The sequence below is a fragment of the Lycium ferocissimum genome, chromosome 9, assembly GCF_029784015.1.
Source record: "Lycium ferocissimum isolate CSIRO_LF1 chromosome 9, AGI_CSIRO_Lferr_CH_V1, whole genome shotgun sequence".
In the NCBI taxonomy this organism is placed as follows: domain Eukaryota; kingdom Viridiplantae; phylum Streptophyta; class Magnoliopsida; order Solanales; family Solanaceae; genus Lycium; species Lycium ferocissimum.
Window position 1 is genome coordinate 23,839,074 of NC_081350.1, and position 144,179 is coordinate 23,983,252.

At 35.9% G+C, this 144,179-nt stretch overlaps 6 protein-coding genes and 1 pseudogene across 10 annotated transcripts; 3 read left to right on the forward strand and 4 right to left on the reverse strand.

Moving 5' to 3' along the window:
• Positions 1-27,249: 27,249 nt before the first annotated feature.
• LOC132031690 (uncharacterized) lies at positions 27,250-27,759 on the reverse strand. The gene has a single exon (XM_059421630.1). It carries the CDS (start codon positions 27,757-27,759, stop codon positions 27,250-27,252), a length of 510 nt encoding a protein of 169 aa, XP_059277613.1.
• A 3,873-nt stretch (positions 27,760-31,632) lies between these two features.
• On the forward strand, positions 31,633-34,763 carry LOC132031691 (uncharacterized protein At4g15970-like; the record flags this gene model as incomplete). The annotated part of the gene is made up of 2 exons (XM_059421631.1): positions 31,633-32,049; positions 34,278-34,763. Coding segments are annotated over 2 exons (903 nt in total), but the record flags the coding sequence as incomplete, so codon positions are not given.
• Positions 34,764-47,176: 12,413 nt separating this feature from the next.
• LOC132031693 (uncharacterized) lies at positions 47,177-48,919 on the reverse strand. The gene is made up of 3 exons (XM_059421632.1): positions 48,569-48,919; positions 48,106-48,203; positions 47,177-47,879 (listed from the first exon to the last, which is right to left on the reverse strand). The coding sequence occupies exons 1-3, from the start codon at positions 48,917-48,919 to the stop codon at positions 47,177-47,179; spliced, it is 1,152 nt and encodes a 383-aa protein (XP_059277615.1).
• A 3,409-nt stretch (positions 48,920-52,328) lies between these two features.
• On the forward strand, positions 52,329-55,759 carry LOC132069325 (uncharacterized protein At4g15970-like). The gene is made up of 3 exons (XM_059462708.1): positions 52,329-52,705; positions 54,003-54,380; positions 55,102-55,759. The coding sequence occupies exons 1-3, from the start codon at positions 52,439-52,441 to the stop codon at positions 55,600-55,602; spliced, it is 1,146 nt and encodes a 381-aa protein (XP_059318691.1). The 5' UTR covers positions 52,329-52,438; the 3' UTR covers positions 55,603-55,759.
• A 324-nt stretch (positions 55,760-56,083) lies between these two features.
• Positions 56,084-57,152, reverse strand: LOC132069326 (uncharacterized; annotated as a pseudogene).
• Positions 57,153-57,883: 731 nt separating this feature from the next.
• Positions 57,884-97,196, reverse strand: LOC132029960 (TATA-binding protein-associated factor BTAF1). Of its 4 annotated transcripts, XM_059419383.1 has the most exons (30): positions 97,022-97,196; positions 96,624-96,818; positions 95,800-95,894; positions 90,937-91,151; positions 90,660-90,714; positions 85,568-85,649; positions 78,834-79,171; positions 76,584-76,692; positions 76,346-76,502; positions 75,866-76,300; positions 75,229-75,361; positions 73,805-73,873; positions 72,733-72,944; positions 71,952-72,177; positions 71,587-71,757; positions 69,932-70,357; positions 69,385-69,828; positions 69,136-69,255; positions 68,576-69,058; positions 66,249-66,787; positions 64,443-64,935; positions 64,294-64,362; positions 63,328-63,432; positions 63,020-63,244; positions 62,695-62,955; positions 62,565-62,614; positions 60,016-60,125; positions 59,860-59,942; positions 58,534-58,743; positions 57,884-58,431 (listed from the first exon to the last, which is right to left on the reverse strand). In XM_059419383.1, exons 2-30 carry the CDS (start codon positions 96,673-96,675, stop codon positions 58,261-58,263), a joined length of 6,138 nt encoding a protein of 2,045 aa, XP_059275366.1. In that variant the 5' UTR covers positions 96,676-96,818; positions 97,022-97,196; the 3' UTR covers positions 57,884-58,260. The 4 variants fall into 4 exon arrangements, with proteins under 4 accessions (XP_059275366.1, XP_059275365.1, XP_059275367.1 ...); XM_059419382.1 differs by having other exon boundaries at positions 75,866-76,502; positions 97,022-97,195; XM_059419384.1 differs by lacking the exons at positions 96,624-96,818; positions 97,022-97,196 and having other exon boundaries at positions 75,866-76,502; positions 90,937-91,134; positions 95,800-95,893.
• Positions 97,197-127,440: 30,244 nt separating this feature from the next.
• On the forward strand, positions 127,441-141,823 carry LOC132029962 (threonine--tRNA ligase, mitochondrial 1-like). 2 transcript variants are annotated; one of them, XM_059419386.1, is made up of 20 exons: positions 127,441-127,688; positions 129,374-129,611; positions 129,757-129,816; positions 130,835-130,924; positions 131,748-131,822; positions 131,929-132,057; positions 132,149-132,238; positions 133,075-133,163; positions 133,371-133,467; positions 134,982-135,068; positions 135,270-135,354; positions 136,004-136,098; positions 136,419-136,451; positions 136,531-136,617; positions 136,827-136,919; positions 137,468-137,560; positions 137,702-137,923; positions 139,529-139,600; positions 140,581-140,652; positions 141,353-141,823. In XM_059419386.1, the coding sequence occupies exons 1-20, from the start codon at positions 127,522-127,524 to the stop codon at positions 141,446-141,448; spliced, it is 2,070 nt and encodes a 689-aa protein (XP_059275369.1). In that variant the 5' UTR covers positions 127,441-127,521; the 3' UTR covers positions 141,449-141,823. The 2 variants fall into 2 exon arrangements, with proteins under 2 accessions (XP_059275369.1, XP_059275370.1); XM_059419387.1 differs by lacking the exon at positions 136,419-136,451.
• The last annotated feature ends 2,356 nt before the right edge of the window (positions 141,824-144,179 follow it).

Genomic DNA, 144,179 nt, shown 5'->3' on the forward strand with positions numbered 1-144,179 from the left:
TTCCCAAGTGCATTGGAAATCGAACCAAACATACTACTAAGTCTCAAACGGTCATCCAGACCTCTCGGAACTGACAAAATTTTGAAAAAGGTCAGTTTACCCAAAAGTCAACTTTGGGTAAAACATTTCAAACTATAAGGCTCCAACTTCCAAAAGTCACACCAAAACTCGACCGATGACCTCGGGAAAGGGTCAACAGGGGTAAAAGGGTCAATAGCACTATAACGACAATCGGTTTGTTACAGATTTACCCTTGATATAGTAGCTATGATCCCATCTCACCCTGAGTTTGTCTTTCTTGTGGCTCAAACTCCACAACAACTTGGTTATAGCTTCCTTGTTCCACTCTAATATGTTAGTAATGTTTACTTCGCTAGCAGCTTTGGGCTTGCATAGTTCTTCCCAGGAAAATAATGCTTTCCTGCTCAACTTCAGCTTTTCCAATCCAATGCAATCTTCTGCAAATAGCGATGATCATCCTGGCGGCTTTTTTTGGCAATATGAATACTTGGGAGAAAAAGGTTATACAGAATAGGACACTCTTGATGAGAGCTTGGTTGTCCAATTTGTAACTCTGGCCGTGACTTTGGTTAATAATGGTTGACACTGGATAATAGATAGTCTTTTAGTGCTGATTGGAACTCCCAAAACCTATGAGGAAGATCTTCATTTGTGAAGCCAAGTAGATATAATATTTGACCCTGCACCTCAAGTTTGGCCCCTCCAAAATAAATGGAACTCTTACTCAGCTTAGCCTTAAATCTAGAAGCAATTGTGAATTTGTTAAAGCATCGAAATACACAGTTTACAGAATCAGTATACCCTCTTGACAACAAAAGGAGATCATCAGGAAATCCCAATGGTATAACACTATCAAAAAATGGGTAACTTATGGAGGTTGAAAATTGCAAAACAAAGGTTTTAGCCTCCTCTAGCATATAGCGGAGGCTGAAACCTCCACAAATTGCAACTTTCAACCTCCTCAAGTTACCCCTTATTTTGTAGTGTAATAATATTCAATTTGTTAAATGACTTGGGATGATACTTAGACTTCTTATTACTGCTAAGAGATTTAAGTAGTCTGCTAAGATATCCATTGTTGACACCTAATTTTCACCTCATAAAAAGCGTATTTTAATTTTCAAATTTTCCGAGTCCAAGACAGAGTAAGGATGCCCTTAAAAAAAATTAAAAAATCCTGAGAAAATTGCAAAAGTTGATTTATAATTATTATTCCATAAAAATTAACGATTACAAGAAATTACGAGTTATTTACTTTCACAAATATGATTTGAAAAGAAGATACATATCCCGCTCCGTCGAACTTGGGAAAATTATTAATCAAAACAACGTATGAATTAAGGCTCATTTTTTACCGCATTTTTCAGATTTTTAAATATTACTCGGAAGTATATCAATATTGGGCTCATTTTGAAACTCGTGTTTTAAAACAACGTATTATGATTTTTATTTCATCGAAATATTATTTTACGAGGGGCGTATTAGACTAATTAACCTAAAACTATTTAAAAACTATACTACATTTTTATAAAAATAAGAAGGGGATTTTATCCATTTGTACATTTGTTGGTACTATTTGGATAAGGTCTTTTTTGGGGGCAAAGTACAGCCAAGTGGCCTATTTTTGTCCATAGAATTCTAAATGCTTTGTTGGATGATTTTTGAAAATTTGAATAAGAATTTTGGGAGGAAAAGCTATGGCCACATGGCCTATTTTTGTCCATAGAATTCTAAATTGGCTTGCCTACAAATAGAAGGGATGGACATTAAAAATAGAGGAGGTCACGTTTTTTGAGAGAGAAAAAAGAGAGAAATTTTATCTTTCTATTTTAGCGGATGGGGACCACACAATAGAAAACAAAAAATATCCATCATCATCTTCCTAAAAAATGGTCACGGATGAAAAAAAAAAAAAAAGAGGGACCCATAGCAATACAAAAACATATCACCACCTTCTTTCACTCCATTTTTTTTACCTTCACCATTATCACCACCTAAAAACCCATTATTGAAACCACACACAAGAGAGGAAACAAGAAAACAAAGAAAGGGAGTTCGAAAATTTAAAAAAAAAAAAAAAACTAAGGTTTGATTTATATATTCAAAAACTTAGCAGCCTATACACACTCTTACTAAAAATACACAAAATATAAATACAATAGATATATATATATATATATACATAGAAGAATACGGATATCATCCAAAAAATTTAAAAAGACAAAGGGATTTTCAAATATTTGTGAAGTGTTGGTGCTTGAATTTGGTGGACTCAATCCCTCCTTTTGATCTTTAGGTTGCCCCATCAAAAGGTATCCTCTTATTCCATCCTTTATTTCATTTTTAGTTATGATTATAGGTTACTAGTGAAATTTCCCGCGCTATGGGCGGTCTTTATAAATTTAGTTGATATCGAAAAGCTAAACGTTTATACAAAAATTTACAAATAAATATAAAATATAAGATATACATATGCCAAATATAAAAATCAAATGATCAATGTATAAAAAATAAATAAAAGTGTCACATCGTTCTCGAGGAACAATCATTTCATAGGGAAGAAGAGCTAACCTTTCATATTATAGGAAAAAAGAGTATGTAAGGGGAGTCCCCTAGCTTGTCCTTACTATTTATATTTTGTCCACAAATACTTTATTATTAAAATTAATAACACTATTAAGTTAATATATTTAGAGGTAAAATTGAAAGTACAGAAGAAAATTATGTTCAGGGAAATAAAAACATCATCTTTTGTTATATTACGTAAGATCGGAATTACATACCGAGGATCTATCAGAAACAACCTCTCTATCCAAGGTAGGAGTAAGGTCTGCATACTCTACCCTCCCCAAATTCCACTTTGTGGGATTTCACTGGATATGTTGATGTACATAATTTCAAAATTACATTCATATATAAAGATGTAGATTAAGTGATCATAATAATAGTCTGCATTTGTATTTTTTTTTTTTTTAAATCATTCGGTATCTGATATTCGTTCATCGGGTAATTTGTATACTTCCATCACCCCGGTCGCGAAAGGCCCTTTAAAGAAAGAGACGAAATTCATGTATACCACACCTACCCGATCCTTAATCTACATCAATTTCCAAATAAGAAAGAAGTATATAGCTCCAAATTCTCTTATCCGTTAAAAGCATACAATATATTACACGAGGCATATGCATGGCATTCAAAAAGCTACAAGACATGCAGTATGTCAATAGTTAAAATTGTACTTAAACATAAGATATATCTGTATATATAAGCCTTTGGTAAATAAATCATCTAGTATTTAGAGATGTTTGGAAAAAAAAAAAAACAATAACAAATCCTAAAACTACTCATGGTTACTGAATTCAGGGAGCCAAAAAAGTCAATTAATAATAATAATAAATTAAGTTACAAATGTACAAATCAGAAAGACTGCCATTTCACATCTAATTTCCCTTGAAGTTGAATTAAAATTTGTCAAATATGCTGTCCTAAAAGAAAATCTTGTTCTCATGGAAAATTCAAAGGGAGTACCACCTGTACAGAATGTATTATCCACATACATCTCTGCCTTTTTTTCCTCCGTCGTTGAATCATTATCTACACAATTAAGAGGAAACAAAAACTGTAAATACAGAGGCAAAGATTTGACACTGTCAGCTCATCCTTTTTCCAGACACCAGGTTTAACAATAATTTTATTATTTATTGAGAATTCATAAAGAGATTGGAGAGAGCCAAAGTTGTTTGTCTCTGTTGCATAGATTGTGATACGGAACTGATTTATACATATAGAGGGATAGATTAAAACTGAAAAAGGACCAAAAAGAAAAACAAATCATGACTAACAAATTCAATAATTACAAAGATGAAGATAAAACATTAGGGAGGAGAAAATTATGATACCTGGACTCGTGGATTCATCTGGGATTTCTCGTTTCAAAGTCAAGCCAATGAACCATCCTTCAGAAATTATACAGCTCATGAATCGTAATTAAAGAGACTCTTGATTTATTGAGGAAAAAGAAAAGTAAAAAAACGCATATGAGAAGGAAGAGACGTCCCGTAGTATTCTGAAACGGTGGCTATATGGGCTTTAGTTGCACAATTATTATTCTGTGACTTCATTACTGGTACGTGGGCATTAGTTCCACATTAATTTTGTGAGCTTTTTTTAACCATTAGTTATGCATGAAATATTCTAAAAAAAGTCCCCAAAAAAGGAGAAAAAAGATAAATCCAATTGATGGTCATAGAAAGGTGTCACATCACCTTGTCTAGCCCTAGCTTTATATTATATATAGATTTATGATGCTTGTGTAGTGGAAAAGGATTATGTGCTAGTCTAACTTTATTTACATGATTAAATGAGTATCCTATGGATTTATTACTATTTGAAAAATGAAAATAAATTAGAAGTTTGATTTAGACAATGTTAAGTGATTTTAGGTTAGTTAAATTGATAAAAAAAAAATAAGAAAAAGAGTAGCTTAAGTTAGAATTTTGACATTGTGTTGGTAGGTTTAGTATGATTTATTCAATATTGTTAGCTTTTGATATATGAAAAAAAAAAAAAAGAGAATTTTACGTTGCGCTTCATTTTATAAAAGCTATTTGCATTAATATTAGAATTTTTTAAATATTTCAAAAATAACATATTAGATTACAGATTTAGTCAATAACTAAGCATGAGTAATGTCCCAAATGAAAGGATGAATTTTACTCTTTTTAATGAAGGGATGAATTTTACTCTCTTTCTCCCACTAAATTAGGAACTGAATGCTAGAAGTTCTTTTTTCCTCTTTTCTCTCTTCCCAAACAAAATTCGGATTAAATGCTAAAATAATATTTTCTCTCTCTCTTCCCTATTTTCCGCAAATGCTAATACCACTAAATAGGGGTTGGATGATAAAACATCATAAAAAGCATGTTTTTATTTTATTTTGATGGTATAAGTACAATATTAGTAAAATCTTTGAGAATATGCATGATTATGCTTAATTAATACACAAAATTATTGACAAAATTTATGGTATATTCCTGGTATGTTTATGATATTAAACATTTATACTAGAAAATATGTCATAATTATGAAAAGCTTAAAAAATATTATATGCTCATATATAACATATTTGTGATATATTCACCACATAATTTAGCCCTTTCCCCAAGTTTCTTTCTTAAAAATTGTTTTAACTACAGTCGCTAGCAAAGCGAAAACGTATCTACTAATCATTTGCTTTGAGTACAGATGGCAGGACCATCAGAACGGATTTTGGCAATACAATTCAAAATTCAGAATGGCATCAAGATGATCACCACATAACAAAGGCTTCAAAGAAACCAAAGGAGAGCATTTTGGCCACCTACATCGACAATGAGACATAAACCATGTGTTGTTCTCAGTATCTCGATTTATTTTTACCAAGACAATATTTGCTTGTCCACCTTAGAAAGGGACAATATTTGCTTGTCCACCTTAGAAAGGGACAATACTCGCTCGTCCACCTTAGAAAGGGACGTATAACTGTTTGTCCACCTCGTAAAGGACGTATAATTTGTCCACCTTAGAAAGAGACATACTTATTCATCCACCTTAGGTGAACGTTTATACCGCATTATCTACTGATAAGGTTTTTAAGGTTTTGCAGTTTAAACATGCTAAGGAGATGACACATACAGCCAAGAGGGCCATTCATTCAAACAAAATGCCGAGAAGACCATACATTTAAGACAAAATTCAAAGGAAGAACAACAGAAGCTGCAATTCAACGAAGGAACACCCGAAAAGGGTAACAAAGCTATTTAAATAGAGTTTTTTCCGCTAACTTGTTTGTTCAGTGATTGAGACAGGAAATGGCACTAGCGGAACAAAACAAAGCAAAAAACCAAAGGCGAAACAACAAAAGAAAAGACGAAAAATTCAAAGACAAAGCAATAAAAGCGAGAAGCATCCGAAAAGGGAATAATGATGACGAAGCAAAACAAAGACAAAAACTTGAAGAGATGTGATAAAGCAAAAGCATCCGAGAAAGGATAACGAAGTCCTCCCTAAGTAAAGTTTGTTTTACACTAACAAGTTTGTTCATTTTGCAGAGCACGAAGATTTTTACAAAATAAAATTTTTAAGATTACAAAAAGATATAATCACGATTTACCGAAGTCTGGTCTCCACTAAACAGTATTGTGTCAGGGTATTGAGACCCCGGCTAGACGTCGCATGGCTTGCCTTGATATAATGACTAATTAAACGTCTTAAATTTGGTGAGCACAGTCCTCACCTGAATCAGGTGATGTAATTCTGACATCAAATTTAAGATCGTCGACACAGAATTTCAGCAAAGATGGATTAATTTTGACCCGAAGGGTGGTCACAATTTTCATCCTGACAATCTGTGATTTGAAGACGACGCGTTGATATCGGCATTGAAATGTCGTATTCACAATAGAGTCTAGTCCTTTCGGAAGATGTGAACCCTGTCGACGGGCGGGTATTCTTCCCCGGAGTCAAAAAAGGAAGGTGTCAGTCTTGCCACCGAGGTAAGCTTCGTTCCTCAAGATGACGATATGGATTAAACGACTACATCTTTGAAGGGGCTGAGTCATCATCCATATATATAGCCAAAATTAGGTAGCATAATTCCGAGGTTGATGTCCACAATCGTTGAAATACGAATGTGATTCCTACATCAAGATTTGTGGTCGCTACTGCAGTTTATTTCAAGTTAAAGTAATCCTGGTTCAGGGATAGTGGTAGTCGTGAGAAAAGGCTCCGCACTTGAGTATGCAGTAGTTAACTTGAATATTCGACTAAATGTTGTATTCCGGACACGAGAGGTTAGTAGTCATCATGAAAGGAATATGATACTGCACTCTGATGTGCAGTCTACATTTGGGTATTTTTTACTATAAGTGATGTAGTCCTGAACTGGTATACCGCAGACTTCGTATGAGGATAACGATGCAATCAACACTAGATTTACGATAGTCACCGCAGTGTGTGAAAATGATGTGAGTCCAAATTTTCAGGGGTGGTGGATGTCATAAGAAACAAAAATGACCCCGCACTTGAAAACATGGTTTTCATTAGTAGCATCTTGCTTACGAAAAAGACAACCGGACTGGGGTGTGAAGGTTTCGCAAAATGCGGTATAGCCCAACCCAGATCCCAACAAAAGTTATAATTGAAAAATGAGAATATCTGAAAATAACGAGAAAAGAGCCAACTAAAGTATCGTGATTATTATTCAAAGTTATTTAAAAAATATACATGCACAAAAGCACACACTTACAGGAAAAGAAGAAAAGACGGATGAACGTTCACCAAGAGCCGGTTAAATGACAGAAACTGACGAAGTTAACCTTTAAAGCAGATGGCAAGAATGTCGCACAGGTATAACATTTACGATAAAGATAGAAAAAAATTCAAACCACTAACACGCAGGACTCGGCACTTGGAGATGGCTAAAAGCTACCGAGATAGGAGCAAAAGAGCCAGACTCAAGACATGCGGAGCAAACGTGAAACTTTTCTTGGGCAACCGGTCAAAAATCGTGTACGAGAGTCAAGCTTTCTACACCAGGGATTGGAAAATCACTTCAAGCATCAACACTAATAAATCTTTTTCAAAAACACCGCCTCTGATTCAGATTCCCAACAGGAAATAGTCAAAGGGATGCCCTCATAAAAGGATATTCCTTTTCGGGCTATCGAGTCAAACTACAGTTGGCCTAATTCCCAAAACCAGGGATATGTAGATTACTGAATTTTCGAGGATCGGCCATATTCCTATGATTATTTTAGGACACCCTGAGATAGTTTAAAAGTTTCTTTATGTGTTAGTCCTCCTAGAGTCAGAACTACAAACGGTCTGAATTCTCGTGTAACCTGAGATATGTAGGAAGATCAAAAACCAGGATCCGCCCATACTTTTGAAATTTTGCGCAAAGAAAGCTGTAATTTCTATTATTCGATAAAAATTAGGTTTGTCAAAATTCGTAGCTCAAGGATGGCCTTTCCATCCTCGAACTCCGAAGGGGCAGCTGCTGACACCTAATTTTCACCTCATGAAACGCTTATTTTAATTTTCAAATTTTTCGAGTCCAAGACGGAGTAAGGATGCCCTTAAAAAAAATTAAAAATTTAAAAATCCCGAGAAAATTGCAAAAGTTGATGTATAATTATTATTCCATAAAAATTAACGATTACAAGAAATTATGAGTTATTTACTTTCACAAACATGATTTGAAAAGAAGATACATATTCCGCTCCGTCTAACTTGAAAAAATTGTTAATTAAAACGACGTATGAATTACAGCTCATTTTTTACAGTATTTTTCACATTTTTAAATATTATTTGGAAGTATATCAATATTGGGCTCGTTTTGAAGCTCGTGTTTTAAAACAACGTATTATGATTTTTATTTCATCGAAATATTATTTTACGAGGGGCGTATTAGACTAATTAACCTAAAACTATATAAAAACTATGCTACATTTTTATAAAAATAAGGAGGGTATTTTATCCATTTGTACCTTTGTTGGTACTATTTGGATAAGGTCTTTTGGGGGGGGGGAGGGAAAGTACGGCCAAGTGGCCTATTTTTGTCCATGTAAATTAAATGCTTAGTTGGATGATTTTTGAAAATTTGAATAAAGATTTTGGGAGGGAAAGCTATGGCCACATGGCCTATTTTTGTTCATAGAATTCTAAATTGGCTTGCCTACAAATAGAGGGGATGGACATTAAAAATAAAGGAGGTCACGTTTTTTGAGAGACAAAAAGGAAGAAATTTTATCTTTCTATTTTAGGGGATGGGGACCACACAATAGAAAACAAAAAATATCCATCATCATCTTCCTAAAAAATGGTAACGAATGCAAAAAAAAAAAAAAAAAAAAAAAAAGAAAAAAAAAGAGGGACCATAGCAATAAAAAAACATATCACTACCTTCTTTCACTCCATTTTTTTTTACCTTCACCATTTTCACAACCTAAAAACCCATTATTGAAACCACACACAAGAGAGGAAAAAAGAAAACAAAGAAAGGGAGTTCGAAAATTAAAAAAAAAAAAAAAAAAAAAAAACTAAGATTTGATTTATATATTCAAAAACTTAGTAGCCTATACACACTCTTACCAGAAATACACAAAATATAAATACAATAGATATATATACATAGAAGAATACGGATATCATCCAAAAAAATTAAAAAGACAAAGGGGTTTTCAAAGATTTGTGAAGTGTTGGTGCTTGAATTTGGTGGACTCAATCCCTCCTTTTGATCTTTAGGTTTCCCCATCAAAAGGTAACCTCTTATTCCATCCTTTATTTCATTTTAAGTTATGATTATAGGTTATTTATGATGCTTGTATAGTGGAAAAGGATTATGTGCTAGCCTAACGTTATTTACATGATTAAGTGAGTATCCTATGGATTTATTACTATTTGAAAAATGAAAATAAATTAGAAGTTTAATTTAGACAATGTTAAGCGATTTTAGGTTAGTTAAATTGATAAAAAAAAAATAAGAAAAAGAGTAGCTGAAGTTAGAATTTTGACATTGTGTTTGTAGGTTTAGTATGATTTATTCAATATTGTTAGCTTTTGATATATGAAAAAAAAAAAAAGAAGAGAATTTTACGTTGCACTTCATTTTATAAAAGCTATTTGCATTAATATTAGAATTTTTAAAATATTTCAAAAATAACATATTATATAATAGATTTAGCCAATAATTAAACATGAGTAATGTCCCAAATGAAGGGATGAATTTTACTCTCTTTCTCCCACTAAATTAGGAACTGAATGCTAGAAGTTCTTTTTTCCTCTTTTCTCTCTTCCCAAACTAAATTAGGATTAAATGCTAGAATAATGTCACGACCCAGCTAAAGGGCCATGACGGGTACCCAGAGCTAACTACCGAGCACCAACTATCAAACTTATCATCAAACTCAACCTGAATATACACCATTTCCAACACAAGCTTATCATGAAATGATCCTCAAATATCTCTCAAAACATATAAATACATAAGCCCACAAGGCTACAAAGTGATGTAATGATTATACAATGAAAAGGTCACATCACATCTACTACCCACGCATAAGTATCTACGAGTCTCTAACTGGAATACTGAAAGCATAAGGACGGGACAGGACCCCACCATGCCCCCAATATGTACACAAAAGAATATACCAAGGAGTCGCAACTCCGGAGTAGTGGAGTGCTCCTGTATGTCTGCTGAATAAGCTCCTAAGAATCCGGACCGTCTCCCTGTCTACCTGTAGGCATGAACACAGCGTCCATAAAAGAAAAGGACATCAGTACGAACAATGTACTGAGAATGTAAGGCATGTACAATAGCATAATAAAGAAATAAAAGAGCATAAGATGGAGAGTAAACCTGTAACTGATTGCCTCTTAAGGCGGAATCATGCATGCTAGCTTTTTTATTAAAAAATAATATCATATCATAGATATATACATATATAAGCTGCCCGACCATGTAGGTACGGTGTGATCATCATTAGCCCGCATCCGGGCCTCCCGCGTCCGGGATAACCATCATCATGCCGCCCACTAGTGGTGTCTGCCCGGCCAACTAGGCACGGTGTAATTATCATCATATACATAACATAAAGCATGCATGGGAGCCCAAGTAAAAGTCATAACTCTATCGGAGTGGCGTAAGGTCGGTAACCTCCGATCACATTATGGAATAATCGTCATCGCTATGTCTCACCTTGAATGAGCTAATATTATGAGGAGAGACTTCAACAAGAAATGACATCAATGGAATCATAAGAATAATACCATCAAGTTCATAATAGCATCATCATCATCATCTTTAGCTCATAAGAAACTCTTAAGAATCATAAACTTTCAGCTTTTGGGGGATGTAAGAAGGTCATGGAAACATATAAGAGATGGTGATATAAGAGTCATGCCTTTTTGAAAGAAAGGGACTAGCCTTACATACCTTTATGTCTTCTTAACGACTAAATGTTCTCCCTCCAAGCTCATAACTCTACATTCAAGAAAATTCGTACTAAGTTAAATCATTAAAAACATGCTTAAGTCTAATATAAAGCAACTAAGAGCTAACGAAAATTGGGCAGCATTTCCTTTGTTTCGACAACTTTCTCCATATAATAAACAAACTCCCAAATAGCAATAGCAACACCCATAATATCATAATCAATAGATTTCTCAAGTTAAACGTTGTTCACTTCTCAAATTCACTTTCAAAGTCATCCATAACCATGACTACAATACAACACCATACTCATTCTTCACATAATACTTCCTCAACGACATTAGCATCATTCATAACAAGATTATACTCATCTCATACTAAGAATCATGACTCAAATTAAATTACTAGTCAAAATACCATTATTTTCATATTTGAGCTTATATTCTACTTTCTTCTCTAATCCAAGCCTTTCAACCACTCAATACTTTTAATAACATGAAATAGATGTAAAACTCACATTTTATTATATAGGAATGATCTTTGGATGAAGATACTTCACTTGAGAAAACCCCAACTTCAATTCCAAAGGAAACCTTGACTTCCACAATCCTAGTGAGCACCCATACACTTGATTCTACTAATTCTTGGTGTTTAATCTTTGATTTCTCTTGGATATGTGTTAATATGGTGTTTGAAATATTCTAGAGGTTTCAAGAGGGATGGAGAAGATGAGAAATGAAAAATTAGAACTTGGGTCCTCTTTTTATAAAAAAATAAAAGCTGCCCGACATGGCTTATACGGACACTTATACGGTCCGTATAAGTGACCATCTAATACCACCAGTGAGTGACCCTTCTCTGGTCAGGTTATATGGACCGTACAAGTTATACGGACCGTATAAGTGGTCGTATAACTCACATTTTTCCGAAATTGTTCCCGTTGCTTCGTTTGACTTCCAAACCTTGTGGAACCTTCTTGGCACTTGTATAATACTCCATTACCCATTTAGAGAGCCTTATAGCTCCTCCTCAAGATGTTACTAAATCAACATTAGCTCGGTTGTTACAAAACCTTCCCGAACACAACTTATACTTCACTTTCTTCCACGAACTTAGATTCACTGATTCATATAGCTTCAAAATCTTGTAGTACGCACTCTAAGGCTATCAAGTACTCTCCTTAAGGTCATATGGACTCCATGTTCTCCTTGAGCTCGCGTTAATCCATTCACAGCACATCACCACGAAATGTCCGAGGTGTAACAAATAATATTTTATCTCTCTCTTCCCTATTTTCCACAAATGCTAATACCATTAAATTAGGGGTTGGATGATAAAATATCATAAAAATCATGTTTTTATTTTATTTTGATGGTATAAGTACAATATAAGTAAGATCTTTGAGAATATGCATGATTATGCTTAATTAATACAGAAAATTATTGACAAAATTTATGGTATATTCCTGGTATGTTTATGATATTAAACATTTATACCAGAAAATATGTCATAATTATGAAAAGCTTTCAAAAAAAATATATGCTCATATATAACATATTTGTTATAGGAATATATACTTGGGATATAAAAAACATGTCATATATTTTCTAGATATATATACATAAAATACACGGTTACTAATTTAACATACATCTAATATATTTTTTATATTTTATAAAAAGATGCTTACATTCTTTTTCTGAACATAGATTGTTTGTATACTTGTGTGTGTGTATATATATAGGAAGTTTTTTTTTTTTTTGATGAACTATATAGGAAATTATCCTCTCTGCATTTGTCTTTTTTCTTATTTATAGGGATTATTAATTGGTGTTCTTATTAAATTGAATGTAATAAGTTGTTTTAATTATGGAATAAATCCTTAAATCTGTTAAGTTACATTAATTCTGCCAAGACACGGGTTACGTTTTTTTTGGGGGGTCAGATATTATTTGGCTAAAACTGATATGTTTAAATTTTGTGCTAAAATTATGTAATGTCAAATTTAACATTTTCTAGTTATGAAACTTACTCACAAAAAAAAAAAAAAAAAAAAAAAACTTAGTTGTTGTGAGTTTGTTACTAATTCATCGCAACTATTGAGCCTTTTGAATTGTCCTTTTATTTATAAGTATGATAATTATGGGCTTGGCTTAAAAGCATTGTAATTCATTTTGGCATTGTAAATTAGATAATTGACATCGGCCTGTTACTAATGTTTCGTACACCTATCTTTTGTGACCTCCCAAATTTATTGGTGGGTCTTTCGAGGCCCACTAACATTTCTAGATCGAGTCAACCCCTATCATGGAAGGACTAAGGCATTGGAGCATAATTTGGAGCGGGAATATTTACTTATGCATTTTTCTGTTGGGTTTGGTCGGCCCAACTCCCTATCTCTTTACTATTTATTTGTCAAAATTAATTAAATGTGATTTATTGGAACCCTTAAAAATTGTCATGTATTAGTTGCCAAAAAACCGTTTTCTAAATATAAAACTGATTTTTACAATTTTTTTTGGTAATTAATCAATTTTATTAATCACCAAGGAAAGGCTTTACAATCCATAGCTGAATCACCCGTTCAGCTATCTCAAACGAAATCAACACATAGACTAAATCCTACAGGTTAGCCAAAAAAATGTAGCTGATCTAGTAAAGTTCGCAGCCCTATAGGTGCTCTCACAGTACAAGTATAGGCTATCTCTTTAGCAATCCTATTCCATTCTCTACTTTTTTTCTCAAATACTCGTCTATTCCTTTCAATCCACACTGCATAGCAAAATTCTGTGTACACTAGCTTGAACAGTTGAGTTTGTTGTGATCTGCCTTTGCTAGCCGTGATGATATGTTGCAATTGTTGGTCCCAAGATGAATTCCAATGGGTTGGGTGCTGCATCCATGCTAACAGTTTACACCAGATAGTCCTAGTATAGCAGCATCCGACGAACAAATGTTCCCTTGATTCCTCTGCATTTTGACACAAGGAGCATTGCGTATCGAGTTGTATTCCCCATTTACCCAATCTGTCTGCAGTCAGCAGTTTGCCATGTAATATCAGCCATAGGGTGAATCTCGCCTTTGGTCTTGCTGGGTTGTTGAAGATAGCACTTTTCCATGGAACTTTTGGCTGGTTGCCCATCAACATAAAATAGATCTGCCTGATTAGGCTTTGTCCTGATTGTACCTGAATGTGGCCTGAGCTCAAAGCCTCTTTAGCCTCCAAAATCTTCCGCACCATCCAGCTAGCCTGCTTTGGCACTGGACTGTCATAAAAGGAGCGTGCCTTTATATAGAATTGGTGAATCCATTTAATCCAAAGCTTGTCCTGTTTATTAGCTATGTCCCAACAGTGTTTAGCGATTGCTACTTTATTCCATAATTGTAGGTTAGTGATATTTAGGCCTCCACAGGATTTTGGACTGCATATTCTTTCCCAAACCACCAGAGCCTTTTTAGTGATCACATTCCCACCTGACCAAACATAACTCCTAGAATATGCTTCAATAGCCTTGACCACTTTAGTAGGAAGAATAAGCATTTGTGCCCAATATGATTGAATGCCGAACAAGACAGTTTGGACCAGCTGGATTCTGCCAGCATAAGAGAGCTTTTTAGAGGTCCAAGATGATATTTTTGCTATGATTTTGTCTATAAGAGGCTGCCATTGTAGTATAGTCAACTTCTTTGTGGCCAAAGGGATGCCAAGGTACTTGAACGGTAAGTCTCCCTTGCTATACCCGCTCTCGTTGTAAGATACGCTCTTTTAGTGCCGGTTTGACTCCTCCTATATAAATGGAGCTTTTGTTGAGGTTAGCTTGTAGTCCAGAGGCAAGAGAGAATTGTGAGATGATCTGTTGCATAGCCTCAATGGATAAGAGATCACCCGTAGCAAATAGAAGCAAGCCGTCGGCAAAACTCAAATGAGTAATCCCTAATTTTTTACACTTAGGATGGAACTGATATGCTTGATTGGTATGCAATGTAGCCAAGCCTCTGCTCGGATATTCCATGGCTATGGCAAACAAAAATGGGGAGAGAGGATCCCTTGTCGTAGGCCTTTAGGCAGCCGGAAAAGGTAGGGTAGGTTCCCCATTTATAATAACGGAAGTACCTAACTGTGTGTATGCACTCCATAATCCATCTTACATATCTGCTTGGGAATTTCAGCTCCTCCATAACTTGTTGCAAATAAATCCATTCCACGGAGTCGTAGGCTTTTTGCAAGTCAATCTTGATCATACATCTAGGTGAGATGTGCTTTCTAGAATAGGCTCTTACTAGTTCATGGGCAAGTATAATGTTGTTTGAGATTTTCCTTGGGACAAACCCCTGCTTGTGACTCATCGATGATACTAGCAATAACGACACCGCATTCTAGAAGAACCTTTGCGATGATTTTATACAATACGGTGCAGAAGCGGGTTATCGACCTATATTCCTTAATTATGGCAAGATTCGCCGTTTTAGGAACAAGGGTAATAGCCGTGCGGTTCCGCCTTATACATCTTCCCATGATCAAAGAAGTCCATAACCGCATCCACCACTTCTTTCTTGATTACGGCCAGATTTCTTAAAGAAAACTACGTTATATCCATCAACACCTAGGGCTTTATCGTCTCCAATTGCCATTAATCCAAAGATAAATCTCTTGTTCGGTCACATCGCACTAATACACGCATCCGCCGTTGGGTCGGCGTGGGTCCATTGCTCATCATAGTCTTGTTAGCGCCGGTAGAGATCTAGCAACGAACCTATCGGACTTTTTGTAGAAGTTAACTATCTCTTCGACGATATCCGAGGATCGATGAGTTCGAGTCCATTAAGGGAGGTAATTTCTTGGATCGTTTTTTGATGGGTTCTTTCCTTTATGACTGAGGAGAAGTATTTATTGTTCCTATCTCCAAGTTGAATCCATTTGGCTCTGGACTTCTACCTAAGTGCATTCTCCTCTATCATCGACTATTTTTCCAAGTCTAGCAGTGTTTTTTTTTCTTGCTCAAGTAAGCTATCAATGTATTGACTCGACAGTTTCTGTTGTATCTCGACCAACTCCTCTCTTGCATTTCCAATCTTCTGAGTGATATATTTGAATTCCGCATTATTTAGAGCCTCGAAATCCACCTTCAAGGCCTTAAGTTTAGCCAAATATTCGTCATAGCATATCTATCCGTTGGCGGTCCCATCTGTTCTTGACAATGCTCGAAAATTAGGGTGATCAGCCCATATGTTAAAAAACTTGAAAGGAGTTTTCCCTTTCCATTGATTATCCCGCAATGTCAATAGCATGGGGAGTGATCAAAGAAATGGGGCGACTCATACTCAACCACTAAATGACCCCATGCCATCATCCAGGCATGGTTGCCAAAGCTTCGGTCAATTTTTGTGCAAATTCTTTCTCGCCCAATTTGTTTGTTAGACCAAGTGTATTTTTCACCTTTCCACGTCGGCTCGATAGTGTTGTGGACTGGATGCAATCAGCAAATTCTTGTATCTCACTAGCCGTGACTTGATTGCCTTGCCATCTATCAGTGGGGTATAGAAGTGCATTAAAATCCCCACAAACCATCCATGGATCAACAACTCCCTGAGCTATATTATTTAGGTATTACCATAGAGTACTTCTCAAGCCTAGAGTGTTGAAACCATACACCACCGTTACTAGCCACTTATAGCAGCCTGCTTGTTCTCTTATCGAGCAATGTAATATTTGGTCTTCCTCTCGTAGTACACTTACATCAAAGTAAGCAAGATCCCAGACTAGCCATATCCTCCCATTCCTAGCACTTAGGTAGTTATGATGCATTGCCCAGCCAGGAAAGATGTTGTAACAAACTTTATTTGCATTGTGCTATTTCACTCTAGTTTCTATCAGCCCAGCCAATTTTATTTTTTTGTTTTTCACATAGTTCCTCAATTCCTTTTGTTTATACCTTTTATTGATGCCTCTCACATTCCAAAATAACCAGGTCATTATATAGTTGGAATGGTCCCTCCTTTATCGGGAGGAGAATTAGCCTTTTCTTTGTTTCTCTTTTGCCCAGCATCCCAATCTTCTTATTTACAAGTGGTAGACGAGATAGGAAAATTCGATAGATCAAGCTCGAGGTTCTCGCTTTAGCCGGCATGCCGGAACTAGGCGGGACTCGGGAGATCTAGTTTGAGTAGGAACTACTCGCTTGGGACTAGTAGGTGTGTTGGCTCGCCGATTCGGTATGGCGAGAAGCTATAGGGGATTCACCCGACTAGCGGGAGGATGCTTGGACCATGTTCTTTGCTTCTACTATCTCTCGCTAGCGTCCCGAATAGGTCCTTTATAGTGCCATTCTTGGGTGACTTTCCTAGTGTTCCTCCTTCTTCTTGGCCTTGGATCAAAGTTCTACGGGTTTGAGGCTCTTTAAAAGCAATGCCCAACAGTGTGGCATTTATGGCAATAGTCAGGTTTCCACTCAAATTGCACATCTTGTAGAAACTGATTTCCTTTAGGATCCTTCACAATGATTTTCTCCGGCAACTCCTTGGTGACATTTACCTCAATTAGGATCCTTGCATACGATATTCTAAGTTGCTTAGTGGTGCATTCATCTGCATAGAGAGGCTTTCCAATTGCACTTGCAATTCTTCCAAGAGATGTACAACCCCAACAATTCATAGGCAATTTGGGGAACGCGACCTACGAGAGGTATTTCGCGAGGAATTCTCTCTTAGATCAAACACGGCGTCCAAGGCTTTAGGATGATTGGTCCGTTGTTGATTGTGTAAGGACCTCCATATAGAATATCCTGCATATCTTCCATGTTTTGGAATTTAACTACATAATATCCCTCATCATGGTAGTATATGTCGGGTTCTCGCAACATCGACCCCAATTCATAGTTATGTATCTTCTCATAACATTATACCCAGGGCAGCTCCTTACTACATATGCTATGAGTGCACACTTCCATTTCAGTTCCTCTGGTTCTACCTCTAGGTGCTCTAATTCCACAACCACGTTGCCATCTACCATTTGGGAAGGGTAGTAGTCTAGATTCATACCATGAGAGGCAGCTCGATTCTTCTCAAACAAGTTGTTCCATGCTCTATTTGGTTGGATCCCTGCTACTCTAGGTTCTTCCACCGTAGACCCATTATTTCTTTTGCTGTGTTCATGACCCAGCTCCACCAAATTAGGCGCCACCTGCTCTGCGAGTGCATTGACATATTGGGCATCTACACCCATTGTTGTTCCTTTGGCTTGGCTAGGTGATTCTGTCACTATTGTTGCACCCACTTGAGAATTAGGTTGTTTCTCGCTCAGATACAGTTGCTTAGCTACCTTTGTAGGTTGGGAAGAAGAGGACCCAGTTTCAATGACATTCCCCAGACCCAATTGAATGGGTGTTAATTTTCCTTGCCCAGAAGGGTTATTTCCACTCGTCACCGTAATACGAGCTCCAATCGAACTCCCTAGCGTTTCGATTGCTTCTTTCTGAGGTCGTCCTCGTCCTCTTTTGCCCCCTTTGGCCATGGATTCCACAGGGGCGCACGTTAGCCTAACGTAAGCCTAGGTCATGGCTAAGAGAGAGAAAAGTTTTAGTTTTTTTTGATTGATTTTTACAATTATTAGCATATAAAAATGATTTTTGGAACAAAATAATAGACTTCATTAATTTTGCGGAACTAGAGACAAAAATGATTGTGGACTGTGCATATGGACATTTTGGACAAAATTGGACTTAAACTATTTTTTGGACTAAAAGGATAAAAATCTAAAAAATATAAAATATGGTTAAAATATGGATAATAGTAGTATGCCAAAAAATGATTTTTTTTATAAAACTTAAAACTAAAAAACCTTTTTCTAAACTCGGGTGGGCTTACGTAGTGTTCTACTTAGGTTTACGCCTTCGAGTTTTAACCTAGTTATTCTAGTCCGAAACCCAAAACGCCCAATTTTGGGCAAAACTCTACCATTTTCATTTCTTGAAAAGTGAGTATTTTTGCATAAATGACACATCTTGATTTGCGGAATAATAAACCAAAGCATTTTTTTATCACAAACAGTTTATATCTACAAAGGCATACTATTAGAACCCGTAGGTCAACCGTATTTTACGAATCCTTAATACTAGGGTGCCTAAGACCTTCCTCGGGGGATCACCAGAACCCTTACCGTACCGTAACTTTGGTTAGATTAGGATTCTTTTAAAATTTAACTGTTTAAATGAACCCTTTTCGAACTGGTTTTCCTAATTTCCTAAAAATTAGGTGGTGACTCTAAAATAAAGTCCATTTAGAGCACCATCCACGTAGAAGTATATTTTTTCTTTTTCTCGGTACGATTGACAACCGTACTTCCCCGGGACACTTTCCTTTTTAAATGAGACAAGTGCAAATACGAATCGAAAAAAATACGACCCGCTACATCCATCACAATCACAAATAGATAAGGGGGGAGTGGATCCCCTTGTCTAAGCACTTTCTTAGCCTCAAAGGATTCCAATGGATAGTCATTCAACATTACAAAATAAGAAACAGATTTTACACAAGCAAGAATTTAGTAGGAAAGTCGGTGAGTATAGAATCTGCTCTAGAAATGGCCACTCGATTAAGTCATATGCTTTCTAGATGTCAACCTTCATCATACATCTAGGTGAGATTCCTTCCTAGAGTAACCTTTCACCAACTCATGGCTAAGAATGATGTTGTTAGATATCCTTCTTCAAGGTACAAAGAAAGTCTAATTGTTGTCAATAATATGAGTCATGATTCCCTGCATTCTCTGGTTGATAAATCGGGATATCAGCTTGTATGAAGTAGGCAGCATGCTATGGGTCTGAATTCCTTGATAGTAGAGGGTTTTTTTTACCTTTAGGACTAATGTATTGACCTTTGGGACTAGAGTACTTGTAGCACAGTTAATAGATCTACACATTATCCCATTCTCAAAGAAGCTAATGACAGCCTCGGTAATCTGGTCAACCACCTCAGGCCAAGCTTTTTTGAAATAAAAGCATTCAAGCCATCACAGTCTGGTGCCTTGCTTTCATCTATTCCCTTAAGAGCCAACAATACATCATTCTTTGTGATAGGAGTAATTAAGTCCAGGTGTTGAGTTCTAGTCAGACTAGGACCGTCCAGCATCACTCTAGGATCAACGGATGGAAGTTCAGGAGCTGCAGACCCTAGTAGAGCTTGGTAAAAAAAATAGTATATCAGCTTTAATACCATTCTTTGAGCTGATCAAATTGCCATTGATATCCATGAGGCTTCTGATGTGATTCTGTGATTGCATGTTTTTCGTAGAAGCAAAAAATAAAATATAAAAGTGGAATCTCCCATCTTGAGCCGACGGACTCTAGATTTTTGTTTTGCTCCATTTATCCGGTTGGCATTTAAGATCCCTTTCCACATTGAAGAGGTCAGGACAATGGTTGCGATCAACCATATAGTTTGAAGTTCCTGAAGCTCCTGTCTAATAGAACTGATCTTATTGTCCTTTTTTGAAAACTCTCTTGTGTTAAGCTTGTTTAACTCTGAGAGTACAAGGCGTGAATTGTAAGCGTGTTAAAAATCTATTCGACTACTGCTTGGTCTCAGTCGACTCTTTGTTCGGTTCCAGTTGACTGATAGCGAGACAACCTACACAAAATTGTTAGTCCTTTGATTTGCACAAGTCTAAACCATAACAAATAGTAAGGGTGCAGATTATAATATGAGAGCAATAAAATAAATGACCCCAGGAATTTTTATACTGGTTTGGAACCAATGTGGTAGCCTAATCCAATCCCCTTGGGTTCCAAGGAGGTTATCTCTTTAAGCTCTTTGTAGTTTGAGTTGAGTACAGCCTTTGTAGTTTTCCTCGTTCACCACCAACGTTCACAAGGTTGGTTTTCACTCGCTCACCAACAACGAACAAGGGTTGGTTTTGACACGCTCTCAACAACGCACAAAGTTGGTTTTTCACTCGCTCACCAACAACGACTCTTTGGTTTTCACTCGCTCACCAAAGAAACGAACAATGACACAACCTCTCAATACAAAGCCTCACCAACTATACTATATCTCTCCTCTTTTTTTTTTTATTTACACAGTAAGTCACTCAGGATTACAATGCTTATAAAAAGTAGAGCAAAGAACTTGAGAAGGTTGAGACGAAAGTATAAGTGGCTGCGTACTGAACCAGTTCAATACTTCTTCTTTAAATAGTGGCTCGTGTGCTCCAAGTATTTTGACCGTTGCTACTTCACTTGTCTTGATACGTTGAATCTCTATTTGAAGCAGTATCTTCAATCTTTGATGAATCTTCTCTTCAATTGGTTGCACAAAATATTTGCTCCAAAGATTTTTGCTGACAATCCTTTCTTGGACCAATTATAATAAATATCATATTTGAACTCTTGGAATATTCCAAAGATATCTCCTTACCATATCACTTCCCAATTTTCCAGTAGTGTTTGGAATTCTATGAGTGACGTGAGTAAGACCAAATTTTGGTCCTATAATAGCATGACTTTTTTTTGGTTATTATAATATTTGAATCTTGGCTCATAAAAAAAGATTCTCTCTTCATTTTATAATCTCAACTTGTACGTGGACTTCATCATCTCATTTAGAGAAGATTTTGTCCCATTTTACTTCAGCATGATTTAAGGAATAATCTAACCACTGATTTATTTCCTTCCTTTCATGACCGGTACCATACATCCTCCTTGATCTTGTGACCACAATTCTTTGCTGTAGATATTTCCTTGTATATATGATGAGCTATTTGCAATTCCAATTCTTCACTTGATTGATGAAATCTCGCTGAACTCTTTTTCTTTTGGCAAGTTTCTGGCTGTATATATTTGAGCTCTTATTTAGACAACCCAAGAAAATTTCAAGATCCTCTTCATTTCACCTTGGATCTTGATTTACATAAATTAGAATGTAATCACATTCGTCTACTTGAATTTGGAATTTAATCACTCCGCATATGGACTTTGTTGTAAACTTGAGAATCCTGGCATATCTTGATACTCCATAGATTTGGACCTTCCTTAAGTACCAAATCGATCTTGATCTTTTCCTTTTGTAGAATATTTTTCTATCATAGGATCGTAGTAAATATTCTTCCCATAATTCGTGCGCCTTTAATTGAGTAAGTCTTTTTCTTCCACATCTTCTTCCGTAATTCCATCTCGTAATATCTTCTTTTCCATATTCGATTAGATCTTCACCACATCCTTCTTCATCAAATAAACCTGCACCAAAAACAAATTTACCACAAGTAAATGTTCTTTTATTAATAATTATGTTGGTTTGTTATCATCAAAATTAATATGTGAAACCTTGGACCTAACAAACTCCGCCTTCACAACTTTGAGTTTCCTCCCGACGTAGTGCATATGAAACATTTCTTAAATAAGCAATAAATAAAATAATAATTTTACTATATCACCCCTAATTATTATAAGTCATCTCACTCACTAAGATTATTTGTGTTAAATTTGGAGACTTTTGATTGGTAAAATTTGGAGACTTTTGATTGGTAATCTATATATAATATAAACCTAGGCATAAATAAGGTGATGTGGCACCTCTCTATGGCCTCCATTCCTATTTATCTTTTTTCTCCTTTTTTGGCATTTTTCTACATAATTTAAAAGGCCTCATCCTTATATATTAAATATTCCTTTGCCCACGTACAGAACTACACCTATACAATAAATCACAATTAAACCCTTGAATTCAGCCCTTTTTTTTTTTGCGCGAATTGCCCTTCTTTTGGGGTGGTCTTTAAATTTTGCCCCTCATATTTGTGGTCTTTAAATTATGCCCCTCATATTCTTTGGTTTTTAATTTTTTGCCCTTCGCATTGCAACTACGGCGTTCACGCGAAATCATGAGGTTACGAGTTCGAACCCCCGCTCAAGCATAAATTAAAAAAAAAAAAAAAATTGCAAGGCAAGGTTTGGGTCGGGTGTATGCGGACCGAGCATACACTTGATGAGAATTACCAAATTTCATGCCTTATGGGCGGACTTGGCATAAGTATGCCGGAGTCCGTATAACTTTGGTAATTCCTAAACAGTTTATGCCGGTGGGGGGCATTCTTTTAATGGGCGAACTTTTATGGGACCGGAATAAACTTGTGAAGGAATTACCAAAGTTATGCGGACCGGAACATACCTATGCCAAGTACGCCCATAAGGCATAAGTATGCGGGTCCGGCATAACTTTGGTAATTCACTAACAAGTTTATGCCGGTGGGGGCATACTTTTAATGGGCAAACTTTTATGCGGACCGGCATAAACTCGTGAAAAATTACCAAAAGAATGCAGTACGCATAAGGCATAAGTATGCGGGTCGCATAACTTTAGTAATTCCTTCACAAGTGTATCTTAGGTGGGGGCATAGCGAAATTTAAACTTTGCGTTACGAATTTTTTTTAAAATTTTGACTGTGTGGGAGTTCGAACCTGGAACCCATGGGTTTGCTTAGAAAGGGCAAAATTTAAAGATTTCAAATATGAGGGGCAAAATTTAAAGATCACCCCAAAAGAAGGGCAATTCTGCGAATTGCCCAATTCAGCCCACCTAGCATCTTCTTTGATGGTGCATTGGCCAAAAACCGTTTTCTCGTGTATTTAATCACCAATAATTACCCAATTTGTTCATCTAGTAATTGATATCCTATTTTGTGCCCTATATATATACAACTTCTCATTCTTTCTTTTTGGGTATGCTATCCGTCATGTAATGTGTCCTATTGTGCATTTTTTACTTAGTCAAGTATTTAGTAACAAAAATATTGTGTATGATCTTACTTTCTAATATTTTCATTCAATAAATTAATTTTTGGTATTCTATATTTGATTCTAAGCAAGAACGTAACATGTAGGCTTGTAATTTATGTTTTTACAATTCTTATTTGTAGTACATCAATTTTTGGGTGTATTGTATTATTTATTGCAGGGATAAGTAGAGCATCAAATGGTGGACAAATGAAATTAAAGAAGACTAGAAGATGACTATGGGGAGATTTGAGAAGGACAAGGCATTAACATCACTAGTCACTTGACATGAATGTCCTTTTTGGTAATGCTTTTTCTTTGTTTCATTTAAATAGTTTAGATTTAGTATTTTTGTATTTGACTTTGCAAAAAAAAAAAAAAAAAAAATGATTTGATGATATCTTTTTCACAGATGCAATGTATCTAATTTTCTTGTAATCGGGATAATTAAATGGCTTAATTTTATTTATACTAATTGTTTATTTACTCTTTTTGATTTTTTTTTTCTTTGGATTGAGCTCCTCTTTTTTTTATTATTTTGGCTAGGTAACTATTTTGTTTCTTTATTTGTTTTGATAGACGATTACTGGAGATATGATAAACTGTCAAAAAATAGGAACGTTGAAAAAATTATCTACAAAAATTAGTTGATCAGTTATTTCGTCGCTATTATTTTGCATGCTACAAGGTTTTGATTTTAGTTTTCACAGATTATGTCACTAAAATTTAATTCTATTTCTCGATATACAATTAAAAATTAAATTTTGTATGGTTATTTATAGTTTTATAAAAGATGAAATCTACGAAATTTTATTTTTAACTTTACCTTTTAATTTTAGTAATCCTTACAACATTCTTATAAAAAACATTAAATAAGTTTTATTGGGTACGTACATTTAATAGTATATGTCATAAAAGTATATGAATAACATAAATATATGAATTAGCTAATGAACTAACACCAAGGGATGTTGGTAAACAAAAAGATAGTATCTAAAGTTAATATTAGGAACTAACAGTTGGTAAACAAAAAGATAGTATCTAAAGTTAATATTAGGAACTAACAGTTGGTAAACAAAAAGATAGTATCTAAAGTTAATATTAGGAACTAACAATCTTTTCATAATTTCACTAATATGCTAACAAATTCAGTTCTGCTAAGTTTGTGTCGGTTTTCTGTTTGTTCTTCTTTTTCTCCTTTTTAGCCATTCTTTTTTTTTTTTTCATCCTTTTGTTTCTGTTTATTGCAATTCAACTTAAATCTATATCTATATATAAATATAAAGCTCGGCATAGACAAGGTGATATGACACCTCTCTATAGCCAGCATTTGCATTTATCGTTTTTCTCTTCTTCTTTTTTTTGGCATTTTGCTCATATTTTGTTGCATTTTTTGAGTTATTTCTGCTATTAACCTATAGGTTAATAAAAGCCTTTTATGGAGCATTCAAGTCCACATATGAAGCAGCCCAAATAAGCCTTTTGTCTGGAGTATTCCACGATCAAACTGCTATTAATTACTGTATTAAATCCCATAAATGGGTACTTAAAACTTTCAGTTTTTTTTTTTCAGCTTTGATTAGATATCATGATTATTTCTCTTTCAAAAATCCTTATAAACAATATGATAAGCAACACAAATTTAATCACTACTTCTCTAACCCAACTGATTTTGTCTTCTCTTTTACGCCAGGTGAGTTCTTTTAGACTCTTTGTTTTTATTTTTTTTAATTTCTAGAACATTATATTGTTATATTTTATACATGACTGTGATATTTTCCCCTATTTTGTCTTTTTGGTGATTTTATGATACTATTGTTTTTGGCGGATTATATGATTGCTATTTGTGTTATTCTCTTCTTCTTTCTTTTTTGATCTCTGATGCCTATGAACTTTCTTGAACCGAAAGGAGGTTATTCCAAGTACTAAAGTTTTGATACCAATTATTTTATAGATAGTGCAACAATGCTTTTGTTGCTTAGCTATTAACGGCTAAGGTTGGAAAATATATCAACAATAGTAAATGAAGATGTTATTTTACAATTAGCTTTAATAAATAATTTTACATCTTTTCAATGAAAAGAAATTAGTAAATGATGAATCTCTCTATGGTCAAAAGGATTCTCAATAAAGCTGAGCTTGAAAATTACATTTCTATTTTGAATTCTCTCTCCTTTTTCGACAATGTCGTGTGTTTCATAGGAAAATGTTTTAAAGGAAATGAACAATTTTTTTAGATTTTATGAAATTTTAGTATAGTTTCGATGATTTTAAGGAAGGAAAAGAGTACCCTTAGAGTAGAGTTGTTGACTATAACGAATGTGATGTTTCGGGTGAAGGAAGAAAAAGAAAAGGCAGGTATTGAATCGGCGAGGAAGCAAGAAAAAAAAGAACCAAGAAAAGGGGGGAAAAGGTAAATGGAAGGAAAAAGATGAGGCAATCGAAGAGATTTTGTTTGCGTGCTTTTCTTCGATTTCCTTATTATTTTAGTTGTAGACGTTGTTGTTGATGCATTTTCCTTTGTAAAGATTATTAAAAAGAAGAAAGCATTAAAATGTAACTCTTGAAAGGTATAGAAGAGAAGTTAGATCAATAGTTGCTTAATATATTAGATTATTTTTTTTTATCAATCTCTCCCATCTCTATCACTAGAGCATGGCGGCATATTTATATATATATATATATATATATATATATATATATATATATATATATATATATATATATATATATATATATATATTTAATTGCACCAGTTACATAGCAAAGGAGTAGATCTCCCTGCACCTACTTAGAGTGGAGCATGCTCCATATCATCAAATAAGTAGGATTTCCTTCTAAGCTTACAAAAGAGCCTTCTTGGTGAGAGATTGCTACCAACCTCTCTATACAGATTTATCACCTATTAAGGAACATCAAAATTATATAGCCTATACATTTGTCTATCTAAGCAAAAGGCATTTCGATGAGTCTTCATTCTGAAAGATGGTAATTGCATTCTATCTACATTGATAGCTCCCCTGATCTCTCTCGGAATGTTGTGTATATTTGTTTCAAATATATCTCTACTGCATTGTAGACCCCAGTTAGCCAATAAATCCGCAACTTTATTTCCTTCTCTGAAGCAATGGTGAATTGACCAGCCTTCCAGTTGGGACAGCATCCCTCGAATGTTGTTGATGATGCCCCATAGCTCCCATGGAACATCATTCTTCCTAGAAATCCTGTCCATTAGAAGCATAGAATCGCATTCTATTTCGATTTTCTTTATTCCATTCCTATTACACCACTCAATCCCCATCTTCAAAGCCATGGCCTCTGCCTTGTTATTAGTCATACATCCAAAAGGCATGGCAAATATGTTCACCATACGGCCCCTATCATTTCTCATTATTCCACCTCACTCATTCCGGGGTTTCCTTTAGAGCACCCATCAGTATTCAGCTTTATGTATCCAGTTTTGGGAGGATTCCATTTTACAGGGATAGCGGTGATTTACTCCTTAGCAAACTCCATCACTTTTTGAAAAACTTCCCAATCAAGCAAAGGAGGGATCCTGGGAATTTGCTTGTGGATAATGATAATAAGTTGTTGACAAATTTGAGGGATAATCCTGTTATGATGCATTTTTACATTCTCAAATCTGCTCTTACATCTTGCTTTCCATACCTGCCATACAATAATTCCAGGAAGAATTTGAAGAGCTATTTTTTGAATGTCATTTTTACCTTTTGTCAGCCACCAAGTGATCATAAGATGTCTTAGATTAGCCGGACCACTACTGATGCCAAACACTTGATTGAAATACTTCCAGTTATTGTTGCCGATCATACTATCAAAGAATAGGTGCTCCTCAGATTCCTCTTTATGACTGATGCAACAAGAACACATAGAAGGGATGTTGATGCCAAATTTCCCCAAGTTAAGGTCAACAGCTACTTTGTGTTTCAGCAACCTCCAGAGAAAGAATGAAACTTTAAAGGGATTTTTCTTGTGCCATATCATCTTATTGATCATGGAGGGGTTATGATGTATCGATACGGTTCAAGTGATTCTGAGGAAAATTTCCCATCTTTGTTATCAGTCCATATAGGCTGATCTTTCATAATTGGAAATTCTCTAGTAATTCCTTGGATATGTATCACTATCTCATGAGGAAGGATTTTGTTAAGTTTTGTGGTATTCCATCCATCATTGCAAAAGTAATCAGATACCTGCCCTACGATAGAGGTGTTTGCATTACCATACTGAGCAAGTCTTCCTTTTCCGGTCAATTATCCCACCAAAAACTTGAATTTCCTTCATTGATCTTCCATTGAATTAAGTGTTCCACCTTGTCTCTGCTTTTCATCAGTCTTCTCTAGCAATGAGATTGTGTATAGCTCCATTTCCTAGCTACTGGGTGTATCCTCCTAGCATATTTTGCATTTAGGAATTCAGCCCACAAAGATTTCTTTGTTCTATAGCTCCACCATAATTTGGCCCCAAAACTGTCTGACACATCTTGTAGAGATCTGATGCCTATTCCTCCTTCATTTGGAAAGCACATTTTAGTCCAAGCCACCCAATGTTGTTTATTTTTCCCTTCTTTGGTCCCCCCTTAAGAAGTTTGCAAAGATTTTCTCCATTTGATTGATGATTGATTTTGGAGGTTGACACATAGAAAGCAGATAAACAGGCATAGCAGCTAGAATGTGCTTGATGAGTGTCACTTTTCCTCCTGTTGAAAGCATATTACAGTGCCAAGCTTAATATATTAGATGAACAAAGGAAAACTACATTTTAAGCATATCGACATAAAGAGATTAAAACTCATAAAATAAAATTAACAAAATAAAACTACGTTTAAACGATGTTCCACCTATATAAATTATATATTATTATATAAAATTCAAGTAATTCTGGGAGAATAAAAATCATGTTAAAAAATTAAAGAAAAATAATAAAACTAAGTGACAATAATCTAATCCATTTGAATTTGAACACTAAAAAAGATTTAACTATTATGATATGAAAAAATATATTTCATAAATTCTATAAGAATTTTATAATCGCGCGAAGCGCGAACCAATTCACTAGTGAGCGATAATATTGAGCATAGGCAGGTCGATTTGGATACCTCCTTTGATAATTATCATTTTCTAATGCACTTGCCTAACTGGTTGATATGGCCAATTTTAACAAAGATAAGTACTATTCTACTTGGGAAAATTAAAAGAAAGCGAAGCTAATTAACCATTATCTCATGACGTAACGTAATGGTCAATCAGATGAAAAATATTTTAAGAGATAAAAGTACAAATTTCCAGTATAAATAAATAAAAAATATTAGGTGATTTGTGCAAATTAACCTAAAACAACGGTAAAAATAAGAGAGAAGCTACTCAGCTAGGGCTTTACTTAGAAAAGGGAATAAGTGAGAGTTGACTTGGACATATTTAAAGAGAGAAATGGGATATATATAGATATAGTTCGTTTGTACTTTCAAGAATTTAACATGCAAAAAAAGAACGGCAAATCTAGAGGGAGGTGGAAACAACAACAAATTAGGTGATGAAGAAACTTGTTGGTTGAAGCCCTATATAGCCACCACCACTACCAATGGCCTCCACCAACACCAATAAAAGAATTTCTTCATGTAACATTGTGAAGATTTTCCTTTGTTTCTTAGCGGTTGCTCTTTTATCTCACCTCCTTTATCACTCTTCTTACCCTCTCCAATTCTTTCCTAATTATAAACTTGTTTCCTCATTGGCTTTCGACTCGAACTATGTAAACACAACTTCGTAATCAAATGGCTCCACGACTGGAAATTTGCCTCATCACTACAATGATAGTACTGCCAATGTTTCAGCCCAAGGATCAAAAGTAAGTTTTCTTTTTCTTCTTTTTTGGCCAAAAAGGTAAGTTGTTTGTTCAGTTAAAGTCATAAGCAGACCTAAATTTGTCTCTATCTTTTGCTTTGATACTAGAACCCAAACTTGTTCCTATTGAACATTTATGCTACTCAGAAATTGTACCTATTAGACACATAATGCTGATATGGTTGGAGTCATGTTCATTAATAGGAACAAGTGTGTTTCTCTCTTTCTTCTTTTTTTCAACATTTGGAAAATTTGCTTGAATAAAACTTTTAGAAGAAGAAGTTAATTTGTGGTTTCAAAAGCTAGTGTTTGGATAATTGAAGTTTCTTTCTTTTTCTCTTTTTTTTGAGCATTTTGTGAGCGAATGAAGAACAACCTCAAAACTTCTTCATGATAAACCCACTTTTGAAAGAAGAAAAAAAACGTTTTAAACTTTCTTGGAAATATTATACAATCATTGTGTTACAAAAAAAAAAAAAAAATCAAAAACATGATATTTCTTTTCTCAAACAAATGTCTTTACTTAGATAAATTGAAGAGCGTGCTAAATTAGATCCCAGTTAATTACAAGCCAATCTGAATTTGACTTCCAGTGATTATCCTTAAATTCTTTACTCCCTCCGTCTCAAAATATTTGTTGTCCTTACCCAAAATACTTGTCTCAAAATAATTGTCGTTTTATTTAACCAAGAGAAAATTAAGTAACTTTTTTCCATTTTACCCTTGTATTAATTAACAACATTTAAGAGGTTCTCACCATCAATGGAGTAGAAATTTATTGAGGAGAGATATGTTAAGAGCGAAAAATAGTCAAAATGCTACCCTTACAAATGTTTTCTTAAGGGGCGTGCAAATGAAAAATGTGATAAATATTTTGAGACGGAGGGAGTACTTACTCCCTTTGTTTCAATTCATGTGGCTTGACGAGAGTCAAACAAATTCACTACTCCCCCGTTCATTTTTACTTGTCCGTGTTTGACTTAGCACATCGCTTAAAAAGTAATTAATAAAATGATAAGTTTACTATATCACCCTTTAATTAAATATAATAAATTTAATATTTTGGAAAATGCATTGAAAATTGATTATAATTAATAATAAGGGTAACTTAGGAATTAAGAGCCTGTTTGGATTGACTATTTTAGGTGCTTTTAAGCCAAAATAGCTTTTAAGCACTTTTGTAGTGTTTGAGTAAAATAAAAAATATTTTTAAGCACTTTTTTTAAAGTCAAAATAACAAAAATAAGCCAAAAGACATAAGCAAGAATTCCTAACTTGTGGCTTTTGGCTTATAAGTCAAAAGTCATAAGCAAATCTAAACGGACTCTTGTGATAAATATACTGTCTTGATTTGCTAAACTGCACAATTAAAAGCGTATATGTATTTTTAGTATAGTTGCAGGGCCGGCCAGAGGGTAAGGCCTCTAAGGCCATTGCTTTAGGCCGCCAAAATTTGGGGGCCCCATTTTCTAATTATAGTATGTGTATATGTTATTTTAAATTTTGTTTTAATTAAAAAGTAGTGTAGAAACTATGAAATATTTACTCCCTTCATTCCAAAATAATTGGTATCTTTCACTATTCGAGAGATGGTTTGTAATATTTGAAGCTAAAAATAGGATTAATTCAATATATTTAAAGTTAGACATTCAAAAGTTACAAAGAGTACTATAAGTTGCAGTTTTTCTCATATCAATATGATGAAAAAATACATCTTAAAAATGTTGATCAAAATGTATAAGATTTGACTCTTTAGAAAGGAATTATAACAAGTATGTTGGGATGGAACAAGTATAAAAAAAAAAAAACTGAAATTATGATTGATATTAGTGTTGAAAAGAAAAAATAACTCATTTGAATCTTTACATTACTTTTGGATATAGACCTTTTTGGATCATCCACATTTGTCATTGAAATAAATGAAACAAAATAAAATTGCAGTTTGGCTTTAGGCCACCAAATTTTTTGAGCCGCTCCTGTACAGTGGACAGGTAAAAATGGACGGTGAGAGTAAATTGAATTAAAAAATCACTACCAGATTTGTGTATATTTTCAGGAGAAGAAGAAGAAGCAAAAAAGCCAGTTAGATAAAGTGTTAGAGAAAGCAGCAATGAGAGACAAAACAGTGATAATAACAGCTCTAAATGCAGCATGGACAGAGCCAAACTCCATATTTGATATTTTCTTGAAAAGCTTTAGAGTTGGAAACCAAACAAAACCACTTTTGAAACATGTATTAGTTGCAGCTTTGGACCAAACTGCATATACTCGTTGTTTGGAGAAACAACTTCATTACTATGCACTCACTACAAAAGGTGTTGATTTCTCTGGTGAGGCTCTTTACATGAGTGAGGATTATTTCAAGATTACGTGGAGGAAAATTTATTTTCAGCGTATTGTCCTTGAGATGGGATATAACTTCATTTTCACGGTACTCTTCCTTCACTTTATCATTAACATTAATTTTATTACCTATATATTAATCACGTAAGAAAACTTTTACACTATCAGATCACCTAAAAATTAGAAATAATTATCCATAATTAGTGAAACTAGCTGATAAATGAGGGTTTAAATAAATCCATTCATTTACACAGTAAAGAATTTTTACACAATATCTGAATTTTCTAGATTACTCATCTCATCTTCACGAACGGACTTTGTAGTTATCTACCAAATGATATGATAGTGTAAAAATTTATTTAGACCGTCGTCAGAGTATACAAGTTAAGCTTAAAAAATAAAGCAAGTGGTGTATAGATACTATAACATGTTAAATTACATTGATGGGTGTTATAAACTGAGAACCAACCATAACCTAGGATTAATTAATGGAAAAATTACGTGTTATAGCTACTTTTAGTGCATAATTAGTGATATTAACTACCTTTTGTTTTAATTACTAATAATAACTAAATACTTTTGGAATTTAACTAATATAGCTACACAGTAACTTTCAGTTACTGGTGCACAAATACACCTAAAATTTAGCACCCCCAATCCCATATCCCCCTTTTAATGGTAACAATATTAATCACTTAATATACATTACCATTAATCACTTAATATACATTACCATATTATCTCCTTTTTCATAAATTTTTTACTTTCTCTATTCTCACTCACTACCCATTTCAGATTTTTCATTTTTCAAATCCCTAAAAAATTCTCTCTCTCTCCTTCTATCAACCACCACCATGGGTGGCGGCCGCCCCTCTCTCAAAATTTTTTTGGTTTCCATGATTTCAAGCTTTGTGGACAAATTAAACATAAGAAGGCAATTAACCTTTTCATTTTTTTTTATGTGAATGATGTTGCAACTAGAATGATCATTCATTATGACTGTGGGCTTATCTCCCATTGTGGGCAAGTTGTAGCTGTAAATGCCAAGACTTTTGACCCGTGGACCAGTGCCCATAAATTTGGACCGAGTTACATTTGATCTGTGGCTAGGTTTTTTTTGGTGGTCTAAGGTTTTTTAGGGTTTTGAGAAGATGAAAAATATATGTATTTGTGTATGTTCTATGGTATAGCTACCAATTGTTGTGGTTGGTGGTGTATTTATGTAAGTTTTTCTATATTTTTGTGTATTTTGTTCAAATTAATTTCATAAGTTCATCTAGTTTCACATACATGAGTACGAAAAAACATTGTAAGTTTTCTATATATTTGTGTATTTTGTTCAAATTAATCCATCAAATACATGTGTGATGCAAATTGCTACTCACACAAATACATGAGATTTAATATAAAAATACATGGGGTTTGATTGGTAACTTCAAATACATTGGTTATGCTATCAAATACATGTGTAAATCAAAACGAAATCAATATTGAAAACTTCAAATACATTACCGCTAAAATACATGATTGATGCAAATTGTTACTCACACAAATACATGAAATTTAATATAAAATACATGGGGTTTGATTGGAAATTTCAAATACATTGCTATCAAATACATGGGTAAATCAAGAACGAAATCAATATTGAAAAATTTCAAAAATATTGGCTGTTGAGTGTTTTTAAATTTTGAATTTTTGATTTTTTATGTTTGAATGTTGAAGATTGGATGGAGGAATAGAAAATGGTTATGGAAAGGTAATCTAAAATCTGATTTTGTGGAAGGGTATGGTAAAAAATACCAATTAATAGCTAATTAATTGATCCCACCGTTATGGCCCTAAATCAAGGGATATGTTTTATTTTTTACTGTGTTACTATGTATTTATAAGCATCAAATACATCCGAAAAAATACCTTAATTTGGGAAAATATAGCTACAAATGGTAATTTTTAAAAGATAGCTATAAATGATAGGAAACTACTAAAAGGTAGTCATTTTGTTAATTTTACCTTAATTAATTGGCTGTGTAAGCTTTGTTATGAACTTGGAAGAGAAATGGAGAAACTTCTTCGATATGCATGACCTCTTCTTTACTCTTCATCATTCATTAGTTAACAAAAGAAACAAAAGATTCATTTAAAACAATTACGTAGAATTTTCTAGATCATAGTCTGACTTTAATTTGAATGTCATTTTTCTAGGTGGTCCAGTAATCAGCTTTCAGAATTTCATCCATTAATATATTTACGCTTTGAAATTTGTATATATTGCTATTCTCCTATCTATAAAAAAGTATTTTTTTGTCCTTTCAGGATGCTGATATATTGTGGTTTCGACAACTTTTTGTACATTTTTATCCGGACGCCGATTTCCAAATTTCATGTGACCATTACTCGTACGACTATATGAACTTGAACAATTCACCAAATTCCGGTTTTCACTATGTCAAATCAAATCAACGAACCATCAAATTTTACAAATTTTGGTACAATGCAAGAGAGGCTCATCCAGGAAAACACGATCAAGATGTACTCAACATGATTAAACTCAATCCATTTATTAAAGATGTTGGATTGAAAATAAGGTTTTTGGACACAGCTCTATTTGGGGGATTTTGTGAGCCTAGCAAAGATCTCAATTTTGTTTGTACAATGCATGCGAATTGTTGTATAGGAATTGACAATAAAATGCATGACTTAACAATGGCGCTTGATGATTGGGAAAAGTATATGGCTTTACCTGGTGATGAAAGGATGTCAAAGCCACAAACTTGGACTGTCCCAAGAATCAGTGGTTAAATTGAGTTATTAAAAGAACAATCTATCTTCTTCTATTTATCATGGTCCGTGTAAGTGTAAAATCCTTCATGCAACTTTTTTTCTTAGTCTTTTTTATTTTATAATGGTATTTTCTCAGTCTATTCTTTTTCTTTTTATTTCCTTTTGAGTATTTTCTCTTATTATAATATATTATTAACTAATATTCATTTATCGTGTAAAAAAAGTTTACACTATCAGATCATTTATGTTTGTTGTAGCAGGTAACTTGCCTTATGTTCAAGATTACCAATCTCCCTTTTTATGGAGGGTATCTTCTAGATTTTGATTAATCCAATTCTCCCAAGCGCTTTAAAGCAAGTCGCTTAGGTTCTTAACAAAGATGTTTTGTAAAGCGGAATTCTCTTTTAACTCAATCTTTAATTAATTGAAGTAGAGCATAAAAACTCTTTAAGAGATTCAATAAGTTCATCAAGGATTTTGAGTATAAGTTTCACAAAAAATCTACGGATCCTTCCCCCAACTAACGAACAGTGCTTATCGTTTTACTAATTTAAAATATAATGAGTAGCTCCATAATACATCTTATATTTCGAATAATAGAACAGCTTACATTAGCATTTTGTGCATTACATGTTTGTATACGTAGAGTATTAAAATTCCTCGAAACAAAAGACTGAACTCAATTAAAAGTTCTTTTTTACGCACTAAGCTTTCCACCTATATCTTTATCACGTTCATACTGTTGACATAGGCATAGTAGACTACTACTGGTGTGCTTTTCTGCCTCTTGCTTGTTTCCTTCTTTCTTCTTGCTATTGAAGTACTCTGAGTCTAATTAATTAACGTAGAGAATATGCTTTTTGCTATATTAGCTAATTTTTCTTTTTTTCCCATTAATATATAACTGGTGGCATATTACTTCTTCTGGCTTAAAAAACTAATAAAGCAATTGAACCTGAAAAATGGAGAAACATAAATGAAATAAAAATGTAAAGTAGTAGAGAACCTCTAATGCATATATAGTAGAAAGGAAGCGAGAAGAAAATGGGAAATTTACTTGGGAGGATTTCATGGTCTGTTGTGCTGTCGTTAATGTTGGGATTTAAGGTCACCAAGTAGTGAGCTTTAAAGATGAAGTGTGAATTGGAAAATAGAGGAAACAAAATTGGAGGGAGGTGAAATTTTGGAAATGTAACTTTTCCAAGTGAGCATTCTCCCACATTGGTGGTGGAAAGTGATAAGTATGTGCTTATATAGAAAAACACTTCTTCTAGTTCTTAACGAATTGAGAAGAGAACTCTCCTCGCGCCGGCGTTGTTGCTCGGCTTGGCTTTGGCTTCGATCAAATGATTTGGTTGATAATCTTTTTTGACCAAATTTATTTTCTAAATGCCATTATTTATTTTCCTAAATTCTGATATTTTCCGCGATAATTTAAATTAAATTAAAAATTCACGAAAATTATTTTTTCCCAAACGATAATATTATACCGAACAGACACTGCTTGTTACGAACAGGCATGTCTTCCCAAACTATGGCTTTAAATTCCGAGGCTCTGCCTCAGTTTTCGACACTCAAAAATTTTCGAACAGTAGCAACTTTGCGTTTTTACTCCCCTCTCTCTTCTGCATTCTGCATATTTTTCAAACCAAAATGTAAGTGTCTAGTGTGATTTGCTACCGCCATTTGAGTTCACTGAAGTTCTGCAATTTGCATTGTCGCTTTTGCAGAATAGTTTTTCGTTCTAACCTGGGAGGAATTAATCCATTAACCTTGGCAATTGTGAGGGGATTAGATTTCTTAAGGACACACAAGAAACTTGTGGGCTCGAAAATTTCTGTTTCATCTACATTCTGTTCTTAACATTGTTTTTGGTTTTTTCTGGTTTTACTAAAATACTGGTTTGAACACTTAGAGATAACAATTAACGCACTCGAAAACGGCCTCAAAATAACTAATTGATCTAAATAAATACAAGAAGCAATTTTTCAAAACTATAGTACTCTTTCAGTCACAAAATACTTATCATGTTTCACTTTACATGATTCAAATTATTTGAACTTTGACCAATAATTTGAATATATATGTTGGGTATGAAGCAAAATGTATTTCAGAAAATATTTTTCAATTCCATGTTTGAATATTGATCAATAATGTTGGAGAACATTTTCTCTAGAAAAACAAGTCCTTTCAAAATGGGGAAATTGACTTCTCTTATGGTGTGGGAGTAAGGAAAACATTTCCACAAGTGACATTACACATTGATTGTGTCCTCCTCACTCTCCAACACACCTCATCTTCACCCCCACCCTCGTAGCCCTTATCCCCACCACCCGCCTACACCCCACGCCCTCACCCCACCTCCCAGAAAACTTATCTAGATTATATACAAATGTTTTTAGGATAATATTTTTTGCTTACATACCAAACACGAGAAAAATAAGAAACACACTTATTTTCTTTGAAAAACATTTCCCTTCATATCGAAAATATCTCTAAGATATATTTTTTCACCATATTGGTATGAGAATAGAATTGCAAATTATATTATTTTCCAATAGTTTTCAAATGTTTAAGTTTTTTTTTTTTTAAATACTGAATTAATTTAATCAAATTTAGCTTTATGGATGAGTCAAATTGACTCTCGAGAAATGAAACGTGATACTTCCTCCATCTCAAATTATTCGTCTTGTTTCTCTTTTACACGTCCCTTAAGAAAATATTAATTAGGAGAGATTTTTGACTATTTTACCCTCATTTATGTCTTAAAATATAATCTTTCTTCATCAAAAATTTGCTCTATTGATACAGGTGTTTGTAGTCTTCAAGACAGTGAGGGATTACACTAGGTATATTTTTGTTTGTTGTTGAAGACAATTACCATTAAGGATAAAATGGGAAAAATGATTAATTTTGTTTTAAACTTCTAAAAATTACAAATAATTTGAGATAACTTTTTTTAGAAAAAACGAGTGATAATTTGAGACGAAAAGAGTATTATTTTGGGATGAAGAAAATATTATTTATCGAAATCACCAAACGTACCTCGTTGGTTTGCAAACCATTATTGTTGACATTGCTTATTAAAAGTCTTCGCGCTTTTCTTTAATGCGTTTGGGATAGCTTCCTGTCATCATTAATGCTCTGATTAACTTAATTAATTATAGATCTCATCAAATGATTATTATTAATTATTTCGTAATAATTACTCCCTCCGTCTCAAAATATTTGTCGTGGTTACTAAAAATAGTTGCCTCAAATTATTTGTCGTTTTCGGAGTTCAAGGCAAAATTAATCATCTTTTTCCTATTTCACCCTTGATAGAATTTCTTTAAGACTACAAACTCCTTCATTAACACATAAATTGATTTGAACATTTAATGTAGAGAGCTAATAGCTTAGACATAAATAAGGTTAAAGTAGTAAAAAATCCCTTTTAATCATTGTTTCTTAAAGGGCGTGTAAACCAAAAAAGCAACTAATATTTTGAGATGGATGGAGTACTACTCTGTCCATTTCATAATAAGTGATGCTTTTAGCTTGGACACACCCATTAAGAAAAATTATTTACAACCTATTTAATATAGTTTCTAGGTTGCATAAAACTCCATTTATCTAAATAGGGCTAAACTTGAAAGAAAATAATTACTCCCTCCGGATCAAAAACAGAGTTCACTTAGCCATTTGCACACCTCTTAAGAAAATACTAACTCCTAGACAAAAATAGGTAATTTGACTAAACTACCCCTAATTAAACAGACATTGGGATTTGATCATATAACGCTTAATAGGGGCAAATGTGAAAAAACAAGTTTAATTCTTTCTTGATTTGATAAGTGGACACTTTTTTTTACCTAAGAAAAAAAGGCTAAGTGGATACTTTTTTTTATCCGGAGGGAGTAACACTTTTTGTATTATGTAAAGTACCAGTTATTTTGAACCACTTAATATAAAACGAAGGGAGTACATGAGTAAACATATACGTATATTCGAAGTACTCCATCTCAACAGAATGCAACAGTAACAATCAAGCAGAAGTTAAGGCTGCTAAATACGGTGTGAATTGGTGCATACAACATGGGATAGACAAGATCAATATTGAACTGGACTCAAAGATAGTGGCTGATATGCTGATCATGAAGAACACCAACAATCTGAAGCTGAAACAGGATATTGATAGCATTATTAACATGCTTCACAGTACTCAGTACCAAATTGGTCACTGCTATAGAGAAGCCAATTTTGTGGCTGATTTCATGGCTAAGCAAGCTGCCACTAGTGGAAATAACACCTTATATCATTCTCTACAAGACTTTCCTAGAGAAGCAAAGGGATTATTTCAACTAGACAAATGGCAACTTCCTCCTGTTAAAAAAAGATATGAAAAGTCCAATTTTTTTGTAAGCTAACTTTTTGTATAGGAGCAGAAAGGACTTGTATGGCTAACTCCTTTCTCCATAGACTGATTTTTCAGTCTCTTTTGTATATTAGAGGCAAGGTTCATGTCCTCTTCTATATTGTAACATCTTTTGTTAATATAACATGGTAGGGGTCAAGCCAAACCCCCCACACCTTAGGTTCACAACCTTTGGTGATGGCTTAATAAAAATTAAAAAAATTAAAAAAATTAAAAAAAAGTAAGGTAAAATTGAGAGATTTTATTTAAAACGAAACGAAGCATACAGTAAGTTGAAAAGCCTTTTCAGTTTAAGGATAATCAGATAGAAATTGACCTCTTGGGATTCAAGTATTAATATTCTTTATTATGTGTAAGGGGTGGAGCTCCACTAGCACTTCCAATGGCCTCCACCACCAACAAAAAATTTCTTCACTTAATATTGCAAAGATTTTCCTCTTATTCTCAGCTGTTTCTCTTTCTTGTCTCCTCCTTTATCACTCTTCTTCTTACCCTAATTTCCAGTTCTTTCCTAATTACAACTACAAACCTACTTCCTCGTTGTCTCTCGACTCGAACTATGTAAACAAAACTCCCTCATCAAATGGTTCCACGGTTGAAAATTCGCTTCATCACTAGAATAGTACTGCAAATGTTTCAAATGTAAGTTCTTTTTTCTTGGTCAAATTATAAAAAAGTTTTGTTATGTGTCCCACACAACTGAAGTAGTTGCATGAGACTTTTTCTTTTGTCTCATAAGCTGGTAGACCCAAATCTTACATTTTTGGTTTCACAAACTTTGAGTAAACTAATTTGTGAGGCACAAAATAAAAATAAAAATTATGTTTTCTGTTTTGTTAACAACAGAATGTTTTAAGTATATAATTTTTGGGACAATATTTGAGATCTCTTGAAGATCGAGGTTAAATTGAACTCTTCTTTAAATAGTTTTTAAAATCATTACCAAATTTGTCTACATTTTTAGGAGAAGAAGCAAAGCAAGTTAGAGAAAGTGTTAGAGAAAGCAGCAATGAGAGACAAAACAGTGATAATAACCGCTCTAAATGCAGCATGGACAGAGCCAAACTTCATATTTGATATTTTCTTGAAAAGCTTTAGAGTTGGAAACCAAACAAAAGAAGCACTTTTGAAACATGTATTAGTTGCAGCTTTGGACCAAACTGCATATACTCGTTGTTTGGAGAAACAACTTCATTGCTATGCACTCACTACAAAAGGTGTTGATTTCTCTGGTGAGGCTCTTTATTATGAGTGAGGATTATTTGAAGATTACGTGGAGGAAAATTTATTTTCGGCGTATTGTACTTGAGGTGGGATATAGCTTCATTTTCACGGTACTCTTTCTTCACTCCCAAAAGTTCTCATATGGAGGCTGCTATTAGAGTGGTTAAGTATGTCAAACACTCACCTGGTTTAGGGATTCTTATGTCTTCAGTTGGCTCAGATCACTTGACAGGATACTGTGATGCTGATTGGGATTCTTGTGCTAATACTAGAAAATCCATTACTGGCTATCTTGTGACTTATGGAAATTCATTAATAGCTTGGAAATCCAAGAAGCAAAACACTGTATCTCGTAGCTCAGCTGAAGCTGAATATCATGGCTTCTACAGTAGCTGAGATGGTATAGTTGGGTTGGTTGGATTGTTCAAGGAGTTAGGAGTGTCATTGCAGTTGCCTATTCTTATCCATTGTGACAGCAAATCTGCACTTCAGATTGCTGCAAATCTTGTGTTTCACGTGCGAACAAAGCACATTGACATTGATTGTCATTCTATTCTAGAGAAAATCCAACTCGGTCTCATCAAACCAATGTATTTACCTACTAAAGAGCAACCTGCAAATTTGCTCATCAAAGGTCTCACTCACATTCAACACTCTTACCTTGTTTCCAAGCTAGTAATGAAGAACATCTTCATTACTCCTAGCTTGAGGGGGGATGTTAAGCAAATCGAGAAGTGTACAAGAGTTCCATGATGATCAAATCCATGATGCGATTCATGATGCACAGTTCATGATGATCAATCCATGATCCGCAGTTAGTTTCCATGCCTATGTGTACAAAGTTAGTTGCCTACGTGTACAGAGTTAGTTACAAGCACACACACACACTCAGTTAGCTCAGTTAGTTGCTGTACGATTCCAGCTGCATATGAGCTGTGAACAGCTGTCCACAGATGAGTCGGTTAGTTAGATTAGTGGCTAAGTTAAATCACATTGTAATCGGGTAGAAGTGAGTCTATATATAGGAGTAGTTAGTGTTGGGTGGATGTGATCCTTCATAATTCATTTTGCACCATCCTTCATCAATCATAACTTTCAACCACAAGCTACCCATTCTATCCCATCAACACCCATTTGTTTTCTCAACTTTAAGCACCATCATATTTTCGACAAGCTAGTGGGAAACAATACTAAGAAAGCAAACGACTAACTAGAAAGTTTCTATTTTCTGTTTTTCAATTCTTTTCTCTTTTTTTTTTCCCGACTCTAAGACTCAAAAACTACCAAAAAGAAACCTACGGCAACTTGATCACTATCCTGAACCTCAAAAATGTTGTTACAAGGGACGTATTTCCTACCTCATACTTAAATCATGCTTTGCCCTCGAAGCATATAGATGGAAAATTTTAAAAACAAAGGCAAGAAATACTCCCTGAGGCCCACTAGGGCCTAGTCATCATACTCAGCCTCACCATCAGATGGCTCGGCATCTTCTTCCTCATCATCATCGCATCCTGTGCTTGGGATTCTTCTTCACTACCTTCCTCCATCTCGGCTGCTATGAGGTCTGCGGAGCACAAATCCCCATCAGCTAGCAGCTTGCCCTCCTCTCCAACAAAAACTTGTGAGTAAATGGTGTGAGGGCATTCCGCGAACACGCTCGAGACATCCAACTCGAAGTGATCATAATCCATTATCGCAATCTTATAAAGTTGCGCTAGCACAGTAGATTGGGCTGATCTTTCTTGAGCTGGAGTCAAGTTGAGTTTAGTGCACTGTTCGGGAGACTTGAAATTAGAGATGTCGATCATATTGTCCGGGCACTCGTGCACCCTGTCATGTGGACTCTCCAAGTGAGGTGCCAACTTCCTCAAGTAGTCAGTGAGGGTATTACCATAACTCAGGCTGAGGGACTTTCCCTCCCGGATGTGTTGCATCTCCCATAGCATCCAATACCCAATGTTGATAGGTTGCCTCGTCAAGAAGAAGTACACAATGGCTACTCTATCCTTCAGCACGGTAGTGAAATGATCCAGTGGCATTATGTGAAAGTTCAACAGTCGAAGCCACACTCGGGCCTCCTTCATAAAATCACCCATTAGCATTGTCTTGTGCTTCCTTGGGTCCTCTCTATATCTAGCCCACTTGGCCTTTGAATCAAGCCTACACAAAGTCTCCTAAATGGCCTTATAGTCAGGCCTTTTGATGAAATCAAGCAATGGTCCAATGGGACAACCAGGGACTCCTAAATATGCACATAGGGTGGAGGCTGTTAGTGGCACATACTCACCCCTTACGTACACCGACGACTGCATCTCACTGCCCTCTGTTCTAGCCAACTCTAGATTTGCATACAACTCCAATACCATGTCAATGTTCACGGACCCCGGGTTCTCAAAGACATCACTCCAGCCCATTTTCACTATTTGGTTGTAGATGCCTCGAAAATTATTTTTCAAAGCCACTTTGTTGACGGGTCTTTCATGAATGTACGCCTCCTTCAAAGGGAAGTCTTTGTACCATTCTTCCGTACACCCAACCCTTACAAGTATGGGACGAGGCCTTAGAGGAGAAGCCCGAGGAATGGGGACTACCGGTTGCTTGCTACTGCGGGTTGCTGAACCTTTCTTAGTGGCAGTGGCCTTACCCCCTCTACCCCTCTTGGAACCTTACAAGGGACCCGACTCATCGACTTTATCTTTTTCTTTGGTCACCATTATACCTGTAGAAGTTCACAACACAAACATCCAACTTCGTTAGCAAATTAAACCTTCACGACCCCACACTTATTTCAAGTCGAGTGTTCATGAATTTGAGTTCCCCTCTTTCACTTTTTAGCACTACCAAGGGTGAACCACCCACACTTAATTCAAACTATGGTACAAAAATTGAAACGAACAAAATTAACTAACTTAAACTAAAAAGAACGAAAATTAAAGAAAAGTTATACTACAAAACAAGGGAAATCATGTTTGAGGACCTAGGTTGGTTCACCCTTTACTTCTAGTGCTTTTCGACTTATGGGTGTTAATGGTGATGCCCCACGGGTTCGAATGTTGTTTCAAGTTTAATTGCTACTCAAGATTTCACAAAAATCACAAGAAACTTGGTTTAGGAATTTTGTCAAACACCTTATGGGCATAGAACTATCCCTTTAAGTTTTGCAACAATGGAGGGTTGAAGAACCCTCTCTTTTGTTTGGGAATCATTATTCTAGCATCAAACAACCATTTCAAACACAACAATACCAAATCCCCACCCAAATTCACCCAACCCCATAAACCCTAGTTTATCAATCTCAAAATCCAACACAAAGGGGGAAAAGAGAATGGGATTTCATGGATAAACTATGAAGATTAATTACCTTTGTTGAGATACGAGATAATGCACATGAATTTCTTGAGGGATGGAGATGATTTGGGGATGGTTTTTAAAGTTTAGGTTCAGTTTTGGGAAGAGCTTAGAGAGAGAGAAGGAGATTGTGAGAAGTGGGGGCAATTGGGGGGTCGTCCGTGTTTTAAATCTTTAAAAAAAAAATCGAATGGGGTCGACCCGTGCGTTGGCTATGCGTTGCATAGCGAGCACACAATACCCACTCTCTGAACTTGACACTTAAGAAAAATTTGGCTTTGATTACACCTCGTGTTCTGGTCATGCGACGCATGCCCAGCGCACAAAATACCTGTCTTTGAATTTTTTACTTAGCCAAATTTTTTTACACCTCGCCTGGTTACCGCGTTATGCTTTTTGAATCTTTTACTTAGCCAAACGCGCTTTGTTGTGCACTGGTCATGCGACGCGTACACACAGCACAATACAAACCTGGAGCTCGATTCCTAATGTTTTGCACTCGTTTCGAGTTCCCGTTCCTTCCTTAGCCCTGCAATATGAACAAACGTGACATATATTCTACAAAAATTAGGTTGCCTCCCAACTGGCGCCTTAGTTAAGGTCGTGGCATGACACTTTTTGTATTTTTTTTTAATTTTGAATTGTTACATTACAAACTTGGGTTGCCTCCCGAGAAGCGCTTGATTTAACATCGCGGCACGACGCAGATCCTTCTCTATTCATCATCAAGGAGCACTTGCTCCTTCTCCTTGTCAAAAGCACCTCCCCAATATCGCTTGAGACGCTGTCCATTTACTAGGAGCTTGCGCACCTCATCCATATTTTGTATTTCCACAGCACCATGGGGTGTGATTCTCGTCACTACAAACGGTCCAGACCATCGGGACTTAATCTTTCCCGGAAACAACCGCAGCTAGAGTTGAAGAGAAGTACCTGCTTCCCTGGCGTGAATTCATGATGTGGAATACGCTAGTCATGCCATCTCTTCATCTTCTCCTTGTATACTTTGCGTTCTCATATGCCCCCAATCTGAATTCATCAAGCTCGTGCAATTGGAGCAACCTCTTCTCTCCCGCTAGGTTCATATCAACATTGAGTTTTTTGATTGCCCAATATACTTTATGCTCTAACTCAACCGGCAGATGGCACGCCTTCCCGTAAACTAACCTATAAGGAGAAGCTCCGATAGGGGTTTTATAGGCTGTGCGATACGCCCACAAGGTGTCATCCAACTTCATTGCCCAATCCTTCCTCTGGGCATTCACAGTTTTCTCTAAGATTTGCTTCACTTCTCTATTTGAGACCTCTACCTGTCCGCATGTTTGTGGGTGGTAAGCTGTAGAAACCTTATGCTTCACCCCATATTTTGCCAAAAGGTTCTTCAACAAACTGTTGCAGAAGTGAGCACCCCCATCACTAATCATCGCCCTTGGGGTTCTAAACCTTGCGAATATGTTCTTTCACACAATTCACCACCACCTTTGCATTATTGGTTGGAAGAGGGATTGCCTCTACCCATTTCGAAACATAATTGATAGCAAGCAGAATGTACTTGTTACCAAAGGATGGTGGGAAAGGCCCCATAAAATCAATGCCCCAGACGTCAAATATCTCTACCTCCAATATGTTTGTCAAAGGCATCTCGTGCCTCCTAGAGATGTTTCCCGTTCGTTGACATCTGTCACAACTTCTAGCAAATGCATGAGCATCTTTGAAAAGAGTAGGCCAATAGAAACTCGATTGTAATACCTTAGCCGCAGTACGATCACCTTGAGAGTGCCATCCGTATGGGAAAGAATGACAACTCTCCAGCACTTGACTCACCTCGGTCTATGGAATGCATCTCCCCACTAACTGATTAGTCCCTTGCTTGAACAAATACGGCTCATCCCATATGTAAAACCGTGAATCATGATACAACTTCTTTCTGTGAAGTGGCTTCAGGTGGGTACACCCCACTTACTATCAAGTTCATAATATCAGCATACCATGGGACTTCGACAGCAAGAATAGTAAATAGCTACTCGTCAGGGAACGACTCTCAGATTTGACCATCCTCCACAAAATGATTATGGTTGTCCAATCTAGACAAATGGTCTGCGACTTGGTTCTCAGCTCCCTTACGATCTTTAATCTCAATATCAAATTCTTGCAAAAGAAGAATCCACCGAATTAACCTGGGTTTAGCATCCTTCTTGCTGAACAAGTAGCGAATGGCCGCATGGTTTGTATATACAATAACATGTGTCCCAACAAGATAGGATCGAAACTTATCAAAAGCATAAACCACAGCTAGCAGCTCCTTCTCAGTTACTGTGTAATTCATTTGGGCAGCGTCTAACATCTTGCTAGCATAGTAGATAGAATGAAACACTTTCTCTCGTCTCTGGCCCAACACAGCTCCCACAACATTGTCGCTTGCATCACACATCAATTCAAATGGCAAGTTCCAATCAGGTGCGATGATTATTGGTGCAGTTACCAATCTCTTCTTCAGACCTTCAAAGGCCTTGATACACGCATCATCAAATAGGAATTTCACCTCCTTTTCAAGTAACCTGCACATCGGACTAGAGATCTTCGAGAAATCCTTTATGAAGAGTCTATAGAATCCTGCATGCCCGAGGAAACTGCGCACACCCTTGACAGACACGGGGATGGGCAGCTTCTCAATGACTTCCACTTTAGCACGATCAACCTCCAGCCCTCTCTTTGAAACCTTGTGCCCAAGGACGATACCTTCTCGGACCATAAAGTGACATTTTTCCCAATTCAAGACCAGGTTAGTCTCTTCACATCTTGCAAGTACTCGGTCTAGATTCTTCAAACACACCTCGAAAGAGTTCCCGAATACAGAAAAATCATCCATGAACACTTCTACGAAATCTTCTACCATTTCTGAAAAGATAGCCATTATACACCTTTGAAAAGTCGCGGGTGCATTACACAACCCAAATGGCATGCGTTTGAAGGCATATGTGCCATATGGGCATGTAAACATGGTCTTCTCCTGATCCTCCGGAGCAATAGCTATTTGATTGTAGCCAGAATAGCCATCTAGAAAATAATAAAACTCTTGCCCAGCTAACATATCTAGCATTTGATCAATGAAAGGAATGGGATAGTGATCCTTCCTGGTTGCCTCGTTCAACTTGCGATAATCCATGTAAATTTTCCATCTAGTGATTGTTCATGTAGGAATGAGCTCGTTTTTGTCATTTGTCACAACTGTCATCCCTCCTTTCTTCGGGACACACTGCACCGGACTCACCCACTTGCTATCCGAAATAGGAAAAATAATGCCGGAATCTAACCACTTGATTACCTCTTTCTTGACAACCTCATTCATCATAGGATTCAGTCTCCTTTGATGTTGTGCGCTAGGCTTATGATCATCCTCCATGAGTATCTTGTGCATGCATAGCGCGGGGCTAATTCCCTAAATATCAGATATCTGCCACCCCAATGCCCTTTTGTGAGACTTCAATACTTCCAGACAAACACTAACCTCTTCGTCGGTCAACTCTGCTGCTAATATCACTGGCAAGGTATTACCCTCGCCTAAGAATGCATATTTAAGATGTGCAGGTAAGGGCTTCAACTCCAACTTCGGAGGCTCTTCAATTGATAACTTCGGAGTTACTCCCATTTTTCTGTCTAAAGGCTCAAACTCGCCTTCACGAATATAAATGCTCGCCATATCCAGAATCTGCACCATCTCAAACGCCGCCGAATCACCAAAAATATCATCACCCACTAGGGCTCTCTCCAATGGATCATGAGAAGTGATGAGTGGCCTTCGTGTATCATCATTCAGAACAGTAATGGCTGACAGCTCCTCATAGATTGCAGGCATCTTCAGAGCTTTGTATACATTGAAGACTTCAACTTTGTCATGTACTCTCATGGTGAGCTGCCCAGCAGCTACATCAATAAGTGCTCTCCCTGTGGCCAAGAATGGACGCCCCAAAATAAATGGGACTTCCGGATCTGGCTCGAAGTCCAAAATCACGAAGTCTGCAGGAATTATCAATGACCCTACTTGCACCAATACATCTTCAATAATGCCTTCGGGTCTTGCTAACCATTTGTCATTCCCAAGAACTATAGTAGTTGGTCTGGGCACTCCCAAACCTAGCTTCCTGAAGATAGATAAAGGCATCAAATTTATACTTGCATCACAGATCACATAGTATATACACAACATATCTAGCTAACAACCCGCTTCCAATAGAAATCTCAATCGTGAAACTTTCGGGATCCTTCAATTTAGTGGGCAAGGCCCGTCACCCGTATATATATTTGAATACGAGAAGTGCACTCCTCAAGAAAGTAGTGCTGATTTATGGCTCATTTGATTTGGCATACTCTGTGAATCGGCTCTTGTTTGCAATAATATCTTTGATGTACTTAGCATACTTTGGAATACCCTGCAGCATATCAACCAACGGGACGTTCACGTGTACCTGCTTAAGCAAATCAAGAAACTTCTTGTAAGTAGCCTCTTCTTTCTGTCTTGCCAAACGTTGAGGGAATGGAGGTGGTGGCTTTGCAACCACGGGTTGTGGTCGTTAACTTTCCACCGGTGTCTCAACTACCCGATTTCTCTTTTCAATCATCTCACTCGGGCAATCTTCTCTTTTACCTTCTACCAACTCGACAAACTTATTTTGGTTTTCTTTGGAGCCACTTCCTCTTGTTCTCTCCCATTTCGAAGAGTCACAGCATTACAAGGCTTGGGATTCACATCCGTATCACTTAGAAGTCCTCCAGGTGGTCTAGTATTTTGTGCACCAGCTATCTATCCCATCTGCCTCTCTAAATTCCACACCGTCAAATCGCGATTTTGATTATCTGTTATCAACTTCTGCTGGTCTATCATCATCCTCTGCATATCACTCATCATCTTTTTCATCGTCTCTTCCATACTGTTCGTGGGGGCTTGAGGAATAACATCAACCATAACCGATATTTTGTTTCTGATTTCCTTGATTATCACTCCACCTGAAATTTGAGTGATTCCTCCAATTCGGGTTGTAGGAATTCCCGTATTGATTGTTGTTTCCTTTCCCCTTTCCTGCATTGCCCACAAAGTATATAGATGCGGGATTTGCAGGGCATTCATCACTGGTGTGACCTTCTCCACAAACTTCACAAAAGACGATGGCTTGTTGCCTTGCATACGCACTTCGTGGTTGAGCTTGCGTTTGCCAGCTTAACTTCTTGATTTTTGTGCGCATGGCATCAATCATCGGATGCGATAGTGTTTTAAAATTATCCACTTCAAAAACACCGGTGCCTTCTAATTGAACCGTTAGTTGTAGGTGTCTTTCGGGATATATAGCAGAGTGCTCGTTAAACTTTCAATAATGTGAATAATTCTTCATAGCTCGGATCAAGAGCTACCCCCTGCAACTCCGGTGTCTAGTGATGACTTATGTTGGGCATCCAGACTCTCAATAAATGTGTGTGCCAGAACTTCATTCGTCTGATGGTGGTGAAGACAATCTCTGAGAAGACCTTTGAACCTTCCACACTTGATACAAATTTTCCCCTTTTTTTCGCTCGAATGACATGATCTCTTGGTCGAGCCATCTTTCTTTTGCTGGTGGAAAGAACCTTGTCAACAATTTCATCGCCAAATCATCCCATGTAGTGATAGAATTTGCGGGCTCTGCTAATAACCAGTTGCTTGCATACCCCAATAGAGAAAAGAGGAACAGTGGCAGCTGCACATATTCTTTAGTGACCCTTCCAGTAGCAAAAGTATCAACAATCTGCAGAAAAGTATGGATGTGACGCTGAGGATCCTCGTGTGACATTCCCATGAATTGCCCACTAGAGTGAAGTAGCTGAATCATAGGATGCTTTAGCTCAAAATGCCCTTCGATGGTGGGCTTGACAATGCTTGAAGTTACATCTGCCACACGAGGCACTGCAACCTCTCGCACTTTCGCTGGTGGATTATTAGCCATGACCACAGGTAATTCGGCTAGAGCCTGCGGATTCTGCAATAAGTTCAAGTCTCTCCTGCGCCGGTTGAAAGTACGTTCAGGCTCAGGATCGAATTCCTCAAGATTGTTTTGACTCGCAGTCCTTCGCATTCGATTAAAGTACCTGCAATCAAGTAGCAGCTAAGATCAAGACGTTAATACTTGGATAAATAAAGCAATAAAATTTACTCTGGTAAAAATAATTGATTTTTAAGTCCCCGGAAATGACGCCAAAAACTTGTTGCTTCCAAATGCACACGCAAGTGTACGTGGTCGTAAAAGTAATATAGTGATTATATAAAATCGGATGTCGAACCCACAAAGACTTATGACCAATACTTTCACGAAAATAAACTATTGCTACTAATTATGCAAGTAATGAATAAAAGCTTTGTTTGTTTTGTAACTTAATGCTGAAAACTAAATAACTAACAATGTAAACTAGAATTGTGCTACGAACGTCTTTGAGAGTTGCTTTTATCAAGATTTTAGAAATATTCTAGGGTCGTGGTTGGTTCACCAATCCTATTGAGTCATTCAAGCATCCTACCTTAGTAACTTTGTTCACAATTGCTAATTAACCGGATTATTAATCTCGTAGTATTCTTCCGAACCACTACTCGCCGATTCAAGATAATTCGCCTCTTATATTCCTATGGTCTTGACTTATCAAGAACGCAATAAGAGCACGGTATGTAATTGATTGCGGTAACTAAGTATATTCCTATCCTAGTCACAAATCCTAGCCCAACTATAGGGATAATTAGATCACAATCTCTTTACTCCTTCTCTAAACTAACAACGTCTTTCCCAAGCACGTATATCAATTAGTAAATAGAACTCAACTGTTGCGTAGACAATCAAGCAATTAAGCACTAAAGTAAAGAAACAATTGCATACGAACAAGCTACTAAGATTAAAATACTTGTCAAACGTCAATATTCATGGCTAAACCACAACCCCATAATTAAGGTGTTTAGTTACACATGATTTGAGAATGGAAGCTAGAATTCATGAATAACATAGGATTTTAATGTAAAGAAAAATAATAGAAGAGGAATAAAACCTAGAAAGAGTTTCACAAGTCTCAAAATTCGTCTAAGCCGCCTATGTAATGTTTAAAACGACTATTTATAAGCTAGGGCAAATATGAGATAAGTTGGCCCAATCTCGATCAAATTAGGATTACTAACGCCTCTTGTGCGCTGGCTATGCAACGCATGGCCAGCGCATGGTCTTCCTTGTGTTTTGCTCATACGACGCACAACCAGCGCATGGCCTGTCTAAGATTCAAGGATGGGGTTTTTGTGCGGCTGCGGCCGTGCGACGATGGCATTGATTGAGACCCCCCAAAGGGTCGCACCTAGCCTTCAAGTGCTAGAACTTTCTTCCCAACGTTCAACCAATGTGCATAGCCTCGGAATCAATCACAACCGTATATCCATATGAATACCACCTTCCTCCATTGCTACAGAGAAGCCAATAAGGTGGCAGATTATCTAGCTAAGTTAGCTACCACATTGGGAGAAGATACTACATACAACAACTATAATCAACTGCCTACTGATGCCAAAAAAGCTATTGTGCTAGATAGAAGGCAGATTCCTAATGTTAGAATCAAGTACGACAAGGCAAACTTTTTGTGAGCTAAACTCTTAGAAATAGAACAAGGAGAATGTGTAACTTATGTATAAACAATCTCGTTGTTGTGTTTTGTTGAGATTGCATTGCAATCTGTGATGTATATATGGGGTATTGGTCTAGTCTCCCCCCCCCCCAAACCTTTTGTGTTCCTTACATAAATAAATACATCACCACCAAGATCAAACCTGGAAAATTTTATTAACAAAAAAAAAAAAAAAAAATCACAAATTGCTCGGAATACCCTTCATTGGTCCTTGTTGTACCTATTCATACAAGCATACCAACACAAGCTCATATACAACAATTTACAGTAAAACTTGCGATTAAAGTGCTAAGAAGTAAAGTGCAAATGACACTAAATCTAGATATTTGTGCCAAATATTAGTTAGCATTGTAAATTCTATTTTGTTATCAGTTGAACATGGAATAAGAAATTTCCTCTTCTCTTCTCTCACAAATTTAAGTTTCCACATGACTTTTACTTCTAAATTCATCAAAGTTTACACCTTTGATAATTATCATTTTCTAATGCACTTGCCTAACTGGTTGATATGGTCAATTTTAACAAAGATAAGTACCATTGTACTTGGGAAAGTTAAAAGAAAGCAAAGCTAATTAACCATTATCTCATGACGTAACGTAGTGGTCAATCAGATGAAAAATATTTTAAGAGACAAAGTACAAATTTCCAGTATAAATAAATAAAAAATATTGGGTGATTTGTGCAAATTAACCTAAAACAACGGTAAAAAAACAAGAGAGAGGCTACTCAGCTAGGCTTTACTTAGAAAAGGTTCAAGTGAGAGTTGACTTGGACATATTTAAAGAGAGAAAGGGGATATATATATATATATATATATATATATATATATATATATATATATAGAGAGAGAGAGAGAGAGAGAGAGAGAGAGAGAGAGAGAGAGAGAGAGAGTTCATTTGTACTTGCAAGAATTTAACACTCAAAAAAAGAACGGCAAATCTAGAGGGAGGTGGAAGCAACAACAAATTAGGTGACGAAGAAAATTGTTGGTTGAAGCCATATATAGCCACCACCACTACCAATGGCTTCCACCAACAACAATAAAAGAATTTCTTCACGTAACATTGTGAAAATTTTCGTTTATTTCTTAGCGGTTGCTCTTTTATATCACCTCCTTTATCACTCTTCTTACCCTCTCCAATTCTTTCCTAATTATAAACTTGTTTCCTCATTGGCTTTCGACTCGAACTATGTAAACACAACTCTGTCATCAAATGGCTCCACGGCTGGAAATTTGCCTCATCACTACAATGATAGTACTGCCAATGTTTCTGCACAAGGATCAAAAGTAAGTTTTCTTTTTCTTTTTTGGCCAAAAAAGTAAGTTGTTTGTTCAGTTAAAGTCATAAACTGTCCTTAAATTTGTTTGTATCCGTTTACTTTGATACTAGAACTCAAACTTGTTCGTATTGAACAGTTATTCTACTGAGAAAGTGTACCTATTAAACACAGAATGTTGATATGGTTGGATCGGAGTCATGTTCATTAATAGGAACAAGTGTTTTACTCTCTTCAGTTTTTCAACATTTGGAAATTTTTCTTGAATAAAGACTTTAGAAGAAGGAGTTAATTGGTGGAGTCAAAAGCTAGTGTTTGGATAGTTGAAGTTTCTTTCTTTTTCTTTTTGGAGATATTTTAAGCTTTTTGTGAGCGAATGAAGAACAACCTCAAAACTTCTTCATGATAAACCCACGTTTGGAAAGAAAAAGAAAAAAAGGTTTAAAACTTCTTGAAAATATTAGATAATTTAAGAGCGTGCTGGATTAGATCACAGTTAATTAGTTCTCGAACGAGCAATCGAAAAGATTCTGGAGCATCTTCGGGATTAGATATTGTTCCCCCAATGATCGTAGTACCAAGTACTTCCTGGCAAGCCCTAATATGATCCGATTTATAAGTAAGCATCTCTTGTAAAATATGAGCAAGCCCAAACCTCCATTTCTCCTACCCGATGTCCCCCCTATTTGGCTCTTCCTCTAATGATTATCCTTAAATTTTTTACTATTTACTCCCTTTGTTTCAATTCATGTGGCTTGACGAGAGTCAAACAAATTTACTACTCCCCCGTTCATTTTTTACTTGTCCGAGTTTGACTTAGCACATCCCTTAAAAATTAATTAATAAAATGATAAGTTTACCATATCACCCTTTAATTAAATATAATAAATTTAATATTTAGGAAAATGCATTGAAAAACGATTATAATTAATAATAAGGGTAACTTAGGAATTAAAAGCCTATTTGGATTGACTATTTTAGGTGTTTTTAAGCCAAAATAGCTTTTAAGCACTTTTATAGTGTTTGGATAAAATAAAAAAATGCTTTTAAGCACTTTTTTTAAGTCAAAATAACAAAAATAAGCCAAAAGCCATTAGCAAGAATTCCTAACTTATGGCTTTTGGCTTATAAGTCAAAAGCCATAAGCCAATCCAAACGGACTCTTGTGATAAATATACTGTCTTGATTTGCTAAGCTGGACAAGTAAAAACGTACATGTATTTTTAGTATAATGGACAAGTAAAAATGGACGGTGAGAGTAAATTGTATTAAAAAATCACTACCAGATTTGTGTATATTTTCAGGAGGAGAAGAAGAAGGAGAAGCAAAAAAGCAAGTTAGATAAAGTGTTAGAGAAAGCAGCAATGGGAGACAAAACAGTGATAATAACAGCTCTAAATGCAGCGTGGACAAAGCCAAACTCCATATTTGATATTTTCTTGAAAAGCTTTAGAGTTGGAAACCAAACAAAACCACTTCTGAAACATGTATTAGTTGCAGCTTTGGACCAAACTGCATATACTCGTTGTTTGGAGAAACAACTTCATTGCTATGCACTCACTACAAAAGGTGTTGATTTCTCTGGTGAGGCTCTTTATATGAGTGAGGATTATTTGAAGATTACGTGGAGGAAAATTTATTTTCAGCGTATTGTTCTTGAGATGGGATATAACTTCATTTTCACGGTACTCTTCCTTCACTTTATCATTAACATTAATTTTATTAAAAGTTTTAAACATTAACTTCTAGTATATATTAATCATGTAAGAAAAAATTTACAAAAATTTACACTATCAGATCACCCAAAAATTAGAAATAATTATCCATAATTAGTGAAACTAGCTAACTGATAAATTAGGGTTTAACTAATTCCCTTCATTTACACCATAAAGAATTTTTACACAATATCTGTATTTTCTAGGTTACTCATCTCATCTTCACGAACGGACTCTGAAGTTATCTTCCAAATGATACGATAGTGTAAAAGTTTCTTTATACCGACGTCATAGTATACAAGTTAAACTTAAAAAATAAAGCAAGTGATCTATAGATACTATAACACGTTAAATTGCATTTTTGGTGTTATAAACTTAGAACCAACCATAAATTAGGATCAATTGGGTAGTGTAAGTTTTTGTATGAACTTGGAAGACAAATGGAGAAACTTCTTCGATATGGCCTTTTCCTTACTCTTCATCATTCATTAGTTAACAAAAGAAAAAATAAAAGATTCATTAAAAACAATAACTTAGAATTTGCTAGATCATAGTCTGACTTTAATTTGAATGTGATTTTTCTAAGTGGTCCAGTAATCAGCTTTCAGATCATTCATTAATATATTTACGCTTGGAATTTGTATATATTGCTATTGTCCTATCTATAAAAAGTGTTTTTTTTTCCTTTCAGGATGCTGATATATTGTGGTTTCGACAACCATTTGCACATTTTTATACGGACGCCGATCTCCAAATTTCTTGTGACCATTACTCCCACGACTATATGGACTTGAACAATTCACCAAATTCCGGTTTTAACTATGTCAAATCAAATCAACGTACCATCAAATTTTATAAATTTTGGTACAATGCAAGAAAGGCTCATCCAGGAAAACACGATCAGGACGTGCTTAACATGATTAAATTCAACCCATTCATCAAAGATATTGGATTGAAAATAAGGTTTTTGGACACAGCTCTATTTGGGGGATTTTGTGAGCCTAGTAAAGATCTCAATCTTGTTTGCACAATGCATGCAAATTGTTGTATAGGAGTATGGCCTAAAGTGCATGACCTAACTATGGCGCTTGATGATTGGGAAAACTATATGGCTTTATCTGGTGATGAAAGGATGTTAAAGCCACAAACTTGGACTCTCCCAAGAATCTGTAGTCCAATAGTTTTTAATTAAAAGAACAATCTTTTTTCTTCTATTCATGGTCCGTGGAGGTGTAAAATCCTCCATGTTACCTTTACCTTAGGCTTTTTAAATTTTATTTCCTTTTGTGTATCCTAATCTTTTCGTTATCAAAAATATATTTTGCAGTTAACTAATATCAAACCATGGTGTAAATACACTATCAGATATCTTTGTGCTTTATGTTCAAAATATCAAAATTTACTTTTTATGGAGGGTATCTTCTGAATTTTGATTAATCAATGTGTGATACATTAGTAATGGAATCCAATAATCTCTAGATTGATCAAAAGATCTAACTAAATTAAAGGACACTAGATCTACTACATATTTTATAACCTGCTAAAAAAAAAGTTAATCTTATTTACCAATCACACATTGTCTTACCAAAAAGATCTGCTTTGGGCTGATTTTCCCCATAACTAACAAACAGTGTCTACCGTTATACTAATTTTAAAATCGACGAGTGGCTCCATAATACTAGCATCTTATTCTTCGATTATAATATATAATAGAGAATATGACCAAACAAAAAGATTATAATACTAGAACAATTAAACCTTAAATTGGGGTTTTGTACATTACATTATTTGTACATGTTGAGTATTATAATTCCTCGAAACAAAATACTGAATTAAAGGCTGTTTACGGGATAAAAATTGAAGGTTTTTTTAAGCACTAAGCTTTGCTACAAATCTACAACAATAATTCAATCATATATGTTCATCACTTTCATACTGTTGACATAAGGATAGTAGACCATTGCTAGTGTGCTTTTCTTGCTCTTGCTTTGGCTTCTTGACTACGGATAATTTAACAATACCACTTGATGATGCTTTATCTCTATTGTTACATCTGTCACTACTGCGGGCTTTTGCCAATAAATCTGTGGGTTTTTCCTCAAAAAAATTTCTCCTCTTAAGAGAGTTGTTTTCAGAAATATTAAAAACTAAATCATCATTATCTTCCTCCTCAAGTTCTTCATCGCGAATTCTTTTGACAATCGGATTTCTTGATCCCTGGAAAAATATTGATTTTACAAGGACTTCATCTTCTAATTCCTCCAACTTTTTAACATCTAATCGGCGTTGCAAATTAGCTTCGAGCATTGCATCTAACAGTTGCTGCTCTTGCCTTCAGCGATTTCAATTCATCTAAATTTGCATCAATATCGATTTCTCTCATCCAATGTTTTATTCTCTAATGACTTCATTGAATCACCGATTCCTAGCTGCACCTGACTCAACGGTGTAATCAGAATTTTTTGGATCTGTTTTATAAGTGATTTCCGCAGAACACTTTGTGCATTTGAAGTAAAACCTGAATATTTTTATCCCTAAATATGTTTCGACGATAACATCTTCTTTACGAGAATTGAATTTGGTGCCCTTATAGATGTAATTGCCGCAAGTAGCACAACGAATACTCATAGGAAGCATCATGCGGACAGTCATCTGCTGATTTTTCGGCTGTTTTCGCCTCGGGATTCTTTTGGGATCGAAATCCGGTGGAAAATACTTGTTCACAACTTTTCTTTCTCACATGGCGTATTTGTAGAGTTGGTAAACTAGAAGTTCTATGTGAGGGTATGATGAGTTAGCAGCGTCAAACCAACAGTCCTATAAATAAGAGAAACAAAGTTCCTCTTTAGAGTAAGATTCGGATTGTCTTCAGGAAGGATTGGGGTTGCTTTCCATTTTGAAAAACGTGTTTTTTCTTCTTTTTTCAAAATTTAAAGAAGCTGTTTTATACAGTACATGTTTGTATATATTTAGGAAAATTTAAGGACTGTTTGACCATTTTTACGTCTAAAACCAAGACTACTTAGAAATAATATATTAGAAGTGTTTATGACAGAAAATTACTTATTAATGATTCCAACGTGACCTAAAATGTTTTACGAATATTAAATGCATATAAATATGGTCAATCCTTGGGGTGGGAGGCGGAGCTAAACTATGGTCAATCATTAGTAGGCATATAATATGACATGTCCCAAATTAACCATGAACCAATAATTGAAACCAACCATTCTTCGAAGGCCAAATACATCGACGACCCCTAAAGTTGGCTCGTGATTTTTATTTTGATCAAAGCTAAAACGAATTGCCACTGCCTAATTTGTTGATCAAAGCAAAAACGAATTGCCAAGTCCAATCTTTTTGTGGTTTTAATTCAGTTATATACAGTTGAAAGAGCAATCGAAAATGTTGGAGAAGGAGCAACTACATGAAAATGAGATTGAACAAATTTTGAAGGAAGCGCAGGGCATAAATTCATAATGAAACCAATATTCATTTCGATTTGCATTAATATAGCAAAGCTGAATGTATTTACATCATCCATGATTTACAATGTCAGCTTTCCTAACAGAGGCATCATCTGTGCCATCCCACAACTGGGCTCCACTATAAACTATTCTATGTTAATGGAGTCCAAAAATGTAATTGCCTGTCTAGAATTATCACGAGAAAAAGAAGACGAAAACAAAATAAGAGAGGAAAAACGGAACTACCTCTAATCATCAAAATTGTGGGCTGACTCAAAGAATGTACACTTTGTACATGGAACGCGTAGCTAGATCTCATCCCTACCTTGATCAGCATACTCCAATGCAAGGTATGCAGAAGGCACACAGAGAAGCTTAGATAATTAACCATTAAGCTTTGCTAAGAACTGGCCCAGGTTATACTCCTCCGTGTATTGTGACTGATCCCAAAGCTCCTCCAATCCTCCAAGAATGGCTTTCAATCCCTTCCCATGACGTGGCAAGATTGAGTCCACATCAGAATTTTCATCAGTTCTTTTGGATCTACCGGCTCCCTGAGAATAATCAGCATTTGTAAGTTAAATAGCATGCATGCATCTCAAACTCTAAAGAAATCAAGAGAAAGACTATAGATTCAAAGCTGAGAGTTAAATCACCTTTTTGCTTTCTGCCGAAGTAAATAGATCAAGTAACTGATCTGTATTCATCGTTTTCAAACTTGCATTGTCTGCATTGATCACTGCATTGGCAACTGACACTTTGAACCTTTGGAGACTCATTACTTTTTCTTCCAAGGTTCCTCGCATAATGAGACGGTGAACATTTACAACTTTTCGCTGGCCCAACCTGTGAGCTCGATCCATAGCCTACAAAAGGATATAAAGAAGTTATGCACCTTTCCATATCATCTTGAGCAAGTAGGACATGAGAAGATTCAACAAGAATGCTGGACTAAAATAAACACAGCAGAAGAACATCAATTACTTGCAATATATCAACTCCACATCTAATAACCCAACACAGATATGTATTATCTGCAAGAAGTAAATCAAAATACCCAAGATAACCATAACTTTGGCAAATATATCCATATTGTCTTAATATTTAGGTACTAAATTCTCAAAAGTAACACCAAAACTTATCAGCATCAATTAAGACCAATTCTACAGAAACTACAAATGAAACATCTTATAGTGCCCGTTTGTTCGTAAATTTTAACAGGTGTTCTTTTTGGTTTTTATGTTATTTATAACCGTAGTGTCTGGGCCAGCTTGTGTGCACCTCGACTAATTCCACGGCGTATCTGCTATCTCTCACCAGTACATGCACTGGCTAACTGTTTTTGCCTTGGTTTTCTTTTAAGTTTATTACTTATTCTATTAATCTTGTTCTCAATGTTGTGATTGAATTGGGTGGTACATTTACCAAATTATTGTGTATGCTCCATAAGTCGTTCTTCTTTTCTTTTTGTTGAGATAACCGTGGTGTCCGGGGTGGCTTGCGCGCACCTCGACTAATTCCACGGTATTGCCACCTCCCACCAGCATCAGGTACCAAGTAGGGATATGGATGGATAGCAAATAACCTCCCATGCTTTATTGCAGACTTAGTCTTGCCTACTAAGAAGCAGAACAACTAAAATAAGAACCTGAACAAACTCTCTCCCTACTTTCAATCATCCAGGGTTGATGACCACTGAAGCGGCAAAACAAAATCAAGGAAGAGGCAAGAAATGCATAACCCCAACAAAAGATTCAAAATTAGTTGGAGAGAGAGGGAGAGAGAGAATTCTCCAACCCCCACCCACCATGCAAAGTTCCCCCCACCCCCCAAACCGAAAAAGGAAACTAAAACCTAAACATTATCAGTACAGTTTATCTTTAAAAAGCCTAAAATGAGCCAAAGAATTATGCAGCCTATGGTTCTGGACCATATTCAGAAAAGGGGGAAAAAACTGCAAAGAAAGGGCTAATTCTCTATACCTGGTGATCTCGCATTGGATTCCAGTCATGCTCCATGAACACAAGGGTATCAGCTGATGTCAGGTTCAAACCAAGCCCACCAACTGCAAGAAGTAATCGTAAATGAGCACAAAGTCTTCCACTCTACAGAAACCATGTCAAAATGTAAAATCATACCATGTGTAGTAAGCAGTAAAGCGTCTATAGTAGGATCCGAATTGAAGGCTTTCACAATGTCAAAGCGCTTTTCTGGTTCAACTGATCCATCCAGCCTCAAGTAAGTAACACTGCTCAACCAAGGGGTAAAATCTCTTTAGCTACTGAATGTCAAACCAAAAGGAACCGACTCAAATACTTCAAGACAGCCTTTAGTTAAAATAGGTGCATCCCTGATCCTCTACCATCTGTTTTTTCTGGTTACAAGGCTTTCGCAGGAGCGCTAGCAAAACTAATAATTGTGAAAGTCGAGATTTGGCATACAAGGTCCATTTATATCCTAAGACGATCTCACATTGTCAAAAAAAAATATCCTGCGATGATCTCGAATACCTGAAATGACTGGAAGTTAACAAAATAATTCCAGGTGCAATACATAGAAGTGAGAAACCCACAAAGAATAGAAAAGGCTTACATGAAGGCTTACAGAGTCACGACTTTGACTTTAGCTGGGTTACAAGTCATGATGTAAACATACAACAATTTGATTAAACAAGAAATTCATAGCAATTCCACCCAAACTCAACAAGACAGCAAAAGCACAACAAAATCCTAAAAGCTCAAATACATATAGAAAAATAAGATATTACTCTCTAATTTATTTATTTTTTGATCAGGTAAATAATTTCTTTCATAACATGGCCTAGTTGGCTGTATACAAGAGACTTTCCAAGTGGAACCACGTTCCAACCCCTCCGTCTTCTTCTCCTTGTCCCGTACTTCGAACTGAACATCAAATCTTTCACCGTCTTTGGCATTGTCCATGGAGTGCCAAACCACATAAACATATCCCACCATAACCTCATGGTTAGCCCGCAATGTAGAAGAAGTTGATTGACACCCTCGCCTGCCTCCTTATACATGTGACACCAACTAACGTAGACAACCTTCCGCTTTCTAAGATTTTCCGCTGTTAAAATCACCCCTCTAGTGGCTAGCCAAGTGAAAAAACACCCCTCCTACGGCAAACTTGGAATCCATATTGCATTGCATGGAAAAACAAGCTCCTCCATAACCAAAAGTTTCTCGTAGAAAGAGTTTACAGAGAACACTCCATTATTTCCCAGGCCCACCACCAATCATCAAGATTATCCACCGATTGACTTGCCTATGTAATAAGGTTAACAATCTTTGAAAATCAATCACTTCCCAATCTTGAAATTCCCTTCTAAATCTCAAGTCCCAAAAAGTCTCTCCACCTTGTGTCCACCTAATTTGCTGAATTGTCAAGTCTCTTTGGCAGTACAAACTCTGAAATTCATCTTTCAATAAAATGTTCCCGCACCAACTTTATTTTACTCTCTAATGTAAAGATAAAGGGCAAGATTCCCAAATGCCATTTTATTTTAACAAGTTTCAACATAATGGACACTGAATCTAACTCAAAAGCTAGCTCGAGAAGTGGGGATTATTGAAAACCATATAGGGAGACAACAACTCATTCCCTACCAGATGTAGGATATTCTAACACCTTTCTCCCCTACAATATAACACGGGGCCCAACATTGGGTAACCAAGAATAAAGATTGAATTGTCATTTCAAAAATACATTTAAATTTTTTAAAAGCTTGGGTTATGTTCAGGCTCCTTTGTTCCTAAACTAGCAGAATCGTGGGACATCAAAAGTGGTAAGTTGATTGTTTTGCTTGTGGACAAGACTATTATGAAAGTACTACTCTTTTCTGACTATTCAAAATTCTCGTCGTCAGCTTCACCTATCACCTATCTCAGGAAACACATTAACTACCTCAAAAAGAGAAATATTTGGAGTGGTGAAATCCTTGCAACAAAAACATCGAAATCCCACAAGTGGGGTCTGGGGGTAGAGTGTACGCAGACCTGACCTTGGGGTAGAGAGGCTGTTTCCGATAGACCCTCGGCTTAGGATAAAGCAATATCAAAGCAGGTAGCGGTAAAGTCTTTCAAAAGAGAAATATGCAGACTGGAAGTACATGAAATGCTACTACATGCTAGTCCTCCCATCCAAAATTGTTTATCCTAAAATTCTGGGGCTAGAAAACAGTTGAGAACATAAACAACTTGTTGACTCAAAATACTGCAAAATATTATGTGGCTTCTAATTTGATATTCTGTGTTCTAAAATTTAGAGAACAACTAGAGGTATGAGTTCCAAAATTTATGTAAGAATAGATTAATGTACTAATATCCAACTGAATACCAGTTTTACAAGGTGAAATGCGAAAAAACTACAGAATGAACTAATCTTGCTTTCTCAAAAGAAAAAGTTTAGTCAATATATAACCAATCTGTTTATATAAACATAATTGCAACATAGATGGTTCACAACATACGAGCCCCTAATATCCAAAAACCTAATCATGACAACCAAGAGGCCGTCCACATGATAACCCAAGAAATACATTACAAGATGCCTCAACCTCTGAAAATAAAGGTCAGAGATATTCATTGGAAATGGAAATATAGGCAGGTTCAATTTACTTCAAAAGGAAGTTGTGAAAATTAAAAAAACAAGAAAGAACAATTCTTACTTTCTCATATGATTTTGAAACAAGTCTCTCTCAATGATATCCAACAAGGCCTGCAAAGTTCGGGTTAAATTCCAGGCCAATACAGGAACAGAATCAATCACAAAGTAACTTGAGAAGTTCAAGGCATTACCTTATGCTGTGCAAATATCAGGACTCTGTGCTGTCCTACACCAATAGGGCCTTCAGAACCTGAATCAACACCAATTCCACACTCCGAAAGGATCTCCTGCAAGGCGACTAATTTGGGAGAGTGGTGGAGTTGATGGAGTTCTGAAACAATGTCAGCACCAGGAGAGAAGAGATCTGACACAACAGATGAGAGGGATTCTGAAACTCTCTCCCCAAACACGAGCAAAGGGTGACTACAAAGTTTAAGCAAGTATTGAAGTGCCTGAAACAACAGAGATATTAGACCACAACCACAAAAGAGATAATCACAACTATTCTCAACTTACCTGGAATACATGAGAAGATGCTTTTGGCAAATCGTTTTTTTGACTTGCATCTGATTCATTGTGCTTCACCATGCTGGAAATTTCTTGTCTTACATGTGAACCCGAAAATTGTTCGTAGAGTTTTAGCTGAACAGGACTCAGGTCACAGTATCTATCCTGAATAATTTTCTCTGGCAAATCAGATAAGACTTCATCTTTAGTCCGGCGAAGGAGAAAAGGCATCACCTGTCAAGGAAAACCTTTCAGCTTGAGTCTAGATGAGAAGTAAAAAGAACTGAGAAGGCCATATGCAAGTAGAAAGAACCCACCTGCTTGTGCAATGCTTCCATAGCAAGCACACCTGCTTCAGCATCCTTGGCTGAACATTTGGGATCTCTGGCAGCTAGTAGTGGTTTCCCGTAGGAGGCATGAAACTGTTAAGTTAACAAATAAATGAAGTGTCGTAACAACTTTGGATCGATAAGAAATTTGTAACTGAACAATAAAGTTTCACTAAAGCATCCACAATAAATGCTGAAAGAAACGTATGATGCCCATAATCAAAATGATAGGAAAATCCCACTTACAGTACCAAATGGGAAAGATTACAATGCTTCATATGACAACCATGAATAACAGTTTCCAGGGAATACCCTACTTGCAATCTTCTTTTTATTGGTTCTGTTATGGCCTTTTTACTTAAAAAAAAAAATTGTAAAGAAACTCGTTTTACTAAGAATAATTGGATTCATTCGCAAAGAGCCAACTGCTACCCCAAATTAAACCCGTGTCCTAGTTAGAAACATCGCATATTATAATAATTGTTGTTTGCTTCCACGTCTACCATTTGCACTCCTAGGATTTTATGTTGCTATATACTAATGAACTTTTCAAACAGACATAATCAAGCTTCTAGAAGTGTCTAAAGAGCTTGACGAGACACATGCAGTCAGAATGAACGGAGCTCTCACCCTGCATAACGCAGACCCTTATAAATAAAGGATCCTAAAGGACTAAAGAATTCGATGCCAGTTAATCTCAATTCAATTTGTTATGAAAGTAAAATCGAGATAGTTGAAGGGAAGAAGAGGGCAGGTTAATTCATGACTAGAAGGGATGGAAAGTAGTATGACAGCTTTCTTGTGCATACCTCTCACCCAAATCCAACTTTTAGGAGGCACAAATCGAACAAAAGCATTTAATTATTAGACACATTGAACAACATATGAACTACAGAAAAAGTGCAATTTACCAACTGACTAAACTGGCAAGAAAACTTAAATGGTGTAACTCACTTGTCTTTCAGTTCCAAGAAACCCTGGCATAAGGAAGTCAAAGAGTGACCACAGATCCAACACGTTATTCTGCAATTTAAGTCAGATTCATTGTTAAGCACCCAATGAGCTGTTGTAAATATTCAATTGTGGTTGAACTACTAACACACCTGTATTGGTGTTCCACTCAGAATGAGGCGGTGTTGTGCCTTCAATTGTTTAACAGCAACTGTTATTTTCGACTTAGAATTCTTTATGATATGTCCCTCATCTAGAATGCAATAGTTCCAAAACAGCTGTCTAAGATAATCAACATCTTTGCGGATGACATCATATGATGTCACAATAACATTATGCTGATTAAACTGAGACCGTAGAGAAATGCGTTCTTGTGCAGAACCAACATACTGGAGGGTGGTAAGCAAAGAACCGTCAATAAACTTCTCTATTTCATAAACCCAGTGGCCAACAAGGGTTGAGGGGCATATTATCAAGGATGGAGGTAGTTCCTGGGAACTATTTAGAGCAATGTGCTCTGCTACATCAGATGCCACAATTGCTGATGCTTGAAGGGTTTTACCAAGGCCCATGTCATCACATAATATCCCGTGAAGACTAAAGCGCTTCAAAAATGCCAACCAGTTTATACCTTCTTGTTGGTACCTGAAAGCATAAGAGAGAACCTTAGACCAAAAAACAACTACTAAAACGTTCTCAAGCGCAAATTGAAGTTCCATTCTTTCCCTCTTTCTTTGGGGTTTGGCTTAAGGAATACTCTGCGTTTCAAATAAGGCACCAAGGTTAAATGGATGTCCCACAAGGAGACTAATGCAAATAAAGAGAAATTGAGCTTAATAGAAATTCTCCTTCGCTTGGATTTGAGAGAAAAGGAGGAAATCGTCATTTTTATTTCTACATTCACCAACAGGGCCCAAGAAAAGCAATTTTCTTCCTCTTTGTTTATTAGGCAAACCAAACAAGACAGAGCAGCAATGTTAAACTTTGTGTTTTTTGCATCTCTTCCCTAGTTTCCACGCAGATATAGCAGCAGCAGTGACTAGAAATGACCTATCATGTTCCTCAAAAGAACACAACTTGCAAGACATATTTATGCTTTTCTGCAACTATGTGATTAAGTTGTGTGGCAGTTTAGAAACAGATGGACTATGGACAATATGAATAAAAGTACTTGTAGTATGTAGATATTTAAGCGTAATATGCTGTCCATTATATCTTTTCAATTTTCTTCGTTATTGTTAAGCATAAAGTTTATGCTTCGGGCTACAAACGTGCAGCTGGTCACTTAGAATAGTATGTCTTCAGTCATTGGTGTACAAAAAAATTCGAGTATGGTAAGCTCGCAACACAATCTCCAATAAGCTCTATCCAGAGGGTAATTCACGGAGCATGAATTATCTTGTATGGTAAGCTCGTGACACAATCTCCAATAAGCTCTATCCAGAGGGTAATTCATGTAGCATGAATTATCTTGTCTTGGCTTCAACGGTGTAGTGAATATAAAAGCAGGCACAGAGACCATTTAAAGCAAGGTAGGTGCTTGTGTTGTTCATGGCATACTGTTCATGTAATTGCAGCATCTCAAATACAGAAAGCATACCTTATTGATAGATATCCTAAGACAGACTCTTGCCACCCTCCCCCCCTTCCCTATAGTGCATGTTGCCTACATTCATGTGCATGATATACTGTCAACTATTTCTTCTGGCACATTCCAATGCTAATCATCTCACAAGAAGAAAATGAATCTTAAAGCCTGATGATAGATGGCGATTTTGGTTCCACCACCCTTGTTATATGGATAGAGAGAAACCAAAACAAGGAAAAAGAAGGTAGGAGAAAGAGAGGAACATATCGATCTCGGCAGCGGTAGACCGAGATATTAGTTTTTAAGAAAATCAGCTCATCACAATATCACATTGCAGACACTTGAGAGACAATCAGTGGCTAAGTAGTACCTTCTCAATGTCACCTTTAGTTCAGTTGAGAGCTTGTAATCGTCAATATGAGAGTTGTCAATTAGCTGCTCCAAAAATTTAACATCTTCTTGACTTCTTGATAGGTGTTCACTAAGACCAACAGGAGGAGAAACACCACGTGCTAATGGAAGTAGAGGCACAAGGGTGGCAAAACTATGTGTCACACTCTGTCTGACAGAATGATCTGAATCACTCATACACCTCAGAAGGGGAACTACCAAAAGGGGAGCATATGGAACCAGCTCGATACCAAGTCCCTGGACAAGCAAACTGACAAGCATGCCAGCTCCTTGTTTAGAATGTACAGATGTAACGTCACCTAACATAGGCACAACATTCTCAATAACTGAACCCATCACATCCAATGCCATTGACTTGGCCAAGGTTGTAATACATCTAGATGCAGCTAATCTCACAGCAATATGTGAATGACGAACACATCTGAAAATGCATGGAAGGAGAGTGAGGAGTTTTGGTCTTAATGTCTCATCCAGCAGTGGTGCAATAGAACGGACTACCTGTCACTCAAAGGAAAAAGAGTAAGAAGACAGAGACAATGCTTAAGTCAAGGAAAGAAAGAAAGCATCCAACTGAAATAGAGTACTGAAACTAATCATGTCTTCATGAATAATATATGAAACAATAACAAGCTAAGTGATGGCAAATGCTAATTATCATATACTCTTCCCTCTGTCCCATTTTATGTTGGCACACTTTCCTTTTTAGTTTGTCCCAGAAAGAATGTCATTTTTCCATATCTAGAAACAATTTAACTCTAAACTTCCCATTTTACCTAAATGAGATGTGATAATAGCCATGCAAATATTTATGGCTTGTTTTAAACCACAAGTTCAGAAGTCTTTCTTTCTTTCTTAAACTCCGAGCCCAATCAAAAAGTACCATATAAATTGGGTCAGAGAGAATACATTTCTCATGAATTGACTCTTGCTAAAACTTGCAGTTGTTGCTTCCCAAAGGTAACAAATACATAATGTCTTAGGTGCATTATTCATTTGCCTTTTGTTTTCTTTCCAGCAAAAAACCCCAAGCCAATGTCAGTTAAGCAACAACACTTGTAAATTGGCTTCTGTAAGCATGTGATCAAACTGCTCGATCTTAATGGCAGACTAGTTACACCTCTGCTACTGTTATCTATACGAGCAACTTGCACTCACTCCATCGCAAAAGAGATGACATGATTCAATCTTCACAAATGAAATAAGCAATGTTTCTCTAGATTCAAACAACTATCAATTTTAAGTTTTAAAAAACGGATAAATTCAAAAGCTACATGAGAAGTACTAGAAAACATATATAGGATTTTTGGTCGGAGAAGAATTTTGGTTCTTCTTTAGATAGTAAGCAGGACAAACACAATGAGGAAGTGTTGGGCCTTCAAGGATCAGCGGGTATATAAGGGCATTTTTAAGATAAGAGAACTCCATATCCTCCTTCACTTCCAGCATTTGAGCTTGATTGTTGGTTCTCCTCCTTTCTATTCCTCCGTCATGAGTTTTTTTTGCTTACCAAAATAAATATCCTTCAGGAGTTAATAAAGTGGAAATGATAATACAGCTAAGAATCACCACAAAGAAACTAAAAAGCTCCGATAAATCCCAACCAAACAACATTTTCTTACTTTCATTATTGAAGCCCGATATTTGTAACAAAGTCCTACCGCCCAAGAAATAATTGTGAGTTATACCCATAATAATCTCTAGGAAAGAGAAAATCCCAGAAAAAATTAGAGATTTTGATGATAACCTATAAAAAAAAATCTGCTTTCTACAGGTAATTAACATCAACAAAGAGTTGTTAATATTTTTTTTACAAAAAGAAGAGGACTCATCATGGCATAGTTACCTAACAGAAGGTACAGAGGACTGAGATCAGAATAAAGGGTAGCTTCACAAAGAGAATCATTTCCTACTACAATCGCATTCTCTGGTCCAATCGCTGTTTAGCAATAAAACATTACAAGTATCCCCTCTTGCTTGTAAATGATCTTCAATGATAGCAAATAAAAGAAGGAAATAGAGCATGGGAAGTAGCTCCATTGGCACTTGCGCACCATTGGAGAATAGGGACAAAACTTCTGCATCTTTTGCATAGCCCCCAGAACATCAGATCAGACATCCATCCATCCACCCAAATGGATGACAACAATTTTCATGGGAAGCCATTTTAGCCTACTTTTGTCCGTACTTCTTACATACCATATTTATTCCCTTTTTGGTTGCATTTGCAATAAACATGTAGTTATCAAAAAGTGCAAGAATCGAAGAATTACGACCATTGGGACTGACCTGGATATTGTTAATCAAGTTCTGAGTATCCTTAACCAACTCAATAGCTTGAGTAGTAAGCCTTTCATCTTCTGCAGTCATGCCTTCAAGATTACAAGGCTTAAGAACTTCCACTAGGCAGTCCCACAGCTTAGGTAGCTTTTCAAACAAGGATCCACCCAATTTTTCACATAAGAACTTCAAGGCAAGTTCAGATCCACGTCTACTGATGAAGCCCTCGACCTTTGAACGATCTTCACCAGGGGAGAGCATATGAACTTTTGATTTGTGTCTATTACTGCTACTTCCTGAGGATAGAAGATCTTGCTCTTCAATTATTTCTATAGAATTCAAAATTCCGGCTTGAGGTGTCTCACAAGGATCCATGCATGTCAAACTACAGAGGTTCTTAATTAACTTATCATTTGGTCCAGGCTTCCGTCCCATACAACGATAGATAAGCTCTGCAAGAGCCTCAGCCGCCTTACTTTGTAATACCTCCTCCTTCAAAAATGAACAATTATGAACATACAAATAGCAAGTGCTCTCTGTTCAGGAAATTTCAAACATTATCCACTTACCTGTTCTCTCTTAATAGAAGCCATCAAAGGTAAAATAATTGGATTCAGTTTCACGGGAAGCTCATTCATCCAGACAACAGCAGCAGCCAGTAAAGAAGAGACAGTAACATGCAAATTATTCTGCAAGTTGTCAAAGGAAAAGACTTGAAAGTTAGAAAAAATGATGTGATAAATCAGCAGAAGACTAGAGCTAATACACTTAACCGGTTAATCAGATACCATGTTTAAAGAATCACCCCAAAAACATACCTGGACGCATTTCAAATACCCAGAAGTGGTCAAAAGCCTCTGTTTGAATGTTTCTAGTTCGTCCAAACTGTTCTGCTCAGCAGATTCCTCCCCCCCAGTATTAATACTTGAAAATTGAAGTTTAGATGCAAAATTCATTGCATCATCCGCACTGAGATTATCCAGGTCAACCGGGGTGGATGATAACAAATCTTTAAACATGTCAGATGACTCGGTCACAAGGTACAGTTGACGAGCTTCATTGCGCATTTTATCATATGTTCTTGAGAGTTCAATGTAAGGAAGAAGAGAATCTTTTGTAGGAAAAGCAGGATTAGTGCAGCCTAACAAATCCAACAACCAGCTCCTAAAATTACTAGAGATGCCAGCAACGACCCCATCCATATCCAAAATGTTCCTGGTTTTCAGTTCTTTAAACCAAGAAATAAGCACCATTGAAGCTACCTGATTCACCATCAAAACTCCAGTTTAAATTTGGCATATAGAAGGGGAAATATAAAGGCAAAATATGAAGACCACTGCTGAACACTTGTTTAAGATAATGTACCTCGCGTTGAACTCCAGATAGAGAGGTAAGCGCCTTCCATAAGGGGTCAATAAAAAATTGCAAAGAACCTTCACGCAACCTAGAAGCTAAAACGCCCAAGACTGTAGCAGTAACAACGCGTGTATACGTGACCGACATGTCGACATCAGCACCAACCACAATCTTTCCACTGCTGGTGGAAGCCTCTCCACTTTTCTCCACCACATTAGTGCCTTCACCTGAATCTGAGCATATGCTTTTAAGGGAATCGTTTTCCGATTTCACAGCTCGCATCTTTGCAGCTGCTTTGAAGTGGCTTTTGCGAGGAAGAGCTACAGGCCAAAACATTTTTGCAGTATCCAATGATGAACCATATGGAGTAGTTGCTAACTCCAACCAGGAAGAAAAATATGCCTTTGAAGCATCTTCCAAGTCTTCCACCGGGCACTAACAGCAATTGAAATAGATATCTCAAATATAAGAAGATCAATAACTAAGAACAATTTTCTCAGCTAACAATAAAATGACTTGCTCAAGGTTAATGATTCAGAAGCAGCAATCCTGTCCTCTGATGCCTTTTTTTTTTTTTTTGAACAGTTAACATATCTATTATCAACAAAGAAAATACACCAAAGGTGTACTTCTGATCCCTATTTAGCCTACATTAAATAATAACATTGTAGCCCTACTTAATCTTTTAGCCAATTATATGAAGCTAGCATATTCTTTCCCTGGATAAGTTGATGCTTCCTTAATAACATGGGGAAAAAGTGAGAGAGAGATGTGAAATTTCACTGAAAGGAGTAACAATTAACTAAAGGGACGATTCCAAACTACTGTTTTTCCTCTTTAGTACATCAAAGCCCAACGGATGAGCGCTTTGAATCTGAATACAGAATTCACATCAAATTATACCTCAAATGACACAAAAGGAAACAAATAAGCAGGCTCTATAGAGAAAATTCATACTTAATAGATACAGAAGAGGGTCAGAAATTTTTTTTACTTGTCATTCATAAACATGGCCAAACTGGCCATATACAGGGGATATACCAAAAAGGTAAAGAATCTACAAAAAGATATGATTCTCTACAAGCTCCACCCAATCATCTATACAACTAGGGACTTTCTGTTTACACCAAGAGAATATAAGGGAAGAGGGTCAGAAACTTTGTAGAGACAGGAATTCATTTTCAGATGAAATCGGATTAAAACCATCAAATGAATGACTCCACTTTCTAGATAAGGAAATTAAATATCCAGCCACCTCAATTCTTCCATCCAACTAAATACAACCTACCAGAATCTCTAGCAACTAACTAAATAGCTGAATACCAGACTTATAATCACCTCCAGATATGTCATCTTAGAAAAATCTCTTCTACCAACATAGGATAGTATCCCTCTGTATCCCAAATCCCAATCACCTCCAGATATGTCATCTTAGAGAATGCTCCTATTATTTTCATGATATAATAAGAAAAATTATAAGGATTCTTTTCATGGTACAATCTGCTAGAACATCTCTGATTCAAATATCAGATATCAATTAAGACAATAATGCACTATCATAGTCATTTACAGAATTTTTGTGTTGACGCAATACAATATAGCACTGTGAAAAGTGAAATGCTGATCTTGGGTTTACTTGGGACGAACAGGTATACATAACAAACCTGGAGAAGGATCCTCCAAACCCTGCCTGAGCACTGCACGATCTCCTCATTTGATTCAAGCAGCAAATTCTGGAAAACAATCCTGAGAGTATCACCCAAAATAAATGAAGGCCAGAAAGAGCTAGATGACTCAGCAATACCCCTCTTATATTCGGCTTCAAGCAATCGCTCCTGTACCAGAAAATTTAAGTATCAGCTATATATCTTCTATACTCGGGCGCACTTGCACTGTATAAAACCAATTTATGCAAACACAAATCTATCAAAATACAAACAGATAATACCTTCCTATGGCGATGTATACAACTAATAACAGTCCAATATGTTAATAGCAAATAAAAAAAGGATCAAACAAGGAAGATTACCAAAGTCCGGATAGCTGAATAACGGACTGAAGTGATACTATGTCTCATGAAAGGCCATAATCTTGGCGCCAATGTTGATAGCATATAAGGATTTTCTGAAGACCATATCCCTTCCCCAAGGTCATCTTGTCGATCAATTTCATTGAGATCAAATTTCTTTTTCTCCCCAAAAGCTTTGGGAATCATTTGCTCCTGAGAGTAGATCTCTGCCAACAGATTCATCACACTGCATTATCAAAGGCAGAGAGAAGATCAAGATAAACTTTTGGGGGTGATCTGGAAATTCAAATTTATGAACAAATGAGATAGTGGGAAAGGCAGAGAAACTCTACTGCCTAAAGATCCTGCCACACAAGGCAGCTCATCATTAACCACAATCATTAAGGAAGGGGGAGGAGAAATAAGGAAGCTGAGAGCGGGGGAATGAGACAGAGGTCGGGGCAAATGGGAGGGGAAAAGGAAATGTGTTGAAGGATTCTAAAATCATCAGTTGGAATTTGAGGGGAATGAATGACCCAAACAAAAAGGCCATCATCAAACTAGGTTTTAGGAGCACTCCTGTTGTTGCCTACGACCAATTAAATACAAGTTATCTTCTTCTTCCTTGTTTACATAGTTGCAATAATATCTTGACCAAACAATAAAGTGAACGACTGATATGAGATATTGAAGGCTAAAAGCTTGCAGAGAAGAAACAATCGCACTTGAGGAATGAAATTCACCAAGGTGAGCAAGTTTGTAACTCAAAGTTGAAGGGACCTTGTGAAAAAATAAAAATTACCTGCTCGTAGATGGACTTAGATCATCCAGGTCAAGCAAAATATCCCAAAGCAACATGATTATAGAATGCAACAGCTGACCGTTTAAAGCAACAACAGACGCTGCAGTGGGTAATAAAGCATCTGCTGCAACAGCTCTCACATCATCATCAGGATCTTCGAGCCCAGCTTTACATGCCGGGAGAACACAGCCAAGCAACTCAGTAAGCATCTCCTGTTCTCATGGGAGAATAAAATTAGCAACAAAAACAGCATAGTCGGTATAATGTACATGCAACAAGAATACTAAAATGAGTAAACAAAAGGAGTTGAACTGGAAACTTCTGTGGATAACATATGAGACCACACTGCCAACTCTGCAGGACTAAAACCAGCTATCAAGTAACACTTCTTCAACCCCTGATTGTATTTTAAGGAAAACAACAACAACATACCCAGTGTAATCCCACAAGTGGGGTCTGGGGAGGGTAGAGTGTACGCAGACCTTACCCCTACCTTGGGAGGTAGAGAGGTTGTTTCTGAAAGACCCTGTATTATCAATCTAGGGAAAATACCATACAACCCACATCACCAAAGCAACTTTAGATCCAATAAATAGAAGACAAAAGTAACGTGCTGGAGATTGAGTTAGTTTATTTTCTGATTCTCTTAAAGGACGTAAAAAACAGCATTATACATCTTCTTTAGACAAATCATAATTCCTGTTAAAAAAGATCACAAGAAAAATAATAGGAAGAAATAATTTCATAATCATCCTATTCCTAGTTATTTCATCGACCAAGATAAGATTAACTACAGCAACAAGTAGCAACCCAACTTCAACCTTTTGTTCGTCTACTCACTCAAACAAAAGATTTTCCCACTAGCCTTGTTTTTCTGTTCGTAAGCTAACAATGTTACTAGATGACAGTTCAAGAAAAGAAATTCCAATGACTCAAAAACTCGAGCACGAACAACTTCACTACACAAATAGTTTAAAATCAAATTGCGTATAACAATCAGATTAGATTATTTAAGGCAAGAATCCAGCAGAAAAATCCAGCTAAGCAAACCATCCAATAAAATAAGATTTACCTGCCGCACGGCAACTAGATACTTGATCCCCAAAAGACTCCCATGACGAATCTCCCATTCGGGTCTACGCTGAAAATCCCAGAACAGCTAATTAAAACAGTTGTCAAAACCTATTCTGAAAGGGACACAAATCAACAATGTGCCTGTCCCAAATTGAATACCATTGTTGAACTTAAAATATGAAACTTCAGATGATATTGAACTTTTAAAGTCTTAAACTGGTTGATGTTCAGTTGGAAGAGCGGGAGAAGAAGGAGAAGCCGAAGGGCTTGGAACATTGTCCCTCTTGCGCTAATGCGGGTTGTTTGGGGAGATAGAAATAGGAGAACGTTTGAAAGGGGTAGAGTCAAGCTTTTCTCAGTTGAGTAGTCTCCGTTCCATTATTTTCTTTTGGTGCACTCAGAAGGTCCCTTGTTGTATAGATGACTGGGTGGAGTTTGTAGAGAATCATGTCTTTTTGTAGATCCTTCACCTTTTTGGTATACCCCTTGTATATGGCCATTTTTATGAATGAAAAATACACTTTCTTGATCAAAAAAAGTCTTAAACTGGTTAATAGAGAAGAGACTTATATTAACTGTGGTCTTTTAGCACACCCTCAAGCAAGCCAGATTTCTTTCCAGAACCAAGTACATCAAAAAAAATACTTGTGTGGGTGGCAAGTGGCAGCAAAGACTCAAAATTCCTCTCTACGCCGTTGAACTATTGACTCCACAACACCTTTAATTAGGCAAACCTCAAGGGAGGTACATACGATTAACCTCTAAAAGTTAGGTCTATAGCAAACTTAGCATGATCAACGAAGATCAAATTGTGTGTTGCCTAATACTAGATGGGCCGACATGTTGGGCTGAAGCTTTTTGGTTGAGGAATAGAAAAGAGAGAGGTCGTCACTGTGCAAAAGAAGACCGAAATTTTTATATTAGCCCACTCTCTTCACGCAGTTCTATCTTTACACTATTTGACAGAAGAGACCATGACGTTAAGTTTTGCAGATGCTATTGCTTTACTTGCCCTATCAGACATGGCAGAAGGAATAATTGAGATTTCCAGTTAGAAGTTAATACAATCGGAGAAACTATCTTTTTGCCTGAATCAAACACTTACTAGCATTCCAAGACACAGTGAATTGGATAAACGGAGCAAAGGGAAACTATCTTTTTGCCTGAATCAAACACTTACTAGCATTCCAAGACACAGTGAATTGGATAAACGGAGCAAAGGGAGTAATGCAAGATATGGTAAGGATTTGCAATGTTCATTAATTCGTTCAAATGAAAGTGAATTGTAAGAAGTACAACAACCATACTAATCCATCTCAACTGGGGACTACTAGCTAGAGGGAAAGGAGAGTATCAACTTGTGATGGAAGTTAAAAATCTTAAAAGCCATACCACAAAAGGCTGCGCTCGGGTCATATTTACCTGCATCTGTAACAAGATATTCAGTGTCTCGTGAACTAGAGTAGGATGCATGTACTTAAGCACAGCGCCTAAAGCTTGTGCGCAAGTCTCACGAACAGGAGCCACAACTTGATCCGATACATAGTCTCCAAAACTGTCAATGACAGAAAAAGCAAAAAAGTGAAGGATGGGTGGGGTATATCAGTAACCTACAGAAAAATAACCATTAATAAGCGAAAGGGGGGGTCAGTAACCTAAAGAGAAAAAAAACCTTCACATCAGGAATTATGGAATCAAGCAGGGCAACCAGTAATAAAATAAAGTTGAGATACAGACAGCTAAAGAAATATCTTGGAAAAGGAAGAAAAGGGGAGAATGCAAAAAATTGAAAAGGGAAAAGCACATTGCTATAAGCCTCAGAAAATTGAACCAAGAGCAGTCTACCAGAAAGAGTAGAATAGTGTAATCTTTAGGCAGCTTTTGTTCCTGTTTGGTATTCCAAGACATTTCTCAATGTCTATAGATTAATTAAATGCTGTCTTCCTTTTCTTTTTCTTCTGGATTATTTTTCTCTCTTTCGTTTTTATTTTCTTTTGGCTGGGGGATTGAGAACAAAGCTAAACTCAAAGATATCAAACCAAAGGAGAGGAGACCATACCGATCCAATGATAAGACACACAAGAAACGAATAGCACAATCCTGAAGAAATTCACAATTCTTGAGCCAAGAGTGCCTAGCCAATTTAACCAAGTTCATCAGCTCACAATTCTCAGGAAGATTTTCTAGATTACCCATCTTTTCCATCGAAGTCTTATCCACGCCACCTCCCTTCTCCTCTGACATATCATTACCCAGGCTTCCACCACTGAGATGAGATTGAGTCTCCGGCTTAACAGAACCATTTGCCTGTTCAACCGCCAAACTCAATCCAGCATCCTCCACTTTTACACTAACACTGCCAGGATCACCATCCATGCTGGTACAGACCATTGTATCCATCGCCAAATACGATGCAACTTCAGGTTCAACCTTCAGTTTCTTGGAAACTGACTCTAACTCATCAGGTGGAACTTGCATATTCAGATCAATTGGCCTCTCCCTTTTAACAGTATTGTCATCTACCCTCAGATCAATTGGCCTCTCCCTTTTGACAGTATTCTTGTCTACCCTCTCTTTTATTTTAATATTTAATGCACTATCACATCTCAAGTCTGGAATAATAACTCCTGCATTAGCACCTTGATGAGTTAAGATCTCTCTCATAGCCATGACACTGCCATGACGAACCTCCCATACTGAAGAAGAATACGAAACAAATATCTTAGAAGAAACCCATGAAATGAATTAAGAGCAACAGGGTAATAGAAGTTGCTTACAAGGATCAAACATATCAAGGATGAGTTGCTCAACAAAACTCTGAAATGGCCAAATCTTATCTCCATCATACTCTAGACCATCTTCATCAGAGATGTTTTCACCAAGTAGCTGCAAAAAATATATTTCAAGACTCGGAATCTTTGAGGTTGATAATATAGATAAAAATTGATAATTACTAAAGCACATGCTTTTGAATGCAGAAGTATGTGAAATGATATACGCAGATTTATCAAGAATACTAAACCAAAAAAATTTCCTACAAGAAAAACAATAACATAGTGGACGATTTCCATCACCATGAATAAAAGTTTTAGAAAAATAAAGAAGTTTGTTTGAAATTGAGGCATAGTTGATTAATCTATTGAAGAAAACACCTTATCAGATCAAGAGGATGATTCGAATTGATCTTTAAGGGTATGATAAAGCCGTATCTATATTAATCATTAATATTGATTCTTTTTTGGATGAAATAATATTGATTGTTAAAACGGATAAGTTCCTCTTTTTTCATCATACCTTCAATTCTGTAAAACACCCAACTCTCTGTCTGTCAAATTGTTAATGAACGACTCTATTTTAGTCGTACATAGACCATAGCTTCAATTCTAAATGACTTGAACAGTTCAAAACTACATTAAACGACCCAATAAACCAGCAAGAAGTGGAATTTTAGACAAGTGTGCCACATCTTGCATACATGATCTTGACTGTAAATTAACCAATAACCAACGAATTTACCCCTCAAGCTTTAATGGCAAATTTACAGGGCAGTTATCAAGTTTAATGTCAACTGACCATATCTACAATTCTATACAAACAGTTCAAATTAACCCACTTCTACAGTTTCAAAACTCTGCTAAAAATTCCTAGAATAAGCAGTAGTTCAAATTCACTAGTGGTGCCATATTTTGCATACATGATCTCAAGTTCTCAATAATTATTAGCTAACAAACTTACTCAGCCCATGACCTTTAATTACAAATTTACAGGAAAATATAACTCCCAGATTCACTGCACCATACTAGCTTAGGTGGCACTCAAATTTATGGGCTCCACATCAACATCCTCTAGATACGATGCCAGTCCAACTCTAAACAAGTTTATGTCCAGTTTGTCACTTGGGTTTACTTTGCAGGCAGGACTCATAAAGCCTAAAACAGACATCCAGATATCAAGAAGTGAGTTCCTTTTACAACAGCATTGCAAAGCCTGCAAAAGACATAGGGGTAAAGGCAATAACTGAACTGCCACACTCACAGAGACAATTATCTACCAACAGCCCGAATTCCTATACTTGGTCCCGAAGCAACCGCTCACAGCAAAAGATTGCAAGTTGCACTTCCATACTAAGTCAGTAGCAATGAATATCAAATTGTAAAAGAATCGTGGCACCTATCGGAAACAGCCTCTCTACCCCTGCGTACATCCTACCCTCCCCAAACCCTACTTGCGGGATTGTACTGGGTATGATGCTGTTGTTGTTGTTGTTGTAAAAGAAACGCGGCACCAAACAGATGAACTTACTAGAATCAAGGCAAAGCAACTACGGATAACTAATAGATGGAGAGGTCCAAAAGTAGATATAATACTGGTGCCAAGACAAAATTCAAGTATAATCCTCGACAGAGACCTGGAGACCTAGACTTCTCCCAGATTAATGAGTGGACTTAGGTTTGATAGCAATTGCACAAAGAAGACCCGGGGATTTAGAAGCTCCAAACTAACAAACGCACTTAGAATCTGAAAGCACCACGACATAGCATTCATCGACAGTGAAGAAGCTAAGACAAATCCCCATGTACAATGCCCATACAAGATTCACCCTTCAAGACTGTACTAATATCAATCCAGAAACGAAATAAGAAGAAAAACTAAAATGCATCCATAAAAGATTATACAATCATCTACTATAGTTAGGATATCCGATATCCTGTGAACTCTAAAAGTTCATGAAGAAACAAAAACAGGACTCTTTGAATGTAAAGAAATTTTTCACTCCATTACACACACAGATATCTTTCTCTAACATACTCGGTATGATAGGAGAGCGGGCAAAATACGAATTCCGAATCTCAAAAGACAGACAAAGAAAACGAAGAAAAAGAGATCATAACAAAATCCAAAAACATGAAGATGCTAGAAGAGAGTAACTTTCAGCAAGTGAGTGAAAATACATATGCATATCGATATTAGTAGCACCTAGTATCTGAATTATGTAAGTGTACAGCACAGTTAGAATATCTTGTAACCTTATTAGAGCTTGACATGTCAGGACCCATGCCCCTAGGAGATATTATATCTTGTGATTGTGGAGCTTCTGTATCTCCATCCTTATTCCATCCTTTCGTTTGGTCCTTTGAGCTTATTTTTGCTTTCCGCTTCAACAGATTCAATTCCCGTGCACTTGGCCTCCGAGATCTGACACTTGGTACCATATTTGCAACAAAATGCCGGATATTGCCAACTGGCCTCGATGAATAATATTGAGCAGCAACACCATTTCCTGGAGAATTAGCTCTCTGCATGATCAGGTCCTCATCCCTTATCATTTCATTGACATCCATGAACTGTTCGCACACATCTAATCCTGATTACGAGAATGACTACCTGTTAGTTTGCAAATAATTTATTTGTTTAGCCACATGAGAGAGAGAATAAGAAAGCACCCCGCTACACTAACTAGCAGAGATGAGGGAACCAACCTCAGGATTTTTCATGTGAGGAAAAAATAGTTACCATCTAAAAACTGGTTACAATTATCTCAATCAGGAAAAAGGGGCAAAAGCGAGTGAATTATAAAATTGAAGGAGCAAACATGTTCCCTAAGAAAACTTAATTCCACTTGAGACTTCTAATTAGTTGGACTAAGTAAAACAGTGGAGCATTCTTCTAACTACAGCATCTACAATTTACTATGCTGAAATGCACTTAGACAGAGCAGGTCCCGCAGCCCAGCAATACCAATAACTGAACTAGTAAATGTCGAGACTTCTACACACTGCCATATCTACCATCTACTGATGTATAGAAACAGGAGTTAGGATTGGTGTGAACAATTTGACCTAAATGATCTAAGAACTATCCTCACCAAGGCATGCTAGCGCATGCACTTATGGGTGGTTAGGTATGTAACTTAAAATAAGGAAACTAGTTATTAAACTCACACAGCTATGCTACTTTCTCCCACATGCAGGTGGTCAGGTGTGTAACTGAAATTCAATCTATGAAGTACTTCGTAATAACCTCACATACCTAGCACAGCTTCCTCCCATAGCTGCACATCTAATCACATGACATATACTCAAATTTGCTTTCTACAGATCATAACTACCACGACCACCTAATAAGAAATACTTCTTTTGCGGTTTCTACGAAATTTACATGGTATTCACAGTTACAAATACAGAAAACTGCAATGAGTTCTAAATATTGGAATTCGATTGGTTGGATGAAATAAATGACACCATAAATTCCATATGTTTCTTCTCCAACTTGCATGGAAGTTCAAGGATAAAGGTAAGGAATACCTGCCTAAGAGATTTCAAATTTACTCCTTCCCACCCCCACCCCAAAGAAAAGAACGTAATACAGCACGAGGTGATTCTAGATACGCAACAGTTGAAGCGGAAACCAACATTAGGGTTAACATACTATATGAAACCAGAGAGTTTTGAAGACAAAAGTTGAAGCAATAGAAAGGAGGCAACCAATGAAAAAGATTACTTTCTTGCATCGCTGCCATCTTGAAGAATGTCAATAACATAAGCCTTGGGTAGTGTCTAAGAACATGCTCAGGTTTATTAACTGCCCAAAGCTCATTTTGGGTTTATCCCAAAATTGTGTCTTATTTTCTAAGAGGGAAACCAATTCTCCACAAAATTCAGTATTCTTTTATTTTTATTTGTCAACCAGTTACTTTTAAAATCTACTTTTGCCCACTTTGACTCAAACACAGTAAAACTTGAACTCTTATCTTACTAACGCTATGCAAACAATGGGACCCCCTAACATAGGGAGGAAAGTGGCCGAACACATTGCACAAATGAGATCCAAAACATAACATAGGAAACTATACAATCGATCTTGATTAGAAATATTTAGTGTACATTGCAACTCTCTAGCATCGAGCATCGCTCTTACCACTAGACAAAAGCCCTGAAGACCTTTCATTCTTCTAGCTTTCAAGCTTCATCCTCCTTATTCATCTTTTGGAATACATCTAGGTTCATCCTCTTACAAACACACCCCCCCCCCCCCCAAAAAAAAAAAAACATATCCCATACATAATGAGGAAACAAGAAAAAAAGTTTGTTCTTTGAAGAACCTTTATCATTGCTATCCATGGAAGATGTTCATCTACTATAAGTGGCAGGAGAGAGAAGGAGGTTGACTAAGAGAAGCTCAATTACTCTTTAATATATATTAACCTCTTCAAGCCCTTCAGGAAGATAATAGTCTCTGCTAGTTTTAGAATGTTAAGGGGCATAAAACTACTAAAAAAAAAAAAAAAAAAAAAAAAAGAAATTTGCAATAACAGATATATACACCATCAGAAGTCACAAGGCTACATATATTATCAAAGAGATAGGATATCTTGTTGATTTGCACAATACTTCAACATTGTAACAGAGTTGAACCTATTATTAGAACAGAATAACCTCTCTTGAAATATCTTACAAGAAACTCCTCTTTTATTGGCCTCAATTTCAAATACCAAAATCCCAGTCCATGATCGTTGTGGAACAGCCTTCCCCTTCTTCATTTACCAATCACCACTTCACTTAAGTGGAGAACTAGATATTAGTTGTACTCTTTCAGATACAAGATATTTACGACAAGCTAATCTGTTTCTGATCCACTGTGAGAAAGCACCCAGATCAGTCTGCCAAAGTTCCAGACCTACTTATCCACGGAAAATTGCTAAATTCTACTCATTAAGTTTGTCATACTCCCTGACTGACTATAGCACTCAACGTTACTGTTACACCCCGGAAAGTTTGCGTTACCAAGGGTGTCGATGGCTTAGTACGAGCTCAAGGGAGAGCAGAGTTATACAAGAATTAGGGATGAAGATTATATTATCTGCGTATAAGAGTGTACATATGACATTGGAGATCGTATGGAGTAAATCAGTTAACAAGTTACCTGATGATAGCCCTCGTAACCATAAGTTAAGGTGGGGCCCACATGTCGGGATTTTATAAAGGACATATGAAGAGATATATGGGTAGTACATGTGAAGTTGAGCAAGTCCTAAGAAGGACCCATAAGCCAAAAATGAGTGTAAGCCCTCCAAAAGGACGATTTAAGAAAACGTTTTCGGGTGATCGACTTCGAGGGCCAAAACGGTATTATGAGTTTGGAATTTGGGAAAACTCTCAGAATGAAAGTTGTAGATAATTGAAATAGCTTTCCAACCATAGGTCGTGGGTTCACAGGCGACATCGGGATAAGGAGATATGGACGTTTTAAGGCAGAAAGGTCAGTGGGCCAGGCCCAACCCGAGCCCAACCGGGTCAGGCCCATTACCCACACCTTTTTAAGTAAAATTTCAGCCTTTTCTCCTCATTTTTCATACCAAAACACCCAGAAAATTCTGGAGAAAAAGAGAGAGGAGAGCCTAGAGAGAAAAACCAATTTTGACCAAAATCTGAGCCCCGAATTCGAAGCCCATGAAGAGAAAAGTGTCGTACGTCGCGTTGCCTTCAATTTGAGCTAAAAATCAACCGAAGAAGAGGGTGGACGTGGTGGCTGCACACTTGAGGTAAGATTAAGGTTCCTTTTCATTGTTAACAAGTTTATTCGAGTTGTAACGGATTAGAACGGAGGGAATAGTGTGATAAATTCGTTTGTTGGTGTTGTCGGATTATGAATTTAGGCTTGAAGAGAAATTTGGATAAAAATATATGTATTTATTTTGTAGGATATTGAAGATGTTGTTATCGATGTTGGTGATATTAATTTCGGCTTCCGTACGGAAATAAAGTTATTAATTAGTCGTATCGCAAGTTGGTTGGTTGAGAAAATGGGAAAACGATTGTGTGAAAGGGTACATTTTATGGCATATGTTGTGTTGGAAATGATGTTATTACTATTGGTATTGTTGTTGATGTTGTTGGTTATTGAATTGGAATTTCGGGCTAAGCATATAATTTCGGCGGACTATAAATGAATTTATTTAAAGGACTAAGACAAGCGTGTAATAATGAGTCTAATGATTGTGTAAATCCTCTTAAATGTAGACTTGCGAGCTTGGACGAATAAGCGTAGCTAATAAGAGGTGGAACAGGTAAGTAAAGCCTATCCCTTCTTTCTTTTGGCATGTCTTAGATGTAGGTATGATACGATACGAGCCTTGGGGTAACTCTATTCTTACGATCCGAGCATGTCTACGATTCTTATTCACTTCTTGATATACGCATTCTTAATATAGTCAAGCTATTGCCTTTGAGTCTTTTGTATGTTTGGATAGTAAATGATGCGTAAAGAAATCGTTCCAAAAGTGTTCTATAATGTATGATGTCCCTAACTTTCATAGGCGGGCTCGGATTGGCTTGATACATGTTTATGATCACGAGACGTATTTGACATAGTTCGTAATGATGTTCAAAAAGAGTCGAGTGTGACTATGATCCTGATACTCGAGCGTTGATTGTCTACTTATTTATTGAGTCGCAAAGGATGATTTATGCGTGTGTGGTTACTTACTACTCTGCTCGTGCGTATGGTTGTTACATCTTTCACTGAGTCCCGGGCCAGGACATGTTTTTCGTCTTGTGGCTCTCTTTGTATTATTCACCGAGTCCCTCGTTAGAGGCGGGACACGTCATATATATATGATGTGATGATGGCGCCGACCCGCGGGATGGGCCGAGTATGATGTACACGTGATGGAACGGGATCTCCCTCACCGAGTCCCTCGTTGTAGGCGGGACACGTTATTCCCGAGTCCCCTCACTGAGGCCGGGACACGTTATATGTATATATATGATGGTGATATGATCTTATTTACCGAGCCCCTCACTAGAGGGCCGGGACACGTTATATGTATACACATGTGCAGAATGATTGTCTGATTGTGTCACTAAGTCCCATAACAGGTTGGATATGATATTGATATGCATGATTTGTGTTTAAGAGCAAGCAGGTTGGATATTCTGGTTATCGTCCTCGTTTCTGTACTTTTATCTCAGTTATGACTGCATTCTTGTATTTCGTACTTTACGTACTCGGTCATATTTCGATCGACCCTTTTTCTTCTGGGGTCGCGTTTCATGCCCGCGGTACGGACGATCGTTACGGTGATCCGCCGACCCTAGGATATTTGTTACTGCTATCTTGGAGCGCTCCCTCGTTAGAGCCTATATTTTGGTCGGAACACTTTCGTTGTATATATATACATATGTCTATTCAGGGGGTACGGCGGGCCCGTCCCGTCATGTGATACGATCGTTACTCTTGGGGGGGGGGGGGGACATAAGTGTGGGTTGTGAATAGTTCTTTCGTTCGGTTATGTACGTGTGATTTATGTTTTAGGCGGTCCCATTCGCCGTAAAAGTGTCTTTTACGGCGAATGGGACCGCCCACTTTTACAGCAAATGGGACCGCCCACCAACATCAATAACAACATCTTGATATCCTACAAAATAAATACATATATTTTTATCCAAATTTCTCTTCAAGCCTAAATTCATAATCCGACAACACCAACAAACGAATTTATCACACTATTCCCTCCGTTCTAATCCGTTAAAACTCGAATAAACTTGTTAACAATGAAAAGGAACCTTAATCTTACCTCGAAGTGTACGACCACCACGTCCACCCTCTTCGGGGTTGATTTTTAGCTCAAATCAAGGCAACGCGACGTACGACACTTTTCTCTTCATGGGCTTGGAATTCGGGGCTCGATTTTGGTCAAATTTGGTTTTTTCTCTCTAGGCTCTCCCTCTCTCTTTTTCTCCAGAATTTTCTGGGTGTTTTGGTATGAAAATGAGGAGAAAAGGCTGAAATTTTACTTAAAAGTGTGTGGGTAATGGGCCTGACCCGGTTGGGCTCGGGTTGGGCTGGCCCACTGACCTTTCTGCCTTAAAACGTCCATATCTCCTTATCCCGATGTCACCTGTGAACCCACGACCTATGGTTGGAAAGCTATTTCAATTATCTACAACTTTCATTCTGAGAGTTTTCCCAAATTCCAAACTCATAATACCGTTTTGGCCCCTCGAAGTCAGATCACCCGAAAACGTTTTCTTAAATCGTCCTTTTGGAGGGCTTACACTCATTTTTTGGCTTATGGGTCCTTCTTAGGACTTGCTCAACTTCATGTACTACCCATATATCTCTTCATATGTCCTTTATAAAATCCGACATGTGGGCCCCACCTTAACTTATGGTTACGAGGGCTATCATCGTGTAACTTGTTAACCGATTTACTCCATACGATCTCCAATGTCATATGTACACTCTTATACGAGAGATAATATAATCTTCATCCCTAATTCTTGTATAACTCTGCTCTCCCTTGAGCTCGTACTAAGCCATCGACAGTCTTGGTAACGCAAACTTTCCGGGGTGTAACAGTTACCTTCATATCACAAATCCTAGAAATGTCTCTTCTGAATCTTCTCCAATCAAACCATGGCATGCATTCACCTTCTCCTAAGTAGGCTAACCTCAACAAAAGCAGGACAATGATAAGGTAAAACAAACCAAGAAAGGTTAGTTTAATCGCAGATCTAATTAAAGCCTGTCTATGAACACAGCTTTGTATCATTTGACAACACTCCCCTACCCACCCTGCAAAGTTTTCTGGCCCGTTTATTCAGTCAACCAATTTTAGTAGTTTCAATACCACTAACACACAAGCAGCACTTCAATCAGAAATCTTATTGATTTAGTTATAAAATGGACTAGAAGGCATAAAAATCATTAGCTATTTCAACAAAATAGGTCAGCTGGCCAGCAATTGATATGAACTCACCCAAACGACGTCGCAGGTTTTGTTTCTGGCGGGCCAACCGCTCCCTTGGATTCTTGCTATTGTCAGTAGGAATATCATACTCCTGAATCAAGACAATACAAAGCATTGAGTAATGCGCTTGCATATTAATTCCAAAATAGACAAAAGAACAAAATTCAAAAAAAGAAAGAAAAGGAAAAAAGAAATCACTAAATCAAGGAAAACAGGGCACGCATTCTGGAATTCAGGACATTGGCTGTAAATTTGTGCATTTGTCTTCAGCGAAATACAAATATTATGTTGGATCATTCTACCTCCAAGATAAATGGAGGATCAACTGTCTCCTTATCCTCCCGTAATTTAAAGCTACAGGTAATTCAATCAATTACTGCTCCAAAGACAAGACAGAATGAGCAGCACCACCTTTTACCTAACACTTCTCCCATCCACAAACCTAGTCCTTAACGGATCGATGCAATGAAGAGAATATATAAGGATACCAACTAAGAATCACTCTTTGATGAGATTTTCCTAAGCAGAATTGGGCCTCAATGATTGTTATAGTGAAGAGAAGATAACAGGATACCAACTAAGATTCTACCCTTTGATGAGATTTTTCCAGAGCTGAAACATCATTTTCAGAGACAACGCTACTGCAAAAGATTAACTTATAAAGCTTGCAGTTCTTCCTCATCTTTTAAGTCAGCTAAATTCCTCCCACTGGATTATCAAGTTCAAGTAATAATTCTGGTTCAGGAACAAAACTACCATGAAATTCAAATTAGAAGGATACCTTCTTTCTTTTTTTTTTTTTTTTTTTGATCAAGTAAGAATATTATTAACAAAGGGGGCATTAACTAGCCAGTTTACAAGGATACTTAAAAAAGGAAAGAAAATATGAGCAAAGAAACAATAATTAGGGTCACTTTCAATGATTTCTCAGTAAAGAAGACATTTCCTGTCATGTCAAAGTAGAAACCCTGTCATTAAGTAGGCTCCTGAACTCAATTCCAAGATATAAGAAACCTGTACCTCTTCTGCACCCCTTTGATTTTAGTGAATTGAAACGTTCTATGCAATAAGGAAATGGATTAGCTACCCCCTACGCTCTAAAAATTTTAGTGATTTACCCCAACACTGACACTCCTAAGTTGTGCTTAACCCCGTTAGCTTAGGAATAGGCTAACCATCCCTTAGCTGCCGAAAAACTCCACCAACTTACTCTTCAATATTAACTTGTGCTTAACGCCATTCTAGTCTTTCTTCTTTCTCAATTAAAACACCACTCGTCCTTCCCTAAGTTGTGTGGACTCTTCACTTTCAATGCCGCACCGTGTCGGATTCTCCAAAAATACACTACTTTTGAAGAATCCGACACGCATCCGTTGACACTTTTGAAGAGTCCGAGCAACATAGGTCATTCCTCAACATTGACTTGTGCTGCTTAACACCATTCTAGTCTTCTTCTTTCTCAAAAAACACCATTAGTCTTTCTTCCAAAATATCGGAAGACTTTCATATTTGCATGTCAAGATATACTCCCTTTGTTTTAAAGGGAAAAAAAAAGCATTTAAGTACAAAGATCAACACACATCATTCACAATGTGACTTTGGATATCGAACTTAAAGAAAATTTAAACAAAATTCGCATACTTAGGACGGAAAAGAGTCAAAATTCAAAAATGCCCCTAAAGTATTGGAAATGGTTTAAAATCATCCTCCTTCCACCTATTGGGCCATATTTGCCTTTAATTTTAAATTTAAGCTTAAAATTGATATCGAAATTCTCTGAAATATTTATAAAATCATTGTGCAGGTTATAGAATTTTTTTAAACTAGATAAGAACACTATATATTTCCATATTTTTGTTTCTCGGAGTATTACGAAGCAATCAAACTTGAGAAACATGTAAAAGTTTGAATTAATTTATTTTTTGGTAAGTCAAGGAATATGCATAAGGTTGAATGTTAAGTGAAGATTTTCAATGGTGACCAATATAGAAGGCTAATTATTTTCCATTTCTAGTACAGTAAAATGTGCAATTTTCCATTTTTTCAAATAACATAAAGGAACTAGTGAGATTAAGCGTGACAAAATGGTGAAGGGGCATTTTAAAAATATGCGATGATTAACCTATTTCCTTATCAAGTCACTAAAACCGAAAGGAGGTAATATGCAATAACCATTTTATTTATAAGTACAAATTTGTGCCACCTCATGTAGAATGAAAGAACTTTATTTTATTTTTATTTTTGAATAATGAATGAAAGAACTTTATTACTTCTATCTTAGCACAATTTAGTCCTCCTCCATTCGAGCAAATAAGGTCGCCCACACATTTGGAGAACTAAAATTCCACACAAAGTTTCATGTTTTGTGGGGCTCTTAGCCAAAGAAGCATTTTGACACAGGATAATCTGATGAAAAGGGGGATACCATGTGTTCCAGATGCTTCCTTTGTGGAGCAACAGTATCTGTTCCTTCACTGCAAGTTTACACAACAGCTCTCAAGAATATTCTTAAGTCTTAAAGGTATATCTTGCACCATGCCTGGAAGGTCTCGGAGGCTTTAAAGAGTTGGGAGGAAACAGATTTGCAGGCCAAGAACAGAATCAGATGGAGAATAATTGTCCCAGCCAGCATATGGTGGACAATCTGGAAGGAGAGGAACTCTAGGTATTTTGATAGCATAGAGAATGGTGTGCAGCACGTCAAGCTGAATTGTATTTTACTGCTTTGTTTTTGGTGTAATCAGGTCTACTCAGATGATACTGCTACTATCATTGATGTTTTAGATTCAATATAGGCATAAAACAGTAGTCTTGGAGTACTTTTGTAAATATGGTATCAGTACAACCTATGTACTGTTTTGCTCATATGACATAGAATACAGTTACCAATTTCAAAAGGAAATAAGGTCGCCCATGGTAATTAAAGATTTCCGAAAAGAAACCGCTCAAAGTTCAATAAACATTTCATAGGAAAACTTTATGTGCCCAAAATGCTCAAATATCTTGCCACTCTTATCACTTTATTATTCTTTTTTTTTTTTTCCTTTTATTCTTTTAGAAAGACATTTCATTTCACTCTGACATAAAAAATCAATTTTGACAGCAGAAATTTATAAAAAAAAATAAAGGACATAGAGGAGGAAAAGATGTCAACAAAAGCAACACCAAAAGTTATAAGGAAAATAAAGTCCTAAACATGAATTTTATTGCCAACCACCTTTTGTCGGTCAACAATAGTATTGCTGCCATACACACTAGGATTGCCCATTAAACTACTCTCTACAAAACCAAAAGTTTGGACAAAGTTTTATTCAGAGATACTCTAGCATTTTGCTCAAACTCTTGGGTCAGCTTACCTTTTTCACCATGTATAGAACAATTCTATAAGTCAAAACCTCTTAGGTTGCATGGAAATAGAAGGCTGCCAGAAAAAACACGGAACTTTCTAGCAAAGTGAAATGCTAATGCAATATACCAATCTGACTTATCAAACATATAGTAATCTACCAATTTGACTTTCCTAAAGTCACAAAAACCCTCGATGAATTGTGAGATACTCCCATCCATACATAGATGCCAATTGTTTGGAAAGGACTTCCCCATTGCATTACTTTGCGTTTGTCAGACTTTTGCTTGACGAATACCCTTGTGAATTTGGCGTCTTAAAAGGATCCTTATGGTAGCTATGAGAAGCATCTAGGAAGAAAGGACAACTGGTTACACCAGCATTGATATGGCTAAAGGAGCGGGTATGACGAAATGGATTCTGCCCAAATATCCACTCCACAAAAGGCTTTGAGTGGTAAAGCGAGTCTTAGCACAACCTTATATCCTCAGACTAATGGCTAATCTAGGCAGATTAACATTCCTATGATGCATGTGTGGGCTTGCAAGTGACAACAAAGCTCGTCATTCAATAAGCAATTAGCATTTTATAGACATAAACGAATCAATTGTACGAATACAGCAAACATGTCCCTTTTTTCCCGCATATATTTGCATCAAAATTATTAAAAGCAATCGCTTTGCGAAACAAGGTGTTAATGCTTCATGTGTGAATCCATGCGCTTCACATAACTGTGTTGCAAACAATCACGCACAAAGGCTCCCAGGGCCTTGGTCTCCGAGTTGGAACCCCTGAAATCCGGTATCTAAGACGAGAAAGGTAGAGGAACAGGTTCATTATCCACCGGATTTCGAAACATACGCCAAAGACCTCAGAGATCTCTCGGCTATTTAAAAAAAGTGACGCACAAAGTGATGCCAACGAGAAATGATTTGATTCTTTGAATCTCGCTTAGAGAAGTTGGGTTAATATCTGCATTATTATTTTTTTGAGCTGGAATATATCTGCATTATCGCGTATTAGATGTCAAAATTAGTTATCTTCATTGAAATTTGATCATAATAGTACTAATTTTATACATTTATAGTACTTTTAATTTTTCGTAAATTGTGCACTTCACTTTAAAGAAGCATGCGCTTTACTTCTACTTTTTCATTTCAAGCCCGTGGACCTTGTCACTTTATTGTGCTTTGAACTTTGTAAACACACTGCTTTACTAAAATGCAAGCATAAAGAACTCACTAGAACCTTATATTTAGATAAGGTATGCATCCCAGGACCAGTCAATAAGATACAAGATTTGCGCTGAACTTGAAAGAACTTTAATAAATTCATTAAGATGCACCCCTAAGATGAGGTGGTACAATATCATCTGCAATCTAGTAATTGCATAAATAAGCTTTCAATCGAATCAGAGTTAAACTTTAAACCTAACTTTTGTATAACTTTAAACCTAACTTTTGCATCTTCATTTTGTCCTCGTTACCGAGTTTAATAATATGTAGCACGGATGCAATTTTTCATAGAATTAGGTAGGGTGCTGCAAGCTTCAAGCATTCATCATAAGACAACCAAAATAAATCGAGAAAACACCTGCTTTTTTAATGTTACATCGACAAACTCCAAGAATACAGCCATAGAATCCAAAAAAATCTCAAAGAACTATAAACAACACTTTATCAAAACAGCTTTTTCTAACGCATTCACACTGAGGAACCATGAGAGGTTTACAAGGTCAAAAGAAAAACAAAGTACCTGTCCTGCAGATGCCAATAGAGCCCCAAACTCTAGCACTTTGTTCAATTCAAAACTGCAGGCATAATATACAAAACTCAGTGATCTAACAATGCAAGAATACCATACCTTTCTCAGCCAATTGGCTAAGATCAAGTGTACTAACAATACAAGAATACCACTGAACTACACAAAAAGAGCAATTGAATATGACGTCTAAGCAGCGAAATAGCTTCTAAAGAAAGAAATACACAGTATATGATATTGTATCAAGAAAGATGAATACAGAATGTGCAACCTTCTAAATGAGGTCCCTCCTATTTTAGGATAACATTTAGGCCAAGCTACCAACTCTTCAACATTGCCTGAGATTCCTGCTTCAGACATTTTCGCCTCTACAGATGAACAGTGTTCAGCCAGAGTTGTATGTTTAACATTCTCAGCAATTGACCCAACGGCATGAGCAGCAGCAACTCTGGTGTCCCACTTTTTACTCCTAAGATATTGTGAAACCTACAATCAGAAGGGAATTACGGTGGCCACTCAATGTTATTGAAGAACAATCTTCCATCCAATATCAAGAGAAATTTTTTACTTAACAAATAGATTAATCTAAGAAGGCAAGAGAAAGAACATGACCAACCTGAACCAATAAACAACAGTTCACCATCCAGATAAATGGAAAGTTTTGCAATGGATAGCTAGTAATTACAGGCCAAACATCGGGCAGAAGACACTTGACAAACAAATAAGATGCACTAAAGTCGTCTTTTATCAAAATCCCTAATTGATGAGCGGCTCTAGTTACAATGTAGAAGCCAGTTTTGGCCCCATTTTTGTCTCCAAGTCCTTTTTCCTTGGCCTTGAAGTATTGTGTGGCACAAACGTCAGTGGACCTAGCCGTATAAGGTCGTTTATAAAGGAATTAAAATGTTGCGAGTTGATCGTGTAGTGGATCGGTTGCCAATACGGTGATTCCTCCTCTCTTACAATCTTTTTTTCCCTCTCTCCCTCTCCTCTTAATATTCTATTTTTCGTTTTGTTTACTCCTCTCTTCTCCACTACACTCCTCTCTCATTCTTCTTCCTCCTATTCTATTGTTGCAAAATTTTTGTTTTTACTACTGTTCTACTGAGGAATAGCAACCTAACGATCTACACCCACTGTTAAGCAATAACCATCTCGCCCTCCACTATTTTCTTGGAAAATTTCTTCTTAGATATTTCTAAATTTTATTCCACTAGAAGCTGATCAGTTGTTCCTACTGTGCTGTCACCCTTTTGAAAAAACTGAGCAGTAAACTAAAGCCGAACAGCATTTGATGAGTGAGGCAAGAGGAAAAAAGAAGAGAAAATCATTTGTATTACATGACCCCGCCATTAAAGCATCTACTAATGGTTTTAGGTTTAGTCTTGTGTTTTATTTTCAGTTTGATTATTGCTTTCAAGTCATGTTCAATTCGCTATAATTTACCGTTTTTAGCATTGTATACAAATACAACAACAACATACCCAGTTGAATCCCACAATGTGGGGTCTGGAGAGGGTAAAGTGTACGCAGACCTTACCCCCACCTTGGAAGGTAGGGAGGTCATTTCCAAAGACTTTGGCTCAAAAGAAAACAAGGGAAAACAAGGGAAAAGAGTCCGATACGAACAAGCAAATCAAAGCAATGCGAAAATGAGAAATAACAAGAGCAAGAAAGTCATGATAAAACAGCAAAGACAGACAAGACCCAACACATAGAAGCACGATAATAATACTCCTAACACGGGAAAGAAAACCTCGCGGCCCCCCACTAGCCCTCTACCCTGATACTCGACTTCCACCCCCTCCTATCACCGTCATGTCCCTCGTAAGCCGAAGAGCTCCATATCCGCCAAATCACCTCTCCCCGTGCCTTCTTCGTCTACCCCTCCCTCTCCTTCGTGCCCACCATCGCCATCCTCTCACACCTCCTCACCGGCGCATCAACGCAAAGGGAGCACATGGCCGAACCATCTCAACCTCCCTTCCCGCATCTTATCCACCACAGAGGCCACACCCACCTTGTCCCGAATCACTTCATTCTCAATCCTATCTCTCCTAGTATGCCCGCACATCCATCTCAGCATCCGCATCTCTGCTACCTTCATCTTCTGGATATGAGCTTTCTTAACTGTTCAACATTCCGTCCCATACAACATAGTCGGTCTAACCACCGCTTTGTAGAACTTCCCCTTTAGTATAGGGGGCACCTTCTTATCGCACAACACCCCAGATGCGAGCTTACAAATCAAAAACAAAATACGTTTTCAACATTAATTATGAGGACAATTTTATCTAGGTACTTTCTTAATGTTCCCTAATTTATTTTTAGGTTATAATCGTTAGGTAAGGAAAAAAAAAGGCAATTTGGCGTGCTCAAACAATTTCTAACAGTGTAAATATAGCTCTTTAAGTCCAAAGTCACTCTTGCAATTTTCTAGATTGATACAGTTACAACACTAGAATCATCTATTCTATTTGGGTTGCTTCTGTAGAACTTATGCAACCTCACATTGGAGGTAATACCTAGGGCATTCTAGATGGAATTCTAATATCGTCTCTTCTCTCTTAGCTACTAACTCACTAGGCCGCAGTACACAGCTCAATATTTCTTCTATGCTTTTTAGTTATATGAATCGTCACCTATTCTCTGGCTACCCTAAAGGCATTAACGACCAAGTATTTTTTTTTTTTAAAAGGTAATAATTTTATTAACAAATGGGGGTGATGGACGTTTTGACGCGGTATATTCAAGGTGAGGTGCCTTGGTGTATGTTATTTGCAGATGACATTGTTTTCATTACGAGACTCATGCGAGTTAACGCTAAGTCGAGGTTCGGAGACAGACTCGGAATCTAAAAAGGGTTCAAAGCCGAGCAGACCTGTATTTAATACTTCAGAAAAGGGTTCGCCGGGAGTAATGACAGATGGCGTGGACGTGAGACTTGATACCCAGGTCATTAAGAAGAGAGGAAATTTCAAGTATCTCGGGTCTATTATTCAAGAAAATGGGGAGATTGATGAAGATGTCACCCATCGTATTGGTGCACGGTGGATGAAAGGGAAGCTTGCATCCGGAGTCTTGTGTGATAAGAAGGTGCCACCAAAACTTAAAGGCAAATTCTACAGAGTGGTAGTTAGACCTACTATGTCAGAGTGCGAGTGTCGGGCTTGTTAACTCCCACATTCGAAGAAAAGGTATGAAGATGTGTGTGTGGGCACACGATGGCAGTGATAGGATTAGAACAAATTCCGGACAGGCGGGTCTCTTGTGAGACAAGATGAAGGAAGAAGTGGCCGAGATGATTCGGCATGTCCAAACGAGAGCGCCGGGATGCCCCGCTAGAGGCGCGAGAGGTAGGCTATGGATGGTTTCCGTGAGGGTAGAAGTAGGGTCACAAGGTGATTGGGAAAGTGATTAGACGGGATATGGCACAAGCTTTCAACTCACCGAGATACGACTCTCGACATGGTGGCCGCGGAGGACGCGGATCAGGGCACTAGGCTAGTACGTAGTTGTGCGTGTCACGCTTCTTATTACTCTTGTAGTTTTGTAAAGTCTATTCCTTCCTTGGCAGTACGGAACGAAAAGTCTATATCTAAAAGGAAGTCTCGGGGCTCCCTTGTCCTCTGATTCTTGTTATTATCTGTTGTGTTTTGTACCTCGATATGATTTTGTGTTAGTTACGTTATTTTCTTTTCCAGACTATTTGTCATGCTTTATTTAGTATTTTTCCACGGGTTCGTTACTAGTGTTACTTTTTTTACAGCACTGATGTGGTTGCTTTTTCTTTGAGCCAAGAGTCTTTCGGAAACAGCCTCTACACTCTACTGTTCCCAGACCCTCACTTTGTGGGATTACACTGAGTATGTTGTTTTTGTTGTTTAACAAACAGCCCCGTATACAAGCCGTATAGCAAAAGAAGAGAACCCACATCAAAATATGATTGTCAACAAAAGAGATTCAATCCTCTATACAAACAGGGACCTCATAAGTACACCAAAAAGTAACTAGAGACAACACACTACTATGCAATTTACAAAATCTTGCTTTACCCCAGCAAATGCCCTCCTATTTCTCTCTTCCAAATGACCCACATGATTGCCGGGGTTTTTTTTTTTTTTTTTTTCGGGGGGGGGGGGGGGGGGGGGGGACAATACATGCTCTTGGTCTTCTCTTTCCCTTCCTATGAGTCTAACTTTGCAACGCCTCCTTCACTGTGCCCGACATCACCCATTGCATCCATAACAAATTGAGGGCCGCCCTCTATTATCGATTAGCCACCTTACAGTGCAAAAGAAAATGATCAACACTCCCGCCTGCACTCTTACACATAAAGCACCAACTGACATAGTTGATCCTCCTCTTTCCCAAATTTTCCGCAGTTAAGATCGCACCTCTAGCTGCCAACCATACAAAGAAACTCACCTTCCTCGGTGCTCTAAGGATCCATATAAAATCATCGGGGAAAGTACATTCCTCTCTCACTAACTTCTTATAAAAGCAGCTAACCCTGAATAACCCATCTCCACTCCCCTGCCAGCTCCATACATTCGCCAAATTGTTAGGTAGGTGTGTCTAGCCAATACGTTTAACTCAATCAAACTGTGAAACTCTTTCATCTCCCAGTCCTGAAGGTTCCTTCTGAATCTTAAGTGTGTCTAGCCGTTACAAGAACTCAATCAAATGTGAAACCTTCTATCTAACATCACCTAATGGCTATGCAACAGGAACTACTACAAAGGCACTTTCTCCGTCTTTTGCCGGGGGTTTATGCCCATAACTTTTGGAAAAGCAAGCTAAAATTTGACCAGCAAAGTACACATTTAATTAACCACACCTATCACTATGTAATGTCCAGTAGAGTTGCTTCCTTCAGAAATATAAATGCCCTCACTATCTAAAACCACGGAATACTGCTAAACTGTAGAAAATAATTAGAACGTAAAAATTTCATAAATTTACTCCACATGAACTCGGGAAAATAAGGATTTTTAACCAGAAGACTTCTATCTTCGAATAGATAAATTACCGCTTCTGACTCCAATACACATAACTAGTGTATTGCCGCAACACAGAGATAGGAAACGCAAATTTTGATATAATTAGAGGAAAACTGCACATAAAGACATACCTTACTCAACAAAGAGTTCAGGTCCTGAGGATGCGATTTGGCTATATCACCAATCTGCCTAGCTGCCGACAATCTTGTTGCCTGAGTCGAGCCAGCTTAATTTTGGTTAAAGTTAACATCAACTCACCAACAAGACTAAAAGCAAGACTACAAAACTACAAGCAGAAAGAATGTGTTGCAACCGCTCGTTCAATAGCAAGTTTTTACTGTATTGGAAGAGAAGATTCCTTAAAGGCAGAAAATATGCATACAAGTAAAAGTATACGACTATACGCCAGCAACAAAAAGCCTAATTCGCCGTTTTTCCTATTAAGAGGTCAAAGCCTGTGTACTCCCTCCGTCTCAATTTATTTGTCTTATTTACTATTTGAACAGTCAAAAGATATTTTCTTTAGTGCGCACCTAAAGGGTAGCGGCTGCGGGTTCCCATGTCATCAAAAAAAAAATAAGATATTTTCTTTAACCATAATTTTTTCACATACTTTTTAAATATTTTGAATTGTTAACTATTGTGAATTACAGTATTTTTTTTTATGTAGTTCCTAAATACGTAAATTTTATTTCAAAAAAAAAAAAAAAAAAAAGATTCTATGTCTGAATTCACACCAAACATTAGCTAGTTTTACCCTCGTACTCCCAATCAAGCCACATATATGTAGTTCCTAAATACGTAAATTTTATTTCAAAAAAAAAAAAATTGAAGATTCTATGTCTGAATTCACACCAAACATTAGCTAGTTTTACCCTCGTACTCCCAATCAAGCCACATAAATCGAAACAGATGTAATATATAGTAAAGCATGGCAATAAAATGCAAAGGATACTGTCTAACAAAGTAAGCAAGCGATTAAGCCGTGACGATTGCTGCTGAGCCATACTTGCCCTTCGTATACCCTACTCGTCCACGTCAGTTCACAATTCCGATAAGACAACAAAAATCAGCCACCATCATCACATATCATTCCCAGTCAATTACCAGGTTCACTTGCATGTGTCACTCATGCAACAATCATACTTACCTACAATCAGTTTAATCATCATTAATTCACGTTTCAACAACAATAAAATAACTCAATTTTCCACAAACATTCGTAAGATTAACATGCAACATTAAATTACGAGATTTAATTAAGAGAAACTTTAGGGTAAAGCCAACAAATTATAATGAATTGAAGAATACTACTGATACATATAGAAATGTAGATACATATGAGGAGCGTACCTGGGAAAGGATCTTCTACAATGAGGTCTAATTTAACTTATTGTGGATTAGGTTTGTGGTAGTGAAGTGAGAAGAAACGAGGGTTTCGATTTATGATAACAAGAGGAAAGGAAGGCAAAGGCAAAGGCATCCTTTTATATACAAAGAAGAAGAAAAAAATTAAGAAATTTTCTGCGATTCTAATGTTTTGACCCGACCCGTATTGATGAATCTACCAACATTTCCGAATTTCAAGATCCGCTTACGGCGTGGTTGCCTGGTTAGCTGTATTTGGTTTTCGGCCCAGTGGGCTTGAGTGGCTAAGCCCGAATAATGATATGCTTCAACTTTTTGGTATCTTGTGCGTTTTCTGGCCCATTACTTATGGTAAATTCTGTGGACATTCGCACGAATCCTGTCCTGGGGTGGTCTTTAATTTGTCCCTCAAATGGCTGGTTTTTAACTTTTGTCTTTCGTCGCTTTCTGTAATAAAAAGGTACTCGAAAATACCTCTAACACTTACCCTTATCTATGAACTAATTTTGCAAGGCATAAGTTTATAGAAACTTTGTCTTATGTGGCATAATTTTTGTAGGAATTAAATTTACCGGCATAAGTTGTGTTGTGCCGAGCGAATTAGTTCTTTTGCACAAATTATGTTGGACAATTTAATTCCTACAAAACTTATGCCGGACAAGGCAAAGGTTCTCCCAACTTGTACCTTGTTAATTAGTTACTACACAACTTATATCGGATAATCCGATTCCTACGTAATTTATACCGGACAAGGCAAAGTTTCTCTCAGCTTATGCCTTGCGAATTATTATTTTTCTAGTAAGAAAACATCGAATATATTGCCTCTGCTGGGGGTCGAACCTAGAATCTCTAATTTCGTAGACCATATCGTAAGGACACTTTTGCCCACAAATTTTCATTAAGGGAAAAAATTAAAGACCAGCAATTTGAGGGGCAAAATTAAAGACCAGTCCATATGAAGGGAAATCCACGCAAAAAACAAGAATTACACAATTTGTCCTTCAAATGGACAGGTCTTTAACTTTTGCCCGTCAAATGGAATTTATATCCAGCGGGGCATAACTTCTTTAAGAATCCACTACAACTTGTGTCGAATCCCTAGAGAACTTATGCCTCGCCAGACATAAATTCTATTTGAGGGACAAACCAGCACAAAATAGGGCCAAAAGTGCAAATGACTTATCCTATCTCGCCCAACAAGCATCACACTGATTTTAGAGATTGTTTTATGGAGAAACTGGAAAGGTGTATCAATTTGTGGATATTAGTGACAGAAAGTAGCAAACCCTTTAAATGTTGGCACTAAATAGCCCAATGTCCCAACCCACGTTTTGGGTCGTTATTTTTAGGGAAATCTACATGGTATAGAGAACATTAGGCCTTATTTATATTTAGTAGCTATACTTTACCCAAATTATATATCATAGCTAAATTTTGTATGTCAATTACATAAGATAACTAGTACAGTAAAATTATGTTGTATTTAGAGCTTGTTTGGATGGGATTTAAAAAAGCAGCTTATAAGTTGCTTTAGATATGCTAAGCCAAACGAGCCTAATTAATTTTTTGGGCTTATTTTAAGCACAAAATGGCTTTAAGCTGGCTAGCCAAACACTCAAAAAAGCTGAAAACGATTTTTATAAGCTGTTTTCATCAACTTATAAGCCAATCCAAATGGGCTCTTAGTATTAAAAACTATTTTCTCTCTATTCTCTCACAATCTCCTCATTTTCCTCCATTTTCTCTCTCCTCCATCGCCTTTCTTTCCATCTGAGTGAATAGCTATACTAATCATTCATAGATTCTTGTCCAGCCAAATAGTGAAACATTGAGGTCCTTAATTGTTATTTCGTTCTGAGTTCCTCTAATCCATAGAAGAAAATTTGCATATCAACATTTTATACTGGACCATGGCTGATCCTAGAAGTAGTTTGTACAATGTTTTTCAAGTCTTCTTCGCTCCTTCGTCTTCTCCGCTGCTCCGGCGAGGAGCTTCTAGCTTCGGTGAATCGGAGCAGTCACCACAAAAATAGATTGTATCTCAGATCTGAGTGAATTGAGTGTATCTCAGATCTGAACCGAAGCAGTCACCATGAAATAGAGTGTATCTCATAAATATACTTATAAATACACTCTCCTCCACCGCCGTAGTCTTTATGACCTGAATCTATGGCCAATCGATCGAATTTTTCTTAGATCTGAGTGTATTTTATTTGTTGTATCTCAGATCTTACTGTATTTGAATGTATTCGCTATTTTTTTAGTGTAAAATAGAGTGTTTCTTTATGTATTTTTTGCCTGTATTTCGAACGAGACTTTTTTGTATACAAATGAATACAGTGACTTTTGAATACAACTGAATATCCGTGTATTTTTTTGCGTTTATGTTTTTTGAATACAATCGAATTTAAATTAATAAGTTGAATACAATGTAAAAGTAGTTACGAATGATTACAACCGAATTGAATACAACGAAATATAGTCGAATTTGAATACAGCTGAATTTTACTCGTTGTATTCATAAATACAGCGAGAACCTATTATGAATACACCATAAAAAATTCGCTGGACCCATCTAGCTGTTTGCTACGAGCTGTAAATAAGCAAAATGTAGCTATGCCAGGTTTTTAACCCTCAAATTGTAGTCATTTATGAAATTTCCCATATGTCATGACCCATAAATCTGTCCTAATTTATAGCTTCTGTTTTTTTCAAAGTCATGTCTCTCTTCTCCATTTTTTTCTCTCCTTTAATTCCATTTGTGACTCTTTTATTCATTTTTCCATCTCTTTTGTTTCATCTCCTTAAATCTCTCTTATTAAAACAAACGTTCTATCAAATAGACGACATATTTTTCGATAGATGTGTCTCTCTCCTCTATTTTATTCATATCTTTCATTCCATCCTCTTAAAATTTTCTAATCAAAACTGATCTTCTATTCATGTCTCTCTTCTCCACATTTTTTCCTCTCCTTTAATTCCATTTGTGACTCTTTTATTCATTTTTCCATCTCTTTTGTTTAATCTCCTTAAATCTCTCCTTTAAACGTTTGTTTTAATAAGACAGATCCTGCTGTGTTTATGGTATCAGAGCCATGGTAATTCAGTAGTAATAGGTGATGTAATTCAACAATCTTATAAAATGAATTTTATAAATCGAAAAAGAACTGTTAAAAATAGTAAAAAAGAGAAATATGATACTCCTCAAGAACTGGATCTCCTTAATAAATGGACGATTCCTAAAATTGAACCCAGAACAATTTACCAAATGGGTACTTTTGAGAAAATAGGTCTCAAACAAGTAGTAAAAACTACTGAAGAAACTATGACTGTAGATAATGATCATGCTACTTTTAGACTATTATCTGACAGTGATCTTGCCCCTTATAGGGTAACCCATCGATTTATGCATATTGGGTTAATACAAGTTGCATTTAAACCTTTAACTTTAAGAGGTTTACCAGAGAGCTTTATACTTTGACTCTAAGAGATGGAAGAAATAGAAAGCTCGGAAGAAATCCCTAATAGGAATTTGTCCAAACAAGTTTAGCTTATGGACAGTTTATTTTAATGCTTATCTAACTTGCGAGGTATCTTTTGCAAGGATGATAATTCTTTAGATGCTTTAATATTAAGTATCAAATTGCATGGTTATGATTATATGCAGGTACGAGTAATATGCATACGGTATAGAATTTATTATAAACCATTATATACCATGAATCCTATGTGTAAGATCATGGATTTTAAAAATGAAACTATTTTAATAGAAACTAATTTTGGTAAATCCAAAATTATGACGAAGAACTATCAAGTGGGATGAAATAGATTTCCCTAAAGAGTGGGTCATTGAAGGAGCGACACCTCCTCAAAATATTTTTACTGAAATATCAGAAATTGAACAGATCCCAGATGGGACAGTAAAATTGAGGTTTCATGAACCTACACTTACATTAGAAGATGATGAACATAATAGTGTTAGGTCTAGCATACCTAGATCTTTATCTTCTAACAGATCTTATATATCTCCTATTGATTATATTGTGCAGACTCCATCAAGAGCATCTACTTCTCAGATAAGAGATGATGATTCTAATAGAATTGATAAGTTAAATATTAACCAGAATAATATTGTAACTGGTATTAAAGACCGAAATTATTTGAGTCGAGGACATGGATTTTCCTATATTTAATGGATCAGTCAAAAGATTGATTTTAGTCGGGGATCGCATGAGATTAGAAATCGGTAAAGAGTTTTATACTCACAAATGGATAACATTTAGAAAATGGTTTTTTGATAATTTTAAACCGGAAGAAACAAGCTGTTTTCCGGGGAAGAATTTTATAAAGATCTTTTACAACGGCAAATCGGAATTATATCTTTTGTTCCTTGGTTTATGGCCAAGTATTTTGCTAATTATATTTCTGTCATAGAAAGAGATTTTACATTACCTAGTGGAGAAAAGGTTCAAAGTGTATATCCTCCACAAGCATCTTTTCGCATGGGAAAAGGTTTACATTTCTCAGCTTTTTCAAAATTAATTGAAAATGATGCCTTAACTGTTATGACACATCATATTAATAATATGATAAGGCAACAAAATTATACTAATGTTTATATGAATATTTTGAGTGAACAGATATTTTCACTTCATGAAAAAGTTGACAAACTTTTAAACAGTCTTAATAAGACCCCTACTTCTGATAAGGGAAAACAGAAGGAAGTTGTTGCTACTCCAAGTATACAGCCTCCTCCTGAAATTCATGATTTTAAATTAAAATCTTTATCAGATTTGGAAAACCTTTTAGACGAAAAGTTTAAAGGTTTAAAACTTAGTCCTTTAATTGCGAGAGGATGATCAATATTTGTACGATATTGACTATAAGGCACGCATAGCATCGGATATTAATAAAATTGATGAATATTATCTTTGTCAAGCCTACCCAGAGGATGTACTACTATCCTCGCCCAACTCCTTAAGATGTTTTATTGGAGGAGCATGAACATGTTATTTCCAACAGTTATAGTGGTAAGGAAATATATGAATGGAATATTGATGGTTATAGTGAACGTCAAATTTATTGCACTATTCATAGAATGTTAATGTATAGCACTATCTGCAAGGTTCATAAAAATTCTGAAAGAGTTATTGCAGATATGATTATATTTGGTTTCCTTTGGACAATTAAAAGGTTGGTGGGATAATTATTTAAGTAATGTGCGGCGATACAATACTTTATTCTAAGCATTAAGCAAGAAGGTGAAGAGGAAGCACCTGTTGCTAATATAGTTTATACACTTGTTATTAATATTGTTGAACATTTTTCAGGAAGATGGACAGATAATAATGAGTCTATTCGCACCATGCTTCAAAATCTTAGATGCAAGACCGTAACCTCATTTAGGTGGTATAAAGACGTTTTCCTTTGCAGGGTCATGGAATTACCAGAGAGTAATGACTCTCATTGGAAGTCCAAATTCATAGATGGACTCCTCCTCTTTTTTTGCGAAAGGGTCGGAAAACTCTTCGAAAAGGGAAAGAAGTATTAATTATGATAATTATACTTATGGTAAATTAATTGGTACTTGTATGCGGGAAGGATTAGCCTTATGTAATGAGATTAGGCTCGACCCCGGCGGATCAAGCGCCATGGTCTTAATGAAAGACAACAATTAGGAGAATTTTGTGGACAATTTGGTATGGATATTCCACAATCTTCTAAGAAGCCTCGCAAAGCATAAAAAAGAAGCGTAAAGATTTCCAACTATGGAAGGAGAAGCGTCTACATAAAAGAACTAGGCGCAAAAAAGGCCTTTAAGGAAAGGAAGGATTTTATTAAATCCAAAAACCCAGCTTGTTATAAGTGTGGCAGAGTAGGTCATTTCTATAAAAATTGTAAGGTTAAGGACAAGATTAAAGCCCTTAATATAGATGATGACCTTAGAGAATCTTTATATAAGATCTTATTAAATTCAGATCCAGAACCAGAGGATGATTCTGGTGAAGAAAGTGATAGTTCTTCCAACCCCTCTTCAAATGAAGATATTAGGGTGTTAGATGAAGAGAGTTATATCTCAACCACCTCAGATGATGAGTGTCAACCATGTCAAATAGGAAACACTTGTGTGAAACCAAGGAAGACGATGAGTTTTATAAACTTGTTTCCCGATTAATTGAAAGCGACCTTCAAGTTTTAGATGGTAATAACCTCGTTGACCTCCTTAATATGTTCAATTTTCATAAGATCTTCTTTATTTTGTTATTCAAAAGGTCCAGATAATGTATATATATTGGACATTTTGAAAATTATAGATCTGGAAGGCAATTTTGATTAGTCGATAAAAATCGATTTCAATGCTTTTTTTTTTTTTTTTTATGAGTTTAGCTTAATTTATCATGAAAGGTAAAAGGGGATAAAAGGAGCAGTGTGTTGATTGTCTGTAAATATTTAAAGGAGGTCAACGAGGTTATTACCATCTAAAACTTGAAGAATTTGTTTTTCCTTGAATTGGGAAACAAGTTTATAAAACTCATCGTCTTCCTTGGTTTTGACACAAGGTTTCCCTTATTTGGCATGGTTGACACTAAGTAAATCGTCTGAGGTGGTTGAGATATAACTCTCTTCATCTAACAACTAATATCTTCATTTGAAGAGGGGTTGGAAAAACTATCACTTTCTTCCTTAGGAATCATCCTGCAGATTACGGATACGAATTTAATAAGATCTTATATAAAGATTCTCTAAGGTCATCATCTATATTAAGGGCTTTAATCTTGTCCTTAACCTTACAATTTTTATAGAAATGACCTACTCTGCCACACTTATAACAGGCTTTTGGGTTTTTGGATTTAATAAAATCCTTCCTTTCCTTAATAGTATTTGTCTTAATTTATAGCTTCTGTTTTTTTCAAAGTCATGTCTCTCTTCTCCATTTTTTTCTCTCCTTTAATTCCATTTGTGACTCTTTTATTCATTTTTCCATCTCTTTTGTTTCATCTCCTTACATCTCTCTTATTAAAACAAACGTTCTATCAAATATACGACATATTTTTCGATAGATGTATCTCTCTCCTCTATTTTATTCATATCTTTCATTCCATCCTCTTAAAATTTTCTAATCAAAACTGATCTTCTATTCATGTCTCTCTTCTCCACATTTTTTCCTCTCCTTTAATTCCATTTGTGACTCTTTTATTCATTTTTCCATCTCTTTTGTTTAATCTCCTTAAATCTCTCTTATTAAAACAAATGTTCTATCAAATGTACGACATATTTTTCGATAGATGTGTCTCTCTCTTCTATTTTATTCATATCTTTCATTCCATCTTCTTAAATTTTTCCAATCAAAACTGATCTTCTATATAAAAAAAATATTCCATATTTTCGCACTTATCAGTATACAAAGTTTTGAAAAAAATATGGCTATATTTGTTAGTAAGTATAGCTGGAATAATATGTATAAAGATTGTTAGTATACATACTTGTCTATTGTGCAGTTGAAATGAAATATATATATATTAATGTATATCAGTACGAATAGCACATATTTATTTGAGACACATTATGCTAGCATACATACAATGTAATCATTATGTATATCAAAATTTTGAACTAAAAGTGGTATTCGCTATCATATTCAATCGATGGAACTATATCAATCTTTGTTTACTGTGTATGAACATCATAAATTGGGATAAAATCATATTCAATTCAACATTCATTTTTTTAACCATAGCATGTATGTCAAGAGCATAACATGTTATACATAGTGAAAATTATTTAAACTCAGGATTATTTTTCTTCAACTCAATATACACGTTCAAACACATATCATATGTATCAACATATGTGGAGAATCTTTTTTATGCTTCTAGCTTGTATACAAAACAAAATAATTTAACGGTTGTCAGTACAAGAGAGCAAATTTCATATATTTGGCGAAGAGAGAGCAAATTTCAAATATTTTTATTCTTAACCAACATGCATCCGTAGATTTCATTCCAACTATCTAATAGATAGTGGGTAGCAAAATGAGGATTCTGGTCAATCTAACAATTTTACTGCTTCACATGCAACAATATACTCTCTGTGGGTTGAGAGTACAAGAGAGCAATAGTAGAAAACAATATATTACCACTCAAAATAGTCACTATATATGTCTCCAAAATTATTAAAATCGATCTTAAACAATTAAAAATAAAAGAGTTAAAGTTGTTTGTTCATGTTGGAAAAGAATAGGATGATGAGAAGAAGTGTCGACACTAGGAAAATAACGAATCAAGGAAAGAAATTTGTTTGCTATTCATCCATCTGCTAGAAGGAATTTAGGCGTTGGACAAACATCTTCTCTAAATTAAGTATCAAATAATTCTTTAATTAATAAAACATATCACACCAAAATGTATTTTTATTAAATAAAACCCTCAGTCTTTCTCATAAGGTCTATATTCGTTGAGAGTAATATTGGAGGCGACTGGAGCTCTAGAAGGCCATTTTCGTCCTAGAGTAAGTGCCTTGGCCCTATATCTTGTTATTATAGTCTCCTAAACATGATTCTAACCTAATAATAACTAGAATCAAAGAGGGTTTTCGTGGGGTTTGGGAGAAAAAGTGTTAAAATTGAAATTGATGAATAGATGGAGTTTAATAATGAAATTGTTGATGTTCATGATAGATTATCATGTTTCCATGCTTAGTAATCAATAACCCATGACTATTTCATAGAAATTCTTGAATCAAAATTAGGGTTCTTAGACCCAAATTGGGGGGTTTTTCATATAAAAAGGATTTTGAGGATTAGTTGAACATTCCTTTGATTTTAATGATGGGTTTGGGTTAATTGATGTTGAAATTGGTATTTTGATCATAAAATTTCCGTTTTGCCCTTGATTCCCGTTTTCCTAAATTAAAGAGCGGGTTTGACCGAATAGAATATGTGATATGGGTGTTGTTCTTCTCGTATTCTTACATGGAATCTATATTTGATTAGAGTTTGATTGTGTGGAGACTCACCTTGAGGGCAAGGAATTAGCTCGTGGCTCGTGATTTTGTTGTTCGGCGTTCCAAGTAGGTTATGGTTTACCCTTGGTGAGACACCATGTAGTAAGCATATATTTAGATTATATTGTCGGAGAAAGCATGTAAACCTTCGGGTATGAAGTTGGGTTGGATATTGCCTTAGGTTGGGCCCTGTTGTGTGATTGGGGCTAGCCACCTCGTTGTGTTATGACTTGATTGTTTTATTGTGTTGGTTTGATGCCACGTGATATTAGTAGATATTGGGAATTGTTGTTCCATCTTGATTGTGATATTATAGTATCTTACGGGTGGATGTTAATACGAGGATAGGGTTCTGTATGACTTGTGTAGTCTCCCATGATATTGTTGGCGTACCCATGTTGGTACTTGTGACACTGATATGTTGTTGATGTACCATGTTGGTACTTGTGATATTGATATGTTGTTGGTGTACCCATATTGGTACTTGTGAGATTGACCTGATTCTTGATGTTGGCACATGCATTGCACACATTCTCATAATATCTTTGTTGATACATTGTTGGTACTTGATGGGCTCTTGTGATGAGTTGAGCTCGGTTGCATGCAAGTGATATGAGTAGTACGATATCCAGATAGTTGTTCGGAATCGTGGATTGTGTTAAAGAGAGAGAGTCCGTGATCCGAGGTCATGTATCGGAGCGGAATGAGTGTGATAAGAGATCTTGTTGTTGTCATTTGCATACTTGAATGTACATTGAGCGCTCATCTTGCATATATATCTATAAGGCACATTTGACAGGGCGGTGACGATATGGCCTATGTTGTTTGAAATATTTAGGAGGTTTTATACTAATTGCGCGACCATTCTATGCTGTGTGATACGGGATGGTCGGCAGGCGTGAAGGGTCGAAAGGTCGTCTCTATCTTTGTGTGATACGGAGCGACATAGTACGTGGACTTCGCGGGCCCCCCATGGGTTGTTCTACCGAGACATCAATATTTCCGACTGGAGTACATGTGTACACATTACACTGCATTGCATTGCATATACATTTCATACATTACAGCATTGCATTGCATATACATTTCATACATTATTGCATTGCATTGCACTTGGTTTCTGTTGTGATATCCGTGTGATGTACTTGATATTCTTGTGACGTACTTGTGATGTTGGATTCGGATTTGATATATTGAGACTTGACACATTTGGGATTAGATGCTCTACTTAAGCGATGATGTGTACTTGGCTTCGATTGCGTTTGACTTATACTTGTTGATTTATCTGCCTATCCTGCCTTATTGTCTAAATTATGTTAGCTATGCTTAGTCGGCCGATGATACCTACCAGTACCGTTATTTTGTACTGATCTACGCTTGTTGCATTCTTTTATGGATGCAAAGTATTAGATAGGTTTCACTCTTTTCCCTCGTGATCAATTGGCGCAGGGCGTAGAAGTCATTCCGGGGTGAGCACGATGCGCGACGCGTTGCGGATGTTCTTTCCTTACTTATTTGTCTTACTCTTATTTCGAGACAGTTGTTTTATGAGACTTTATCATCTTTCAGACTCGTAGTATGCAGTTAGTGCTCTTGTACGACCAGCCCAAATCTATGGGGTTGTATTTAGTATTTCTGTACTTTATCTTATGTGGATGATTTGAGACTTATTCTATATTTATTTCTTCCGCCTTTACTTACATTGGTTATATTGGGATAAGCGTTCGTCTATCGTAGTGGGAATGATAAGTGCTCGCACGGCGTAGTAAAATGGGTCGTGACAGCCACATTGAAATAACTGCACTTTGAGGTGTTGAGGACCCATGCCGTTGCATTTTATGATAGCGTATGTCCGACTTGTTGATGTCGTTTTAATGAAAGAGCACATTAAAACTTTTACTCGCTTTTCTACTTTTCAAATTAAAATATCGTTGAACAATTTAACTTTTTACAGTTTAACAAGACTTCTGGGGAAAAAAATTAAAGAAACAAATCCTTTTAAGCTTTGCTTGGATGTACATAGCATCGGAGTTTTAAATCCTTTTAAGCTTTGCTTGTATTTTCCTGGTAATACGGAAGTGCAGTTATCAAAAAAATACTGCATAACATTACTATTTTAAAATTCAAGGTGGAGAGCTAAGAAAGAGCTTACAATTTATACCGTCAAAAACTTTGAAGATCAAATCAATTAAATCTTTGATGTTTGATTTAGAGACAAGTTATGTTGGAATTAGTAATATAGAAATTAATAATATGTGGGCGATAATATAGGGATTAGTATTATAGAGATCGAGTAATGCAATGATTATTTCATGTTAAATATTCAATTTGATATATTACATATTGATATATAATGTATAATTTAAAATATTTATTTACTTTTTTTTTAGTAAATAAAAGGTTTCTTATTAACACGAGGGTTAATATTTTCATTTTAGTATTTTTCATGTATTACTAATACGCATATTCTTATTCAACATTCTCACTCCCACGTAATTAAAATAGATGTTAATTCTGAGGAAAAAATGAAAAAGAATAATCAAATATTATATTAACTAATTCTGACTTTTATGTGAAGATTAAAACTCCTCTAATCACAAGCAAAGATTGTATAAGCTGATGCTAATTTGTATATGAAAACTATATCATCTAAAACCCAACAGGTATGGCCCTTATGTTCATCACCTTGCCAGTACCAATTAGAAAGAACAAAAGGTCGTGCACTATATTGGACAACTCTCGAACATAAATGAAAATTAAAGAACTTCAAAACAGCATCTCTAGAAAACCATACTTGCTTCTTGCATGATTTGTAAGTAAACCAACCATTTGTTTCATGATTAGTAACTTTAATTTAGCTTATAACCCTTTTTTTCTATTACCAATTTTGATCCCTCTTTTCTTGTTGTGATATTTGGTACGAGGGATCAATATGAAGACAGGATCGCATGAGTTCACTTTTAGGGTCTGTTTGGAAAGCCACCCAGGTAATTGGAATTGGGTGTAATTGGGTGTCATTACACAGTTTAGCCTGTTTGTTTGACCAAGTAATTACATAGTTAGGTGGGAATTAGGTGTAATTGAGAGGGTGTAATTACACTCTCCAATTCTCCAAGCAAAGCTTAAAAGGATTTGTTTCTTTAATTTTTTTTCCCCAGAAGTCTTGTTAAACTGCAAAAAGTTAAATTGTTCAACGATATTTTAATTTGAAAAGTAGAAAAGCAGAAAAGCTAGAATGTGCACTTTCATTAAAATGACATCAAGAAGTCGGACATACGCTATCATAAAATGCAACGGCATGGGTCCTCAACACCTCAAAGTGCAGTTATTTCAATGTGGCTGTCACAACCCATTTTACTATCTTTGTGCGGGCACCTATCATTCCCACTACGATAGGCGAACCCTTATCCCGATATAACCAATGTAAGTAAAGGCGGAAGAAATAAATATAGAATAAGTCTCAAATCATCCACGTAAGATAAAGTGCGGAAATACTAAATACAATCCCATAGATCTGGTCTGGTCGTACAAGAGCACTAGCTATATACTACGAGTCTGAAAGATGATAAAGTCTCATAAAACAACTGTCTCGAAATAAGAGTAAGACAAATAAGTAAAGGAAAGAACATCAGGGCAACGGCCGTCATCGTGCTCACCCTGGAATGACTCTACAACAGCCTCGCCAATTGATCACGAGGGAAAAGAATGGAACCTGTCTAATACTCTACATCCATAAAAGAATGCAACAAGCGTCACTACAAGAAATTAGGCCTACGGCGACATTTTATAAATGTCGCATCAAGTGCCACAAATGTCGCAAAATCACTTAGCGACTTTTATTTGACACTTATTACAAATGTCGTAAATATCAATGTCGGGAATTTTTCGACATTTATATTAATGTAGGTAATTGATTTACAACATTTTAAAAAATGTCACAATAAATTTCCAACATTTAAATTAATGTCGGCAAAATAATTAGTGACATTTATTTATGACTTTTATTAAATGTCACAAGTTTTGAGTTTTAATTCAATTTAGTTGTGACATATAAACAAATGTCAGGAAATCATACCAATAGTTGCTACACATACAAAGAAATGTCGGAAATCATCTCCAATCAATAACTTCTTTATTTCATTTTTGTAAACTGAAAAAATTCTAACCTAATACCATAATCATATGTACAATTTCGATATACAAGTCATACACCACCAAAGAATTTTGAATCAAAATGAAAGAGCCACTCGACATACTATATCTGTTAATATATCATAACACCATTACATAATGGTTCCCAAAGAATACAATTTTTTCTCCTATCAAACTAAGACTGCCAACTATAAATAAATTCTAATGTTGACTAGTTACTGCACTAATTTATTGATGATCACTTGGCGAGCCTTCAAACAAAGCAGCAACTGGATTCTCTATAGACTATGATGACACCCTCTTCACATGACTTCTCTTCTTGACTGTAATTTTTGCATATCAACTTCTAACAAAAATGGCAAAGAGGTATCTGACAGCAAACCAAAGATAGAGGCGTATATTAGAAGTTAGAAAAATATTGTTAAAAAAAATTAGCAGGCAACTTGTATAAAAATTATCTAGCAAGTGATACCACATACAACGTTACAATATTTCTAGCTTAAGAATTTCCACCATAAAGAGAGGAGGGGGGGGGGGGGAATGAGAAGGTAACTAATAAAAAAAGGAAAAAACAATGAGAAACTTCAAGTCTTCCAGAATATAGGAACTTCAAATGTGTACCTGTGTAAGATCTTAAACAAACTCCAAGAAGCCCACCTATTTTTTCAACCACACGAGTAAAGTTATTACGTGGTCCTTAACAAAGAACAATAGAATTGAGGCTTACCTAAAATCAATTAAAGGCCAAATATAATTTTGACGAAATTTAGAATAGTCAAATGTTTTACGAATGGCTTTAAGATGTGGCGAGAGCTTAAAAGATCCCGAAATAAAAGTCTTTGCTACATTATGATACAATTAAAAAAGTAAAAATATAGATCTCAAAATTCAGTATGAATCCTAAAGCCAAGCCCACACGATAGAGGATTTGTAATAACCCAATTTTTAAATAAGGGTTTAGTTGGTAATTTTAGCTAAAAGGAATTTAAAAGAAAAGAAATTCGTAATTAGAATTAAAGAGAAAATAGAAAAAGAAGCAATTTAGTGGGCCAAGCCCAAAAAGGAAAAGGATAAGGGAAAAAAAAAGGGGGGCTTTAAAATTCTGATGGCTAAGCCATCAGACGTGAATCACTAAATTGCTGAAAGAAAAAAAAAGGGGAAACGTGCCAACAGAAGGAGAAAAAAAACCAATGAGACAAAGGAAAAGAAAGGGAGAAAAAGAAAGGAAAATAGAGGATAAAAACAAGAACTTTCATCCCAAATCATCAAGGTAATGACTCTAATCTTTTATTTAAGTTTATTACATAATTATGGGTGAATCTTTATGGTGAAAACATGGGGATATTTTGAGGAATTGAGAAAGTTTAGGCTAAGGGTTCTTCAACCAAAATCATTGATTTGAGAGGGCAAATAGCGTCGAATTTTAGACTTCTATACATCGTTGGAATCCTCTCGTTAAGGCCTTTCCGAAAACATAAGTCTTGTCGGGTTTTGAACACATCAACCAGAGGGCGTTTTCGTCCTTTAAAATTTGACTTTAACCGTTTAAGCCTCTAAAAATATAGAAGTGATTTACCCTAAGGGTTTTGACCATTCTAAATCCGTTTTTGTGTAGTTTGAGGCAATCCGGAGACTCGAGAATGCAGTTTTGATTTATTGGGAAGTGTGCTTGAATTGTGAATTTGAGGTAAGTGAGACTTTAAGCTTTGGGTACTTGCTTTTCAAAACTCATTTTAAAAATATGTTTTGTCTGCCTAGTCCATGTGTTGGGGCGAGCATGTGCTTGGCAGAATCGGTGGTCCTTAAGGCCAACCGCATATACTTTATTTTCAAATAATCCAAAACTCTCTTTATAAATTATTTTGTGATGTGATATAGTTGTGAGCCATGATATTGGGGCATTGTGTATGCTTCCCTTAGCATTGTGTATGCTTGATTATATTAGGGCATTGTGTATGCTTCCTAAGATTGTGTATGCTTTCTGATGATATTGGGGAATTGTGTATGCTTCCCTTAGCATTGTGTATGCTTCCTGACATATTTGGCACATTGTGTATGTTGCCGTGGATTCATAGTGTTGACTAATTCTTTAATTGCCACTTATAACGGTTCGTAGTGTAAATTGTGTTGAGATGTATAATATATTTGACAAACAGTGGTTTGGACCTTGGTTGCTATTATATAATGATATGTTTATGCGCATAATATTTTTGTGCTTATTGTGTGTTTGTATTTTCTAACACTTGTTCCGGGGTATTTGAAGTGGCGGATCGAGGATCTTACCGGGTTATATTTATGTATAACTCACTCCTTACCCGCGTGTCCGTGTAGACATCTGTCGTCGAGAACGAGGTCGGTAATTGAAGACTTCGTGAGTGGATTCGTTGCCGAGGCGAGCCACCGCATTGTTCGTGGAGAGCGGCCATTTCGCCTTATCTAGTTTATTTCTAGTTATTTCTTTTATTTTGGATTTACATGCCCGACACTCAAACTCATGTAACTCTGTTAGATGCTCGATGGTCTTAGCGTGGGATGTGGGCTAGAGATTCTTTTTATCTTAGCGTTAATTGGTTTTCATAAATCGATTATGGATTTGGTTGGCGACTATTTCACATTTTTATCATTAATAACGTTGTTGGACCTGCACTTATTTTCTTTTAGTGCTTTTGTAAATGATTAAGAGTATGATATATGGTTCGCCTGGCGGGTGGTGTTTGCTGGGTGCCAATCACGTCTAGCGGGTATTTTGGGAAATGGTAGAAGGTTGCATCCTTTGAAATGGTGATGATGGTTCTGTTTGGGGAATAGAACCGAGAATGGTTAATTTTTTATTTTGGATTGAAAATGTGGACCTCATGGGCCTAGTTAACTTCGGGAATTCGGCCTAAGGGCCGAATACTCGTTATCATCGGGCTTTTTATCGGGTTTTTTTCCGGAAAGGGGAGGTTGGGGCTCGGCCTCATGGTTACCCCGTAAAAATTCCCTTGTAAGAAAATCGGTAAAGAGTTTAAATCACCTTTTATAAATTCAATTTCAAAATCAAAACTTGATAGTAAAGCTTGCTATCTGGCAAAAATTTGTTTAGAAACAAGATTTTTAACATCTTTTTGTAAAATCTCTTTTGCTGATTTGCAATCAACTCTCAATAAAAAATTCTTATTTATCAAGTCATCTTGGAATTTTGTAATACATAGTACTATAGATAAAATCTCTTTTTTAACAAGATTTATAATTCTTTTGTGCAGATTCCGCATCACGATGTAAAATGAACTAGTTGTTCTATAGACTCGGAGAGATTCTTTGTTTAAGGATTCCACCATATCCTTCGTTAGAAGCATCGGTTTCTACTATCATGAAAGCATCTGGGTTTGGAATACCTAGACATGGAAGTTTTTTACAACGATCTTGATTTTCTTATTGCTCGTTTCGTTTGTTCTAGACTCCCGGGACCGGGCTTTTCCTAAGACGCTTGTAAAGAGGTTCTGCATTTTTCTAATATTAGGGATAAAGTACGCAACATAATTAAGACTTCCTAAAAACCTGTAAGAATCGGGTTTTGTCAGAATTTCATCGGAAATTTAGAAGAGAACTCTATGGCTCTACAAATGGGTTTATAAGTACCTTGGTATAAGTCGTGTCCTAAGAATCTAATTGTTGTTTGAAATAATTTAATCTTTTTAGCACTTACTACTAAACCATGATGTTTAACAATCTTTAAGAAAGTATTTAAGTGTTTGAAATGAGAATCAATGTCCTCGAGAATATTAATACATCATCTATATAGACTATAGACATATTGCTATAAGGATTAAAAATATTATTCATAATATTCTGGAATTCGAAGGGCATTTTTTAACCCAAAAGGCATAACATTCCATTCATATTGTCCAAAAGGGACATTGAATGCAATTTTGTATTTATCTTTTTCAGCAACTTGTATTTGCCAAAACCCTGATTTCATATCAAACTTACTATAGACATTTGCTTTGTAAGTTCTTTTTAATAAATCTCTTTTATTAGGTATCGGGTATCTAATCCATTGTAATACTTTGTTTAAAGGTTTATAGTTAATAACTACACCAGGAGATCCTCTTTCTTTTCTACATTTTTATTTACATAAAATCTTTGAGCAACTCCAAGGGGATCTAGAAGGTCTTATTATCTTTTTTTGCAAAAGACCATTGATTTCATTTTTACAGGTTTCCATTAACTCGTGGTTCATTTGGATAGACCTTGCCTTTGTAGGGATGGCTTTGTTCATTGAATCCATCGATATATGGTAGCTCAACAATGTGTCGCTTTCTTTCCCAAAAAGCATTTGGTAATTCTGAACAAACTTCATGTTCAAGTTTTTCTTGAAAACTTGCTATTTTCCTTTCTATCCTTAGGGTTTTTAACGTTTGTTCAATCCTTTTAATCTTAATTTCATCTTTTAAGTACGAAATACGATTAGACAATAAACATATTTTGAAAATGGTTTTTGATTTAACAAAATCACTTTCATCTTGAGAAATGGTAGATAAATAAGGAAATCTAATTTCCTTGCCTAATACGGTGGTATAGATTGCATCTAATCCAAACATAATAAGGTTTTATCTCGAGTTATAAATGGGGTTCCCAAAATAACTTGTTCATTTATATCTCGGGTAACCACAAAATTATTGATAAAATAAATTCCATCATTACAAATGTGGGCTTTAGATAATTTGTAATCTATTTTCAGCTTTTTCTCCAAAGGATGAGTATAACTTAGAAGTACTTTTTTCCAAATATTTACTAGGTATTAATCCTTTCATGATGCAGCTTTTTATCGCTCCCCGAATCTATTAAAGCCAACTTATTAAGCGTTATGTTTCCTACTTTCAAAGTAATAGGAACATGTCGACTTTGTGATTTGACTATTGCTACGATTAGCTTCTCGCTCGTATTGTTATTATTAGATGTTTCTATAATTTCATCATTTTCTTGATGATCTACGTAATCATTATTGTTGGAATGATTATCTTCACTATCTTCTGCAAGAGTTTTTTTTCTTGTCTGAGATAATACCTGATCAGTTAGATAGTCCATTTCGACTTTATTAAGCCTTGGTTTAACATTTTTAATCTCCTTTTTTACCGAGATTAATTCATATTGTAAATCTTGGATAGTAGGTTTCTCATCCTTGGAAGAAAACCTATTCATAACATTTTTCATATTAAAGGGTTCAATCGAAGGTTTTTCTTTTAACTCAATTAGATATTTCTTTCTGGCCTCTTCATCAGTGATATGAGTGACAAGGTCAAGAAGAAATTCTTTTGATTCCTTAGTAACGACGTTGATTGAATTCTGGCTGTAGATGCATATAGCTCATGTACAGTTACAATCTTCAGATTCAGAAGTGTTGGAACTGTAGTCTGATTCAATTTCGATGTCACTAATTTCACTGGAAGAAGATGAAGTGTTGTCATTATCTTCTAAAATAGTGTAGAGTTCATTTTTTATTTTATCATCAACTTCGAGAAGATTTATCTTCTTCTTCTTTCTATTATTGACTCGACACTCATTAGATCTGTGGCCTGTTTTGCCACATGTCCAGCATGTATCTCCGGAAATCTTTTTTGGGGATCTTTTAAACCTTTTCTTTTTATAAGAATTATCTACATTCTTCTTTTTCCTATAATGAGGTTTTGAAGTAGTAGATTTCTTTGCTATTTTACTCGATTTTTTGGATGGAGCAGAGATTTTCTCAAAATCAAAGTCTTGACAAAAACTTCCTAAATCGTTTCGAGACTGTTGTTGATCTTTTTTCAAGAAATGTTTTAGTTTTAAATCTGTGCATAGATCTAATCTCGTTACATTAATATAACTAATTATCTCCATAGGTAAGATTTTCATATGAGGTTCTTCCATTGAACCTATCCTTGATTTTGGTTCTAACCTTTTCGGCGAATAATGAAGGTAGACCGCTAATAAATCTTTCTTTCCGTAAATCATTACCACGCGTCTTCTCTTATCATAACTTTCTCTAAGAACATATCTTTATACCACCTAAAATCATCTAATTTGGGGCATTTAAGATTGTTTAATAATTCTAAACTTCTATCTTGGAAAAGTTTTGGTTCTCCATTGAAGTGTTTAGCAATACTTGTAAATTAGTGTTGTCAAGCATCTTCCATTGCTTTCTCAACGACTACTTGGTTATTTCCTTCCATTTTTAATTCGAACCTATGGTTATGGCTCCTAAAATTTGGGCTCTATTATCTTCGGAGAGATAATTATCCCACCATTTTTTTTAACATTCGTGAAACCGAAATAATTAAAGCGACATATCTATCTCCAAAGCATGCTTAATTTTGTAAGTCGTAATAGCCATACCCATTTCGTGTAATGTTTTATAGATTTGGCTTTTTGCTAATCCATCTATGTTCCATTCGTATATATCGTTTCCACTATGTGATGTACTAGTGCCGATCTTCCTCAAATTGGACATCCGGGAAGGAGGGTCTTTTGTAATAATTCTTTTCGTAGAATATCTTGGGTTAATGGTTAACTTATGAATTTCTTTGTCATTAGTACTTAAAGTTTTAACTTCACTAGTACCCGATTTTCTTCGAAGTCTTTGCTTCGAGATATTTTTAATCGTTTATTAATCTTATCCGGTAAAATCTTCTTCAAGATTAAACTTATCGGGTAATTGTGGGAATTTTTCTTTAGAAAATTCTGGGAGTTTAAAAATTGGATGTTTCTCCAAATTAGTACTAGTTGTAGTTTTTGAAGGAGCTAATTGTTTATTAGTATCTCTTACTAATTGATTTGATACTACATGTAATAACTGGTTTGTATAATTACTTTGTTGAATTAATTTGTTAATGTCCTTAGTTTTAGGATCACTATCAATATTGGTTCCTTCCCTTTTAAAAGGGGTTGCAGTAATTATTTCTTTTCTCTTTTGGAATAAAGATGTCTTCTAATGGTGGAATAGTTGATTCGACTATCCCTTTGGCCTTTGTGTGCCATTTGTTGACTAACATGGACAAAGATTCCTTTTGGTTTGGAATTTGCCTTGTTAATTCAAACCATTTAAAGAATTTTATATTACTCTTTACACCTAGTTATGTCACTAATCCAATTAGCTTTAAAATCTATTCTAGCTTCAAAGCTATAGGTATCCATGTACCAATCTAATTTCTTTTTGTTCCTTGGACTTTTCATTTCTTTGTCTAAGGTTAAAAGATCTGGTTTAAAGTTGTTGGCCCTAGTCATTCCTAGGGAATCTCCTTTTACTTCTCTTTGTAAATCCATATCACTAGCGGTTGGGCTTCCTGAATTAACTTCAGATTGTGAATGATAATAAACTTTAGGGATAGTATTCGTAAAATCTACTCCTTTAAGTCTTCTATTAATTTCATCTTCAAAATTATCGTGACTTTCGCCTACTTCCTCCGGGGGTTTAAAAGAAGAAGGTCTTGAAAAAGACTTTCTTTGACTCGACGAAGGTCGTGAATACGACATCCGATTGCGTAAGATGATTCATTAATCGATGTAGATCTAAGGAATTTTAAATCAATAGATCCATCCGGATATTGAATAACTTGTTCAATAGCGAACTTTCGGTGTTCAACACGGTTGAGTTATGGCATCAAAGTGCCATTCATCTTTTGATAAAATTTCATTCCATTTTACCATCCTTGGTACAAAAGTACTACTACGTTCTTGGTTTTATTCCATGAGCATAGTAACTCCCTTTGGGCTCATTATCTTAGCTTTTGGAGCTAAAGTTGTTTTCATTAGTCTGTAATATACTCTATATATGACAGTTATTTCTTTTGTATTAACTTTGCTATTCATGTTTCTTGTTTTAATATTAAGAGTTAATGTATCCAATATATTTTGGTCATTAATGTCAACCGAATAATTTGGATAACAATTAAAGTAAACCGGGCCATGAGCTAGGTTACTTCATAAAACTCCTAATAAAGAATCGTCAAAGTTTAATAACCTATCATCTCTTAGTAAGAGACATAAAGGCGTGTCTAAACCTAATCTGTAAAGAGGTTTGACAGCAACTTGGACAAGTCCTATGTGAAGAAAATTATAATTTTTCTTATATCTATTTATATCTTGGATAGATAATAATTTAATAGTTTATGCTGAACTATTGATAGCAACTGTGGATTCACAAGTTTTGATATTATAGTTTGTTATAAAATCAAACTTTCCTGATTTGTAAATTTGTCGGAATGGTTCTCTTGGAATATTCCAATTTTGCAAATCATTTTCAACTTTAGCTATCTTTGTAGCTTCTGTTGACATGTTACCATTATTTAAAACATTCATATTATCAAGACTCATGATTAATACGAGCGATTTATGTTATCAAGTTGGTTTTGACACCACTTAATACTTTCTTCAACAAAAGACATTTAATTTCTTCATTGGCTTCTAATAAGCGTTCAGCTGCTTTTATAGAAATTAATACTTCTTCTAAAGTAATATTCCTATTATCTCCTTTATTATAGGAGTCAAGAACTCTAGGGTTCTTTAAGGAATTTTGAAATGATATTTCTTTTTCAAAAAATCTTTTATAAATTAATAGATCTTGTTTTTGAAAATAGAATTGTCATTTGAAACTGTTGTAAAATCTTAATCTTTCAAAAGAACGGAGGGTTTTCATAAACTTTTTCTTTCTCAGAAAAGAGTTTGTATTTTGGGGATACCATCCTATATGGGTACGTCTACTATCTCTGTTAGGTTTTATCCTACTTGTTCTTGTATTGTAAGAGGTACAGTGATTGCTACAGTGACTGCTACAGTGACCACAATTAGGATAGTGGTCTTTACTGTTTATCTTTCTTAATCCTTATTAACTTGTTTCTCTAATGTCCTAATGTGTCTACCCTTTATTTCTATGTGGTCTTGGGGACGGGAACACCTAACCTTGGCTCCTAGCGGCACTTAGCCTTCGAGGTGACAACGGTCTATTCAGGCTTGCTAACGTCTTAGCCGGAAATTAATCGGCGACCTCACACTAAGACTCAAAAGGGTTTAACAGTGTTGGACTTTAGAAAATAAAGTTACTAAGTTCTAAGGAAGATGAACAGTAAATCTGACTTCTTAACAGTATAAGAACATGACTGGATTATAACAGGATTTCGACTGAACCCTAGGATAGTATGAGAACTTAGTCACTCATACAAGCCTCTGACGTAAAGGGTTTGGGGGAGGTGAAAGGGATTTAGGATTCTAGGTTTTTATTTCGTGGGAAGGTAATTAGTATTTGGAAGGGTTATTAAATTTTGGGGGAAAGATTTGGGTTTTGGGGACTTTAAAATTTTTGGGGGGAAGTTTGGATCCAAATGAAAAAGAAACTTTTCTATTAAAGTACATATATATATAAAACAAAAAAACAAAAAACAAAAAACTGTTCCTGTTATTATAATTCATTTTTTTTCCCGATTTTAGTAGTAATAGTAACTACTAACTAGTACTCCAATTATAATGTTGTCCTTGCAGAACCAAATACTTCAGTAAGAGCTTAAATAAATTTCAAATGCATATACAAAAATAAATAGAATAAATACGACGATTGATCTAACATCTAAAATTTATATAAAGTTCATACAAATACAAAATTAAAAAAATATATAAAATGATATAATTTCTATGGAATATATATATATAAGGAAAAAAAAAAAAGATAAACAAAGTTTACTTTTTAAGTTAACAACGGAATTTGTTAATATATAATTTCTATGGAATATATATATATATATATATATATATATATATATATATAAAAGAAAAAGAAAAAGATAAACAAAGTTTACTTTTTAAGTTAACAACGGAATTTACAAACTTGTAGGGTCAGTAATCGTTATAAATTACACACGAATATTCGGCGGTCTGTCAACCTCCACAATAAAATCACCGCAAACAAAATTAATTATAAGAGCTAAAACAGACATGAATAGAAGTCAAAAAGATTGATATGAACATCATGAGTTATACCGTAATAAATCAAATTATCCCTGATACCTTGTTCTCGCTCCCTACCTCTATAACGTAATTCGAAGAACGAAAAAGTTAAGAGGGCATATGGTAAAAAAAAATCACGATAGAGTATGACCACGGCAATAATTAAGAGAGCAATAACGAATTAACAAGCTAAATCATAATTTTGAAAATAAATAATATTTTTTAAAATTATCCGCAATTGCGCCTATTCTAATATTAACTACTAAAAACGGGAGTTAGCGCGGACAAATTCAGTAAGTAAACAACAAATTCCATCGTTGATCCTATTTGTGGCGGATTAGCGATGGATTATTAAAAAAATTAGTTAGCTATGAGCAATTTAATGACGGAATAACAACAATATGCGTAGCTAATTTCATTTTTTTTTTGGGGGGAGTGACTAGTTACTTTTTAAGAAGTCATATGTTCAATAAATTTTTCTACTATTATTGGTGGAAATATTCAAAATTTGTATTATTATAATTGTATAATTTACTTTTGACTAACTCAAACAAATAATTTTAACCATATTTTTAGTTTCAAACTCATCTGTTATATGGAGTATATAATTACTAATTTATGCATCCAATAATTTTTTCCTAGAGTTAAATATAAAAGTCTTTTGAATTAATGTAAAAAGATTTAAATTTCCAACATTAGTTGTAAATGTCGGTAATGAGCGACTAATAATATGACATTTGAAACAACTGTCATAATGTTTTTGACATTTGTATCAAATGTCGTTGTTTTAATGACATTTTACACCAAATGTCGTTGCTTTAACGACATTTTGTGACAAATGTCACTATTTTTACGACATTTTGCGACAAATGTAACTATTTTTACGACATTTGCATCACATGTAACTATTTTTACGACATTTGCATCACATGTCATTATTTTTACGACATTTTTTCATAAATGTCGATAAATTTCTTGTTTCCCGACATTTATTTCAAATGTCACTGAATAAATGTCGTCGTATCTCCACTTTCTTGTAGTGCGTAGATCAGTACAAAACAACGGTACTGGTAGGTATCATCGGCCGACTAAGCATAGCTAACATAATTTAGACAATAAGGCAGGATAGGCAGATAAATCAACAAGTATAAGTCAAACGCAATCGAAGCCAAGTACACATCATCGCCTAAGTAGAGCATCTAATCCCAAATGTGTCAAGTCTCAATATATCAAATCCGAATCCAACATCACAAGTACGTCACAAGAATATCAAGTACATCACACGGATATCACAATGTAAAACCAAGTGCAATGCAATGCAATAATGTATGAAATGTATATGCAATGCAATGCTGTAATGTATGAAATGTATATGCAATGCAATGCAATGCAATGTACTGTGTACACATGTACTCCGGGCGGAAATATTGACGTCTCGATAGAACAATCCGTGGGGGGCCCGCGAAGTCCACGTACTATGTCGCTCCGTATCACACAGCATAGAGACAACCTTTCGACCCTTCACGCCTGCCAACCATCCCGTATCACACAGCATAGAATGGTCGCGCAATTAGTATAAAACTTCCCAAATATTTCAAACAACATAGGCCATATCGTCATCGCCCTGTCAAATGTGCCTTATAGATATATATATGCAAGATGAGCGCTCAATGTATGATTCAAGTACGCAAATGACAAAAACAAGATCTCTTATCACACTCATTCCGCTCCGATACATGACCTCGGATCACGGACTCTCATCTCTCTTTAACATAATCCGCGATTCCGGAACAACTATCGGATATCAGACTACTCATATCACTTGCATGAAAACTGAGCTCAACTCATCACAGTGTTTCATCAAGTACCAATAATGTATCAACAGTATATCATGAGAATGTGTGCAATGCATGTGCCAACATCAAGAATCAGGTCAATCTCACAAGTACCAACATGGGTACGCCAACAACATATCAATATCACAAGTGCCAACATGGTACGCCAACAACATATCAGTGTCACAAGTACCAACATGGGTACGCCAACAATATCATGAGAGACTACACAAGTCATACAGAACCCTATCCTCCTATTAACATCCACCCGTACGATACTATAATATCACAATCAAGATGGAACAACAATTCCCAATATCTACTACCATCACGTGGCATCAAACCAACACAATAAAATAATCAAGTCACAACACAATGGGGTGGCTAGCCCCAATCACACAACAGGGCCCAACCTAAGGCAATATCCAACCCAACTTCATACCCGAAGGTTTACATGCTTTCTCCGACAATATAATCTAAATATATGCTTCGCTACACGAAGTCTCACCAAAGGTAAGCCATAACCTACTTGGAACGCCGAACAACAAAATCACGGACCACGAGCTAATTCCTTGCCCTCAAGGTGAGTCTCCACGCAATCAAACTCTAATCAAATATAGATTCCATGTAAGAATACGAGAAGAACAACACCCATATTGGCCATATTCTATTCGGGTCAAACCCGCTCTTTAATTTAGGAAAACGGGAATCAAGGGCAAAACGGAAATTTTATGATCAAAATACCAATTTCAACAAGAATTAATCCAAACCCATCATTAAAATCAAAGGAATGTTCAACTAATCCTCAAAATCCTTTTTATATGAAAAACCCCCAATTTGGGTCTAAGAACCCTAATTTTGATTCAAGAATTTCTATAAAATAGTCATGGGTTATTGATTACTAAGCATGGAAACATGATAATCTATCATGAACATCAACAATTTCATTATTAAACTCCATCTATTCATCAATTTCGATTTTAACACTTTTTCTCCCAAAACCCATGAAAACCCTCTTTGATTCTAGTTATTATTAGGTTAGAATCATGTTTAGGAGACTATAATAACAAGATATAGGGCCAAGGCACTTACTCTAGGACGAAAATGGCCTGCTAGAGCTCCAGTCGCCTCCAATATTGCTCTCAATGAATATAGAACTTATGAGAAAGACTGAGGGTTTTATTTAATAAAACCCTTGGTTCGGTCTTGGCACATTTGCAGGCGCCACCGCTCATATTGGTCGCCCCGCCCAAGGCAATTTTGCAGATCTCGGTCCCCAATGTACACCTTCAACGCCCCGGCGTGCCGGGCCGCATGGACACTAGTTGGTACACCACAAACCAAGCTTTTTCGCTATTTCAACACCAAAACTCGACTATCATACGAAATCCAAGTTATACAAACAAAATATGTAGATATATATAAAAACACGCTACGAACTCACCCGCGGTATCGGATTTCCCAAATAAGGTCCCGTTGACAAAGTCAACTCCCAAACCACATAACAACTTGAGTCAACTCTTTTTCGCTTTAAGTCCACATTTCCCAAAAAGTCGCCCGACTCAAATCTAGACACCTCGAGAAGCGTGTCAACGGTCCCCTCAGGTCAAAATGAGCTAACCAAGCTCGAAAAAGGATCAAAAGAGTCAGAAATGCAATAACGACCAAACGGGTCGTTACAGCGGCACATTGGTAACTGCACTTTTGTATTACCAGGAAAATAGAAGCAAAGCTTAAAAGGATTTAAAACATTGATGCTATGTACATCCAAACAAAGCTTAAAAGGATTTGTTTCTTTAATTTTTTTCCCCACAAGTCTTGTTAAACTGTAAAAAGTTAAATTGTTCAACGTTATTTTAATTTGAAAAGTAGAAAAGCAGAAAGCTGGAATGTGCACTTTCATTAAAATGACATCAACAAGCTGGACCTACGCTATCATAAAATGCAACGGCACAAAGTGCAGGTATTTCAATGTGGCACAATGCAAAGCGATGAGAACAATTTTTTTAACAATAAGTAGGTGTGTTGCGCTCAACCACTCTTACTATTAGTATATATAAGAAAAAAATATGCAATAAAATAAAAGAGAATAATTTAGTTTTTTTTTTTTTTTTTTCCTGTGATTCTAATTATGGATATAATTTGGTTAACTTATGTGGAACGCGGACAATGGCAGATCCAAAAATTTTGGTAAGGGACTCAACATTTAAAGATATGAACAGTAATTCATTTTAACAAAGTGATTCATATCGAAATGTAAATGAAATTTACATTTAAAATTATCTAGCAGTAATAATATGTTTTTCTAAACTAATTTATAAAAAAATTAATTACTACGACAAACCACATTAAAGTAAGTAGAGGGACAAGATCATAATGTACTAATGATTACTGCAAAGATAACTAATGAATTTAAAAAATCAAAACTATTAGTATTAAAACAATACCTGTTTCGAAGAATGTAACACACAAATCTTTTTAACCAAAACTTATCAAAAGAATAGATATGTATATGTATTAGTAATTCGCATATACATTACGATAGTAGTTTTAGTAAGGCTAAACTGGTTAAAACATCCCTTAAATTTGACACATATTACTACTTTAGTCCCTAAAAGATGCCTAGTATTACAAACCAGTGTTTAAAGATGGAGGTGTGAGGCGGGACGTTTTACTTAGCACGGTGCGAAGTGCTTACCCCATGAATCTTTAAATTTTTAATTTATAATTTAGTAAAATAGTATAGTAACACAAAATTATAAAAAATACATTAATAGGTTAAGAAAATAAAAAACATGATTGAAAAGACTCATAGAAAACAAAACGTCTAACATAATTTTATAAGTATAGATGATGCAATGATATAAAAGCAATTACGATATATAAATCAACTCCAATATTTTAACTTTCGAACAATTAAAGAATCACAATACTGCAATACTATGTAATTTACTTTCCTAAAAGAAAATAATCAACAAACTTTATCAGTATGATAATTAAAACATAACTACTTCATAATTATAAACAAAATTATCTTCAAATAGCGAAATAATAAAATATGTTAATCTTGAGACATAGGACAAAAACATGAAGATTAGTGACAAATGAAGATGTAAAATTCAGCTATGTATCTTTTTTAAGTAATATTCACCCTCACGGTGTTCTCAAATAGGAGTAGTAAATATGCGATATTGCGGCTTGTTATTTGAGTTATTTTCAATTTTTTATTTCTATAGATGAAAAAAAAACTATTAAGCATCGTTAATTTATTAAAAGTTAAAAGGGTCAACCGTGATAGTTAAGGAATTTGACACATAATTTATGTAAGAGCTGTTAGGCGAGCCCCGAGCGTGGGCGTTAGGCGTATCTAGGGCTTACAGTCGGGCGCTTAGGGCGTAAGCTTCACATAACTAAGCCCCAAACGTAAGCCTCGAGGCATTTTGTCGCATGCCCTGCCCCGGGGCGAGTCCCAAAACTTCCTTTTAAAACACTGTTACAAACAATCCTAAGCTTGGCTAAGTGAATTTAAAAACAACCCTCGAGTTCATACACTTTAGTAACGTGTAGTCACTTGCGGTCCAGAAGGAAATTTTTAGCTGATGAGTGCTCCACGTAGACAAAAGCCAAAAAATAAAGAAAAACAAACTAACATATAAAAACACCCGACCCAATAACCTATCCGATCAAATAAATCACCCAAATGATTAAAACCCTCTAAAAGTCTCCCTCTCTCTCGTAACTCTCTCAAATTGCAAAACCCCTTTCTTTGATTTCCATGAAAATCTTAGGTTGTTAGCCAATAAATCTCAATAAACAGTAGTTTTAAGGGTCATATTATATCGGTTCTTGGATTTATTAAGTGTGGGTGGGTTCAATTAACCATTATACTGTCTTCTTCAAATACCCAATTCGATTTTTTTCTTCTCAACTGTATCACTTGCGGAAATTTTGAAGGTTTTTTGCAATCACTTTCAATGGCTAGAGTTTTATCAGCTCTTAGACGCATTTACCTCACTCTTTACAACTGAACTGTCTTTTTTGGATGGCAACTTCAGTACCCACCTTTTCCTTATATCTTAAACTTTAGTTATGAAGACAGTTGAGATAGAAACCTACAAAATATGACTAAGAACTTTAGCAATTAGAGAAGAAGGTCAAGACAAAAATTTGAGTTCAACTTGGAGTGTGTTTTAATGGAGGAACATTTAAATAAACAAGAAAAGACATTTTTAGGTGTTGGGATTAAAAATAAAGGAAATGTACAAAATGAATTTTTACCGTTTGACAGATTATGTGACATGTATTTTATGCTCTCACGCTCGTAGAAGAGTCTGAAACCACTTGCTATGCCATGTGACAGTTCGGAAGTATTTTTAAATTCACTTAGCAAGCTTAGGGATGTTTTTAATACTAGATATAGTTAGGGGACTAAAGTGATAATTCACGGCAAATTTAAGGGTGTTTTAACATTTTAGCAGTAGCAAGTAAATGAAGACAGAAAGGTATAGAACAGAAAGGAAGATCATAGTAGTAATTAATTAATTTGTTAAAAAAAAAAAAAAAAGGAGTCAAGGCAGTGGAACAAATGGCGGAACACTAGATCAAAAGCAGATGGAGTTCTGTGAGATTATATGCTGATTGATGAGATAGGTAATGTAAAAAATAGTGGTCGGTATAAAACACCACGAAATTGACTCGAAAAAAATACCATAAAAGTGAGTGTCCAAACAAGGCCTCCCGTCAAAGTTGAACCCTCTTGACCGCTGAGCCACACATCCTTTCAGTTCAAGGGGTTCATAACAAATTTATATCTAATAGTATCATTGTTATTTTGTAGAACAGTTATATATGAAATGGGAAAAATTTCGGATTCGAATCCCCTCCCCACTAAGTGGCTCCATCCTAAACATGGTCTTATGCACATACGATAAAATTTCTCAAAGTACATAGGGGTCGTTTGGTGCATGGTATAAGCTAGAATATTCCAGCACTAATTTATACCTTCTACCAAACAAGGTATAAAATGCATCTCAACTTAAAAGATGGGATATCCCTTTTTATCCTGAGATTATTTTATACAATCTTTTAGATGGTATAAAATAATCCCAAAAAATAGAATAAATTAGTTCCGAAATTATAATTCCGGTATAATTTTGGCTACCTACCAAACGACCCCATAGAGTGTGATGTGAAATTTATCAAACATTAACTATAAATTAAATAATTTATAAAAATAATAATTATAACTTAAAATAGCATGGTGGAAAGTGATCAACAATCGCAATTCCTACGAAATCACAAATAATCGCCCGTGCTTGCTCACCACGCTACAGACCCCATTCCATACTCGAAAACTAATTTTGATTCAACCCAATCCAAACTTCCAAACGACGTCGTAAAAAACAATAACAAAACCCTCTTAAAAAACTCCCCAAAACCCCGCTAAACAACATCATCATCATCATCATCATCTATACGCTACTGGCTGCAGCAATCACACCGCCGTCTAAACACTTTTTACTCTCATCTCAGGCAGCAATGGGCAAGGCTGCGAAAGGTGGTTCTGCCGTTAACTCCAACACCGTTGTCCACCCGAAAGACGAAACTTATCTACAAAATGTAGTTCCTAAACGTATAGCACTCTTCCAATCTATCCAAAATCAACAACGCCTTCATCGCCTTTCACTTTCCCCTGATCCTATCAGGTAACCACTCTATCCATTTCTCTAATTTGTTTTAGTATCTCATTACTGCTCTGTCTAAAAAAGAATGGCTTAACTTTTAATTATTTTGTTGAGAATTTCTCAATCATTTTTTTTTTACTGTAAAATGTTGTGATTTAGAGTGCTATTAGATTAGTTCCTAAACTTATTACTCTCTTCGAATCTATCCAAAATCAGCAGCGCCTTCATGGCCTTTCACTCTATCCATTTCTCTATTTTGTTTTAGTATCTCATTACTGTTCTGTCTAAAAAAGAATGACATAAGCTTTAATTAATTGGTGGAGAATTTCTCAAATGCTTTCAGGTACTCCCTCCTGTTAAAAACAGTGTCCACTTAGCTTTTATTTTTTGGTTCAAAAAGAGTGTCCACTTACCCAATCAAGAAATAATTAACCTAATTTTTTCAGATTTGCCCTTATTAAGTGTTAAATGACCAAATCCCAATACCTATTTAATTAGGGGTAATTTAGTCAAATTACCTATTTTTGAGTAAGAGTTAGTATTTTTGTAAGGAGTGTGCAAATGGCTAAGTAGACACTCTTTTTTGAACCGGAGGGAGTAACACTCTATCCATTTCTCAAATTGTTTTAGGGAAATTACGCTCTATGTCTATATTTGAAAATATTTACGCCCACATAACCCATACTTTGATTTTGTTACCCGATTTAGCTCATATTTGTGTATAAACACCTTGTATACACTCTGTACAAGGTTGACACATTAGGTATAATGCTTTCACCAGTATAATGTTGTATAATATTGTATATTGGGCTACATGGCGTAATAATTTTCAAAAGCTGTATATTTTTGAAAATTTCCTGCTGTTTTATCTAGAATTGCTCTGGATAAAAAAGAATGGGATTCTTTTGTCTCTGTCCCTTTTGCCAACTTAATCACCGATAGTGCCCAAATATACAAAACCTATACACTGATATGTGTAGTATGTGTATATTTAAGTATAAATATACAAAGCCTAATGTAAATATACAAAACCTATACATTTGCTGGCTATTTTGTAAACTCGATCACACAAAGTTATTGGCTGTAATTTGTCAAAAAAAGAATGAGATAAGCTTAATTATTTTGTTGAGAATTTCTCAAATGCTTTTTACCGTAAAAGGTTATGATTCATAGTATCTTTTTTTTCTTTTTTAAAGATGTAATTCTCTTTAAAAAAATAAGGAAATGATGTTCCAACTCTCCCCGTAAATTAATTTAAAAAGGATGGCATTCTTACTATTTGTATAGTCCTATAATGTTCTAATTAAGAATTTCTCATCATTTGTCAAATGTTCTTGATTATAAGTAATTATTTTATGGTACTCTTTTGTAGCTATTTCTATTTTAAAAAGTTAGGACATGATGTTCCCTTTCATCCTGAAAATTAGTTTGATGTGTATGACTTTATTGCTATTTGTAGAGTACAGAAAATTTTGCTTTGAGTATGATCTCCTCATATTTTTGAAATAGTTTTTAACTACAAAAATTGTGATTTATAATACTTTTATGCAAATTTTAGTTAATAATTGTAAATGATGTTTGCACATACACAAAAAGTCAGTGCTTTGAACGTTGCCATTCTCTTTTGGACAGAGGGAGTAATTAATTTGGTAATTTTTTTTTTTTAGTTAAAATGTTGAATGTAGGTTATGATTGTGTTAAATTAGGATTGAGCTACTGAGTGGGACTGTGAAGGAGGGGAAGAAATGGAAGACAACGCCTTTGGATATAGCAAAGGAAATTTCGAAGAGCTTGGCTTCCAATGCTTTGATAGCAAAGGTGGATGGGGTGCTTTGGGATTTGTTGAGGCCATTGGAGGGTGACTGTAAGCTCGAGCTCTTCACTTTTGACAGTGATGAGGGCCGCGATACGTTTTGGCACTCGAGTGCTCACATTCTTGGCGAGGTTTTAGCCTTTTATCTACCACATTGTGGTTGTGTCTTCATCAAGTTTTGATTTTTGAAAATTTTCACTAATAAAATACTTGCTTTGCCCTTTTTTGAACTTCTGACTTTTTTTTTTTTTTTTTTTTTTTGTGTGTTTTTCTTAGTCATTGGAGAGGAGGTATGGTTGCAAATTGTGTATTGGACCGTGTACAACAAGAGGAGAGGTATCATGTTTGCCTAATCTTTAACGATTGAAATTAATTATTTATAGTTTAGATATGTTATGAAATCCGAGAAAAATTATCTAGTATTGGAATGAGATGGGCCTGAACAGAGAGGGATGGAGGAGGGTTCATATAGTCGATGGTTTTGAGGCGTAATTGATTGGTTGATTAATTAGTTTTGGGGTCTAAATTATGTTAGGACATCTTTTCTTCTCTTGCATGGGTGGTGGAATTTTGGCGGAATAATTGCATTTCTTCTGTATGAGTTGATTAAAGTGAAAACGGCTAGCTAGCTAGCTAGTTATAAGCCTGAGTAGTTTCCAAAAATAAGTTAACTTCGCTTGGTACTCATTGCTTAACCACTTTACTTGATAGCTGATTTCCTGGTAAAAACCTTGGACAATTCTACATCCCACCTTTAGTATCTTAAATTGTTGGGTTCACTGAGGGCAAAACCTATGTTGATTTTCCAGTTGAAAGAGCGATCCTAAGAAAAAGCCCATGAAACTTTGTCCTAAATACCATCATTAGAATGTGGCATTTCATCATTTGAGCCTAACATATTTCTGATTGACCTAACTTCACAAGAAAGCATTATTCCCTGAATAAGTTAGGCAAAATTAGATGCTCCCTCTGGATCAAAAAGCGTGTCCACTTAGCCATTTGCACACCCCTTAAGAAAATACTAACTCCTAGAAAAAATAGGTAATTTGACTAAACTGCCCCTAAGTAAATAGATATTAGGATTTGATCACATAGCACTTAATAGGGGCAAATCTGAAAAAATAGGTAATTCTTTCTTGATTTGATAAGTGGACACTCTTTTTGACCCAAGTAAAAAGGCTAAGGGGACACTCTTTTTGATCCGGAGGGAGTAACATTGTTCCAGTACTACCTACCCCCTCCTCCTGGACCAGATCGCTGTCTCTCTTTCTCTCTCATAATAGTTTATTCTTTAGTCTTTACTCACTTCATGTGGCTTCTAACCTATTATGACTTGTCTAAACTGCCTCTGCAGGGTTTCTATTATGATGCCTTTTACGGTGATCTGGGGTTAAATGAGGATCACTTTAAAGGGATTGAGGCGGAGGCAGCACAAGCTGTTTCGGTATTACTCTTTTATCTGTCAGAGTTGCCTTGATCTATGAGCATAAACTCAACTGCTTGTTGCTTCCTGGATTTCTACTTCCACAATTGTGTCGTTTTTCTGTTCTGATTGCTTGTGAAAGGGATTGAATGATTAATGGTTGAGTATTATGTTTCTCGTTACTGACATGTGATTTTTTTTCTTTTTTTGATCAAGTAAATAGAATTTCATTAATGATTAAAACTTTTGAACCCAAAACTGCCATGTGATCAAAAACTTAGTTAGAAGATTGCACTTCCTGTGCTCTATATGGTTAGGAAGTTGGTAAAAAGGAAATTGCATTTCAACAGATTTGATATGTTTTGTGCCCGTCACTTGTCAAGTGAATTCAAAACAGAACCGTCAAATTTGTTGATTGCGGAATTAAGAGGAACTCTCCAATTAAGATAATCATTGGAATGTCTCCATCCCAGCTATAGAATATTCACCAGATCAGGACCATTATTTTTACATGCGGTGGACACAGCTGCACACAACCAATTATTTGTATCTTTTCTGTATATGCTCACCTACTGGAGATGAAATCTTCTTTCTTCTATGATTCTCCATGCATACCTCATCAGGAGGCAACCATAAGATTGCACCGGAGTGTGGGATATAGAGATGTAGGAATGAAGGCTCTGTTAAAGATCTTTATCATCACTCAATGAGCACCTCGATAGTTTATCTTCTCTTTTCTGGTTCTAAGCAATGGCTATGGTGCTTTTTCATGTCGTTGCAGTGTGATGTTTACTTTTTTCCTGCATTATATTCAACATGCAACTAACTTCCCATGGTTTCTCAGGAGAAACAGCCTTTTGAACGCATTGAAGTTTCACGGCAGCAAGCTCTTGATATGTTCTCTGATAATAGGTTTAAGGTTGAATTGCTGTGATCTTGCAGTCCTGATCCTTCCAGGCTTTTCTTTGTGCAGCATTTCTCAGGAATCTCACATTTTAATTTATTTATCCCCATCTTTCAATTAGGTTGAAATCATAAAAGATTTACCTGAAGATAAAACAATCACAGTATATAGATGTGGCCCCTTGGTTGATCTATGCCGTGGTCCGCATATTCCAAATACATCTTTTGTTAAAGCACTAGCTTGTACAAAGGTGCGTTGCAGTATATCCTCGAGAAGAAAGAGTCTGCCTATGTGTGTTGATTTTCTTTTTTCTCCTTTCTGATCAATCTAATGATTATTAGGCTTCATCAGCATATTGGAGGGGAGACAAGGACCGTGAAAGCTTACAAAGAGTTTATGGAATATCTTATCCCGATAAGAAACAGTTGAAGGTGACTTTCAAAAGCTGGTTACATCGTTTCTGCCTTTGACTTTGTCTTCTGTCACTCTGCCTTTCTGTAATAATCAAAACAAAAACACTTACAAATTGTTCTTAAAAAAGGTCAGTGAAACTGCAGACAACTTAATTTGCATATGCTCGATATCTGGCCTTCCTTCAATGGAGAAAAAGGAAAAGAAAATGGATAGAGAAAAAAGAGGAAATAATACCTTATATTGTATGAAGTGGTTTAGCTTTCAAAATTAGTTTAGGGAATAAGCTTTCGATATTCTTTGTTCATCCTTAAAGTATCCGATGTTGCAAAGTTGAATCCATCATTGTGTATCAGGAGTCACCTCTTGTGAGTCGTGATAGGGTTACATTTATATTTACTCTGTAGACTTTCTTTGCTCTAGCTCGTTTAGCCAGTTAGTGGATTTTTCTGATGCTCTTTCTTGTCCGTGTTTCATTGTATTTACAAATCCTCTTTAAGCATGTAAGTAAACTAGCTCATTGTGCCATTTTGGATTATGTGAAATTAGAGAAATAGGAGGATATATAGAGAAGAATTTGTGGAATTTATAAGAATCGCTTTTCGTTTCATCTATATTTCCGTTGTCTCTTCTTTTGTGTAGATAGTTGAGTAGGTTTGATAGGAGATGAAGATTAGCCCACATATCATTGTATGTTATTTGGGTACTAGCTTGATGGATTAATGAAATAATACGTGATTTATTAAGTAAAAGCAAAAGTGTAAAGTATTGGTGTTAGCCTTACTCCTGAGAAAGGAGGAAAGGTCAAAATACTGCTTCAGATGAGGAGTTTTTAATAAAACACTTTTTGTTATAGGAATACCTAGCTTTTCTGGAGGAAGCAAAGAAATTCGATCACAGAGAGCTGACTAAGAAGCAGGAGCTTTTCTTCTTTCATCCACTAAGGTATGCCTTGAAATTATTTTACCTTATTATTTTAAAAAAAGAAGGTATGCCTTGTAATTTCCACTATAGGTGAAATATCTCATAATGTTTAAATGAGAACTCTGCATTCCAAACCTGGAAGTAATTTTCTTCTACCTTGAAATTACCTCTTATCCCCATTATAGGTGAAATATTTCGTAACATTTAAATGAGAATTGTGCATTCCAGCCCTGGAAGTTGTTTCTTTCTTCCACATGGTGCTCGAGTTTGCAACAAATTGCTGGAGTTCATACGGAGTCAGTATTGGAAGAGAGGCTATGAGGAGGTAACTAGCTTGTGCTTAATATATTGGTTGGAAGGACTATTTTGAATTGTAATTTTTGCATCCACTGGATGCGTTGTTATTAATACAACTCTTACTTCATAAAGAAAGGACTAATTTGAAGCGCAGACTGGATCAATGTAAGTTTAGTTCGAACTGCATGGACTGTTGACTGGTTGGAGTTCAGTCTGGACAATTGCAGAAACTCCTTCCTTTCTAAAACTGCATTTATTTCTTCATTTCATTTGAGATGGATAGAGTACTCCTCATTATTTAGTGGACTGAGACCTTTCTGCCCTCTTGTCGAAAGAGATCAGCATCTGATGCCTTGAAATTCTTCATTGACAATCAATTGCATCCATAGACTAGACTAACGTAGCAAGGATACAGAGATGTGATCATGAACGCAAAGACATTATACTTTTAAAAATGAAGGGGACACAACCCAAATAAAACCCTTTTAGAAATAAAGGATATGAAGCCTGAATTATTTTTGCAAAAGTATCTATAACTGTAAAATACAAAATTAAAGGAGTGCAATAGTCCCTTAATTTTTAGTTATTTAAAGCATCCTAAATAGCAAGTACCAAACGAAACATATAGGCAATAAGTTTATTGTGCAGGGATCAAAATATAACAAAGAGGCGTAGGAGAAAAGCAGCAAGTAGCACCGAACCAAAGCAATTAATGAGTAGAGCAGTCGTAGACTGAAAGAGAACACTATAACTTGGAGGAAAAAACATAGACTAATTAGGTGTACAATAGCCGTTCCTTTCGTTCGTCGAACCAGGCTCTTTTCTTCTTCTTCTACTTGGACTTTAGTAAGAATGATGGTTGTTCTTTGAGTTCAATTTTGTGTTCTCTTATTTCACTGGGTTCCAAAGGTGGTGAATCAGTGTGTTGGACCTTAATATTTTATGTCTAAAAATCTTGTTAATTGACTCCAATATTTCTTGTCAAAGATTAGGCGTAGTTGCTGTCTGAACATCAGACACTCCTAACTCAATCAAGGGAGACTTGTAATCAGAGAACACACATGTCCTAAAAGGACTTAGAGAAAAACAGAAAGATTGTGTCTGACCTGTGTACTTGTCTATGCAACATTGCATTTGGTGTCTGCTTCTATAGTATTTTTTCCCTGGTGGATTTCTTTCTCAGTTTATAAATGTCTGGAATCTTGGGTTACTAAATGGTGGAATACTGTGCACTCCGAACTTCTTTTCGAATAATGTTCAAGAAAAGAGACTTCTCGAAAAATGCATAGAATTAGAGGAACTCCTCTTCTTGCTATGACGAGATATTTTGTCTTCCATATCCTTTTCTTTTTTCCTCTTGGCCTACGAATTGTCTCTGCTTTTTCTCTTTTTTCCCTCATCACCACTCCTCTGTTGGAAGAAAGGCAATAGGTTCAACTATTGAACCTTAACCCGGTTGACATTTTTGGTTCAAGGATAAAAAACAATCAATAGAATTATTTGCCATTCTGTTTTTGAGTGCTTGATACATGATCCATGCAGGTTTGGAGCCCAAATATGTTCAATATGCAGCTGTGGGAAACTTCAGGTCATGCTGCAAATTACAAGGAGAACATGTTTGTGTTCGAGGTGAATTTTGGTGCACTAATAGCAGCTTTGATATTATGATGCATCTGAATAAGTTTGTCGGAGGATTTTGTTCACATTAAAAATTTGCACTTTTTCTAGCTAGGGTTGCAGTATATTGTCTTGTAAGAAGTGGTGCCTCTGTAAACTGATTTTAACTAGGTGTCTTTTTTAACCAATGGTTCTTGCTTCTGTGACCTGCAGATTGAAAAGCAAGAATTTGGGCTGAAGCCAATGAACTGCCCCGGTCATTGTTTAATATTTGATCACAGGGTTCGTTCCTACCGGGGTAAGATTTTCCAGTAGTTACTTTTCTTCTTCTTTTCGCTAACTAACAGTTACTTTCCTTCTTTCTTGCTTTACTTCCACGTTTTAGTTGTAGTATTGGTCTTGCATGCAAGTTCTTGAAACTAAGTCGTGCCAAATCTGAGATTATGATGATAACTTATAGGACGCTTGACGACGAATAATTGGTGCTACTAGTAACTTTGAAGGCACTATTTTATTTTCTTTGTTATTTATGCTGACATTGAATAGTCAATTTACAAAGAAGCTCAGCATGAAGGCACTATTTTACTTTCTTTGTTATTTATGCTTACATTGAATAGTCAATTTACAAAGAAGCTCAGCATAGTGCACCTTGTTGAGGGGTGAAATTTCATGGAGATTTGTTATCTAAAAGGAAGGCTGTTGAAACGTGGCAACATGTTCACTGCAAATATTGTGTCTTTTCATAAAATGCCATTGGTTCACAAACATATATTTTCCTTATCAAAGAAAAAATCCCATTGGTTCTCATTATTAATACCAGCCTATATAAGTCTGCTGCACCATACCCGAACTTAGTGTCATCTTTACAGTACCTCTTATCTTTCTCATTGATGTCATTGCAACTACTAGCAACACCTTAATAATTAACCTGCTGTCCAACAATGCAGAGCTACCACTTCGTCTGGCTGACTTTGGGGTTCTGCACAGGAATGAGGCCAGTGGTGCACTTACTGGCTTGACGCGTGTCAGGAGATTTCAGCAGGTATTGTTGCGTTTTTTATTTCCTTTTCATCTTTATTGATGTTCATGCTAGTGTTTTCCATAAGGAGCATTAGTAGTTTGTTTGATACAGTAAAATTTTCCCGTTTCTTCCTGCGCAAGAAGCAACCTATAGGCTCTTAGGTCCTTCTATTCCATTTTTTTTCACATTGTCTAATTGATGGTTATATTTCTTTGGTTTTTTCATAAGTGGGATAATCTATTGCCAAGGAACTTCTTCCTTTAGAATCTATTTCTGTAAAACATTCATTAATGGGTCTGTTGTGCTAAAACAACCTCTTTTCTAACCGTATTCCTTCGCAGGATGATGCTCACATCTTTTGCAGAGAGTCACAGGTGGGTTAAGATTCATGATTATGTGCAGTTAATGTACATTATTTGGAAGATAGTTTGACCTAAGTTCTTCATGTTGCAGATTAAGGATGAAGTCAAGGGTGGCTTAGAGTTCATCAGCTATGTGTATAAGATATTTGGTTTCACTTTTGACCTGAAGTTATCTACGGTACGGCTTTATCTATTCCATTATCCTTCAAATTCGTTAAACGTGATTTCAGCTGATTTTGATACTACATGCTTTCATTGTTTTTGTTTTAATAATCATTACAGATAGCTGCCCTTGATATGGAACATTCATTTTGTGAATGTTTTTCACATTTTACACATGTGCACATTCTCTTTCCATGTATACCAACACATATTTCTGACTTGCAGAGGCCTGAAAAATATCTCGGAGACATCGAAACTTGGGTAAAGGCTGAAGCTGCTCTTTCCGAAGCATTGAACGAGCATGGGAAGCCCTGGGAGGTTTGCTATCAATTTTGTTGGATCATAAAATATAAAAAAATTCAGACTGTTAAGACTACATTTATAATGATTGTGTACTCCCTTTTGCCGATTAAAAAAAATGGTTTTACTCCTATTTTTGGTGCTTTTTTAAATATTTATGTGGCAAATCACTTCATCAATTTTCTTTTTAGACAATCTTCATAAATTTTTTTGTCAGATCAGTTAATACTGACACCATTCTACAATTCTACTATTAAAGATTGTTTTCTAGAGCTTTCACAAGTTTTAGGAATTCTAATTTGACTTACATTTACTTTAACACTATTTAATCTTATATCTTGGACTCCTTGCACATCAATTGTTGTCATATGAAATGAGATGGAGGGAGTACCTTTTTTGGGTTACGTGACAGAAAATGTGAGGGTCGAGGGTTGCCCCTCTAGCAAATTTCCTGTTTATATATGGAAAATTTAGGTAGTCCCCGTTTGTATCAGTATTTTTTTGGTTATTTATTTTTCTCAATTGCTTTAATCTTGCCATTTACTTAAAGAATCCCATTGAATTAGATCAATGAAGGAGATGGAGCATTTTACGGCCCAAAAATTGATATAAGTGTTTCTGATGCAATGAAGAGGAAATTCCAGTGTGCAACATTGCAGGTCAGATTTGTTCTTATTCTCCTTGGTTCATTTGCACAAACAATATCATTCTTCACCTTTGAAATTTCATCTGCCTTAAAGTTTTTCTGCATGTTCTTTTGTACCATGTTGGAAGTATCATCTGAATGCTGTCTTTTTCAGCTTGATTTCCAACTCCCTCAACGTTTCAACCTATCATACTCAGCAGAAGATGAAAGTAAGAGAGAGAGACCAGTTATGATACATAGAGCGATCCTTGGGTCAGTTGAGCGTATGTTCGCTATTCTTTTGGAGCATTTCAAGGGGAAATGGCCTTTCTGGCTTAGTCCACGTCAAGCAATGGTCTGCCCTGTTTCCGACAAATCTCAATCATATGGACTTGAGGTTGGTTACCTTTACATACTTTAATCCCATTGATGCATTAATGGTTTAATTATTAAGAGACTGTGCCTTCTCTAGATCTTTCCTATGCATCTGATTGGGTTATATTCCTTAGATATTTTTATTCTGGTATCATATTAGTACAGTTAGGTATGTCTTCATTTTTTCTCTCTTTTTCCTATTCTAATCAAAGGTACTCATGCTAGTTAGAGTTAGTTTTTCTTCCCTTATTTCTATTCGTTCTTTCAAGCAGTGTGGTTTGTTCTTACCTTTTTTTTTTATTAGGCAAGTTGTTTTATTAATTATAAGTACCATGAAGGTACAACAAAAGTACAGGAAGAGAAGTTTGTTGTTGATACCTCTAGATTTAAACATCATATTGTTAGTTAATAAATAGGCTGGATGTAAGTAGTTTCACAAACACAGTAACATGCTTGTGCAGATAGATTTTGAGGAAAAAAATATAATACAGGATTTTTGTGTTGGCATCTGCAATTGCACTGTTGGCATTGGCCGCAAAGCATGAAAAATGATTGTAAAGTGCTGTAGATCGCGCAGTTCTAGATTTTTTGGAAAAAATATAGGATTTTTCTGTTAGCATCTGTAATAGCACTGTTGGTGTTGGCTCATAGCGTGAAGAGTGATTGTGAAGTGCTTCGAATCACAAAGTTGGTAGAACCCGCATTCATGTAAGAGGTCGTTTGGTTCGAAGACAAGTTATGCTGAGATTAGTAATGCTGGGATTAGTTATATGCCGGGATTAGTTATGCTGATGCCTATCGACTATTTGGTTTGTAGTATTAAAAATAACATGCATTGCATCATCAAGAATAGTACTGAATAGGGTGTTTAAGTATGGTATTAGTTTTACATGGGTGAGATTTGCACCAAACATTGTACTAATATTTAATACCAGCATTATTCTACCTAATACACCCTACCAAACGACCCCTAACTGTTGATGATACTGGGTAGAGAAGTTGGACAGTTGATAGGGAAGGGTAGCTTTTTGGCTCAGGTCCTGTCTCCTGCCACTCCCTCTAGAGGAATATAAAGAGTTACATGTTTTTTAGGACTGTTGGAGACTTGGAGCCCCAATAAGTAATAATCACTGTATTGTATCCTGAAGGGCACATATAGTTTTTAATAATGGCACATGTTTTTTGTTGATTTAAGTCTATTTTGAGGAATCAGCGTGAAACACCTTCACCCATGTCATGCGTTGCGATACGGGTACGTCAATACAAACGAGGGACATAATATAAAAAGGTCAACTTGCCGATTGATAAAAACATAAATATGCTGAGTGTTTTTTTTTTTTGATGAAATAAGTTGTTTTCATTGAAAAAAGCATCAACCAGATGTCTAATTACAGGGGCATAAGTACAAATAGACAAAAAACAAAAGAGAATTATAAGCCCCTATACATTGGCTCCTTCTAAAATTAGGGTGCTAATGAAATCCAAAAACTGATCAGTACTAGTCACTGGGGACAACATAAATATGCTGAGTTTATTTAACAAACAAATATCTGTTCGTGAATAATTGTTTGTGATTACTTTAATCCATTATGAAATTGCTTTAACCTGTTGCTCGACTTTTATTCAGCTCCGGGAGCAGATACATGATGCTGGTTATTACGTTGATGTTGATACAAGTGACAGGACAATCCAGAAAAAGGTTAGTTATGTAATTTATCATGTAAAATGCATGATTGGTTCACTTTCTGAGGGTCACTGAGCATTTTTTCTATATGATCTAATTATTGGTTTACAGTAATGTTTAGGTCTAAGGAGGACTAAGTACAGCAAACTTCTCTGTTTTCTGGGAGAGTTTATTTTACAAAAGGAAATAGTGACACCTTTTATAATAGTTGCTCCATAAGACCTGGCAAAGTCAACCCGTTATGTCACTTAAACCTCTCATTCATCGGTCTGTGCAGAGCACTATTGAAATCATTAGGATGGTCAATATGATCATATACTTGGTCATGGAAAAATGTCATAGTACCCTTCAAATTTATGTTCAATTCAGCAATTGGCAAAATTTTGTCAATTTCTTCCCTTAAAAGTTGATCTAACTATATCTTATGTGAAAAACTCATCTATGCAAGTGTAACATAGTTTGAGTCTTTTTGAACATTTAGTCCATGACTTAAAGATTAGATCCTTCTAATGGCGTCATTTTATTAATATTTCAACAAATCAATTGTGGTTACCTACTTTTGTGACTGGATACCAGCATACAAAAGGATTGACAAAGATTGCCATTCTCTTGAAGCCAGATGTTGCTTAACAAATTCAAGAGAATTGCAAGAGACTGCTATTTTCTTGAGTTAGTTGAGCAAGTTGAGCAACATCTGGCTCCAGAAAGCTGCCAGACAAATCAACTCGTGGACTGAAAAATAGAAAAAAAAGGATGTAACATCCATCCACAAAATAATAGGCAAAACCTGGAATTCCTTATATATATGTTCTTGTACTCTGAAGAATACTTGATTGCCAATTGACGTAATGCTTTCAGCTTTGAAGCTATACGCTTGTTGATATGCTAAAATTTTCTCCCAAGTAATTAGCAATACAAGTTTAATCTCTAGTCGAAAAGTTTTGTTGGTCTGTTAAAAAAGAAACAATTTCTTATGGCTTTTAATGTATATGCAGGTACGAGAGGCTCAAGTGGCACAATATAACTATATTCTGGTTGTTGGAGAGGCTGAAGCCAGTAGTGGGCAGGTATCTTATTTTTCCCCTAACCTGCAATGCTATATCCCCACAGCCTGCATTGCTATATGTCTTTTTAAAATGTGCTACTGAACAAAATGAAAAAAAGTTTCCGTATCACTTTGATCTAGCTTCATGATCTCTCTAAGGATTTCCTCTGTGTCGTTTTGTACTGATCAGGATATGTTGTGGTTCGGTTGTTTGATTTCTTCTTGTTCCTCTTCTTCCAACTCCTGACAAAGATGTATATTATGCTAAACTTTCTGTAGATTACTGGTTTGTCTCTATCCAATCCCGTGTGGAAAACTAGGAAGAAAAGGCTTCCAGCATGATTTATGGAGGTTCATTGACTATGCATGGTCCCCATTCATCCTGACAGAGATGTTTTAGGAAGATCATAGCAGCTAAACAATTGAAAATAATTGCAAACTGAACATTTCCCACCAAAAGATCAGTCCTATACTATAACATTCCCATGAAGGAGCTTTTGAGAATCTAAAAAATATTTGATAGATTTTAGTAGTTGCAAGCTGTCAGTAGCTCTTGCTGGAGGAGCTCTTGTTGCTTCATGGTTTCTGGTAGTCAGTTTCCCGAGTTCATGCATATTCCTCCTTACGATTTTCTTGTCTTCTCATTTAAAACTTGTAGCCAACTTTTACTGCTTTTATTTTTGCTGAAAATCCTGGTCTTCTATATGTGAAAATGATTCTAGGTGAGTGTTCGAGTGAGAGACAAACCTGATCATCAAGTCATGACAGTTGACGGCCTCCTTGCTCACTTCAAAGATATGGTTGCATCATTTCAGTAGGTAGTGAACAATCAAGCTTCAATTCGCCTTATAGCCCCAAGGCTTTGGTGTGTGCAGCGTGCTAGGGATGAGTTAGGTGCACGTCACGGGCTTGAATTTTGCAGAAAAAGCCTAGTCTTTAAGTTGAGAAGGGTAGAGGGGCAGGTCCATTATTCACCGCATCTCAAACCGTGCGCCACTAGCCCCGGGATATTTCTCGGTTATCACAAAAAAGGCTTCGATTTGTCTTCATGTGTGAGAATGGTGTTGTATGCCAGCACATTCAATCTTTTTGTTTACAGTAATCGAAAGCCATTGTAGTACAACATTCTGATATAAATTCAGTAGGAATCTTGGTGTTAAATCCATATTTTTTTGAGAGGAATGGTTTCTCAATAGCCTGTAAGTTTCATCTTATTCTTTGTTCTGATGTTGGTAGGCCATGTGGGTTTTTGTTTTACTTGTTTTTTCCAAAATAGGTTAACAGCACTCTACTATGTTGAACAGCAATAGTATTTTTCTAAGTACTAGATCCTCTCTTATCTTACAATACAATTATGCTAGTTTTGGAAAATGAAAGAGACTTTTATGGCCTGGTATTTCAGTCTTGTTAGGAATTCTGTGTTTAACGGTATGGTGTTCAATGAAATACACATTCAATTTTAGAACTCCCTGATAAAAATTATGTAATTCTTCCTTCCATTAACTAATCCAGAAGGTAAGGTGGTGTTTTCCTTTTCAGTAAAGAGAACAAACAAAAAAGAACCAAAGATATATATAAAGATTAAAAGAAGAAAGAATCACCGGTAAAAGATTTAACTCCTTGTAGATCTGGAGCGCCAAAATATCAAAGCTCATACTGAAAGTCTGTTGTAAGATGTGTTCTGCAATATCTTTTTGACAATTACCACGACAAACTAGATGAACTTATAAAAGTGAATCTCTTAAGAAAATCTTTGAGAGAACAATAAGGAAGAATTATTTTCGCATTAACCTCCTGAAAACTATATGAAAGTTGTGCATGGTGAAAAGTGTTGTTGTATAGCAACTAAGAACTACTTTTGTCTAAAGTTCCTCTCTTCAGGCTGATATTTAATTACTTTAAAGAATCAGGTGCAATTCCTCCATAATTCAACCGGGTGACCTTTCCTAAGTCCATTTCTATTTTGTTTGCAATTCCTACATAATTTTGTACCTTTTGAAGTCCACACTTTTTTTTAGGGGATTTTACATAAAGGACTACCCTTTGGGGGTTTAAAATTTGTCATAGCTACATTTTCAATATTTACATGGCATAGCTACTTTTTTTTACTGAATTCACTTTTTTTTTCGTTGTATACCTTTTTTTTGGGCTGTATTCATGAATACAACGATTTTTTTTTCACTGTATTCTGAAATGATATCTGTATTCATACACAAGCTCGTTGTATTCATGAATACATCGAGTAAAATTGAATACATAAAAACATAGATACACCAAAAATTAACAGAATACACCCTAAAAAAATGAATACAATCTAAAAAATTAACAATAAAAGCTCAAAAAAGTGAATACAATCGTGTATTCGTGAATACAACAACACCAACCACTAGTTCCGGCCAGATCGATCGAACCGGAGCTTCGCCGCCGCCTCGACCACCACTAGATCTGGTGAAACCAAACAAAATATTAATATGGATGTCAGAATCATCACGCCGCGAAAACACCGACAAAAGCACCGGCGAACACAAAAAAATCAGTCCGCCAGATCTGGTTTATGAACCGCCGCCAGATCTGGCGGGGTGGTTGTGCTTGTTGGTTGGCGGCGTCACCGTCATTGCCGGCGAAAAGCACCGGCGAAACAAAAATTCAATCCCCCAGATCTGGCGACGACGGTGGCCACAACGTCGAGGGGTGGTTGTGGTTCTTTGTTGGCAGCGTTTAAGATCTGGTTGTTGTTGGTTGGTGGCCGGAGCTCGTTCGCCGGAGCTTTGGCGCATTGAGCAGTAGAAACAGTCAAAGATAAATTTTTTAATAACTAAAAAAAAAAAAAAAAGGGCAGCCCGGTGCACTAAAGCTCCCGCTATGCGCGGGATCCGGAAAAGGGCTGGACCACAAGGGTCTTTTGACTGTGGCCTTACCTTGCATTTCGCAAGAGGCATTTCCACGCTCGAACCCGTGACCTCTCGATCACATGGCAATAACTTTACCAGTTACGCCAAATATATATGTAGCTATTAATTGTATTTAACATATTACTCTTAGCTATAGGATGTAATTAATCTAAACTATAGCTACTAAATATAAATATGTACTAGTAGTTAGTTATGCCATGTTTTTTTTTTTTTTGTTTCCTTTTTGAAAACCACTGCAAAGTATAACCGTCCCCTTTACAAGACTTAGTTTTCACCCAAGTGATGGTCTAAAGTTGTAGAGAACTACAATTTTTTATGATCAAATTTAGACCACTCGGTCTAAAGTTGTCCAGAAAGTCTGAACCAAGTGCACTGGAAACTTTTACCGGGGTGGCCTAAAGTTATAGAAGAACTATATAAAAAAGATTATGATCAAACTGCTTGGTCTAAGGCATCGGCGGAGCCACCTTTGGCAAAGGGTGGTCAGGTGCACACCCTTCGCCTGAAAATTACGGTATACATAACTTAAATGTTAGCTATTATGAGTATATATTTGATTTTGCACACTCTTAACACAAGTATAAGAAAATATGCACACCCTTCACCAAATTCCTGGCTCCGCCACTAGACTCAGGTT

Bases quoted from the DNA above. Each gene is read 5' to 3' on its own strand.
- LOC132031690 (XM_059421630.1), bottom strand. From the start codon at position 27,759: ATGATATGGCACAAGAAAAATCCCTTTAAAGTTTCATTCTTTCTCTGG.
- LOC132031693 (XM_059421632.1), bottom strand. From the start codon at position 48,919: ATGCAAGGCAACAAGCCATCGTCTTTTGTGAAGTTTGTGGAGAAGGTC. The intron at 48,204-48,568 runs GTGTGGAATTTA...TTGCTTAAGCAG, and splicing joins ATCAAAATCGCGATTTGACG to GTACACGTGAACGTCCCGTT. The intron at 47,880-48,105 runs GTATGCCAAATC...ATCTATCTTCAG, and splicing joins AACAAGAGCCGATTCACAGA to GAAGCTAGGTTTGGGAGTGC.
- LOC132069325 (XM_059462708.1), top strand. From the start codon at position 52,439: ATGGCTTCCACCAACAACAATAAAAGAATTTCTTCACGTAACATTGTG. The intron at 52,706-54,002 runs GTAAGTTTTCTT...TATTTTCAGGAG, and splicing joins TTTCTGCACAAGGATCAAAA to GAGAAGAAGAAGGAGAAGCA. The intron at 54,381-55,101 runs GTACTCTTCCTT...TTTTCCTTTCAG, and splicing joins GATATAACTTCATTTTCACG to GATGCTGATATATTGTGGTT.
- LOC132029962 (XM_059419386.1), top strand. From the start codon at position 127,522: ATGGGCAAGGCTGCGAAAGGTGGTTCTGCCGTTAACTCCAACACCGTT. The intron at 131,823-131,928 runs GTTGAATTGCTG...TCTTTCAATTAG, and splicing joins TCTCTGATAATAGGTTTAAG to GTTGAAATCATAAAAGATTT. The intron at 132,239-133,074 runs GTGACTTTCAAA...TTTTTGTTATAG, and splicing joins CCGATAAGAAACAGTTGAAG to GAATACCTAGCTTTTCTGGA.
- LOC132029960 (XM_059419382.1), bottom strand. From the start codon at position 96,675: ATGGCTCAGCAGCAATCGTCACGGCTTAATCGCTTGCTTACTTTGTTA. The intron at 76,503-76,583 runs GTAAGCAACTTC...ATTCTTCTTCAG, and splicing joins CCTTGATATGTTTGATCCTT to TATGGGAGGTTCGTCATGGC. The intron at 58,744-59,859 runs GTATAGAGAATT...ATCCTTTTGTAG, and splicing joins ATCCAATGCGAGATCACCAG to GCTATGGATCGAGCTCACAG.